A 144,179-nucleotide genomic window follows, 5' to 3' on the forward strand; every position below is an offset into this window, starting at 1 on the left:
GTGCTGGCCTGCCCCACAGGAGCCTGGGGGCTCCTTTCCCCTAACCCAGAACTAGCAGCACGGGGGGCGGGGAAGCGGGGGTGGGGAGGGGTGGGAAGGCAGTGGTTTCCTTGCGCACAGCGCGATGTTACTTAGTGAGTCGCTGAATGGGGAGCGCTGCTGTCCCCAAGCCGATTGGTACTTCTTGTCAGGAAGAAACGCCGAGAGGTGGGAGTGCCTGGGGAGGGAGGCAGGCGGTCCCTACCGCAAGCGCGGGGAGCTGCCTTTCCGCTCCTTTGCCTGCTTTCCAAGCCTGGGCTGTTAGGAGTGGCTGCAGCTGCGGAGCGCTCGAGGAGCCTGTGAATGAACCCTCCTCCTCTTCCTCCTCCTCCTCCTCGCTGAGTCTCCTCCTCGGTGCTGACGGTACTGTGATATAATGATGATGGGTGTCACAACCCGCATTTGAACTTGCAGGCGAGCTGCCCCGAGCCTTTCTGGGGAGGAACTCCAGGCGGGCGGGCGCAACAGCCGCGAACATTAGGTGCTGTGGACAGGCGCTGGGACCGGGCTCTGCGGTCAGCCCCGCATCCTCCCGCATCCTCCAGCACCATCCCGCACCCTTCCCCAGGCCACCGCGCTTCCTATGTGACCCGCCCCGGCAACGCCGAGCCCATTCGCGCAGCGCTGAGGTCAATTTTTCCCCTCAACTGCAGTAAAGCCGCCTTTCAAGGTAATCACGTTTCTTTTGTTCCCCCTTAAAAAAAAGAAAAGAAAAGAAAAGAAAAAGAAAAACTTATAGGAAAAAAAAAAATCGAGTTTAGAAAAAAAAGAAGTACGTTGTAATTGGTAGAAGGCTTTAATTAAGGCTAAGAGAACTAGCTCTGAGAAATTAAGAAAATATGTGCACTGTAAAAAATGCAGGTAACTTTCAGAAGGATGTTTGGAGAGAAGAATACAGAGGGACCTTGGTGCTGAAAAAGATCCAGACAAAAGAAGCCCGGGGTGGGGTGGGAGTAGAAGGACAAATGGAATTGGGGGAAGGGAGGGAATGGAATGCAGAGAACCCCTAGAAACGTCGTGGGGTCTTGAGCTGGAGAGGAGGGACCCGGGGCACCTTGATCCTTTTTTTTTTTTTTTAACCTGCTCGAGGCAAAAGTTTGAATGGGGACCACCAAGACTTGCCCACATGCAAGTCCCCGAAGCCGCCCTGGTGCAGGCCACCTGGTTCCCGGCCCCTGATGTGTGGTCAGTGCCCGGCGTTCCTGGAAAGCTGCTCCCAAGCAGCTTCTGACAGGGCGATCCGGGACCTGCGCGGACGTGACCCCCTCAGCCCGCGGGCGCTCTGGGAGGAGGTCCGGTCGGGGAGGTGCGGGGTCCCCGGTCCGCGTCTCTTCGGCGACGCGGGGGCTGTCAAGGCTCTCTCCGGTGCCCCTGGGTTCTTTTGTCCTACGCGCGGTGCGCCGGAGCCGGCCGGGAGGGGGCAGGGGATGGGGGTGGGGTGCTTGGAGCGCCGCGGAGGTCTGCGAGGCGCCAGGGCGGGAAAAGCTTGCCCCGAACCAGTAGGGATGTGCAAGAATTTTATCTCGTCCTGCGGAGCGAAGTGGAGGCTTTTGCTCTCAACGAGCAAACCAGCGCTCAGATCGCTCTTCAGACAAAGGTGGCGCGGGGACCCGAATCTGGGGCCTCTAGGACCAGCCCTCTCGCCCGGACTACTGCAGTCCTCCTTTTCCTTCCATTTCCCCACCCCCTCCCAGCCCGCGGCCCTAGTTGAGCAACTTTACTGGCGGGTCGTGCGGCGGCGGAGAGCGAGTGGCGGCAGCTCCGGGGGACGCCCTCGGCTGGAGCGCCCCACTGCCCTGCGGAGGCGTGGGCGCCGCCGGTCTACATCCCTGGTGCGTGAGGGCTGGGGGGCATCAGGGTTGTCCAGGCTCACTGTCTGTGTCACTGGGCGTGGAGCAGTCAGTGGGTTAGGCAGCGGAGAGCGAGGTAGAAAACTAGTGTCATAGCTTAAACTATTTGCTCTCGGATCCAGCTGCGCCGTAGCAAGTCCTGCAAGTCCCCGGGAGATGCTACGGGAGGGAGGAGAAATCTACGCGGCGCCTGGAGAGCTGTCCCGCGGTGCGCACACCCACAGGCGGAAAGACAGTCTCGCTATCTGTGTCCCGTTTCTCATCTTTGTCTCTCCCTCTCTGTCTCCATCTTCTCTGCCTCTCTTCCCCTCTTCCAGCCTCTGCTCGGTCTCTTTCGCTCCTGCGTCCCCTCCCCCCACGGCTGACAAATGAATGGCTAGTGTGAAATCCCTGCCTCCCCTGTCCGCGGAGGCTGGCAAGGAGGGAGGAGCGAGGGAGGCGGTGCGCTCCTTCGGATCTACCCCCACTTGCAGTGCTTCGAGCTTGCAGAACCCAGATGTCTAGGAATAGGGAGTTTCTTGGTGGGTGTGGGCGCCCCCTGATGGAGAAATGCAGCACATGTGGAGGACAACGAGCCCCCCGCCACCCCAAACCAAATGAGCCGCTTTCACAGCCATGTATTCAAGGATGGAGCACCCTAGCTTCCCCTTTAGTTGTTAGTTTTCTACTTCGGAATCTGCGACGTAAATCTAGGGGTTTGGAGGGCCCAGGAAGGAGACTTGTCTTTAAGGGCCGAAGCGCCTTCTCCCTAGTCAGCTGAGACATGCGCGGCACTCCGGACCAAGCCTGCAGTTTGGTGGACTAACGCACGTGGCCAAGGGAGGATCCAGGTTTCGGGGGGCTTGGCGCTCAATCTTTCTTGGGCGTCACTTTAAGAAAGATCATACAGAATGCCGTACTTTTGGAAATTTTACTATGGCCCACGACCACTCGAACCCAAAGCTAGGGCCCCGCCCCAGACCATTGCCTAATAAGGGACCCTAATCCAACGTTTAAATTTTCTCAATTTCACAACACTCGCCGAACGTGGAAATTTGGGAGGAGGGCGCCGGGAGGAAAAAGGAGAGAAGGGAAGGAAAGGGACGGTGGGGAGAAAGGGAAGAAGAAAGGAACAGAGACGGGGCACATGCACGCAAACAGCCGGGAGCGGACCGGCCGGGTTCCTTTCAAGGTTTTGGACTAAATTTCGCGTCTCCTTTTAAGCCATTGTTTAAATCCCCAAAGCGATAACAAACCCTACTGAAGCGGCGTGCTGGGAGGGATGGCGGAGGAACTAGCCCCTTAGAGAGGCTGGGGCTGGGGGCATCTCTCCACTCCCCAGCCCGCGCGAAGGGAAGAACCGCACCGGGCGCTTCCCGCAGCGCCGGGGCTCACCAGCCGCCGCCACGTGGGCTGGGGCTTCAGCTCCCGGCCCGAGACGGGTGTGACTTCTTGGGCTCGGAGACAGCTGCACTGCGGGACCGGCAGTCGCTCAGCGCAGAGGCTGGCGGGGCGCCGCCTGGGTCCCCGCCCAGAGGCCAGTGGGGGCGTGGCTTTAGTCCTTCCGCGGGACAGGGGCGGGGCGGGGAGAGCTGAGCCGCTGGGCGGGGAGAGCGCAGCGGCGGCGCACCCAGCGCTTAGGCTCCGGGAGGGTGCTGGAGCCGACCAGACTTCTATCCTGACGGCGCTAAACACTCTTATTAAATAAAAAACCATTTGAATTTTTTTTTGCCTTGCTTCTTGGGAGTGGTAGGAGGAGTTTTCCCCTTGCGACAGAAAAGAAGTAGATTTACTCCAAACAAACATTTTTGGCAGAAATATGAGACGAGTTTATTCTGTGATCCATACATTGACTTTAAAGATCACTTTTAGTCAATTACAGGATAATCACATTCCATACGTCCTAAAGAGTTCGTCTAGCATGGCAAACAATTGCCATTGACAGGACTGATAGATTCCATGAGCGCAAACCTTAGGGGCTGTGAGTGTAACCCTGGTCCCTTCGCATCAGGAGCTTTAGCTCGGGCCCGGCCCATAGTGGGAGCTCAGCTCATATTTATGAAATCACTGAGCGAGTGACTAGGGGGAATGCGGCTCAGAGTTGATGCTGCCACTTAGTGCTACATTTTAGACTCTCCTACTTCTTCGCTTTATCTTGGAAGAACAGAGCTTTAATGATCTATTCCATCTCCATTTCTGACATCTAATTGATCCCCTTTCCCTTCCTTTTTGACTCCTAAAAGCTGTGACCTAATTTCTTTTAAACACTGCTTGGCAATTGTGCCAACCCTAGAGTGAAAATATTCCTCTAAAGACCTAAAATGGGATGTTTTGAGTCTAATATAAAAATAGGAAGGCGTCAATGGAAGCAACAACTAGTTTTCTGAGATAAGATCTGTTCCAGTTTGGGGAATATGTAACTTGGGATGTGAGGGCATATCAAGCAGAAGGTCTCGGAGGCTGACTTCTGGTTCTGAGTTCTATGTAAAAAAAAGGAAGATTTTACAATTGTATGTGCCTGTCCCAACCAAACTGCAAAAGGCATGGATTCCAAAGTGGCTGAACAATTACTTGCTCCAGCAGGAAGTCCACGGTCCTTCGTCTTGTGGGTGGTGGGAAGAAGGAGGAGATTCAAGACAGTCGCTGAAGATTTGTGTAAGAATTCAAAGTTTCGCTTTGTTTTCCTTAGTAGATAAAAAAAAAAGAAATATAAAGTTAGCCCTAAATTGTATTTCCTGCTTTTAATTTAAAGTTTAAAAAGAATTTAAATTTAATTTTAACTTTAATTCAAATTTAAAGTTTGAAAAGAATCCCCCTAGATTTATATATGTTTACAGACATAGGTTTCTTCTTTTTCTCTGTGCCTACAAACTGGAAGGAAATACCTGTGCTGTCCTAAGATACCTATGTCTGCACCCTTGTGAATTGTTTGGAAAGGCCCTAAAAAGTTAATTTAAGGCTGAATATGATTAATGTTAAAGATATGGTCATTGTTCTTTCTTTCCTCACATTATTACTCTTAAATACTTTGTGGTTAATGATTGGTCAGTAATTGAACATCAGAGCCTTTGAGAGCACAAAGATCAACCAATACTGTCACCCAACAGCCATATAAATAAGCTCTTTTTGCCTAGTGGGATTCAAACATTTTTGTTAACTTTATTCATGGACAAACATCACTAGATACTGTATTTAAAATGAGATATTGCCCTGTGACTGAACAGAACTTCTCCAGACCCATAGTTCTTTTGAGGAAGAGAATGAATGACTGTAGTAGGCTATTATTCCACCACCCACCTAGAGAAACCAGTTAGGACTCACAAATACTCATTGTTGGGGGTTACTGGCTCTGGTATGAGAAAACATGCTGATTGTTGCATAGGTCTGTACTATACCAGAAAACACAAGGCCCGTACTCTCTCTGATTTGGAATCAGAACAAGGAGAAGTAGAGATAAATGTCTTGGCCAAGCTCCACTTCAGTTAGTGAACGTTTGCCAGTTTCCTCTGGTAGCCTAAATGTGGTTAATTACATATATATACATTTATATGTTTATATTATGTATATGTTCTCCAGGGTATTTGACTGCCGTGTTCTTATCACTGAATGTGCCAGGGGTGGCTCTATTTCAGTGGTCAGTGCAAAGCATCCTTATGTAATGTGTTTGTTTGTTGTGTTTCCCTGAAATGCCTCTGGATAGATCTATCATCTTTAAAAGGGTGTAAATGCAGATCTACATTTAAATTTACCTTTTTCTCTGTATACATCCTTCTTTTTTCTGTGTACGTCCTACTTCATTCTTCTTAAGAATTTTAAGAGGTGTTTATGTCTATAAACATGAGATTACATAGTTTATGATAAACACATATATAATATGTAAGTTATAATGTTTTTATTATTAAATTACTGAGTTGGTATTACCTGTGGTGTAGTGGAGGGAGCATTAGGCTTAGAATCAGAAAGCTTGAGCTGCATTTCCTAGTTGAGAAAACCAGGTTAGACACAACTTTTAGACATTTGGTGTCAAAAATCCATTAAATGGATATGCAGTTATAAACATCAAAAGGGTGAATACCTGTGAAAGGGCTTTGATAAATGAGAACTCCACAAATAAATGGTGTTAAGATATATCCCTGGGGCTCATATTGATCTAATTCTATGATCTTAATAATAACAGCATTGCCCAAATCATGTATTTCCTACTAAACCTACAAAATGTATTAGAGAGGTACATACTGTTTTAAGAATTGTCTAGTTTCACACTTGTATGTGGAATCTAAAAAAAACAATACAAATGAACTTATTTACAAAACAGAAATAGACTCACAGACATAGAAAACAAATTTAGGGTCACCAGAGGGGAAAAGGGGAAAGGGATAAATTAAGAGTTTGGGATTAACAGATACACACAACAGTATATAAAATAGATGAACAACAAGGACCTACTGTATAGCACAGGGAACTATATTCAATATCTTGTAATACCTGTAATGGAAAAGAATCTGAAAGAAGAATATATATATGTGTATATCTATATCTATATATCTGAATCACTGCTGTGCACCTGAAACTAACACAACATTTTAAATCCACTATACTTCAATTTAAATAGAAAAAGAATTGTCTAGTTTCATTGAACAGAAGACAGAGTCCAGAAATAGGCTCAAACGAACACGGAAATTCAGTGGAAATGAAGAATTATTCAATAAATGGATTGGGCACAGTGGATTGGTTCACTCAAAATACAAGTCAATCTTTACCTCATTTCTTATCCCAAAATAAAGTTAAGTTGGATCTAATATGAAATGTAGAGAATGACATTTAAAAAAATAACTAGAGGAAATTATAAGATTTTTAAAATAATAATCTAGGAGTAAGGAAACCCGGGCTAAGGAAAAGGTGAAACCCGTGCTAAGGAAAAGGTGAAACCCATGCTAAGGAAAAGGTGAAACCCGTGCTAAGGAAAATGTAAAACCCAGAAGCCATACTAGAAAAGATTAATAAATCTGACTAATAACAATTAAATTATTTACATGAAAACAAATAACACATCTGGAAAATGTTAGCAAAATATGAGAGACAAAGAGCTAACAACTATTTTGATATGCCAGGACCTTTTACAAAAACTAAACCACAATCTATCCAAAAGAAAAATTGGCAAATGTTTTATGCAGGCTGCTGGCAGAAAGAGAAAAATAAATGTTTTAAAATCATCTGAAAAATTGCTCAGTTTCATTCATAGTTAAAGAAATAGTAATTAAAACAACAATGATATTCTGCACCATTTTTTCATCAATCAGAGCCGTAAAGATAAAAAAGGTTCAATGAAAGTTTGTGTTGGTCAAGTTGTGGGGAAACTGGATCTCTCATATATGTAAATAGGTTCATCTTTTTTAGAAAGTGATTTGGTAATAGCTATCAAAAATTTTTTTAAATGCATATACCTTTTGACCCAGCAATTCCTCTTCTAGATATTGTCATATAGACATTGGTATGAATGTCACCCAAAACAAATGGCCAAGGATGCCCTTTGCAGCATTATTTCATAGCAAAAATTTGGAAACACCTTAAAGGCTCATCACAGGAACTGGTAAAATAAAAGATGCTACATTTATCTAGGGGAAAACTATGCAGCTGTTAAAAATGACACAGACACACTGTATTAGCTGATTCAGAATATTCTCTGAGATAAACTGTGTTTTAAGTGAAGAAAGTAATGTACCAAATAGTGTAAAATATGCACCCAATTATGTACAAAATGGGCATATTCATTCATTCAACAAATATTTACTGCATGTCCTAGGCATTGTGGATACAGCAGTGAACAAAACATCAAAGGCTACGTTCCTGGAGCTTATATTATGGAGGGTAGAGAAAAGCAATTCCCAAATATTCATATACAATGGGGAGATGTGCTATGATGTAAATAGAGCATGAGAATGGAAATGGAGAGTGCAGTGTGTTTTAGATCAAGGAGGAACAGGTTCACCAGGCAGAGAACAGAGCAATACTAAGGAGCAATGACATGAAAAAGCTTAGCCAAGTCCAGGTGCAGGAATCCAGTCACATGTTAGTGGTATATTCACGTGGTGCCATTATTCCTGTGAAGCAGATTCATGACACTTCATGTTTAAACCATGATATCTCTCTCTGCATTACAGCGTTTCCTCCTTTGAGAAAGCACTCCGTAGCAACATGATAGACAATGCTCTTTACATCTACTTTGTGGCTGAGGTATCCTGCACAATTGGTTGTCTAGGGTAACTAATTCAAAAACTAGAACACAAACCACTGTGTCTGCATCCTTAAGTCACCCTTTGCTCAGTGGAGCTTCCCCAAGATCAAGGGAGAATACTAAATATCTGTTTACTAGAACCTTGGATCTCTCTTTCTCTGAGGTAGCCCATCACCGGCCTGACCGTTATCCCCTCTGCAGACATCTCTTATGGATGGGAATCCTGTTGACCTTGTCTCTTGTGTCTCCCAGGCAATTAAACAGCTTCAGTCAGCTGTGACTTGATTGTTCAATGACTTTTTCCTCTTCTCATTGACTTCACTGGAATAGAAGACTAAATATAGGCACTGGCTGTCATATCTCCCAGGTCTTTCTGTGCAGACAGACTCGTTATCACTAACAAATAATGCTTACAAGACCCACACAGAAGAGCAGAAGAATAGAGATGGGGGTCGGAGTGGTGCTAAAAACAAAGAAGCTCCAGAAAGTTTCTCATTTAGTAAAATCAAAGAAGGCAAACGGTGTGCTTTAACAACCATGACCATGAACACAGTCTTATAAAAATTAGAGAAATGGAATGACATCCCTGGACTCTAAGGAAGAGGCAATGGAAATATAGTTCTGAGGTCAGAACTGTGGGCATTTGAGTTGCAAACTCTGGTGACTACAGGGAACAGGCATGGAGTGGAAATGGATGAGAGGCCAAGTGGGGCCAGTGATAAGCTTGGATGCACGGAGCCAAGGCCAGAGGCTGCTGCTTGCTTAGTGCTAATGATTGGCCAGCTAGAATATGGACCTTGAGCTGCTAGGTCTGATTTTGCAAAAGAAGGCAGAGATCTGGGACTTAGTGTGAACTCTCCAATTTTTAAATGTTGGCAACTTATTTAAACATAGTTTTGCAAATGTATTTAAAACATGACTGGGCTTCCCTGGTGACGCAGTGGTTGAGAATCTGCCTGCCAATGCAGGGGACACGGGTTCGAGCCCTGGTCTGGGAAGATCCCACATGCTGTGGAGCAACTGGGCCCGTGAGCCACAACTACTGAGCCTGTGTGTCTGGAGCCTGTGCTCCGCAACAAGAGAGGCCGCAACAGTGAGAGGCCCGCGCAGCGCGATGAAGAGTGGCCCCCGCTCGCCGCAACTAGAGGAAGCCCTTGCACAGAAACGAAGACCCAACACAGCCAAAAAAATTTAAAAAAATTAAATTAAAAAAAAATAAAAGTGCAGTTCCATCACATTAAAAAAAAAAAAAAAAAAGAGTTAAAAACATGACTGTTCTCTCCCTTGCACTTTTAATGCACTGGCTCCTTCCCTAGCCTTGTCTTAGTGACAGTCTTACTTGAGCAAATGATGAGTATACTTGTTATATAGATGAAGAACTGTTTCCTCCCCTCCCTCAAAAAAAAGCCACTTTTATAAGGATGAAGTATGGCACAAAGAGTTAGACTTTTGAGTATCTGCCTTGGACAGGAGATCAGGAGGCAGAAAACCCATTCCTGGTCAGGATTACATCTTCCCCTCTGGTTTTTGTTATAAGGTCCAACACTCTAGATATTGACAAACATCAGATATTTTTGAGTCACAGTAAATATTAAATGTATTTCGGGTGTTAATTGGCCCACTCACCCATGTTTAAAGAGAGTGCTGACACTTCTCTTCAAAGTGTATTTCTGAATAGGAAATAGGGGCATTGGTCACACATTTGGTCAACAAACCTACCTCAAGGGTCTACTCTGAAGCTGGCACTGTGGGTGAAATATTGTGGGAATTAGTAAGCTGAATGTGATACCGGCTCTGCCTTCCAGAAGCCTACTGTTCTACATAGGAGATAAAACATGTTTCTAAATAATGATTCAGAACACATAGAAATAAGTTATAGGACAATTTACTGTGAGCATGAAGTTGTACACAGCTATAGTAGTAACCCAGGTTATAATTTTCAAATCTAAGAGCTTTAAATACTTTTCTTTTTACTACTAGTGATATGAAACCAGGAAGAGAACACTGGTAGAAAGCTTGAATTAGAAATTTTAATAATAAATATTGAGTACTGAATATGCTGTGTATCACTGAGCTATATTTTATATGCATTCTTTTATCAATTCTCATTGTACTGCTTTTCACTATTAAATAGCTACTGGAAATGAGAGAGTTAGTAACTTACCCAAAACCACAGAGTATAAGCAGAAGATTTGGAACTTGAATTCAGGGCTATTTGACAATGGAAATAGGCTTTTAACATTAAGCTTATAAAAGTTTCCTGAAAAAAAAAAAAAGAAAAAAATTAAGAAAAATTTTTCTTGAAGGACAATAGGAGATTATTGTTTGTAAGCACAATTAAAGAAAAGTTTCTTATTTGGATTCAGTTAGTACTCATGGAATACACTGTCTTTAATAACATTGTATGATACAATCTAAAATTTCATTTTGTTGAAAACTGAGGGTATGTGAAATTGATATCTTAATTTTTCCCTGAAATATTGTTATAGTATTGAGATACAGGTATATACTTCCTGCTTGCTGTGGTATCTTATTAAAAAAAAAGAAATGTAGAAACCTAATTTCCCAGTTAGTGTGTAACAACATCTATTAGCATATCTCAGTAATTATATGATAAATAAACTTAATTATCAAGGTTACTTTAGGATTATCAACTGTATACTTTTCATTGTAAGTTGTCAAATGGCCTATTGATGGAAAATATGAGACATATAATGTATTAGGTAAAAAAATGGTCTTCAGGACATATCTAGAATTTTATAATTTTTTTTAGAAAGGTTCTAACACTTATTTCAATATATATAAAATAAAGCAATCAGGTAGAGAAGAATATCAAGAGTAAAGGTATAGCTGTCATAAATTATGAGATTGAATTTGAGCCCAAATTGGACTTGGATTCATTCTTATAGCACTTACTTCTTTTTAATCTAGGTTTTCTAAATCATACACAATTTAGATATTTTCTAAGGCAGTTATGCAGGGCACCAACTCAAATATGTGTCAGTTAGGATGCCTTCAGCAACAAGCAACAAAAATCCTTGATTTTATTGGTTTAAATAATAAAGGAATTTATTATCTACTATAAAGAAAGTTCAAGGTTATGGTTGGCTATAGGTCTAATGCCTGAGCACTTCAGCCCTGCCTCTCCTGATTCTTTCTCAGCTTCATCCGAGAGGGTATCTTATATACCCATGGGTGCAAGATAGATACAACAGTTTCACGAGGTATATCCTATCCTGATAATGTCCAGTGAAGAAAAGCAACCATCGCTTCCTTTTTTCTCCTCTTAAAATGAATATACCTTTCCCAGGAGCAACCCCTCCACGCAAGATCCTCTCACATCTCATTGGCCAAAATTGCATCATATACTCATTCCAAAACCAGTCATTGGCAAAAGAAATGGGACCAATGTAATTGACATAGAATAATCAGGATCATCCCCTTGGGCTGGGGTTTGACCCAGGTTCCACTAAAGTATATGGCTGTGTGAAGGAGGGTAGATACTAGAATGGAATTAGAGTTTTGTTAGAAAAGAGAAAGAGGAATGGCTACAGGATAGCCAACCAACAATGGCTGTTATAGAACAGTCCTAAATGTAACTGAGAAGGGAATAACTGTGGAGATCAAATAGCCTTCTGCAGTTCTTCTGAGCTTAGCTCTTTGATTTCTAGATGGTCCCCAACAATGGTACTTATCCTCCTCATAATGATAGCTTCATAGATACTTGAGCTGCAAGGGAACCATGCTGAGACCCAGATTTGTTAAATGTCTTCACACAATAAATTAATGGCAAAGCCAGGGCAGGGTTTCTTGACTCTCAGTACAGGGTGCTTTCTTTCATTCTTTACCCTTCAGACAGTTGGAACTGCTTTAAAACTCATGGCAAGCACTGGCTCTTTCTGTAATTAACAGCTTCTTATAATATATTTATTTTGTTTGTTCAGCCTCCTAGAAACTAAATTGAGTTTGTGCTTTAAAAAGCCTGCTGAGATCCTTGTTCTCTGTTCTGATACCATGTGCATGAACCACCAACGGGTTTCCTCCTATCTCACATTTGATGTGAATCCCTTTCTTTCAACATCTCTCTCAGTTGCTTCCCCATCTTCTCTTGCTCCATCTATGACCAACTTCCTGTTTCTAAATAGATTTTGTGGTCGCCCCTCCCTCCTTGTGCCAGCTCCTAGCCACTAGTTACTTGGGCTGTGGTCTATATTGTTCTTCCAACAGCCTACCCTGTTGTGGTTGCCCCACACATCCACATTGTTATGTGTCCCCAGTTTGGGTTCTGGGATTATTTTGGTAACTACCACATTGGGTGAGAGTCAAAAACTAATAATTTAAGTGTTGGGACAACTTCTCCTATTGCAAGTCTCCTCCTGTTTTTACAATCCAAGAGGAGCTGCTTCTTGTACTCTTATTCCCTATAATGCACAAATAGAATGTGATGTATGGCCTCCCACAAACCTGAATGCTTATGATTTACTTTGTGTTTTTCTTCATTTCTAGGACAAGATGTTGATAAATATAAAGAGCATCTTATGGATGTGCTCTACCTTAATAGCAGCCCATGCACTACAGAAAGGTGAGTGTGGTAACAATTTTTTTAGGACTAATTGAAATAAAAATTGAAGTACTGGGGCATGGAATGGGATTATGGAATCATTAAAATAAAGGATGAATTTTTGATCTATTCATTGCTGAACACTTTTAGCTAAAATATTATTAGGTTGAAAACAGTGGTTTTAAATAAATCAGTCATAACAAAATAATGAACCAGGTGCTAAAGAAGCAAGTGGGCTTTCAGTAACTTCCCAGGTTACTTTCAGACTGTGCAAAAAGGCTCACATGTGGGCCTGGGCATATTTTTAAGTTCTGCTTTCTTCAACACTGCTCAAAAATTTTCTATATTAAAAAAAAAGACTATTAAACATTCAGAAGGATAGAGTTTGAAAAAAGTAAAGAAGATAGAGAGAGGGCTGATAGCCAAGTTTTTCCCCCACCTCCATTTCTTTTTTCCTTCCCTCCCTTCCCCTTCCCTTCCCTTCCCTTCCCTTCCCTTCCCTTCCCTTCTCTTCTCCCCACCCCCTTTCTAGTAACTGGATAAGTACACATCCACTGTTTTTGTTAGCTGTAAATTATATATCCATCTAATGAGGGTTCTGTGATTCCAAATTTGTGGACTCTGGTCTATGAAAAAAGATACTGTGCTGAGTTTCAGTGATCTGCTCCCATCAAGGGTCTCTCCAGACTCAGCTTCCACTTCTTTCTCATACTCACTCTATGCTTCTGAGTCTCTGCAAGAATTTACAATTCCATTCATAGACCTTCTTATTCCCTTTTTTTTACATGCAGTTCCTTCTGCTTGACAGTCCCTTCTCTTGTTCTCTACAGTTCCACTTCAGTTCATTCTTAAGACTCAGAATTTAAGTATCGTTCCATCTATTCATCCATCCATCCTTCCACCTATCCGTTCATTTTTCCATCCATTGACAGCATTGTTTGAATACATTCTATGTGCTACATGTTAGTCTGGGTCTCCAGGGATATATCAGTGGATGAGTCATACATTGTCTTGGATTTCTTTAAACCTAATCTCCTTAGTTACATGAGGTAAGCGATAAACAAGTAAACAAACAATCCAAGTACTTCCGAATAGATGAATATAAAGCAGAATGACATCATAGGAAATGGCATAGGGTGGGGGGGCAGGGGGGTGATAAAGCGTCTTTGAGAAAGTCATACTTAAACTGATGTGGGAATGATGAGGAAAAGCCAGCCAGCTAAGATCTGGCCCAAGTTAGGTAGTGTGTTTGAACAACAGAAAGTTCACTGTAGTTGGAGAGCAGTGATCAAGAAGAAAGTTGGAGATACAGACAGAGAGATAGTCAGAGGTCAGTTCATATAAGTAGTAACAATATCTAATACTTAGAAAAGAGCTTCCTATGAGCCAAGAACAGTTTTAATGCTTAACATTAACTTATTGAAACATTCATTATCTATAGAGGAAACTGAGAACCTAAGAGACTTGCTCAAAGCCACACAACCAGTAAGTAGCAGAACTGGGAGATAAACCAAGGCTGTCCCAGGAGTGTGTGAGCTTTACCTCTGTTACATTTCTCATCTATATAGGGCATTGTAGCTTTAGAAATGACTAGATTTTATTTCCAGGAAGCACTGAAGGAAGCGCTGAAGGGTTACAGCAAGTGAAAGACATGAGTTGATGAATGTTTTCAAAGTTCCATGTTTGCTATTCTATGTAGATTTGATTGTAGGAGAGCAAGAGTGGCAGCAGGGAGATCATTTAGGAGGTTATTGTGGTCACCTGTGTGTGAAATGGGGCGTGGCAGAAGAGCTGGAGAGAAGTGAATTTGATACATGGAGATGGAGGATTCAGACCAACAAATGGATTGGATGTGGGGTGGTGAGGGCAACAGAGGAATCAAGGATGAGCTGACTTCTGAGATGGTTCCCACCTCTCATTCCCCTTTCCAGCCAATTTAAAAGCCCTTTCTCTATGTTCCCAATGTCCCCTGTGCTGTGACATCTATTATAGCCCATAATAGATGGGCTATAATAGCTATGATAAGTTATTCTTCATTTTTCTTCCCAAGGGGTGTGTAGTTTCAAGAGAGCGTTTTTTTATTTTCTAGCAGAGTTCCTGACACACTGCTAGCACTTAATCAATTTATGTGTTGAGTGAATAAGTGAATGAATAAATAAACAATGTGTGACTACCACAGTGAATGACCTGGCTGGCCATCAGAGTCTAGGCTCCACCACTCCAAGAGCCCAGGAGCTGTCCTCTTCAGCATTTTCAGGAAGTAAACGTTGAAGGTCACAGAGAGGAAAGGACAACGGCATCCAGTGAAGAGGGAAGACATAGAAAGGAGATAGAGAAAAGGAGTTGGTTTGGGTGGGAAGTAATAGGAGGGAATTATAGAGAAAGTAGTGGGAGAACCTTGAGGAACAGGGCAACTATCCCTCCCCTTAAAACAAAGAAAGAACTCATACAAACAGTAGGGAAACAAACAAACACTTAAGGTATAGCTCCTTGATGGTATTTTAAAATAGTAATAATAGCTAACAGTACTGAGTGATTTCTACGTTAGGCCTCGTTCTAAGTATTTTACTTTGTTAACCTTTTTTAATCTTAGCTCTCTGATGAGACAGATGCTTTTACTCTCCCCATTTGGCAAATGAGGAAACTGCAATACCAAAAGATTTAGAGACATAGCTAATGTAGAAGATCATACATCAATTTAGTGATTGAGCCTGGAGGTGAACCCAGGCAATCTGGCTCCACAGTCCATGCTCTCAACCACTGTATTGTACTTTACCCCAAGCATCAAGTTCTTTGCAAATCTGTAATCACTGTTAAGAGATGTCATTAGTTTGGGGCTAATTTCAGAAGCATTTTTACTTTTTCATGTGAGGGGTAAAAATTGAAAATGTAAGATCCATATGAAACAGATTTGCCAAGTTCATAGTGAATCACAGAGCAGTAACTAGTTGAGTCAACACAAGTACTCTTATCTTAAGGTTTTCTCTGTTTATGTCTAGGCATGCAAAAGGTCAATAACTAATGAACACTCTGTCTATTGGTTTCTGGATTTATTTTAATGCATGAAGAGCTCTTTGCTTTAAAAATACCCTTTGTATTGATTCTCTAGCATTGACCCAGTTATTTGGATATTCCTCTAATATTAATAAATGGAGCCATGCACAGTTATTAGTAAATGAATGAACAAGAGAGTGACATTAATACGTGAGAGGGTGATAAATTCCACTATACTCACTCTGACATTTATTTGTCCAAGGTCTGTGTGTGTGTTTGATCAAATTGTGTAGATAGAATTTGCATCATCCTTGCTCTGCAGAATTTATTGGCAGAGAATGAAACATAACTGATCATTCATTGTTCAGAGATTTCTCCCTTACTGTATTCATTTAGACCACAAACTATCTGGTGGGAATAGTGAAATTTTTCTTTTAAAGCAATTATTATATTTTTTTTGAATTTTATTTTATTTATTTTTTTATACAGCAGGTTCTTATTAGTCATCAATTTTATACACATCAGTGTATACATGTCAATCCCAATCTCCCAATTAATCACACCACCACCCCCACCCACTGCTGCTTTCCCCCCTTGGTGTCCATACGTTTGTTCTCTACGTCTGTGTCTCTATTTCTGCCCTGCAAACCGGTTTATCTGTACCATTTTTCTAGGTTCCACATATATGCGTTAATGTACGGTATTTGTTTTTCCCTTTCTGACTTACTTCACTCTGTATGACAGTCTCTAGATTCATCCATGTCTCTACAAATGACCCAATTTCGTTCCTATTTATGGCTGAGTAATATTCCATTGCATATATGTACCACATTTTCTTTATCCATTCGTCCATCGATGGGCATTTAGGTTGCTTCCATGACCTGGCTATTGTACATAGAGCAGCAATGAACATTGGGGTGCATGTGTCTTTTTGAATTATGGTTTTCTCTGGGTATATGCCCAGTAGTGGGATTGCTGGGTCATATGGTAATTCTATTTTTAGTTTTTTAAGGAACCTTCATACTGTTCTCCATAGTGGCTCTATCAATTTACATTCCCACCAACGGTGCAACAGGGTTCCCTTTTCTCCACACCCTCTCCAGCATTTGTTGGTTGCAGATATTCTGATGATGCCCATTCTAACTGGTGTGAGGTGATACCTCATTGTAGTTTTGATTTGCATTTCTCTAATAATTAGTGATGTTGAGCAGCTTTTCGTGTGCCTCTTGGCCATCTGTATGTCCTATTTGGAGAAATGTCTATTTAGGTCTTCTGCCCATTTTTTGATTGGGTTGTTTGTCTTTTTAATATTGAGCTGCATGAGCTGTTTATATAGTTTGGAGATTAATCCTTTGTCTGTTGATTCATTTGCAAATATTTTCTCCCATTCTGAGGGTTGTCTTTTTGTCTTGTTTGTAGTTTCCTTTGCTTTGCAAAAGCTTTGAAGTTTCATTAGGTCCCATTTGTTTATTTTTGTTTTTATTTCCATTACTCTAAGAGGTGGATCAAAAAAGATCTTGCTGAGATTTATGTCAAAGAGTGTTCTTCCTATGTTTTCCTCTAAGAGTTTTAAAGTGTCCGGTCTTACATTAAGGTCCTTAATCCATTTTGTGTTTATTTTTGTGTATGGTGTTAGGGAGTGTTCTAATTTCATTCTTTTACATGTTGCTGTCCAGTTTTCCCAGCACCACTTATTGAAGAGACTGTCTTTTCTCCATTGTATATCCCTGCCTCCTTTTTCATAGATTAGTTGACCATAGGTGCATGGGTTTCTCTCTGGGCTTTCTATCCTGTTCCATTGATCTATATTTCTGTTGTTGTGCCAGTACCATATTGTCTTGATTACTGTAGCTTTGTGGTATAGTCTGAAGTCAGGGAGCCTGATTCCTCCAGCTCCGTTTTTTTCCCTCAAGACTGCTTTGGCTATTTGGGGTCTTTTGTGTCTCCATACACATTTTAAGATTTTTTTGTTCTAGTTCTGTAAAAAATGCCATTGGTAATTTGATAGGGATTGCATTGAATCTGTAGTTTGCTTTGGGTAGTATAGTCATTTTCACAATATTGATTCTTCCTATCCAAGAACATGGAATATCTCTCCATCTGTTGGTATCATCTTTAATTTCTTTCAACAGTGTCTTATAGTTTTCTGCATACAGGTCTTTTGTCTCCCTAGGTAGGTTTATTCCTAGGTATTTTATTCTTTTTGTTGCAGTGGTAAATGGGAGTGTTTCCTTAATTTCTCTTTCAGATTTTTCATCATTAGTGTATAGGAATGCAAGAGATTTCTGTGCATTAATTTTATATCCTGCAACTTTACCAAATTCATTGATTAGCTCTAGTAGTTTTCTGGTGGCATCCTTAGGATTCTCTATGTATAGTATCATGTCATCTGCAAACAATGACAATTTTACTTCTTCTTTTCCAATTTGTATTCCATTTATTTCTATTTCTTCTCTGATTGCCGTGGCTAGGACTTCCAAAACTATGTTGAATAATAGTGGCGAGAGTGGACATACTTCTCTTGTTCCTGATCTTAGAGGAAATGCTTTCAGTTTTTCACCATTGAGAATGATGTTTGCTGTGGGTGTGTCATATATGGCCTCTATTATGTTGAGGTAGGTTCCCTCTATGCCCACTTTCTGGAGAGTTTTTATCATAAATGGGTGTTGAATTTTGTCAGAAGCTTTTTCTGCCTGTATTGAGATGATCATATGGTTTTTCTTCTGCAATTTGTTAATATGGTGTATCACATTGATTGATTTGGTATACTGAAGAATCCTTGCATCCCTGGGATAAATCCCACTTGATCATGCTGTATGATCCTTTTAATGTGTTGTTGAATTCTGTTTGCTAGTATTTTGTTGTGGATTTTTGCATCTATATTCATCAGTGATATTGGCCTGTAATTTTCTTTTTTTCTGGTATCTTTGTCTGCTTTTGGTATCAGGGTGATGGTGGCCTCATAGAATGAGTTTGGGAGTGTTCCTCCCTCTGCAATTTTTTGGAAGAGTTTGAGAAGGATGGGTGTTAGCTCTTCTCTAAATGTTCGATAGTATTCACCTGTGAAGCCATCTGGTCCTGGACTTCGTTTGTTGAAAGATTTTTAATCACAGTTTCAATTTCATTACTTGTGATTGGTCTGTTCATATTTTCTATTTCTTCCTGGTTCAGTCTTGGAAGGTTATACCTTTCTAAGAATTTGTGCCTTTCTTCCAGGTTTTCTATTTTATTGGCATAGAGTTGCTTGTAGTAATCTCTTATAATCCTTTGTATTTCTGCAGTGTCAGTTGTGATTTCTCCTTTTTTATTTCTAATTTTATTGATTTGAGCCCTCTTCCTCTTTTTCTTGATGAGTCTGGCTAATGGTTTATCAATGTTGTTTATCTTCTCAAAGAACCAGCTTTTAGTTTTATTGATCTTTGCTATTGTTTTCTTTGTTTCTATTATTTCTGGTACAATCTTTAAGATTTCTTTCCTTCTGCTAACTTTGGGTTTTTTTGTTCTTCTTTCTCTAGTTCCTTTAGGTGTAAGGTTAGATTGTTTATTTGAGATTTTTCTTGTTTCTTGAGGTAGGCTTGTATTGCTGTAAACTTCCCTCTTAGAACTGCTTTTGCTGCATCCCATAGGTTTTGGATCATCGTGTTTTCATTGTCATTTGTCTCTAGGTATTTTTTGATTTCCTCTTTGATTTCTTCAGTGATCTCTTGGTTATTTAGTAACGTATTATTTAGCCTCCATGTGTTTGTGTTTTTTACGGTTTTTTTCCCCCTGTAATTGATTTCTAATCTCATAGTGTTGTTGTCAGAAAAGATGCTTGATATGATTCCAATTTTCTTAAATTTACTGAGGCTTGATTTGTTACCCCAGATGTGATCTATCCTGGAGAATGTTCCATGCGCACTGGAGAAGAAAGTGTAAACTGCTGTTTTTGGATAGAATGTCCTATAAATATCAGTTAAATCTATCTGGCCTATTGTGCCATTTAAAGCTTGTGTTTCCTGATTAATTTTCTGCTTGGATGATATGTCCATTGGTGTAAGTGAGGTGTTAAAGTCCCCCACTATTATTGTGTTACTGTCGATTTCCTCTTTCTTTTTCTTTTTCTTTTTTTTTTTAACATCTTTATTGGAGTATAATTGCTTTACAATGGTGTGTTAGTTTCTGCTTTATAACAAAGTGAATCAGTTATACATATACATATGTTCCCATATCTCTTCCCTCTCACATCTCCCTCCCTCCCACCCTCCCTATCCCACCCCTCTAGGTGGTCACAAAGCACTGAGCTGATCTCCCTGTGCTATGCAGTTGCTTCCCACTAGCTAGCTATTTTACATTTTGTAGTGTATATATGTCCATGCCACTCTCTCACTTTGTCACAGCTTACCCTTCCCCCTCCCCATATCCTCAAGTCCATTCTCTAGTGGGTCTCTGTCTTTATTCCCATCTTACCACTAGGTTCTTCATGACCTTTTTTTTTTTTTTTCCCCTTAGATTCCATATATATGTGTTAGCATACTCTTTTTGTTTTCCTCTTTCTGACTTACTTCACTCTGTATGACAGACTCTAACTCCATCCACCTCACTATAATAACTCAATTTCATTTCTTTTTATGGCTGAGTAATATTCCATTGTATATATGTGCCACATCTTCTTTATCCATTCATCCGATGATGGACACTTAGATTGCTTCCATGTCTTGGCTATTGTAAATAGAGCTGCAATGAACATTTTGGTACATGACTCTTTTTGAATTCTGGTTTTCTCAGGGTATATGCCCAGTAGTGGGATTGCTGGGTCATATGGTAGTTCTATTTTTAGTTTTTTAAGGAACCTCCATACTGTTCTCCATAGTGGCTGTATCAATTTACATTCCCACCAACAGTGCAAGAAGGTTCCCTTTTCTCCACACCCTCTCCAGCATTTATTGTTTCTAGCTTTTTTGATGATGGCCATTCTGACCTGTGTGAGATGATATCTCATTGTAGTTTTGATTTGCCTTTCTCTAATGATTAATGATGTTGAGCATTCTTTCATGTGTCTTTTGGCCATCTGTATATCTTCTTTGGAGAAATGTCTATTTAGGTCTTCTGCCCATTTTTGGATTGGGTTGTTTGTTTTTTTGTTGTTGAGCTGCATGAGCTGCTTGTAAATCTTGGAGATTAATCCTTTGTCAGTTGCTTCATTTGTAAATATTTTCTCCCATTCTTAGTGTTGTCTTTTTGTCTTGTTTATGGTTTCCTTTGCTGTGCAAAAGCTTTGAAGTTTCATTAGGTCCCACTTGTTTATTTTTGTTTTTATTTCCATTTCTCTAGGAGCTGGGTCAAAAAGGATCTTGCTGTGTGATTTATGTCATAGAGTGTTCTGCCTATGTTTTCTTCTAAGAGTTTGATAGTGTCTGCCCTTACATTAAGGTCCTTAATCCATTTTGAGTTTATTTTTGTGTATGGTGTTAGGGAGTGTTCTAATTTCATACTTTTACATGTACCTGTCCAGTTTTCCCAGCACCACTTATTGAAGAGGCTGTCTTTTCTCCACTGTATATGCTTGCCTCCTTTATCAAAGATAAGGTGACCATATGTGTGTGGGTTTATCTCTGGGCTTTCTATCCTGTTCCATTGATCTATATTTCTGTTGTTGTGCCAGTACCATACTGTCTTGATTACTGTAGCTTTGTAGTATAGTCTGAAGCCAGGGATCCTGATTCCTCCAGCTCCATTTTTCTTTCTCAAGGTTGCTTTGGCTATTCAGGGTCTTTTGTGTTTCCAGGCAAATTGTGAAATTTTTTGTTCTAGTTCTGTGAAAAATGCCAGTGGTAGTTTGATAGGGATTGCATTGAATCTGTAGATTGCTTTGGGTAGTAGAGTCATTTTCACAATGTTGATTCTTCCAATCCAAGAACATGGTATATCTCTCCATCTGTTTGTATCATCTTTAATTTCTTTCATCAGTGTCTTATAATTTTCTTCATATAGATCTTTTGTCTCCTTAGGTAGGTTTATTCCTAGGTATTTTATTCTTTTTGTTGCAGTGGTAAATGGGAGTGTTTTCTTAATTTCTCTTTCAGATTTTTCATCATTCGTGTATAGGAATGCAAGAGATTTCTGTGCATTAATTTTGTATCCTGCTACTTTACCAGATTCATTGATTAGCTCTAGTAGTTTTCTGGTAGCATCTTTAGGATTCTCTATGTATAGTATCATGTCATCTGCAAACAGTGACAGCTTTACTTCTTCTTTTCCGATTTGGATTCCTTTTATTTCTATTTCTTCTCTGATTGCTGTGGCTAAAACTTCCAAAACTATGTTGAATAATAGTGGTGAGAATAGGCAACCTTGTCTTCTTCCTGATCTTAGTGGAAATGGTTTCCGTTTTCACCATTGAGGACGATGTTGGCTGTAGGTTTGTCATATATGGCCTTTATTATGTTGAGGAAAGTTCCCTCTATGCCTACTTTCTTCAGGGCTTTTATCATAAATGGGTGTTGAATTTTGTCGAAAGCTTTCTCTGCATCTATTGAGATGATCATATGGTTTTGCTCCTTCAATTTGTTAATATGGTGTATAACGTTGATTGATTTGCGTATATTGAAGAATCCTTGCATTCCTGGAATAAACCCCACTTGATCATGGTGTATGATCCTTTTAATGTGCTGTTGGATTCTGTTTGCTATTATTTTGTTGAGGATTTTTGCATCTATGTTCATCAGTGATATTGGCCTGTAGTTTTCTTTCTTTGTGACGTCTTTGTCTGGTTTTGGTATCAGGGTGATGGTGGCCTCATAGAATGAGTTGTGGAGTGTTCCTCCCTCTGCAATATTTTGGAAGAGTTTGAGAAGGGTAGGTGTTAGCTCTTCTCTAAATGTTTGATAGAATTCGCCTGTGAAGGCATCTGGTCCTGGGCTTTTGTTTGTTGGAAGATTTTTAATCACAGTTTCAATTTCATTACTTGTGATTGGTCTGTTCATATTTTCTATTTCTTCCTGGTTCAGTCTCGGCAGGTTGTGCATTTCTAAGAATTTGTCCATTTCTTCCAGGTTGTCCATTTTATTGGCATAGAGTTGCTTGTAGTAATCTCTCATGATCCTTTATATTTCTGCAGTGTCAGTTGTTACTTCTCCTTTTTCATTTCTAATTCTATTGATTTGAATCTTCTCCCTTTTTTTCTTGATGAGTCTGGCTAATGGTTTGTCAATTTTGTTTGTCTTCTCAAAGAATCAGCTTTTAGTTTTATTGATCTTTGCTATTGTTTCCTTCATTTCTTTTTCATTTATTTCTAATCTGATCTTTATGATTTCTTTCCTTCTGCTAACTTTGGGGTTTTTTTGTTCTTCTTTCTCTAAGATTTCCTCTTTTAGAGTTGTTAGCAGTTGCCGTATGTATTGAGGTGCTCCTATGTTGTGTGCATGTATATTTATAATTGTTATAGCTTTTCTTGGCTTGGTCCCTTGGTCATTATGTAGTGTCCTTCCTTGTCTCTTGTAACATTCTTTATTTTAAAGTCTATTTTATCTGATATGAGTATTGCTACTCCAGCTTTCTTTGGATTTCCATTTGCATGGAATATCTTTTTCCATTCCCTCACTTTCAGTCTGAATGTGTCCCTAGGTCTGTAGTGGGTCTCTCGTAGACAGCATATATATGGGTCTTGTTTTTGTATCCATTCGGCAAGCCTGTGTCTTTTGGTTGGAGCATTTAATCCATTCATGTTTAAGGTAATTATTGATATGTATGTTCTTATTACCATTTTCTTAATTGTTTTGGGTTTGTTTTTGTAGGTCCTTTTCTTCTCTTGTGTTTCCCACTTAGAGAAGTTCCTTTAGCATTTGTTGTAGAGCTGGTTTGGTAGTGCTGAATTCTCTTAGCTTTTGCTTGTCTGTAAAACTTTTGATTTCTCCTTTGAATCTGAATGAGATCCTTGCTGGGTAGAGTAATCTTGGTTGTAGGTGCTTCTCTTTCATTACTTTAAGTATATCATGCCACTCCCTCCTGGCTTGTAGAGTTTCTGCTGAGAAATCGACTGTTAACCTTATGGGAGTTCCCTTGTATGTTGTCATTTTTCCCTTGCTGCTTTCAATAATTTTTCTTTGTCTTTAATTTTTGCCACTTTGATTACTATGTGTCTTGCCGTGTTTCTCCTTGGGTTTATCCTGTATGGGACTCTGCACTTCCTGGACTTGGGTGGCTATTTCCTTTTCCATGTTAGGGAAGTTTTTGACTATAATCTCTTCAGATATTTTCTCAGGTCATTTCTCTCTTCTCCTTCTGGGACCCCTGTAATGAGAATGTTGTTGCGTTTAATGTTGTCCCAGAGGTCTCTTAGGCTGTCTTCATTTCTTTTCATTCTTTATTCTTTAATCTGTTCTGCAGCAGTGAATTCCACCATTCTGTCTTCCAGGTCACTTATCCGTTCTTCTGCCTCAGTTATTCTGCTATTGATTCCTTGTAGTGTATTTTTCATTTCAGTTGTGTTGTTCATCTCTGTTCATTTCTTCTTTAATTCTTCAGATCTTTGTTAAACATTTCTTACATCTTCTCGATCTTTGCCTCCATTCTTTTTCCGAGGTCCTGGATCATCCTCACTATCATTATTCTGAATTCCTTTTCTGGAAGGTTGCCTATCTCCACTTCATTTAGTTGTTTTTCTTGAGTTTTATCTTTTTCCTTCATCCGGTACATAGCCCTCTGCCTTTGCATCTTGTCTATCTTTCTGTGAATGTGGTTTTTGTTCCACAGGCTGCAGGATTGTAGTTCTTCTTGCTTCTGCTGTCTGCCCTCTGGTGGATGAAGCTATCTAAGAGGCTTGTGCAAGTTTCCTGATGGGAGGGACTGGTGGTGGGTAGAGCTAGCTGTTGCTTTGGTGGGCAGAGCTCAGTAAAACTTTAATCCACTCGTCTGCTGATGGGTAGGGCTGGGTTCCCTGCCTGTTGGTTGTTTGGCCTACGGCAACCCAACACTGTATCCTACCCAGGCTCTTTGGTGGGGCTAATGGCAGACTCTGGGAGGGCTCACGCCAAGGAGTATTTCCCAGAACTTCTGCTGCCAGTGTCCTTGTCCTCATGGTAAGACACAGCCACCCCCCGCCTCTGCAGAAGACCCTCCAACACTAGCAGGTAGGTCTGGTTCAGTCTCCTATGGGGTCACTGCTCCTTCCCCTGGGTCCCAATGAGCACACTACTTTGTGTGTGCCCTCCAAGAGTGGAGTCTCTGTTTCCCCCAGTCCTGTCAAAATCCTGCAATCAAATCCCACTAGCTTTCAAAGTCAGATTCTCTAGGAATTCCTCCTCCTGTTGCCGGATCCCCAGATTGGGAAGCCTGACGTGGGGCTCAGAACCTTCACTCCAGTGGGTGGACTTCTGTGGTATAAGTATTCTCCAGTTTGTGAGTCACCCACCCAGCAGTTATGGCATTTGATTTTATCGTGATTGCTCCCCTCCTACCATCTCATTGTGTCTTCTCCTTTGTCTTTGGAGTGGGGTATATTTTTTGGTGAGTTCCAGTGTCTTCCTGTTGATGATTGTTCAGCAGTTAGTTGTGATTCTGGTGTTCTTGTAAGAGGGAGTGAGAGCACGTCCTTCTACTCCGCCATCTTGAACCAGTCTCTCCGGGAATAGTGAATTTTTGTTAGCATTCATTTTTATTTCTTGCGTTGTCAGAGTTTCAGACAAGTTCTTGCAGGTAGCAGTTTTTTTTTTTTTTTTTTTTTTTAGCTTGCATAGTTGGTAAACATTATCCTGTGAACTAAATTTCTAAATTTCTACTAAATTTCTCTCTTAAAATATTTAGATTTGGTAAACTTAGTTCTTGTTACCCAGTGCATTATGACCCAAGATTTCATACACAAAAGTCTTGGCCACACAGCTTTTTGTTAATCCTGTTGTTAAGATGGGATTCTACATGAACATTTATTTACATCCAACTGAAGCTTTTAATTTTCTTGTTTAATTTTCTTGTATCTGTAAACATCCAGAACAATAAATAACCCTTGGGAAATTGCCTGCTGATGTAAGTTTGTTCTAATATATTTTTTCCTTACAGCACAGTTATTGAGTAATGCTCTAAGTGTCAGAAACCTCCCAATCAGATAGATAGAGGTGGATCTCATATCTGCCCCTATACCTCTAAAATTGTGAAAAGAACTGTAATTTAGTAATAAATATTAAGGAATTGAAAGTCACTTATCTTAAACTCATTTTAAAAGAAATCATAAAGGGTCTTATAATTTATATCATAATTGATGTTGATGGTAAAGATGTTTATTCTCCATTTAAAAAGCAATCTTTTATTTGTGAAGTTAATATTCTATAATTCTTCAGGAAGGAAGATGGGATTTCCTAGAACATATGATGAATATAAATTAGGAGATTTTTAGTTCATAAAATTTTCACCCCTTCATTTCTCAGGACCCCTTTTCTTGGCAAAAAAGTACAAAATATCTTTTTGTTGTCTTCATCTCCCTAATGGGATCTAATCTTTTTGAAGTTAAACTTCATTCCTTAGCATCTGTATCATTTCTAATGCATGTCCATTTTGAGATGTGTGTTACTAATGCCTTTAAGCACTAATACACCAAGTGTTAGATACATATCATTTTGTTGATTAACATTATTTCACTCCACCTAGAGGCTACTGTTACTATTCATCATATTTGCATGAACTGGGAGTTCCTTGTGCACTAATGATAATTTCTATTCTTATTACCAACACATTGTCTACCCAACTAGTAGAGACTGGAAGATGGGGGAAAAAGGGAGAGGAGAGGTATAGATTCCTATAAGAGTGAAAGAATGTGGGTTTTTTGCATGTAATGGTATTAAATTGTAGTCAATGTGTTCCTTCTCATTAAAAGTTTAAGGGCTTAAACAGAAAGGCATTCTGTAGATGGATACTTTAGAAGGTTAGGTGAACAGACACTAACTTCCCCCCCACCCCACCCCGCCTAGGCCAGGATATAATCTAGAGGTAATGTTTCACTGCAAAGTGATTGCAGCTGGATTTCTCATTACAATGAAAGTCTTTGGTTCAAACACTGAACCAAAGAGCGTTCTTCAAGTGCTGGACTTCCCCCTGTTTTACTGAAGTATGTTTTAAAATTTTAAAGTCTACTGAAGTATGTTTTAAAATTTTCACTTCCCCTTTGAGTTGTTTTCATTTCCTCTAAGGTAATGTGGCAGTTAACTTAATCATTTTTCTTCTTCTGACCTGTAGACTTAAATTTGTTTTTTAACTGTTCTTCCTAACATTGGTCCAGTCTTTTAAATCTGCATTGCTTAAGTCTGGTCTTCTCTTGCCCTTGATTCCTTGCCTTCCTACACTTGCCTTATTTTATCACTTATTTTGTTCATGTTAAACAATAAGTTACAAATACTTTAAAATGAATACCATATTTTTAGCACATAAAAAAATAAGCATTATTAATCCCTGTCTTTGTTATAAAACATTACTGAAATTGTGTACTATTCTCTGTATATAAAATCATTCTAATTATTTCACATATTGAGGATGTAACCAACCCCCTGTAATGGTTCTTATCCATTCACATATTTAATAGACTCAGTTTGTTAATTTAGTATTTTCTCTTTCCTCTAGTCAAAGTGGAAAAAAGCCCACCTGTTAAGGGCTCCCTCTCTGGAAAAGTCAACCTACCTTGTCATTTTTCAACCATGCCTACCTTACCACCCAGTTACAACACCACCAGCGAATTTCTCCGAATCAAATGGTCTAAGATTGAATTGGACAAGAGTGGAAAAGATTTAAAGGAGACTACTGTTCTAGTGGCCCAAAATGGGAATATCAAGATTGGTCAGGGCTACAAAGGGAGAGTGTCGGTGCCTACACATCCCGAGGACGTGGGCGATGCCTCACTCACCATGGTCAAACTGCTGGCCAGTGATGCAGGCCTCTACCGCTGCGACGTCATGTATGGGATTGAAGACACACAGGACACGGTGTCATTGGCTGTGGAGGGTAAGGCTTTGGGAATCTAGAAGAAGGTAGTATAACATGATACCTGGTTCAGAAGTGTGGTGAAACAATATTCAAAAGTAGCCATTGCTCAGGGTTTGGACGAGGGGAAAAACATCAATCAACCCAAAAGTCCATGTCTTTCACCAAAAATGAACTGTTATTTGTTCAGGAATCAAGGAAGGTGACTTTATACTAGATATAATGAATACCTCAAGACATGGTTTATAGCTCAAGAATCATTACTTCATTATTGAGACCTATCAGTGGTTATTTTTTAAGACTGTAAAGACTGTTCTACATTTTGTTTTAATTTTTACATATGTGTATATGTGCATATACATGCATACACATACACATACACACATACAGATATATACATACACACACACAGGAAAAAACCCCTTTCCTCCTTTTTCTCACTCTCCTAGGATGATTAGTAAAATCTTTGAATTTGCTTTTAAGAAATATAAATAATATCTTAACTTACATTGAAGAAATAAGGCACCTAATAAGTACCATGGTCTATATCATAGTGCTTTGAAAAGGCTAGGATTCAATAAACAGTTGAATTGGATCAAAACAAGAACTCAGTGAATTTTTTTTAAGGTCAATGCACTGGTTGTTATCCACTGTCTTGCAATGAGACATTTTAGTTTTAGCCCATGTTCAGTGGTGGTTTGTATGTCATTTGAATTTAAGTTAGGAGACAAAGCAAAGAAAAATTGCTTTAATTGGGTACACACATAATGCCATAGCTCTTGGAAGAAAAATATTTTGGCAAGTTATTAAGCAAAATTCTAATACCCAGACATGATGGAACAGATTTTTCTTCCAACCCTCCACTTCCCTATAAAATATTTACCTTTCAGAAATATATACAAAGGGTTTTATTAAAACTCTTTCTTGTGTAGCCAAAAGGAAATATTTTGAATTTCAGATGTGACAGATTAATTTTCTGAACATCCTTTTCCATTCAGATTCTATCGCTCCCTTCTATAAATCTATTTTTATGTTTTCCAGGCATCCACTAAACACCCTGGGCTCTTTGCTCTTTTAACCTTTTTATCATTTACTTTGGTTTGTCTAGTATTGTTTTTTCTACTGATCACTCTCTTCCTCTTTTTGTATAATGTAACATACTATATATATATATATATATATATATATATATATATATATATGGTGTTAGATACACATTGCATATAAATTTATATATACATATATGTTTTTAAAATCCCACAAGAAGTTTACAACTTCTTACAATTTTCATCATTAAAGAATTAGCAGTGGATTTGCCCCTTGCCCCCTTTGAAACAATGAAAATCCTCCACTTAATCTCCTTAGCCCCATGAGGTCTTCAAATTATCCCAGCAATTGCAGATACTTATACAGCCTGGTATTCCCTGCCTTGGTCATGGAGGCCCCTTTGTGCCCCCTTACTGCCAATCTTCAGTGCACATGGAAGATTTTTAATTACCAAGAAGGCTATTTGAAGCTTTGATCAACATAAGACTAATTTAAAACCATTCAAAGTCTGGCTTAAACCTTAGAGATCATTATAAACTATCTTTCATACTTACTAGATAGTACCATATATACTTCCTGGCAATTTTAGAGTCATTCTACAAAGCTACAGATTTTATGAAAGGCATTTGATCAGTTTTTTCTTAGCAATATCAGAAATGGGAAAATGAATGTTAGTTGTCAGTGCATCTACTTGGTGCCTCTGCAGGTCTTTCTGTATTGACACTGATCAAAGGTTCTTATCTATGACATGGCTAGTCTGTTCCCCGTAGATACTTTATTGGCACATACCTGTTTTGGAAGAGAGAGACAATCTAAGGATAGGCATGTGGGAGACAGTCTTATAGCTAGAAGTCAGGCTGTAAGAGAGAGAGAAAGAGAGAGAGAGAGAAAGAGACTTGTTGTCTACTCCAGGAAATTACTAGGAATAAAAGGAGAGTGGAAGATACCTTGGAAACCAAAATTAATTCCGCCTAACAAAAAAGTGGTCTTAAATGATATGACTTAATAAAATCTCATCCATAAGACCCAGTTACCCCAATTTCTATTTTACAGTGACTTCCTAGGCACATTAGCTTGACTCACTTTGCTCTTTTATGAAAATGAGTCACCATATTTACTCCAGTTAAAAATGGAGATGCTCTTGCTAAAGTAGGAGAAGAGGACCAGAGCTCCACCCCTTCAGCTGCTCTTTCCTCAGGGCTTTGACAATTCTTTGAGCCCTGAAACACAGTTCAAGAACCACTAGTTTATGTAACTCCTAAAATACAACAAAGTGGAATTTGAGGCACATATCTGGATGCCTGGCTTCTGCCCATGGGAGTCTGGAGAATTTTATTTCAGGCCTCCTTTGGGATAAAAATCATACATCTTACCTGTCAAAGTGGAGACCCTAAATTATAAATATGATAAACATTTATCACAGCAGCCTATCTGACATTTTAAAATTCTTTATCTAATTTGACCTTCCTATCAATCAAATAACCTAAGCAATATTAGTTATACTTTATGAAGGGGAAAATTAAGACTTATATATGATTAAGGAGCAAATTAGGGATTGGAACAGGCCTTCTCACTCATACCTAGTCCAGCGTCTTTTCCATTTTAGTATATTGTCTCTGAAAGTAAATATTACAATGTTTCATGTTTGTAGGAAGTGGTGCTGGTGAAGGCTCCATGTGCTTCTATTGAGTTGGCCCTGAGTAAAAACATGAAGTAGGAGAAGTTGATCTTGTGGCCCCCTTAACTCTGTATCTCTTGCAGCACCTACTCCATTTAATTGTCCAAGGTTCCCATAATAGCCTGAATACTACCTGCAATTAGGACAACTAGTCACCATTTGGGATTTAGTGGCTTAAATCTTTTTTTTTTTTAGATTGTTTACATGGGAACAGAAAATTCTTGAAACTCTAATGGAGCAGAATAGGACACCTAAGGGAACAACATTTCTGGGGCTCCTCAGATCACCATAATTTTGCATAATGCTACATAAAATAAAGTAAAAATAAAGAAGTATCATGAGGTTATTACCGAGTTAGCAAGTAATTTGACGTATTACTCCAACGAGAAACTGCACAGTATGGTGAGAGACTTGAACTTGCCCATAATTGTTTGCTGCTATCTTTGCAGGGGTTGTGTTTCACTACAGGGCAGCGACCAGCAGGTACAGTCTGAATTTTGAGATGGCACGGAAGGCTTGTTTGGATGTTGGGGCTGTCATAGCAACCCCAGAGCAGCTGTATGCCGCCTATGAAGATGGATTTGAGCAATGTGACGCAGGCTGGCTGTCTGATCAGAGTGTTAGGTGAGCGGTCTGGGGGCCACCAGCTTTAATTCATCTATTTGGAGCGAGAATAAAGTGCTACCTACTAGTCCTTTATTTCCCCAGGTATCCCATCCGGACTCCCCGAGAAGGCTGTTATGGAGATATGATGGGGAAGGAAGGAGTCAGGACCTACGGACTCCGTGCTACTCATGAAACTTATGATGTGTATTGTTACGTGGACCATCTGGATGGTAAGATGTTCAAATTTCTATAACTTCATTTGACCTAAGAAAATTGAGGAAAGACTGGGAGCACGTGGGGATAGAGCAAGTCTTCATGCTTGTTTGGATTCCAAACAGCAACATTTAGTTTAAATAACCGTATGATTCTGTGGTGAAATAAGCTTAAATTAAAGTGGAAAGAGAACGAGGGCTGTGTAAATGGTTATGTAGGTTTGAAATGTCTTTAGTTAATGGCAGGTTTGCTTTCAGTCATGCTGCCATTGGCCTGTTTCCAATACACTTTTAGAGCATTAAGAATAGAAACCTGTAAGGGTGGTACCTATTCTTGTAAGAACTTCAGGTAAAATCCTGTGATGACAAACCACTGTGAATCCAAGTGCTGATAAACACCCCGAAGTGCGGCTGAGTAAGGCAAACTAGCCCAGGAAGGATTTTCATGGTTTGCTTCTCCTCGTGTTCACTTTGCTACACTAATATTTAGAGCAATCATTCATTCATTCAACCAATGAACACATTAAAAGAAAACACCTACTGTGTGATAGTTACTCTGCTCGTGGTTAGGACTATGAAGCCAAGTAAGATATAAGCCTCGCTTTAGAGATGCTTAGAGTTTGATTGATTCTGGCACTACCATTTCTCACTTAGCATGAGTTAGATTCTTAGAGACAAGTTTGAGTTCTCTTGTGGCGATGTTATCTAAGGACACAGTGCAGTTTTATTATAAGAATAGAAATTTCTGTGACTTTTGAAATGGAATTTCATTTGTAGCAACAGGTATCTTAGAAGCCTAAATATATAAATAGAAGTATTGCATTGAGTTATACTTTTAATTTTGGCTGGCTCCACAAGAAAAGAATGATCTCAATTTTCTTATGTGTAAGATAAGGAAGTAGGACTAGATAATTTCCATAGTCCCTTCCAACATTAAAATTCTATGATTCTATGAATTGAAAAAACAACCTCAGAGCCTGAAAGCTAGAAAATAAGCCGCTTATATTTGCCTAATGCCCTAAATTTGAATAGGACGGCCTGCTTCCAAGAAAGCTGCTAAGTGTGGTTCTCTAGCATCTTAACATTCTTATTATAACTATTATTTAAGACTGATAAATGTGTTTTCTAAACCATAACTTTGATTCTAACAATTTCCATTTTTTACAAGGACAAAGGGAAAAGATATGTAAAATCCATGCTATGAGATATAGATAGATATAGCTTAGCTCCTTCCTTTAAATTTAATTTTATTTTAAATTTAGTTAACTTTTTTCATAGAATAGGAGCTGGTCGGTAGGGGAATCTGGTTCTAGGAAATAAATTTGGTTATTTGGTTATTCCATCTCAGTAAGATGGAAATTTGTATTCAAATTCACTAAGATGGAATATGTTTTATCACTGTGGTTCTCCTTTGGAATAATATCTATTAGAGTGATAGTTATAAAAATTTCTGGAACACTGGTAATGCTGGAACTAAACCAGAGATAGTTTTTGAAAAAGTATACATAACTTCTAATTACCTAAAAGATCTTTACCAAATATAATTGAAATGTGGTTTTCAAGTATAAATCCGTGGCCAATTTGATCCCAGTATGAATAAGCATCACAAGCCAGACTCCTTGATGGAAAGACAGGCTTAAGTATTTACAATGCTACTGGAAGCAGCACCTAGGGGCCCCTCTGCATGTCTCTTCTTCAGTCTTATCCTGATGGAGCTACTGAAACCCCAGTCTCTAAGGCTGCAGAATCCCTAACTTCTTTGAAGCCCAGAGGACTTTCTGCTTCTGCAGAAGTTCCAGAAATTCCAGGCCCTGTACAAATTCTGTGTGAGATACTTTTGACAGGTCTTGGTGGTAAAAGCCCTACCAAGGATTCCTAGCCACATTGTACCCATTGAGAGCTGGCTTCCCAAAATCTCTTCAGAGGATCATAACTAGTGTTCAGGGAAAATTGAACTCTGTCAGAAGAGTCATTCTGAGGATGTATGCGTACACCACAATGAGAAGGATTTATTAGTCATACAGGAATTCTTCTCCACCTCCATAAACATCGCCGCTTCTAGTGCAACTGGTATTGTTCAAACCAGTCTCTCCTCCAGTGTAACCCAACTGTATTTCATACAGTTGTATATTTACTTGGGATAAATGTTCCACATATTTGATAACTGAAAACTTGTAATGTGTAATATAGCATAACTTTAGTTGGATTATTTATACCAAAACAACAGAATTTGAACTTTTTTGTCTTATCACATAACAGCTGGAAGAAAAAGATAAAAGAATAAGTATAAATAGGAATTCAAGCACTGGCTGAAATTTGTGTCAGCAGAGTAACAAGACGCCCTGACATGGGCAACCTTGGTAACCTATTGCCTCTCCTTCTCTGGCCTATATTTTCTATGTTAGCCCTACCCTTTGGCTTTTCTTTCACCTGGAACAACTACCACCCTACTATTCCAATTCCCTGACCTTCACACAAGCTTCCCAGCACTTGGATGTGTCTGTACTATGGGCTCTCACACTGATCCCATATCCCCTTCCTAAGTCCTAGTTGGTCTCTCTCACCTTTACCATCTCCAATCTTTGAATGTGTGACTATAATCACCCTCCTGCAAATGTTTGCTTATTCCTCCATCTCTCCTACTAGACCATGGATTCTGGGAGGGAAGGAATCATGTGTATCCCCACTATGTCCTTGGCACATAGTAGGTTCTCCATAGATTGAGTTGAATAAAATGAGTGAATTAATAAATTAACCTCCAAACTAAGTGCCCACTCTACTCACATCACTTTACACTTGCCCTTTGGATAACTTCACACAACTCCGGGCTTCATCACAATTCTACTTCCCAGTTTTTCATTGCTCCAATGCCCTTACTGGTTCATTTAATTTCACTTTTGCTCTTTTGTATGTAAATAAGTCAAATGCCTTGTGGGATGAACAGGGCACAAAGAGACACCAAGCAAACAAAAAAAATGAAAAATGATAATTTTTAGTTTTGCATGTCTAGCCCTGAACTCTCTTCTGAATTCCATACCCACAGTTCTAGTTTGTGAATCATTTTTTTTAAATAAATTTATTTATTTATTATTATTATTTTTTTTGGCTGCACTGGGTCTTCGTTGCCGCACAAGGGCTTTTCTCTAGTTGGGGCAAGCGAGGCTACTCTTCATTGCGGTGCACGGGCTTCTCATCGCAGTGGCCTCTCTTGTTGCGGAGCACGGGCCCTAGGCGCACGGGCTTCAGTAGTTGTGGCACACGGGCTCAGTGGTTGTGGCTCTGGGGCTCTAGAGCACAGGCTCAGTAGTTGTGGCGCAAGGGCTTAGCTGCTCCGCGGCATGTGGGATCTTCCCAGACCAGGGCTCGAACCTGTGTCTCCTGCATTGGCATGCAGATTCTTAACCACTGCGCCACCAGGGACGTCCCTGTGAATCATTTGTGTGTCTCATCTCTGGTTTTCTGTTTTATCTCACAAATAATCCCCAAGCCTTTAACAGTTCTTCAGGGGACCTGTTTTATGACCATCAATGCACGTAAACACCATGGCCATATCATTCCCCTACTCAGCGTTGTGTAGTGTGAATTTCCTGTTGCCTTCCTCCTCAGGCAAACTCTGCCTGACCTGCAAAGCCCCTCCGTCCCTGGCTTGGGAGTAACCTATTCAACTGTGTTTCCCTCTCTTCAATATGATGCTACATATGCGCATCAGTCATCCACAGACCCTCTGCTACCTCCTGCCAGCAGTTCTGCTTTGATCCTCTCTGAAAACACAAGCCTCTCACCTTTCCAGCATTTTACTCTTCCCTCTGCCTATGAACAGACTGCCTCCAAGAGCCCATCTTTACCTCTTCCAGCTCACACTGACATTTCCTGATTCTGAACTCCCACTTTTCTTAGAGTTAGTTCCACATATCTGGTGCTTAATTCTTCTCTGGTTGTTTTATATTCATCAGACACAAACTATTACTTGTTATTTTTGTTTCGAAAAACTTCTGTAAGCTCCTGATAGAGATAAGGCCATAGTCATCTTCTGTAACTCTCCCAACCACAATGAAGAACCTATTCCAGTAATAGACACATAATAGTTACTCAAGAACTACTTGGTGGTAATTGCAGTATTTCTCCAGACTTTGTCTCTTTCAGAGGCTGTCTCCACCATGCTACCATTTCTACAGTACTTGAAAAAAATGCCAAGCTTTGTCCACCAAACTTACTAAAGATTTTTTTTTTTAATTGGATCACCATGATACTAGTTTTTTTTCTCTTTGAATTTCTCCTCTCACTCTTTTCTGTGGTGTCTCTTAGAAATAATTACTTCCTAGAGACACTCTTTTCTCCTTTCCAGCCTCTCACAGTCATTGCCTTTTCTTGCCTTCCCTGCCAATTGTCCTCTCTGGCACTGGTTCCTTTGTCCCTATTCACAAATTACAGGTTTATTTTTCTACTGCTTCCTCATGTCAAAATCCATGATAGCTCTATCACCTCTATGACTTGTCTAATGCCTCCATGTCATGCTTGTGTCTGACCTAGAACCAAAAACAACCTTTCCTTTTTCTCTTAATGAGCTCCTTTAGATATGAAAAGCTAAAAATTTAGGTAAAAGCCTGAATGCCATTAAACATGTCCTAGAGCAAGGCTTAGTTCCAGCTTCTTTAGAGTCTTTGATAGGATCAAAATCAGATATATCAAATCTGGAAACTGTGTGATTTCCTGCCTGTGGATGCTCAGATTGACTTAATTTTAATGGAATTTACAGCATGTAATCTACAGAGCGCTTCACCAATGGGAGTTATTTAAGAATTAGTGATAACTGGGTTTATTCAGTTAAAAAGCCCCATGTCAGCTAGAATAGCTTCCTGTACACTCTGGTTCAGCACACGGGTTCAAATATTGATTTTGGATTATAGAACCTCTCCACATTGGTTGAGGGTGGTGCTAGAAGATGCTGAAACTTTTTAGTTATTCTCTGTAGAACTCACAGAATCATAGATCACAGTTATGGCTGTGGGTTCCCAAATAGACTTTAGATATTAACGCACCTTGCTAAGGGTTTGAAACTGAACTTGGAGTTGTTTTTGTTTAAGTGTTTGAATGGTCTAGCTAAGAGCCACTGAGGAAGGTGACCAGGCATGGCACCCTGCAGCACCTGTGGAAAATGCGTCCTCATTCAGTATGGTGACTTGAATAGATTAACTGTGAGGTAGCTCCATAGGTAGGGTAAGGAAAGAAACTATTTATTGTATGGTTGCATTGCCATTTAACTTAATTCTCACAAAAACCTTGACAGGCATTTATTTAAAACCTTTATTTTTACACATAAGGAAACTAAGGCACAGAGGTTAAGTGACTGGATATACCCTTTTTCCTGTTCTACTGTAGTAACTTTTCAGGACCACCAAAGATTCCCCAGTAGAGCAACAGGCAGTCTTACAAACCAAGAGGATGTAAAGTGCTCTTAAAGCTCCCCCAAATCTCTGATTTCTCACATAAAAATATCCTAATTCTTATTTGAGTAATGATTGCATTCCTGTTTGGATTGCAGTGATTGGAATTGCTGGGTTAAATGATAACTCTATTTTTCACTTTTTGAGGAACTGTTTTAAAATTCTTACCAGCAGTACATTAGGGTCCTGATTCTTTCATTCTTGCCAACATTTGTTTTCACCTGACTTTTTGATTATAACCATCCTAATGTGTGTACAATGCTATCTCATTCTGGTTTTGATTTGTTTTTCCCTGATAGCTAATTATGTTGAGCAACTTTTCCTTTATGACTATTGGCCGTTTACATATTTTCTTGGAGAAATACCTATTCAGAACCTTTGCCCATTTTAAACTGGGTATTTGTCTTTGTGTTATTGGGTTGTGAGAGTTCTTTGTATACTCTAGATTCAAGAGAGTCTATTCAGATACATGATTTGTAAATATTTTCTCCCATTCACCGATCTGCATTTTTACTTTTTCAATGGGATCCTTTGACACACAAAGTTTTTAATTTTGATGAAGTCCAATATCTACTTTTTCTTTGATAGTTTGTGCCTTTGGTGCCATATCTAAGAACATATTACCAAATCCCGAGTCATGAAGACTTACTTCTGTGTTTGCTTCTAAGAATTGTAGAAGTTTTAAGTTTTACTTTTATTTTTATCTATTTTGAGTTATTTTTTGTATATGGCATAAGGTAAGAGTCCAAATCCATTCTTTGGTATGTGGATATTCAGTTATTCCAGAACTATTTGCTAAAAAGACTATTCTTTCCTCATTTAAGGGCCTTGGCACCCTGTTTAAAATCAGTTGATCATAGATATATGGTTTAATTTCTGGACTCTCATTGATCTATATGTCTATACTTATGTCAGTGCCACATTGTGTGGAATACTATTGCTTTGTAGTAAATTTTGAAATTGGAAAATATGAGACCTCCAACTGTGTTCTTCTTTTTCAAAATTGTTTTACCTCTTCTGGGCCCCTTGAGTTCCCATATGATTTTTAAGATCAGCTTGTCAATGTCTACAAAGAAGCCAGGTGAGAGTGAACTGAATCTCCAGATCAATTTGAGGTGTATTGTCATCTTAACAATATTAAGTCTTCTGATCCATAAACACGTGATTTTTTTCCCATCTTTTTTTTAGATTCTCTTTACTTTCAACAATGTTTTATAGATTTTATAGCTTTCAGGTATAAGTTTTGCTGTACTTTTGTTAAATTTAATCCTAAATATTTTATTCTTTTTGATGCAAATGCAAATGGAATTTTCTTTATTTCTTTTTCTGATTGTTCATTGGAAGTGTATAGAAATACAATTGATTTTTGTATATTGGTCTTATGTATTGTATCCTACAACCTTGCTGAAATTGCTTATTAGTTCTAATAGTTTTTTTAATGGAATCCTTAGGATTTTCTATATACAGTCCCTTTTATTTTATAATGTTACCTTAAATAAGCAGAAAGTAGAAATGTCTTGACATAAAACCCTTGAAACATGTGACAGTCATTTGCTTTAAGGTTTTGATATCAATTTCTGGAATTCTAAGTTGGAAGAGCTTCTTTGGAAATACAGTGGTCATTTAACTCTCAGCTGTGAAAAGTAAAAAAAAACTAGGCTGATTCTCCTGTGTTGACCTGCAGCCATACTGAGCCCGTCAAACCAAATAACACATTCAATCTCATATATTTTGAAGACTCAGACATCCGGAAATGTTTTAGAACCTCCTTCTCACTCTAATTAAAATCTTACTGCTCTGTCATTGGGAAAGAATGAGATCCGACATCCTGCAAACCATAAAAATATGTTTAAATTTTAGTGGGATTTCCTGTGTCTTTAAACCTTTCAAATGACATATATAAGATCTGGTGTAATAACACATTGACAAATATGTGGATTCCCTTTCCCATGAATATGATCTGATTTAGAGAATGTTAACTGACTATCACAGCTGACTGATGACAATTCTCTAAAATTAATTAGAGGTTAAAATTTTCAAAACCCAGTGTCTATGCTTTAAGCCACATCATGCGTCTACTTCAGCCTAAAACAAGTGAGAAATCTGAAATGTGCTGACCTGGCTTTCCAGTCTCATTACCCCTCAAATGAGAAACATTGCCAGCCTAACACTAGAATTGGATGAAGTTACCTTGGCAACCCCAGAAGTTTTCTTGTCACTGTTAACAGAAGGTTTGTTTCTGTACAGGTTAAAGGATCAGATCTTAGAGGGAATTGACATGCTGTTGAATTACCTACAAATATTGGCTGTCAAGAGATTATATAGTAGTGTAGGTTAGCTGTTAACCAGCCATGTACAGCTGATGGATTTCGTGATCCAGGATAATGAGTATTAGTCTTTATTGCTTTGATCTTGTATATATAGACATGGGCAAAAAAGAGAGAGAAAGACAGAGAGAAAAGAGAAAAAGAAGCCTCCTTTGAAAAAAAATAAAAGTCCAAAACTTTAAACCTAGTAATAATTATGTTGAATTGTCTTTATCACCATAATACTTGCCATATACTCTAAGTGGTTTTATCCTATGGGCATTTCATGTGACTGTTTCCAGTTCACACACCATATCTAATTTTGCATACATTTATTACTCATATACCATTTTGACCCAAATAGCAACGAAAGGTAGTAACAATCACAAATCTTGAACTTCCTTACAGTGAACAAAAAATCAGGAAGTTCTGTTCTCAAATGGGCAAAGGGACTCATGATTAGTTTATAAGAATTGATTTTCAGACCAGACAGTTCAGGATAGAAAGATTATGAGCACAAATAAACAGAATAAATATAAACATTGATCACACTACCCAGAAAATAGATGCATCTAGATAACTGTGGTGATATATCAGCTTTGACTACCACAGACAGCGGCCCATCAGCTGCAGTCCAGGAAAGAATTGAATAATTATCTGTGATCTGCTGATGCCAATTCCCCGTTTCACCTTGGTGATCTCAGGGAATTTTCAGTGGAAGAAAAATATCCTATCTTATCTTTGCTCTGGACCCAGGCTCTTTCATAATTTTTCTGAGATACTCCTGAGTGTAAAGTCTAGCTTTTGAACAGTGTAGGTCATCTTAATGTTTTGATTTGTTTTCACCATTGCTTGCCATTTTAGTATGTGTCATTTTAAAGTCTGCTAAGAAATAGCTTTTCCATTTAGCAATCAGAAGTGTGGAAAAATAACATGCATGGTCCACTTTCCAGGGAGTCTTTTAGCAGTTACTTGTCAAATTTAAGTATTTTTTTCTTAATATTTCTGATGATGTTAATTCCTATGATTAAGACGAATTTAGTTTGTAGAATGTCACCACATATTAAAGTCTCACCAGCAATGTCTTCCAGTTTCTTCTAGGAGATCCCTGGAAAGTTGGAATGACAGGAATAATTCAAAGCCAGATCATTTAACTTGAAATTTTGGAAAATTAGAGGTTATATATGTTTTCCACATGAACGTGCAAATTATCCTGTGTGTGAAATCCTCTGTTCTGCATTATAGTTTATGTGTGTACTAATGCAAATATATATGTATACATGTCAGTAAATTCTGACTTACAACAACTTAAGTTAACTTGGCATTTTACCTTAAGTCATGCATCGTTTTGTGTATAAGGATATTTTGTGTATTTCTTTCCTGACATTTTATTTGCTCTCCTTAATCAGAGAAAAATTGATAGATAATTTTTATTATTTAATTATATTATATCATAGATAATTATTTATTATCTATAATAATCTATGAGAGATACAATTATCTCATAGATAGATAACATTTAGAAACATGTTTCAAATCTGTATTCTTGTTACAAATTTGATAATAAATGTCCTATAGATGTACCTGCTTTGATGAGGCAACTTCTGGAACTGAATAGTAGACTCCTTGTTAACTTACAAAAGTGATGCTTGTCTTCCAGGAAGGCATATATCCAGTAAAGCTAAAATACATTCAATTGTTCCATCACAGTATTCAAGAGTAGAGCTAGAACACAGCCTTGTCCGACGCTAATAACAGGCGTTTTCTCCCTCAAGGAAGGCTTTGCTCTCTCCTCTCACTCTTAAGGTGATACTGTGATAAAATTCAGAAGGAACTTTTATTACTTACATCAGAGGTGCCAAAAGGTGCCTTTAAGATACCCTCAGGGTAGGAACTTATACAACCTGACCAGTGAAGTCCTGTTGGAGAGAGAGAGAAGCTAAGCAAATGCACTGAGTTGCTTTGCTTGATTTCCCATGTTTGCTTTCTCTTTCTCTGTTCCTTTGGTTCCTGGTTTGGCTTTGCCTCTGGACTTTAGATTTTATCTCTAATCTTTTGCCTCTTATCTCTTGGTATATCCTCATATGGTCATTCATTTTTGGACCAAGCCTAGGTTTACATTCCTGTTACTAGCCCGAACTTAATTTCTGTCTAATGTCATTAATGCTATGAATGACCGATGTTAGAGTTTTGAACATATAATTTGACCTATAAATAATTCCTGACTATAGATTTTAAAACTGAGAGTAGATCAATAAAATCTTTGAAAATCTTAACATCTTGACTGCTTTTCTCAGTGTAAAAGTAGACAGTGTTTAGCCTAAAGCCTGCATTTTTCTATGGGATATGGGATTGAAAGACTTGCGCCTACAGTTAGTGACTAAGAAGAAAGACTGCTACTTTTGTCTGCTCTACCTTGCTTGACTTTTTGCAAAAGCTTCTTTTTAAGAAATGAGACACTTCTGTGTTCAGCTTAAATATGGTCTTGGACACTTTATCAGGGTCCCTGCTCTGCGCCAGATTCCTTTGCTCCCTTGCAGTCTCTGATACACCCCTGGGAGGCAATGGACTTCATATGCCCTTTGCTTTGTTTTTTGGCTCCTGCTTTGATTCTGTCTGATTACCTGGTCTACGCAGTCTGCTTCTATCTCGAGCAGGTTAACTCATAGGCTACCAGAAACTTAATACTAAGTTGTCTTTGTTATGGCTCAATTGAGATTCCTTTTCCTGATTGAAACATACATGTCTCTAGAGCAGTGTTTTCCAAACTATCTCATGAAACAGATCCATGGACTGTTAATTAGTCTTCGATGAGAAAAGGAGATTACTCTGGTCAAATGGCTTAAAAATCCTAACTTCTTTGTGGGGACTCCCAAATAAATACGATAATATTAACTACTCTGAGAAGTCTTACAGAAACGAAGACCTGTCAGATGACTTGTATTTGTTTCCTAAATGCCAATGTCCACGAAACCTCTTTTCTTCGGAATACCTACTCATGTCTCAGGGATCACCAGTTTTCTGTAGAAGACATTTTTGGAAATTATATTCTTAAGACTTGGACCATAAGTTAATAACCTTCCCAATCCACATCTTCAACAATAAGCTTTTAACAGGTTAATTCTGATTTAAACAGCAGATCTCCTTACATTTGTATTATGTTAGATAAAAAATATATAATGTCAAAGGATTATCTATTTAAAACCAGGCAACTAATGAATCAAAAAGTACTTGACAGGTGGTTATTTTAGTTTTGTCAATAAAATGTAAAAATAGATGTCTTAGAAATCAAGGCCACAGTAATATGAATTAGTTCAGTTATTGCTATCTGTGTATTACCTATTAATTCACTTTTTATTTTTTCTTTCTGGTTTTGGTTTTAGTATGAAACTGATGCCAGGATATTCTGGCATATTTGAGAAAAGTAGGAGATGTCTGGCCTTAATAATTTGAGGTTGAAACATAGGAAGGGCAAAGTTTAGACATTCAACGTATTGCTTTTGGTAGAGATTGAGTGTCAATTCTAAAAGCTTTAAGACTCAGTAAGAGAATTCCATAGTATGGATGCTTCACTATATCATTAGATTTTTGAAGTGGACAAGGTAATGTTTATGTTAAACAGTTATGATTTAGGAGGGCTTAGACTTTTTTGGGGGGGAACAGAGTTAAAGTAAATGTTTTTCTTTTCCTTTTCTCATTATTTTGAAATGAAACAACAATTATGACATATATGATGAGAGGCCACACATTATCTTTAGAGATGAATTGGTTTGATTCTCACCTTAGGGTAAACTCAATTAATGCCAGTTAAATCTTCCTTTTTTCATCTGAGTTACATGAAACCCAATGGTGATAACTCTTTCAATAAGCTTTTAAAATTTTATTTGCAATGTTTGATAAAATTTTACATATAAGTGAAAAGGAAAATAGGTGGCCTTGGGGATGACAGAATTTAGTTAAACAAGTAAAATCATTATTTTTTGGTGATTGGATAGATGGAAATTGTATCCTCCAAACAAGTGAATTAAATCACTGTTTTGATATAAAGTCAGATTTAACAAGAGTTTTTATATGAAAAGTTCTATAAGTAGTTCTTTATTGATTTAATAATAATAAGGGTGCTCTCTTTTTAACCTGCCAGCACCTACTGAAGCCTTTCTTTCCTTTAATACCCCAAACATGTTTGCTATTTAAAACAGGGAAACCAGTTACCCGGAAAATCATGCCGTCATTTTTCTTCGTTAGCCCTTTGGTATGGCTGTGTTTGGAGAAGTTGATTTCTTCCATCATATGGACTAAAATTGCTGTTCGGAGAAGCAGAGTTTTACTCAGTTAATTATATTTATTTCTCTGCCCTGCTCTGGTTGGCTGGTCACTCTTGTTACTGAAAAGGAACAGTACTCTTGCCTCATTGTAGAAGTACCTCACAATGCAGAAAACGAAGGCAACAAAACTGATATTGCAGCTGTAATAACAAATCCAAGTGTTCCACCTTGGAAGGAAGCGTGCTGGTCTGCTGCCTTCTTTCACACTTACATTCCTTTCAGGCCAAATGCAAGTGTAATGTTGAGGTGAACGGGGCTGCTGAGGCTGCTTGGGGTGACGCAGTCTCTCTGTCTGCCTTTCCCCAGGTTGCTTTGAGCCAAATCCATAGGTGAGTGAATCGCCTGTCTCAGACAGCAGCTACCCAAAGCTCTGCAGCAGAGTTAGTCCTCTTTAATGTGCTGCTTGGGAAGGATGGAAGAAAAAGGGCCTCTTGTTTCTGAACAAGAACTTGAAATGCCATTCATTTAACAAATTATTAAGTACATACTATGCAACTGGTCCTGTGACCCTTAAGCTTTTAAAACTTAGCGGGAAGGGAGACATTCTAGGAATGGGGAGGGGGAATCTTTGTTCTTATAGTATATTTTTGGATTTGAGATTACTGTCCTTTGCCAGCCTAGATAATTAAGGACAAAAACCCATTCTCACCTCTACCTTGCTTTTTTCAGTCAGGTGAAAGTCATTTTTCTTTCTCTTCTTCAAATAGCTCTTATTGGGATTTGGCCTAGTTTCGTTGGTAGCATTTTTAGATTTGCAGTGAGAAGAGCTGATATGGGTGGTTTGGCCTTTTTCCCCTGACTGATTTTTCTTGTGTTATAAAGCTAGGACACACGCACAGAGAGTAATGGCTCTACTCATTTTAAACAATCCCTTGTTACATATGGATTTAGTTAGGTGAAGATACAAATCATGAGAGCTCTGCATCCCAGCTGTCTAATGTCTCATAGAATCAGACAGTGGCCTCAGTGAGATAGAAACAGGACCCACAGCTGCTGTAATAATGGGCTATCAATATTTTAGCTTCATCTCTACCTCATTTTATACTCCTCCTCCTGCCTGCTATATTTGCTTAGGTATTCTCTAATTCTGTCTCCTTTAGCCACTTATGTGCTCATGTGTAAAAAGCATCGTTTAATTCACATTGCATTTATTTCAGCAAGTTGTTATGTTAGTTACCCAAGTAAAATTCCAATTTAACAAACTCTCTGGCATTTCCAGAATACTTTATTGTGACATGTTAAGTGATAATGAACATACTAATTGGGTCTAATTGAGCCTGGCGATGAACAAAGTAAATGTTCTGCCTTTCTTTGTTCATCAGTAAGCAAATGTAAGAGTCTCTCCAACCTAGTTAGAGCCCCTGCTAGCACATACAGTAACTTTGTGAGAACCGCAAAGGGCTCCCCTTCTGGGCAGACAGATTGCAAAAGGTATCCACCCTGGGCAGAGCAAGCAGAAAAAGGGTGCCCCTTCCTCCAGGGAGGCTTTGGTACCTTTGGCTGGTTGAATGGGATACTGGCCCCCATACACTCTCAGCCCTGCCCAAGTGCAGGCCATGACCTGCATAACTATCAAGGCAGCCCTGTGCCTAGAACAGGAAGGCAGGAAACAGCATTCCATTCTGCCTCTTTCCCTTCCCCCTTCTTCAAACCCTGGAGGTCTTCTTGTTTTGTTGTTTGCTTTGATGGGAGTTAATCCATTTTGATGGTAGAGATAGATGAGAGAGTCAGATAATTACTATTTGATTTTAGGGTAGACGAAGAAAAATAACCTCAGTGACATTTCAATGCAACTTTCTCTTTCCAGCATGCAATGTTAATAAGTATATCACAGCCTTTTTCATTCAAGAGAAAACCCGTTTCCTGGCTGGTAAACCAAAGAAACAGTTGGAAAAGTTTGTTCATTTTTAAGAATTGATTGTAACTTTATTATCAAATGACTGCTTCTACGGCCTATGGGTATATATTTACATAAAATGAAACTTTCCTGGCGTGTGTTCTCTTTTTTTATTGTGTTATTTCTTATCATACACTAATAATAACAAAATGAGGTAACACTGAGTTTTCTGCTTTAAAGTATAGAAGCTGCTACCTTGCCATGAAAAAAAGAATTACGTGCTTTTCCCCATCTCCCATAAACAGAAAGGGACTGAATAGTAAAATTTAGACCCTTTTTCCTCTTCTTATTGCAGGTGATGTGTTCCACATCACTGCTCCCAATAAATTCACCTTTGAGGAAGCTGGAGAAGAGTGTGAAAACCGAGATGCCCGCCTGGCGACAGTGGGGGAGATCCAAGCGGCGTGGAGGAGCGGCTTCGACCAGTGTGATTACGGGTGGCTGTCGGACGCCAGCGTTCGCCACCCTGTGACTGTGGCCAGGGCGCAGTGTGGAGGTGGTTTGCTTGGGGTGAGAACCCTGTATCGTTTTGAGAACCAGACAGGCTTCCCTCTCCCTGATAGCAGATTTGATGCCTACTGCTTTAAACGTAAGTGTTTGGTACCTTTTTAAACATTACAGATTTTTAAAAAAATACTTCGAAGCCATGCAATTGATGTTCAACGAGCCATTGGAATGATTCCATGTCTTGCAGTGTGTGCACGGAATGCAAACAGTTCAGTGACTTTCAAAAACAAGGAAATGCAACAGCAGTGTTACGGTTAAAACAAGAAGTTTGACAAATGGTGTTTTTAGAGAGGATGAGGAAATGTCAGGTGAAGGCCTTAACCGTGATGCATTGCACTTAGAACCATAGAACATGTTTCTGCGTACTTATTTTACATTAATTGCAGTCCTTCAGTGCAATTAGATTGTTGACGCTATAATGCTGGGACCAGCCGTGGCCGAGTTGAATCCTTGAATTCTGTTTATTTCGTCTTTGTTTGCTGTCACCCTTTCTTTTAAATGGCGGAGGATTTAAATTTCAGTAATTGCAGGTGAGTACTTGGAGCTGACGTGGGTAATACCTAAAAATGAACCATGCTATAAATAAAAATCGTATTTTATCTCATTTTATTTCAAATAATGGAAATATGTGCCTTCTAATGCTTAATTCTCTAGTATCACTTTGAAGTACAGTATATGTTTTTTGCAAGCTCTAACATAAATAGGCTATCTTCAGTCAGGTTTACTACTTAAAATGGATTTTAAGTAACATTTCTCAACATTCATGATATAATTATTTTAATTCTTCAGATGTCCTTAAATTATTTTAGCACTAGTAGTCACATGCTATAGTGCTTGTAGAATGCTTAATTAAACAAGCAAGTAATCCAGAGTCTCACTGTGATATTTAGTAGGATCTATATTGTGCCAGCAAAACAAATATCTCCTAGAATTTTTGGTGACCTTGAGTATGTTCAAGATAGAGCCACGTTATATTGAAATACAGTGAGAACTTTTTACTAAGTTTCCAATATATATTTTAATAGCGATACATACAGTCATCCCTTGGTATCCATGGGAGATTGGTTCCAGGACCTTGGGAATACCAAAATCCGCAGATGCTCAAGTCCCTTATATACAGTAATAATTGCATATAACCTACACACACCCTCCTGTATACTTTAAATCATCTCTAGATTACTTATAATACCTATACTATGTAATAGTATATAATACCAACTATGCTGGCACATAACAATTTCATGTCTTGCTTTTTGGAACTTTCTGGAGTTTTTGGAACTTTTTATTTTTTTTAATCAGAAGTTGGTTGAATCCTCGGATGTGGAACCCATGGATATGGAGGGTCAACTGTAACTGAAATGAGTAGAAAATACACTAACTTATTTTGTAATTGGTTTCTGAAGTGAAATATACAGACATTCTTCATCAACCAAAAAGACACAGAACTGGGATGTCTGAGTAGTCAGGAGAATAGATGTTTGTGCAACAGAAAGGTATGATTTCACATACTGCTATTTCCCAGCTAAGATACTTCTGTTTGGATCTCTTCCTGTAAACTCAACTTTCTGAGTGTTAAAGCCATGTGTCGTGTATCAGTGTGATACAAGCTGGTCATGAAAAGCCATTGAAAATATTAGTTTTTGTTCCTAGGCCCTGAAACTACAGAAAAAGTCTTAATCATTTTTAGGAAAACAAACAAACATCAACAATAATAACAAAACCTTATCCCTAGAAGTAGAAAGAAGTAGAAAGATATCATTCCTTTAAGCCATATACCCATAATGGGTTATAGGTATATTTTCAAGTAGTTCAAGCTTTAAAATCAATTTTACACTAAGTGACTGATGTGATTAAGGAAGAAAATCAAATCTGTGTGTGTGTGTTGGAGAGGGGATGGGGACACGTGGGTTAGAGAGGTTAAATTAAGGAAGGAGTTGAATTATCCAGCATGACTACCTTGTTTGATTTTATTTTCTTGTGCTTTACAAACCTGGCACTAGAAAACTTTTAAACATTTTTGTTCTCCTTGAGAACAAATTTAAACCAAAGCCTGTCTGTAGCCGCAAAGAATTCATCCTGATGGGTTTTAAATGATTTATTTAAATAAGGAATTCACATGAATGTACAAAACAACAATGTAGTTAGATTCAAATAAAATAACCACCTACTAAAAATCTATATAAAATATGAATAAAATTTGAAAGTTTAGGTCCATTTTTTTCCTCCCTAATTCATTTGAATCTATATAACTTAGAAATGCATAACTGGCAAATATAATGGATTCAAATTTTCATTTTTCTCCCCACCTAAGCTAAAGGCTAGATTCTTATTTAGTTCTTCTGTAAGACTCTACCATACTCAAAATTTATTCAGCATATAAAAGTTTAAGAAAGTTTAGTCATACATAAAAGCCTTCCTTAAACCACACACAATGCCAACAGCCTCCCCAAATTTACAATTCATTTTTCAAAGATTCTTTTAAAATATACATTTTTTTACTTTGAAAAATATTCTCAAAATGACTTGCCTGCTGTCCAGTTTCCCACATAGTTGAGTAGTGACTAAATTTATGGAGTTTAAGTTGGTAAGAGTTATGGCCTTAAGGACAATTCCAAAAGTGATTTCAGAGATGTACCGCTGGCTGGTTAAGTAGAAGAATTTAGAAATATAACCATATTTTTCTTGTTTGCTTTTACCAAATGTAGAAAGTGTTTTTAAGGCCACTTCATGGTGAATAAACAATACCAAATCTCACTTTGCTATATAATTCCCTTTTCCTTCTAAAATCACTGAATAGAACATTAACAATGGCTGATGATAAATATAATTAGAATCTGTTCTTGTCAAATAGATTTGAAAAACAAGTAAATTAATGTCCTTGTGAAATAAAGTTTTCCTGTACCTTTCCCTTTGATGATTAGATGGTGCACTTTTCATTTTTCTTTGACCTCAGAGTTAAGCAAGTTCTATGAAATAGAGTTATGCAGGGCTTTGAAGGATCATCCATACTTCCCAAATTTAAGTGAATCAAAAAGACTCATAATAACCTCTCATTTAATATTATTAAAGATCTCCAGGAGAGGGAGATAGGGAATGTTTCCTAGAAAAGCCATTCCAATATCCTATCACTATCACTTTCAGTTTTTCCAATTATCTAAATCCTTCGCATTAGAATTTGAGTCCATCTTTCCTTCTTAAGTTGGAGACCAAAATCTAAATAACAGCGTTTCTACTATTGAAAACAACTGTTCGGTTGTCCCTCAGTGCCTCTCTCAGTTGAAACAATTTCCTTGTTCTGAAATTTTAATTTCGAGGCCTCTATTCACCTATGCCCTCTTGCTTTGAACCCTCATTGTTTTTCACATCCCTCTGTTGGATTAAACTTGGAGCTAGAGATAGTGGTATAGAGAAGGCTAAATAAGTACCCACCACTTCCTATGCTATCTTCCTTATATATCTGTTCATTTTTACAATTCACCTGCCCTTCTAACCTATGGTCAATATGTTATATTTTTTGTGCCCTAGATCATAATCTGACCATAGGTGTCAAAACTTATCCTTTCCAAATTGGTATTTTTTAAATGTCTCTGTTTATTGAATTTGAATTGGTTAGCATTCAATCACTCGTAAAACTTTAAAAATTAATTTGAATTCTAATCTCAGTGTTCCAAACTTTACTCTTTCCGCAACCATGAACCTGGAATCAACTTATTGAATATCCAGTGATTTCCCTATAATGTAGGCAGTATGGGTATAAGTTAAATCGACCATCATGCTGCTAATAGGGTTTTTATCTTTTATTAGGAAAATCTGCCTCATGTCTCACAACAGAAGCACTGGAGAAGATAGTCCATAGGATATAAAATACCATAAAGTACAGTGATGTGAAACATCTGTGTGGCAGACAGCTGCAAATGTTGGAAGGGAGCTTTTGTGGGAAAAGAATCCTGCTGCTTTCTGTTGGCTTCCTCGATAATGAAGTTGAAGGGACACTGGTAGTTTTCCAGGGCAAAAATTTCTCCATGTGAATCCTCCTTCTGGAGAGACACTTTTAGAATAATCTGGAGTTGTGCTTTCACCTTTGTAATAGTCATCATTAATACACTGGCATTTATTCTTAAGATATTTCTTTGTAGATATTTGTGTTTTTTAAAGTTAGTTCCTTTGTTTTGGAACGGTTGAAGCAAATGGCGCAGATGCTCAGATATACTGAGTTGTGATGGAAATCAGCTGTTAAGTTGATGAAAAAGCAACCCAACCCCAAAAGGAAGTCTGAGGTTTTCCATTCCAAATAGTAGAATTAATCAGCTTAATTATAAGCAGGCTTTTAAACAGGGCTCTCAAATTATTGAAAACCCTTGTTTTTGAAAACAAAGTCACATAGATCCTAGCTTTGTAAAGGAGATTCTCTGAGACATACTACTGTCATATTACTGTGTTCCAGGCCTAGAGGAAGGCAACACCAAACAGTTCAGTAATAATTGATAATGACAGACAGTTACGTAGTTTTTGAAATCTGAGTCCTTCATCTTTAAAACGCTATAAAAGTATTTTCATAGCACTGTGGAAAGTTGCTAACGTAGAACTTGGGTTGGAGCATAGGAAGACCTGATTCACAGGCCCTCTTTTGGCCCTATTGCAGTTATCACCTCCTTTTAAGTGAATTTCATCAGCTATGGAACTACTCAGAGGGAAAAAGCAAAATTAGCTTTTTTGTTGCTGCTAATAATAATATGATTAAATTTTCTCTAATGTGCAGTGTGCTAAGTGTTTATATTATGTTTCCATGGGAACTTTCTCTGTATGTACATTTTACTGTTTCCCCAAAGAATGCAGTTATAAAACAAACATGATATTTGGCAGTTAAATGAGGTAACAGTTATGGAATTTCGGAGGATAGAGAATTGAATGAAAAGAAAAATAGTCAACCTCACTTAGGTTCCTTAAGTTGTTCATGTCAATCAAAATAACAAAAGCTTCTTCCAGGAAATGAATGCAGAAAAAGCTTTCTTAAAAAAAAGTTATTTAACATGTTTTTGAAGAGTCCGATTCTTTTTTGTTCTGTTGTTTAGTTTTGTTTTAATACAGAGGGATAAAAAGTGGCAGACTAAAGAATTTTTAACTACATCATAATGAAATGGCCACCAAGTTTTTGTTATAAAATTGATGAATCTGGGCTTTAAAATGGTCTGGGGAATGACCACAGCTAATAACAGCTCATACCAGACAAAAAATAGGAATCTGTTACAGCTCAAGTCTGATCTACAGCAAAATCACATCATTTTATCATTAAATTTTTAAAATAGACTTTATTTATTAGAGCAGTTTTAGGTTCACAGTAAAATTGAGGAGAAGATGCAGAGATTTCCCATATATTCCCTGCCCCCATTCACGCGCAGCCGCCCCCATTATCAACATCCCGCATCAGAGTGGTACGTTTGTTACAACTGAGGAACCCACGTGGACACAACATAATCACTCGAAGTCCATAGTTTACACTAGGGTTCACTCTTCGTGTTGTACATTCTGAGTTCGGACAAATATATAATGACATGTATTTGCCATTCTAGTATCATACAGAGCAGTTTCAGTGCCCTAATATCATTAAGTTTTGATGGAGTAGCTGGAGCTCAAAAGTATCCAGTTTTGTTTTCCAACGACTCTGGTTTGGGGATTATTAAGAGTAAGCCACAAGATATTACAGATACTACAGATATTACAACTTTTATCAGGGGAACAGGCATTACCCATACAACTAGTTTTAAATCATATAGGATGTAGCAAAACAATGACTACAGATTTCCTCAGATCAGTTCCTTCTGAGTCTAGTGGCAATCAGTTTTTGATTTTTGAAAATCTGAATTTTAAAAAAAGAACAACAAAATCTTTATGTGCTAAGCTGCTGCATTTTCTTTATGTTGAGATGGAATCTTATCTACAACACTGTCACTTTTATACACAACTTAAATTTCTTTAAACAGGCCAGGCCATTCTCTGTAAATCTGGAGGCATTATAATGTAGCATTTTATGATGACATGTTACTTTTTATTGCCTGAGCCCATTCTTTCTGATGCTCAGGGTTGTTTCCAGTGATTTGTAATTACAGAGCTAAAATATATCATGTGGGTACTTTACTTCCTGTTCTATGTTTGCATTTCCTGCTAAAAGTAAGGCTGGTACCAAGACCCTTAAGAGTTACAAACATAATAGGTAGAACATAGAACAAGAGGTAGAACTACAACAAATGCCAAGCAGCCTCGGCCAGAGGCATTTTATTATTTATTATAAACAAGGCTACTCTGCAGACTTGAAAGGAATATGAAGACAAATGTCCAACACCTGGGATCAAGTGAATAGTGGTGTTAATATCCTGTTTTTATGAAAGCCTCCACATTATGGACAATGTAATCATTGATATGTAACTCGGGTACATTTGATGTGGCTTTTTTGTTGTTTTGCAATCTGAGGCACTCCCTCTCCCCAGAGACATTATGTAGCTAGAGACAGAAGCCTCCAGAATAGTAGCACTAAGTCCTCCTACTAGACTTCAAGTTGCTGCGGTAGTTTCTGATAAATAACATACCTACTGTTTCCAAACTCTGCATTTATTTATTTATTTATGTTTAACTTCTCCTTATCTTAAAACTACATAGTATTCACTTCCCTTAGCCAAGAACAGTCATTCATACCTATGGGTAAAGCCCTTTCAGTATAAAACAAGTGATCAATTTGTGATGATTAAATGTTCAATTGTCTGTCTTCGGATTAATTTAAGTATAGTTTTTAGACTCCTCTCCATCAGAAAACACTTTGGGGTCACCCCAAAGTACACAGCAGCACTTAACAAACACACTGGACGTACAACTTTTTATTAGTGACTTGTCTAATCAACTCTTTGAAATTATTTTTCTAGCTAAACAGAATATATCAGAGGCTACAACCATCGAACTGAATATGCTTGCAGAAACTGCCTCACTCACTTTATCGGAAGAACTACAAACGGGACCCGACAGAACTACACCAATCGTCCCTTTAATCACCGAATTACCTGTCATTACAACAAAGTTCCCTCCTGTGGGAAATATAGCCAATTTTGAACAGAAAGCCACAGTTCAACCTCTAACTATCACACACAGAATAGCCACGGAATCACCCGCGCCTGATGGGAGTACTAAGAAGCCTTGGGATATGGACTATTACTCACCTTCTGCTTCAGGACCTCTTGGAAAGCCAGACATATCTGAAATTAAGGAGGAAATGCCACAAAGTACAACTGTCATCTTCCATCATGCTACTGATTCATGGGATGGTGTCAAGGAAGATATACAAATAAGAGAGTCAGTTACACAAATTGAACAAATAGAAGTGGGTCCCTTGGTAACATCAATGGAAATCTCAAAGCACATTCCTTCCAAGAAATTCACTGTACCTGAAACGCCATTTGTATCTACAACAATGACCCTGGAATCCAAAACTAAAAAGAGAGCAGTAAGCACAGTCTCTGAATCAGTGACCACAAGCCACTATGGGTTCACCTTGGGAGAAGATGATGATGAAGACAGAATATCTACAGTTAGATCTGGTCAGAGTACCTCGGTCTTTAGCCAAATACCTGAGGTCATTACAGTGTCAAAGACTTCAGAAGACACCACCCGCACTCAACTAGAGGAGGTGGAGTCAGTCTCAGCATCGACGATTTTTTCACCTGTAACTATGCCCGACCGTGATGGGTCATCCATGGACCACTGGGAAGAGAAACAAACTAATGGTAGGATAACTGAAGATTTTCTTGACCAGTATATGTCCACCACACCTTTCCCATCACAGCATCATACTGAAGTAGAATTGTTTCCTTATTCTGGTGATAAAAGATTAGTTGAGGGAACATCCACAGTTATTTATCCCTCTCCACAAACAGGAAGAGAAAGAACAGAAACATTAAGACCAGAGATGAGAACAGTTTCTTATACAGATGATGAAATACAGGAAAAGATCACCGAGGATTCATTTATAGGAAAAATAGAGGAAGAAGGCTTCTCTGGAATGAAGTTCCCTACAGCTTCTTCAGAGCAAATTCATCATACAGAGTATTCAGTGGGAATGACCAAATCTTTTGATTCCCCAGCCCTGACAACAACAAAGCTAAGTGTCGCACCGGCAGAGGCAACAGATGTGGAGAAAGACTTTACGACAACTCCAAATGGATTAGAAACAGATGGCTATCAAGATACCACAAAGTATGATGAGGGTATTACAAGAGTGCATTTGACCCAAAGCACTTTAAATGTGGAGGTGGTTACTGTATCAAAATGGTCATTGGATGAAGATAATATAGCATCAAAGCCTTTAGGGTCCACAGAACATGCAGGCTCTCCAAAATTGCCCCCTGCCTTACTCACCACTACGGGAGTGAGTGGAAAGGATAAAGAAATCCCAGGTTTTACTGAAGATGGAAGAGATGAATTCGCTCGTATCCCAGATAGTACTCAAAAGCCATTAGAGGAGTTTACTGAGGAAGACACAACAGACCATAAAAAATTCACAGTTAGATTTCGGCCAACTACATCAATTGGCATCACAGAAAAGTCAACTTTGAGAGATTCTACGACTGAAGAAAGCGTTTCTCCTATCACAAGCACGGAAGGCCGAGTTGTTCATGCAACCATAGAGGGAAGTGCTTTGGATGAAGTAGAAGATATGGATGTCTCTAAGCCTGTATTTACTGTCCCTCAATTTACACACACTTCAGATGTGGAAGGATCGGCATTTTTTAATTATAGTAGCACCCAGGAGCCTACTACTTATGTAGACACTTCCCATACCATTCCTCTTTCTGTAATTCCCAAGGCAGAATGGGGAGTGTTGGTACCTTCCATTCCATCAGAAGGTGAAGTTCTAGGTGAACCCTCTCAAGACATACATGTCATTGATCAGACTCACTTTGAGGCTACTATTTATCCTGAAACTATAAGAACAACAACAGAAATTACACAGGAAACAACTCAGGAAGAGTTTCCATGGAAAGAAGAGACTCCGGAGAAACCAGTTCCTCCTCCCAGTTCTACAGCTGACACAGCCAAGGAGACAACAACGCCCTTGGATGAACAAGAGAGCGATGGGTCAGCATACACAGTCTTTGAAGACAGATTTGTGATAGGTTCTGAGAGAGTCCCAGTTTTAGAAACAACTCCAACTGGAAAAATTGAGCAGAGTATGTCTTATCCACCTGGTGCTGTCACTGAGCCCAAAGCAAAAACAGATGGAGTGGTAACACTAATACCAAGCATGGGGCCAAAAGTATCTTTAAGCCCAGGGCCTGAACAAAAATATGAAACAGAAGGTACCAGTCCAAGGGGATTTGTATCACCTTTTAGCACCGGTGTTACCCAGCTTATAGAAGAAACCACTACTGAGAAAAGAGAGAAAACATCCCTAGATTATATTGATTTAGGCTCAGGATTATTCGAAAAGCCCAAGGCCACAGAACTCCCAGAATTTTCAACAATTAAAGCCACGGTTCCAAGTGATATCACTACTGCTTTCAGTTCAGTAGACAGACTTCACACATCTTCAGCATCTACTGAGAAGCCGCCTCTCATTGACAGAGAACCTGATGAAGAAACAACCAGTGACATGGTAATCATTGGAGAATCAACATCTCGTGTTCCTCCCACTACCCTTGAGGATATTGTAGCCAAGGAAACAGAAACAGATATTGATAGAGAATATTTCACAACTTCAAGTACTCCTTCCGCCACACAGCCAACAAGACCACCCACTGTGGAAGGCAAAGAAGCCTTCAGACCACAGGCACTTTCCACTCCAGAACCCTCAGCAGGGACAAAATTCCACCCTGACATAAATGTTTATATTATAGAGGTCAGAGAAAACAAGACAGGTAAGTCTTTGCTTTCTAGACATACCAGTCAAGGCAACCAGCATTTTATCTTGAAAATTACTTTTGGAAAAAAAATATCAACATGCCAAATGCTGCCATTAGAAGATAACTGGAGTGTGAAAAAATTCTGTTTTAGCTTCATGTATTTGTACAAGAATTGGAAGAATATGTTAAACAATTTGGAAGAATGTTAGATATTATTTTATTTAAAAAGTCATAAGAAGCCCTGCTTTGTCATCTAATATAACCAAATCATCACTGTTACATCACTTCAGAACATGCAGAACAAAATGTTTTAATTTCAGTGTCTTTCCATGTGTTACTACTCAAGTGTAGTACTAGACTGTGTTAACATTCCATTGGTCTTTAACTATTAACCTTCAGTACTTACACTGTGGACAGCTAAAACCGTATTGCATATCCCTAGGGCTGATAAAAAGACATCTAAAGGTTTGTTTTGGGTTTTCTCTTCCATGATTTGCAGATTTATTATACAACTTTTAGGGTGGGTGATGTGGGTCTGTAGTTTAAATGTTATTTTAAAGAAAGTTCAACATATTTTCAAGCTGTTGTCCTTGGGTATTTTAATGAGGCTTTACATATTTAGAACAAATACAGTCTAGCTCAGTTCTAGGAAATGCTGTCATCTATTGTGTCAAATATAATTTCAGAAAGTGGATATGTCAGCATTACCTCTGTTCCCTAAAAACCAGGCTGTAATTTTATTTATTTTATGATTTAGTTATTTTATCCCTAGGAATATTCACAGTGCCTTCTATTCTGTTCAAATATTTTATATATCTCTCTGGCAAAATTCTTAAAAGCTGTTTCTTTACGTTGACTAATACTTGCAATTTTTATCGTCAAACATAACTTATTCCTTCCTAAAGGTCAGTCCCCTGTATCTTCTAAATTCGGTAAGCTGAATTGCGAATACATAGTGTATGCAATTCAATAGATCTATTCAGCTTTGTTTGTCTTTTTTTAATTTAGAAGTTAAGATCATTGATTTTAGTTAAGTTGCTGTGTTTTAGTTTTAATATGTGGATTAAAGGAATAAATACTCATTTTTTCCTTGACCTGGCTCTGAGAAGTCAGGCTAGAAGAATGATCTTGAGCAGGTTTTCTCTCTTAATGTTGGGCTATACCCCTCAAGGTGTCGTTTTTCTTAAGAGGGATGCCACCCTCATTAGCCCGCTCAGGGGTGCACCTGTTGGGAACACAGGTGGCTCTAATGTCAAGTCAGCTGGCTTCCAGTGCTGTTAGATGGTAACTTGGCTTCTATCACCCAGAACTTTCTCAGTGTAAAAGTTCGTGTGGGGCAGTGAACGGTAGAGAAGAGAATACACTCCCAGAATATTGACGTTAATCTCCACTTCCCAATACCGTTGAACGAGACCAGGATTGGAGCATTATTTTCCTGCTAATAATGCTGTTTCTTGGAAACCATAACATGTTTCTTCTCTCTTACATTCCTCTTCCGCCTCTTGGAGCTGGAGTTGGAGAGAGAAGGCGAGCTGCCAAGTAGTGGGAATGAGGATTCCTGTTAGTAGGGTTGGAAAAGTGACAAGAAGATATTACTGTGAAAAAGAAAGAATTGAAGAGAAGCATAGGGATTACTATGAACGCTTAATTTGAGAATTAAAAAGAAATACTTGAATGACTAACTATACAGAAGTTTTTCCCAATTTAGATTACTCTCTTGTTAGTGTAGATACTACATTGAATCAAATGATATAGAAAACAGTAAAAAAAATGTTCTGCATTTAAAAATTCTTCTAAATGGGAAACTGTGCGTTCAGGTGAGGATGATCAAATTACAAAGTGGAAAAAGTGAAAGTCAATCTCCGTGGAAGAATTGGCAGTCATCAGGGAAAAACAAAATCTAAGTTTATAAATGGTTACTTGAAATGGAGGGTCTGAGTAACCTAACTCAGAAACCATTTATACAAAGCGTGTATTTTTATCTGAATTGTCAACTTAATTCAGCTGGGTCTGGGAAACACAACTGGGTGTTTCCTCCTCTTTCTTCCACTTTTAAAACATGTGACCATGATTTCCCTTCAAACTAATTTTTGTTCAGCATTTATAACAATGGGTCAGAAAACTCTGTGGAAAGGGAATACTTGGTTATCTCCTTCGGCACCGGGTTCCAGTGAGTGGGGCGGGGTCTCGGGTGAGGATAGGACATGTCTCTATCTAGTTCCCTCCCTCCATCTCTCTCTCTTTCCCACCACCCCGGCCCCCTCATCTATCTGGCTTTTTTGTGTGCTTTATATATGCCATTCTCCTTAAGAATAAAAACACTGTTTATTGTCTTGATAAGACAATGAGGTTGACTCAGATCCAACTGCTTTACTTATACTCATTTGTTTCCTATGAGAAACTTAATTTTTCAAGGATTTTTCATTTTGACAAGGGCAAACCCTTAAGCAGATGTTAAATTAATGAGTTTTAGGACAGGTGTACATTAATACGGAAAAATACATATATGCCTGGAAAACCAACCTTTTTATGTATTAAGGCACATTTTTCCAAACTGGAAAATCCTTGGTACATGTACAAATTTATATAAATCTATTCATAAACATAAAATTGAACTCTACACATACTGTATATTCAAGTAAGCAAAAATACCACTCATGCTACACTAAACCAAGGCATTCATAATTTTTTTGCTGCACTCAGCAAGTCATATAAATCTTGATTTTTTAGAAAAAAGTTTTACTATTATGAAATAAAACATGCTATGCAGGACATGTTTATGTTATATTTGTTCCAATGGATCTTAATAGCAACTTAGGGTGCTATTGCTAGAGGGCAACTGTAGTTAGCAGTTAAACAAAATCTGAAGGAACTTTTCAGCTCATAAAACTTTTATGAGCTGAAAAATGCTATAGGGTGGGTTTAACAGTGGTTCAGGGGATACTGAAAATATGACTCCTGTCTATTTCAGGAGTAATTTGCACACCTGCGTTTGAAAAATTATTGAAAGGTTTTCTTTGTGAACATGTATGAAGTCTATAGAGTTTAAAGGCATAGGAAGAGTTTTATCAATTCTGGACTTTTTTTCCTTTTTTTTAAAGAATGTTCCTCGAAATCATCTGAAATGTCACAAGTTAGTGTAACAGGATTCTGAATGTTTTTAAAAACTGATATACTGTACCTTTAACTCAGAGAATAATGTGGAAGTGTACAGATGTTAAATTTAACATTATTATGCAAATGTTCAGGGTTATAACCTTAAAATAGGTGGCTAATTAGTTTTTTTAAACAAGTTCGTGTATACTACATACTATTTGTCAGGCCTGCTTGTTATTATTTTCTTGCCAGGTGTTCCTTTTTGCTAGTTTTATAATTTATATCTATCCAAATCTAAGTGTAAGACAGGTATTAAGCCAATATTAAACTAAAATGATATATATATATTACATATTGATAAAATTATTAATGAAATGGCATTAAAGATTAATGAGGTTTTGAGAAGAATAATTTTGGCCTCTAAATTAGAGTTCATTTGGCTCTGTTTCCTTATTGAGAATTATGGTACTTTATTGCTGACATCATTCAGAAATAATTCCCATATGAGTAATCCCATCTGCATTTTTGTTTTATACATTCGAGAAATGTATATAGAGATAAAGATTTCTTTTCTGAATATGATGCCGTTGAGGAGAGGGGAAAGAATAAGGGACGTTAGTTCTGAGAACAGGATGTCTGGGTAAACACCAATATTTATACCATTGATTGCACAGTCATCATTTTTTGAAAGGTAATATTAGCCCAAGATAGCCTCATATAATTTTTTAAAATCACATTTTTCATTTTTATAGAATTTATTATGTAGGAAAATTATTTTCAGAGTTTTAATTCTAGGATCAGATTCCTTTCTTCAAATAAAATGTTATTCAGGGCCTCTATATTTTGAGTAGATAAAAAGGGTGGCTGCTCTGGTTAGTGTTTGAGGGGGGTATCAGGAGGCCCGCTTTCTTGGGACCTCTCCCTCACCCCCAGTGACAGTTTCTAAAGTAACATGTACCTCAGAACACAGCTAGAAAGAGAATGATAACATGTAAGTAATTCAAAATAAGCAGCAACATTTAATTCCTGAATGAATTGATTTTTTTAAGTAAAAACATTTTCTAAATTGGCCTAATTATCTATCTATCTATCACTATAATGATACACATTTATTAACTTTGACCTTTGAATAACTCTGTATGATCCCGAATAAAACAAATTAAGCAAATCTAGCTTCAGTCTTATTGATACCTATGTGCAATCAAAGTCATAGATAATTACATTTCAGAGTATGTGCAGAGCAAAGTCATCAAGCACACACTTAGAGTCTGATACTTTCAGACCACTTTTTACATATTTTATCATGTTTAAACCTCAGAGATAATTTGTGAGGCAAGTAGGGAAAGTATCGCAGATGGGCGAACGGAGGCACACTGGGTCTGACACTTTGGCACTGGTCTATGTCTTGGCGCTCCTTGGAGCATTTTTGCAGTGAGGCAATTCTCTCCCCTGATGAACTCACAGGAATAATGACTCTCTATTGGCTCAGGTGCCCCCCTGTCCATCAATTTCTGAAAGAACATAGACTCTGGAAAGACTGGCTTCTCGTTGGCATTCTATTGGTTTAAAAGCAGATGGCTTATATTTAGTTTGCTGCTAATATGGGACACTGTGTATGCTATTCAGATACCTGCTATGGCAAGAGAACAGCATGCTGAAATCAGTAGCTCTGATTCTGGGCTGTTTCTCTCCTGCAGAATTTTGGAGCACTTCCCTGAAAGTGGATGGGGCGGGTGCCTGCACATTTGAGTGGTTCCCTTTGCTGGGCTCCAGCTGCGGCTCCCTTCCAGAGAAGCACATTTTTTTCTGCAGGGAATTAGGATGGCTTCCCCCATTTCTTCTTGGCTGTCTAGAAAAGGATTGAGTTCTTCTATTAGTCAAATAGTGAAAAAAGAAGAGACTGTCTATCTTCCTTTCGCTTCTATAGTAGGAAAAACAGAATTGACCTTAATGTTTCTAAATTATTAATGAGCTTAACACTGCACTACAGACCAAAAGTTACCTTTTTACAAAGTCCTCCTAAGTGAAATATTTTGTATGTATAACACATACGGTCCCATAGAGACACACATACAAACATACATAGAGTCTCAATTTTTTAAAGCTTTTTTTTTTTCTAATTTATTTTATTTAATTTATTTTTGGCTGTGTTGGGTCTTTGTTGCTGCACCCGGGCTTTTCTCTAGTTGCCGTGAGCAGGGGCTACTCTTTGTTGCAGTGCGCAGGCTTCTCATTGTGGTGGCTTCTCTTGTTGCGGAGCACGGGCTCTAGGTGTGCAAGCTTCAGTAGTTGTGGCACGTGGGCTCAGTAGTTGTGGCTCTCGAGCTCTAGAGTGCAGGCTCAGTAGTTGTGGTGCACGGGCTTAGTTGCTCCGCAGCATGTGGGATCTTCCCAGACCAGGGCTCGAACCCGTGTCCCCTGCATTGGCAGGAGGATTCTTAACCACTGAACCACCAGGGAAGCCCTACTCTCAAATTTTTAAATGCTCTATAAATATTTTATTAACCCACTAATCTCAAGGAAAAATTTAAGAAATTGAAATTGTATTTCTCACAGGTTGAGTTTTACTAATAAAAGAGATGTTCCGTAGATAGCTAAAAGGAACTTGTTGTCTTCTTCCTAACATGAACCAATGCCTATTCTTTCTGAAAATGGCATTTGCAATTACAAGTTGCTATTATCAAAACTACTACTGAGGTGGTGCGTTAACCAAAGGCAGATGCCACTGAGTTCTTATTGGCAGTGACATCTAGAGAAAGGCATACACTGTCTTCCAACAGAGTACAGTCAATCAAGGGTTCTCTTCAGGTAAAGCTACAACATGCCTTGTTCTTTAACAGAATTAAAAGGGGCAAAAAATAAACATAAACCATAGGCCCTGCTCCCAAGGATTTGAAATGTATTTTGGGGAGCCAATATTAACACAATCAAATATAATTGCAGTACAGAAACACATAATTACACACTTGGTATGAGGTACTAATTGTGAATGACAGATGAGGTCAGCAAAGAAGGGATCAATGAATGCAGGGGATTCAGAGAATAGTTCATGAGGAGGAAGATATATAAGTTAGTCCTTGTTGGAGGGGTAGATCAAAAAGAAATTACCAGAAACTAGTTATTAGCCAATTGCTTCCCAACAGAGGCTCACCAGTGGGGCTAAGGAGCCCCAAGTACAATCAGGCATTTTTCCAGATAGGGCTGGGATGACAGAGCGGGCATCCCTCCTTCAGAAGATGAATGCCTTCTTAGGATTCACCTAGAAACCTATACAGATTCATGGATACCAGAGATATTCAGGCAAATTCCTCAGGAGGGATTGTTCTCACATTTTTCTGTTTTTTAATGACTGATACTTTTTGATAAAGATAGTATCTTCTGTAAGTTAAATACGTTGAACTTTTCAAAATACATCCCTATGAAGTATCATGGTTCAGAGTTACACACTTGAAAAGTTAAATGACAGAAAACTACTTTTTAAAGAGTGGGCTGCATGTTCTAAATGGTGATCTATAGGTTTATGACATCTTAATTCAAGTGAAATTTGAATCACTAATATTACAGAAGCAAGTGCTGGGGAATCTAGAGTCAGTCTCTCCTTTGATTCTCGGCAATGTGGGCCCAGGAATTTCTTAAATTTTCTGTCAGAATTTTTTGCCAGTAAAATGGATGTAGTGGTGATTATTGTATAAAAAGAATAATATTTCCTAAATTCTGACCCATATTCTTTTTTCCAAACCACAGGGATTATGAAATAAAAAGATGATTATATATATATAAACACATATATGTATCCAAACATATATATAATATACACGTATTCAACAAATAGTCAAATAATTGCCATGCACTAAGTACTACACTAGAACTGGATTTTTGAAGCACACACTGTCTGATATTCTGAACGACCATGGATAAATAGTTGGTTTGCTCCATGGGATACATGGAAGAGGCAGTTGATGTAGTGGAAAGAACCTTTGGAAACAGACCTGGGTTCATGGTCAACATTGTTATTTGTGATCTGTTTGGTCTTGAGTAAATTGCTTGATCTCCATAGACCTCAGTTGTTATACCATTAAAAATACATGCTAATACTACAAACTCACCAGATTGCTTAAAGGAGAACGGATCTCTTCCAGGGCTTGCCAGTCATGGTGGCAGACACATCGCACATTTAACACTCCTTAAGTGACTAGAAAGCACCAAGCACAGTGCCTGGCACATGGCAGTGACTTAGTACAAATTAATTCCCTCTCAGCTTTAGCACTTATTTCATTCTGAACTTCTAAATGTAGGAAGATTTAGACTGTTTTTTATTAAATAGGTTAAAAATGGAATTATCTTAAAATTCGAGATGATTTATACCAGGGAGCCAAATATAATTATACTATAGTATCTGCTTAACTGCAAGAGCTTGTTAAAATTTTAGTCTTCTATGGATCGTGTTTGTCTAGGGTGATGCCATTTTGGGTGCAAATCAGAAGCAGCTGCAGCCCTTATTTAAAATTTAAATATAGTTATAGTATTGATTCTATAGTATCTACATGTAGAATTCATTAGCTTTCTGCTCTTTTTCATGTGTGAAAATTGGGCTTGTGATTTTTGATAACTACCAATTTAATTTTGTTTCAAAGAAAAGATCTTTTTACGAATTCTTTATAAATTTTTCCAGGTGCTGGGCCAGGCCTCTTCTTGCATATTCATAGAAAACATGGGCATTCCCTGCTGTCTTTTTGTTGTTGTCAAGGAAACCCCCCAGTTCTCTACACAGGGATTACATTCTTCTTTCTTAATAGCTCTTAGATCATTCATTTGTGCAATGAATAAAAAATGTATTCACGGGCCCAGACAGTGTTCAGAACTTTTGGGGGGGGAGGGGGAGGGGCGCAGCCAAGGGGAGAGACGTGTAGTGAGAGGAGCAATAGGGATAAAAGAAATGGAAAAAGAAATGCTTTGTAAGGTTCCATTTTAATGAGGTAAAGTGAACATTTTATTTTGAAAAAGGCATTACCTATTTTTGTCAGTTTACAAAATTTATAACATTGCACCTCATGAGGCCAGTTTGTCACGTACAAATAGAAAAGCTGGTTAATAAGTGGCTTTATTGATAGAAGGATTCCAAGAATGGGGCCCTGGTTGAGGGCGTGGGGATGTGTTTTAGTGAAAACTGTTGTATATTTTTTTTCATTTGTATGGAAGTACTGTGATTTTTTTTTTTTAATAACACAATTGAGGCAATAGAAAAGGTAGAATATTCTTTCAACCTAGGGCATCATGTGGACAATTGAGAACCTATTTTATTGCATTAGAAACTGTGCTCCTTAGAGAGATATGCCAGTGTTTAGACTTTGAGTATGGATCAGGAAGGAAACATTGATCTATTGGCATGAAGGCTACAATTATTCTTAAAAAGAGTGGTTTGATTTGGGGGAGGAACATAAATTATGGTGAACCTTCTAAATACTTGCTAGAATTATTGTGATAATATATAAAGCATTTTTCCATAAATAATTTGAAGTCTAAGTAGGAGATCTGAAACTGGAAAGAAAGAATCTGTGGAGTGAGAGGAAAAGTTTAGTTGTATATCAGCATCCGTGTCTATGAAAATTTGACGTATTGTGTCACAGTACTATACCCGGACTTGCTTGCACCCAGTATATAATCAGCACACACTACCTTGACTGGCTTCTAGTGACTTTATCTTTTCATTTTAATACCACAGTATTCCTGGCGTCTCACAGGGTGAGTTCGTTTCTTTGGCCGTATGCTGCGCATAGTAGGTTTTGGTTTTTCTAAGTTGAGAAAGGGAAAAGAAAATATACTAATGTATGCTTTTGTAGAGTACAATGGAATCTACTAAAATTATCATTTTTTATTGTGTTGCAATCTTATCTTGCTCTGCTCTGCTCTATAGGGGAACCATTTTACTCTCTGCAGATAAAACATTCTCTGCCCATCTCTTCACACTCACCTGCAGGAAATATTTTAAAGGCTTGTTGAAATAAAGTCATTCAATCAAGCTACTCTGCGGCTGGGGGAAAGAAAATAATGTCATCCATAGCTTAGTTGGGAAGGCAACTTGAAATAATTAGTAAGCAACAAGAGTATGCAATAAAGGCTAGTTGGTTGCTTTAATAAAAGGAAAAATAGAGGTAATATGAAGTAAGTTAATATAAGCGGCACCTTTTAGCAGGCAAAGTCTCAGAATTGAGCTCACAGGGAACTCTGGGCGTTTATCCCCTCACTGAGCAGCTGTCCAGTTTACTCAGGAGGACCCAGAGTAGCACCGACCACGTGTCAGCCAGCTGACCAACAATTATGCCATTCTGTACAGGGGCTTGAGGAGCACCAAGAAATCCCCCAGGGCATAAATACTGCTCACACTGCTTCTCAACCTTGGCTCTATATCAGAATCACCAGGGAGCCTCCAGATAAAAATATCCACTACCCCATCCTCCACCAGATAATTTGAATCTGAATTTCTAGTGATAAGGCTCAGGCCTTTGTACTTTTTTTGTTTGTTTGTTTCTTTTCTTAAATTTGCTTTATTTAATTTTTTTTAATATTAGGTGTCTGTATTGTTAAATGCATGTGATTTTGATGCCTAGAGAATGTTGAACTCTACTGGTAAAGTAAAGGCTTTCTGACCTCAGACAGAGGCTGAACTATAGACATTCCTGGGGAAGGGGCTGCTTTAAGCCTCTGCAAGTTTAAGTTGTATTTTACCATTTTTAAGGAGGAAAAATAATATGCTTAATTTAGTCTCCCCTGAGTGAAACTGTGGCCTTTGATCATGTTTTGGGAAGTGTAGCTTTTCTCACGAATGTTAAATGAACCTTGGCATCTGTAAGTAAGGAAGAAAGTAGAATTAACTATCATTGAAATATATGTTTTTTAAAGTCTCAGAACAATTGTAATTGAATCAAAAGTGATAGTGAAGGGCTTCCCTGGTGGCGCAGTGGTTGAGAATCTGCCTGCTAATGCAGGGGACACGAGTTCGAGCCCTGGTCTGGGAAGATCCCACATGCCGCGGAGCAGCTGGGCCCGTGAGCCACAATTACTGAGCCTGCGTGTCTGGAGCCTGTGCTCCGCAACAAGAGAGGCCGCGATAGTGAGAGGCCCACGCACAGCGATGAAGAGTGGCTCCCACTTGCCACAACTAGAGAAAGCCCTCGCACAGAAACGAAGACCCAACATAGCCATAAATTAAAAATAAATAAATAAATTAAAAAAAATTAAAAAAAAAAAAAAAAAAAAAAAAGTGATAGTGAAGAGTGGAGAATACATCTGGAATTACCCGGAACTGCATACCTCACTTTGCTGTACCCATATTACCTTCTCTCTATCAACATGGAAATTAAAAGGAAATAAATATGCTTATAGCTTAAGGACTCTTTTGGCTATACTGCCAAAGTGAATTTGTTCATTATATATTTACATTTGAGAAAAACAGTGTGATAAGCCTATACAGCTTCTAGATTTGAAAAGAAAAAGAATGATAAAAAGAATATTGAGACTGTGCCTGCATATTTACATTATCTGATTTTTATAACCATAGAAGTCTTTAGTATTTGAGTTATCTGTATGCTCTTTTAGTTGTATCTCAGAATTTGAGCTATTATTACAGCCAAAAAAACAACAATTTTCAGTCCAAAAAAAAAGGCAAGTCTTTCAAAGGAAGTATCAAAGTAGTAAATGTAAACTTTTCCATTCTTTTTTTTAAATTAATTTATTTATTTTTGGCTGCGTTGGGTCTTCGTTGCTGCACACGGGCTTTCTCTAGCTGCAGCGAGCGGGGCCCACTCTTTCTTGTGGTGCACAGGCTTCTCATTGCAGAGCACGGGCTCTAGGCATGCAGGCTTCAGCAGTTGTGGCGCATAGGCTTCAGTAGTTGTGGTGCGCAGGCTTCAGTAGTTGTGGCGCGAGGGCTTCAGTAGTTGTGGCTCATGGGCTCTAGAGTGCAGGCTCAGTAGTTGTGGCGCATGGGCTTAGTTGCTCTGCAGCATGTGGGATCTTCCCGGCCCAGGGCTCGAACCTGTGTCCCCTGCATTGGCAGGCGGATTCTTAACCACTGCACCACCAGGGAAGCCCCAACTCTTCCATTCTTGATGATAAGTAAATGTGTAGGCATTCATCCAACTAAATTCCCTAAAGAAGGGCTAAGTGGCTAGTGTAAGGAGAGCATTACATGTTTAAAGGATCCCTTCACTTTAATTATGGAATATAGAAGTTAGTAAGGAAGGTGAAACAAGTATATAATAACAACTAGGGAAGTTATAAATAAGAATAATATGACATAAGTCCTATGGCATACAAATTAAAGATACAGCCAATTTGGGCTGATGAGTTTTAGTGAAGAGGTATCTAGGGGCTTCAGCTGGATCATTCATAAATGCAGGGATAAAGTTCAAAGGAGGGTTTATGAAGATTCCAAGTTGGGGGCAGGAGTGTTCTTGTTGAACAGAAGTGTGAGTTGGGAATGAGGAGGACCTTGAGATGGGGGCTTGGATTCTCTGCATCCAACTTAGAGATGCAGAGAATGAGAACAGAGAATAAAAGGCAGAGGATAAATGTGGGTACAGTGATGGAGCTGTTTGAACACCCTACTGAAGAGGTCAGGTAGCAGAGATGACTTTTGAAGAAGGGGTGGTGTAATTAAAATAAAATGGTGTTTGGTAAGTTTAGTTTAGTAACTATAATTTGGAGGCTTAGAAGGAAGTATATATATATATATATATATATATATATATATATATATATACACACACACACACATATATATATGTATATATGTATGTATGTATGTATTTATGAGAGGCATTTGTTTTACTTTAGTCAAAGCTTTTTTACTCAAATTTTAAATCCTTGATTTTGACCAAAGTACTTTTCTGGTGTTAGGACATCTGGTAATTATTTGTCTATTATCTATCTCTCTAGCATCTATTTATCTATGAAAAGCTTTGACAATCTTAGAGAACTAACATGAAAAAGATGAGAAAAGTACTGCGGTATGGTTGGTTTTTGTTTATTTGTTCTGCTTTCAAAGAAACACTTAGAAACCAAAATAACCTGGATTTTCTTTCATATAGCTCTTTATCTTATTGTTCAAAAATGCTTGAAGGGCCCAAAATTCCTTGATTAAGCTCTCCAGGAAAGCCCTTACTCTTTAAAAATTGGAAGTTAGGAAGTCCCTTGAGCCTCTTCTATAAGCAAGAAAAGCCCACACTCAGTGATAACTCCTTAAGCACACTTAGACCAGATGACTGTATCTAAACACATTCTTTCCACTTGAAAGAACAGCATTATTAGAGGATTATCTGAATTTGGGAAAAGAGATGATTCCCATTTATCATCCCCATATCATGTCTGCCTCAAAAGTGAGGCCATCAGAAACACTTATCTTGTTTATTACCCTTTCTGGGTGTAAAATTCATGAATTGAAAAATATGGAGCTCCTTGCTCAGCAAGAGGGAGCTGTCAGTAAGATAGCATGCTTGGGTGGTCCACCAAATGAACCTCAGCTAGCAGAGCTAATAGGGAGATGCAGGTCACAGAATCCAATCTTGATCTCCCAGCCTCTAGCGTAATCTCTCACCTCTGGAGGAATTGGGTATTGATATAAATATCACGTGATTTTCAATTATTAATGTAATTAAGTACGCAAAAACAACTGACAAGATTTGGGGAGGATGTTTATATCTTGATCACTAATGTCAATTCTTTTTTCAACATCCTGAGTTGGCACCATTTTTAGTGCCTCAAATTTTGAAAATGATGGGGAATTTAGGATGTCTGAGACAATCTAGTTGAAATGCACATTAGGTGGTTTTCTTTGCTTTATAAGGTGCCAGTTAGCATTTTACTTTAATTAAGAACATATCAAAGGTGAATGAAATTGAAGCATTTGCTTATGTCTGGTTATTAGATTCATAGGTATGTGTCAGAAAGCTTAAACATCTTAGAGAACTTCAAGTTTTCTCTATTTTAGTTCTATAAGTGTTTCTTAAGTACTTCAGTATGGCTGTCTATTGTACTTTTTAAATAAAGAACCAAAATCTTTTTTGATGCACGTTAAGATGAAATCTATTTTAATAAAGAAATGTGATCCTAATATCTCTCTGCTGAGTAGATTTGTATATAATTACATTTAATTAAAAGCTCTTAAATTGTAAAATTCCCTATAGAGAACATGGACTTTAGCCAGCTGCCTCTGCATCTTAGCAACTATGTTTTGTGTCTGCTAACAGTTAAGACTGGAAGACTTGTGCTATGTCTACAAAACTCTGCCATGAAGTACTTAAAAATACTTGGTGAATAATTTGAGGTCAGCTAGCAGTAAAGCTTTGTGTGAATTGCCATTAAAAAAAAATCTATTAACCGTGGTACCAGTATATTCAAGTCAAGCTGTTAAAATACATTCATGTAAACATAGAAAAGATTATACATACACCTTGTGGAGTTTTGTGGTTTGACTCTTGCAATCCAAATAAAAGTTATATCACCCTTAGAATAAAATTCTAAAATAGAGCCGTCTTTTATAAGGACTTGTTCATCTAAGAGCTGGGAATATTAATTACTCCCTGAGGTTGCACTGTTGGCACAAAGTAGAGCAGATCACAACTTTGTAATGAAATACCTGCTTTCACAATAGCACAGGTGTCCCCCTGCCACACCCTACAAAGAAACTTTTCTGGTTTGCAATAATTATAGCTCTTGCAGCTCTCTCATAGCATGCGTGGTGGGTGATGTTGGTGACAAGAAAGGGGGATGAAGAAGTAATTTCAGAAACTAAATAAACAAAGAGGAGCAAATAGGAATATGGGTGAGATGTAGGTGGCAGCGGTAGGAAAGAATTCACCTATCTATACTAGGTAGGTTTCATGAAATTTTTAAAATATGGAAACAAACTAGCCACGCTGAGAATGAAATGTAGATTTATCTGTAGAGAATCTGTTGGCAGAAAAAAATTATCTTCAAAGCCCTGGGCAATGAATATTTTTGTTACCCTCAAACCAATACTAAGGAAACGGAAGAAACCATTTGGAACACAACTTATTTTAATAATAAATACCAGTAACTTAATTGTGAGAAGAGTCCTTGGGAATCTTCCTTCAGAAAAAGGCAACAAAATAATTCCAACTCACATTTCATATCTTCATTTTATTTAAGAATTCTCATTTAGTGAAATATTTTTACAGTACATATCCAGTGAGCACTTTTTTTTTTTTTTTTTTTTTCCCAATGAGCACTTTTAAAATCACTGTTTATTACGATGTGCTGATAGTTCTTTGGTCAGTGCCAGCTTCAAGGTACCATGAGAAGCATAAGATGAAACAGCTTAAAGTATTTCTGTGTTTTCTACCATTCTGAGGCAAGTCAGATCAGATGCTTGTAAGGCAAGTGGAAAAAGGAATCCTAATTTAAATTTAATGATTGGTACATTCGCAATATGTACACTGAAAAAGTGTCCTTTTTTTAAAAAAAAATAGGGAGAAAAGAGTTATAGTAAGGTCATTTCTCTAACCTATTGGCAAGAGCATTTGTTTCAGAGAGAGAGAGATTTGGAAGATACCCTTGGAGGTCTTAGGTCTCTGTAAAGTTGGTAAACATGTGTCTGCCATATAGTCTCATAGATAATAGGTACTCAGTAAATTTTGTGCAATCAGTTGGTCCTGGGGAGATAACACGTTTGGGTGCCATGCATGTTTGTGGTGGTACGTTTAATTTTGCGTGCAAAAACCAGTATGATGCCGAGCTGTGTTGTGAAGTATATGCAAAGACCACTCTCCACTGTGTTTGTATGGCTGTGATTGAAATATTGTGATATTTATTTAGGTTAGAAAATATATTCCATCTAATATTTGAGTCTTTTGGTGAAATTTTCTAATACAATGGTCTAAAATACTAAGAAGTCCTCATAGATTTATGAGCAATAAGAAATGTCAGAGTTCCTTACCCAAGTGGAAAATGGACTAAAAGAATATTATCCTTTGTTCATTGAACTAAAACTAGAGAATATAAAGTGAATGTCAGGGACACTAATTAATTGAATTAAGTAGACAATAAGAGTTGATAGTCAATGAAATTACTATATAAATTGTTGATTTACAATGACTTCTTTGTTTTCTTTGCTAGAAAAACATTTTATTTTAAATTATTCATTCCTTTGTGAAACATGTAAGTGAGCATCAGGGTGTCAGTTCCTTTGACATGCTGACATTTGACACACTGACATGCCTCTGTGTCTTTTCTCTTTGTGCTTTATTCCACCCCACTTATTTTTAGAGCTACCAACATGATACTTAATGAAACCTCTATCTATAATTATTCACTAAGAAGATCGTGGGATATGTTTATATCAGTTTTGTTTTCTAAAAAAGTAAGGAATTTATTTAGAAATCCATACAAATCTATAATAACATTGAGTATTTTTACCCTATTCCTAGCCTAGGAGTTTATAAATAAAGAATACCAAGCAGTTATTTCCTTATTTATCCTTGTGTTTGGCTGGAGAAGCTTGGCTGAATGGTTAGTTTAATCTCAACTACTTGTAAAAAGGTACAAAATGTGGTGGGGATTTTTTATATGCTTGACACAGACCCATGCTTCTTATTGAAATTCTTTCTGTATTTAAATATAAGATGCTGTGGGAATTTAGCAACTGTATGTGTGATAATTCTTAATAGTGAATTCTCATTTACACCTAGTGAAACCTAAAGAAAAGGGTTGTATGTAAAACGACACTATAAGCAATATAAGATAGGCGTATTTTTGAAGTTCCTGTTAAACCCTACAGAGTTGAACAGAATAGTTTAACTGAGTGTGGCTTAATTCTACTATGTTCAAATAGTATTAACAATGAGAGACTACTAGATTTGGTGATTAAATAAGATTCTCAATGTGACATTTCAAGAGATTCATTTGTACAGAAGGCATTTAAAGATGTATTCTCTCATATACCTATGTATGCACATGCATGTATAGTCTCTCACATTCTTTTTTCTTAGTGAAAGGTAGCCTTCAACACAAGCCATATTGAAAGGTGTTCATCATCTGAAGATGTTTTCTTTTAAAATATATACACCATGAGGCAATATAAGATCACAGTATCAACTTCAGTGATCTAATATTGAACGAACTTATTCTTTTTGGGAAAAAAAGGTAAGGCATTTAGCCATTTCCTTAAGTTTGGCAGTTAGGAGTAGTTGTAACATCTGTGGCAGAAATCATCTGTATTAATTTTATATTTTTATAATATACTGGAGTTATGTATTGACCTCATTTCTCTTTATGGTAGAAATATTTTTCATTCATTTGAATACCTATACTCCTTTGTTTACATAGTTGAAAGGCTGAACGTATGGGGTGGAGATATAAGGAATGATTTGTAGTGTGTGAAAGTTAAATAGGATGGACATATATATGTATATATATATATATATATTTAGGGAAGAGTATCCCACTCCAACACAAATAGTGTTTTATGGAGACAATACAGTGAAAATGGGATACAGAAAAAAGAAGTTTTCTTTTTTGTTTTTATTAGAGTGAAAGGGATAAATGTAAATATGGTATATGTTCCAGTTACATAAAAGTCTTATGGTCTTTGGGGGTTTTTTTAGCAAACCATAGTTAAAAACAGAAGGAGCTCCGTAAAGTTTCTGTTTTTTTTTTTTTTTTTTTAGTTACCTTTTTTTTTGGCTGTGTTGCGTCTTCGTTGCTGCGTGCGGGCTTTCTCTAGTTGTGGTGAGCGGGGGCTACTCTTCCTTGCGGTGCGTGGGCTTCTTATTGCAGTGGCTTCTCTTGTTGTGGAGCACGGGTTCTAGGCACGTGGGCTCAGTAGTTGTGGCACACGGGCTCTAGATCTCAGGATCAGTAGCTGTGGTGCACAGGCTTAGTTGCTCCGTGGCATGTGGGATCTTCCCGGACCAGGGATCGAACCTGTGTCCCCTGCATTGGCAGGCGGATTTTTAACCACTGCGCCACCAGGGAAGCCCCGTAAAGTTTTTATTGGTAGTTCATATACTTCTTATGTATTTATGTTGACATAAAGAATATAAACAATATTGCTACCTTCTCAATAGAGTATTTTTCTTTTTTGACATCGGTAAATGCTAGATACTGATCCTTTCATGCGTGAAAGGGTGTGGCTTTTTAATTAATTAATTAATTTGTCTGCCCCCAGTCTTTGTTGCGGCGGCATGCCCCATCTTTCGTCATGGCATGTGGGCTCTAGTTCCCTGACCAGGGATGGAACCCAGGCCCCTGCCTTGGGAGCGCCGAGTCTTGACTTCCGGCCCACCAGGAGCATCCTGGGAGCAGCTACTTACAACAGGAGCCATCTCCCTACCGATGGGGGGCAGGGGTGACTCCGTCGTAATTATTCCCCCTCTAAGTTCTCAGGTTCAGCCTAAGTGTGTGTGGCGTGGATCAGGGCTAGGCTGAAAGTTAACTCTGCGACAGTGTTCCTGGGGCCAGAGGAGGAGACACGGGGCCATCCCCCGTGCTTCTCTTTGTCTTCTTCCTGGGTTAGCACACCCGCAGGTACCTCTTTGCACTGCCGTGACACTGAGACCAGGACAGCTGCAGTGACAGGACCCTCTCCTAGGGTGACTGAACTCCTCTCTGATGAAAGTGAGGGTGCAGAATGGCCTCCCTCCTGGCATTTGGACAAGGAGCTTTGCTGGTGGATATCTGGAGACAGAAAAGGCAGTTGGGCTTAGTGGTTGGTACCCTGTGGCAATCTACAATCTAGGAAATGTTCTGAGGATAAGTGTTATTTAAAGTATGCTAGTTCTAATGTTTGGCTGTAACTCCTGAACTTCCTTTGGAGAAAAGGTTAATAAAAAGAAGGATAACTGACTGAATCCAGGTCACCTCTCATGAAGGATAAAGGTGTAAAGGTGTGGAGGGCTCTTCTTTCCTGGTGCTTTCAGTGAGCCATCCCTGCATGGAGAACCCCCTCTCCCTCCAGGGCTTCCTGCCCTCGTGTATGGGATGTGCCTGCAGCCTACGCAGCTAAGTCTTGTCTCACTGTTGCGTTGGGGTGGGGTTGTCATCACACTGTGAAAGGGCTATAAAGAAATCTCTCTTTTGCTTTTCTAAAAACAGTCAGTCTTCTCTAGGACAAATTATGACAAAAGGCCAGAAGGACTCGCTTCTCATTTCCTTATTGAATACAGGGCGTCTAAGCGTCCTCCTACATTAAGGACAGCAATCAGTTACTTTTTCTGTATGATCTGGTGAAGTGGTCTTAACTTTTAACTTTTTTTCAGGTCACACAAAGATCAATTCCTATATTTCATGATTACAATGTGTGTATGTGATTCCTTGTTCCATTTTAAGGACGTTGCTGTGTTAAACATGTTGAAGACTTTTCATAACCCGTTGCTACAATCTTAAATTGGATTTATTTTTCCCATTGTTAATATCAAAGAGCAAATTCGAAGACTGAGAACCATGTATAGAAGGGTGATTGCTCTTAATGTGAAAAGATTTGAATCCTTCTTTGTGTGTGAGAGTGTGATCAGCCAGCCTTGCTATCGATTTCTTCTGTCGTACACTGCCAAATCTTCTATTTAAGTATTGTGAAAACTCTTTGTTTTTTTCAGGTCGAATGAGTGATTTGAGTGTAATTGGTCATCCAATAGATTCAGAATCTAAAGAAGATGAGCCTTGTAGTGAAGAAACAGATCCAGAGCATGATCTAATTGCTGAAATATTACCTGAGCTAATTGAAATTGATCTATACCACAGTGAAGAGGATGAAGGGGAAGACGAGGAGTGTGCCAATGCCACTGACGTCACGACCACCCCATCTGTGCAGTACATAAATGGAAAGCATCTGGTTACCACTGTGCCCAAGGACCCAGAAGCGGCAGAAGCTAGGCGTGGCCAGTTCGAAAGTGTTGCACCTTCTCAAAATTTTTCAGACAGCAGTGAAAGTGATAGTCATCAGTTTGTAATCACCAAAACTGGAATGCCTACTGCCATGCAACCTAATGAGTCTAAAGAAACAACTGAATCCCTTGAAATTACATGGAGACCTGAGATTTACCCTGAAGCACCAGAGCATTTTTCAAGTGGCGAGCCTGATATTTTCACCGCAGCCCCAGGCCGTGAGGGAGAAGCCACAGAGGGGCCAGAATCAATCACAGAGAAAAGTCCTGACCTTGATAATCTGGTATATGAACGTACTGAATCGGTACCTCTGTTTCCTGAAGAGTCTTCAGGAGATGCTGCCATTGACCAAGAATCTCAAAAAATGGTCTTTTCAAGGGCTACAGAAGGAACATTTGGTGAAGAGGCAGAAAAAAGTACTTCTACCACATATACTCCAAGTATAGTTGCAAGTTCTGTATCAGCGCATGTTTCAGAGGATGTATCATTTACCTTAACAGGGACTCCACGGCCTGATGAGCCATTGTCCACAGTAGAAAGCTGGGTGGAAGTAACCCCTAGACAAATTGTAGAGTTCTCAGGAAGTCCTTCAATTCCGATTCCAGAAGGCTCTGGGGAAGCAGAAGAAGATAAAGATCAAATGTTTGCCATGGTAACTGATTTATCACAGAAAAATACTACAGATTCTCTCGTTACTTTAGACACTAGCAAGATAATGATCACAGAGAGCCTTTTGGATGTTCCTGCAACCACCGTATATTCGGTTTCTGAACAATCTTCTGCAGTAGTGCCTACCAAATTTGCAAGGGAGACAGACACTTCTGAGTGGCCTTTCAGTACATCTCTTGAGGGAAAGACAAGGAAAGATGAGGAGAAGGGAACTACAGGTACGGCTTCTACAGCTGAGGTACATGCGCCCACACAGAGATCAGATCAATTAACTTTACCCTCTGAATTAGAAAGCTCAAATGAAGCTACATCTAGTGATTCAGTATCTGCTACCAGGAAGAGTTTTATGTCCTGGATGACACCCACAGAGTCTGAAACGGAAACAGCAAATTCTACTCTTGTCTTTACAGAAACTAATGTTTTAGACCATCTGGGGGTACAGACTGCTGAGCCCAGCCTTAGCAGTCAACCTGGGGTTCGGGAAGTGCCGCCCACTGTCCCAGGTAGCCCCATCTCTGTCTTTATGGAGCAGGGTTCTGGAGAAGCTGCTGCTGACCCAGAAACCACCACTGTTTCTTCATTTGCATTAAATTTAGAGCCTGAAATTCAAGCCAGAAAGGAAGCATCTGGCACTTTGTCTCCACACGTGGAAATTGTATTCCCTTTTGAGCCAACTGGACTAGTTTTGAGTACTGTAATGGACAGAGAGGTTGCTGAAATTAAAAGCCAAACATCCAAGGAAAACATGATTTCAGAGATCTCAGGAGAGCCAACTCCTGGGGCAGAAATAAAAGGCTTTTCTACAGATTTTCCTTTGGAGGAAGATTTCAGTGGTGACTTCAGAGAATACTCAACAGTATCTCATCCCATAACAAAAGAAGAAACGGTAATGACGGAAGGCTCTGGGGATGCAGCATTTAAGGATACCCAGATGTCACCATCTGTAATACCTACTTCAGACCACAGTAATCACACAGCTGACTCAGAAGAGCCTGGTAGCACCTTGGTCAGCACTTCAGCCTTCCCTTGGGAAGAGTTCACAGCCTCAGCTGAGGGCTCAGGTGAGCAATTGGTCTCAGTAAGCAGCTCTGTTGACCAAGTGTTTCCCAGGGCTGAGGGAAAAGTCTCTGGGACAGATTCCCCATTTATTGACCAAAGATTGGGTGAAGAAGGTGCTATCAATGAAACTGATAAAAGATCCACCATCGTGCCAACAGCAGAAGCTGAAAGTACTAAAGCTTCAAAGGAAAAGGAGGAAGTGAAGGTCAATGGCACAGTTTCAATGGACTTTCCTCCAACTATGGAGCAGGACAAATTATGGCCCAGGAAAGAAGTCAACCCTGTAAGGCAAGGAATTGAAAGTGAAATAGTGTCAGAGGAAAAGATTCAAGAACAAAAATCTTCTGAACCCCCTCAAAGCTCTGTTGCACCAGAACAAACAACTTTCGATTCCCAAACATTTCCTGAAACTGGACTCCGAACCACAGATTATTCTACACTAACAACAAAGAAAACTTACAGTAACAATAAGAACATGGAGGGGGAAGGCATTTCCTCAGTTGACGTGTCTACTCCAAACCTAGATTCAGAGAGCTTAGAGTCGTATACTACTCTCCCTGAAGTTACCGAAAGATCCCATATTTTCTTAGCTACTGCCTCAGTGACCGAATCAATACCAGCTGAAAGTGTAATTACAGGTTCAACAATCAAAGAGAAAGAAAGTATAAAACCCTTTCCCAAACTTATGAGACCAACAATTGAAGAGTCAGATACGGATCTTTTATTCTCTGGACTGGGATCAGGAGAAGTTCCGCCCACTACAGGATCCGTGAACTTTACTGAAATAGAACAAGTCATTAGCACATTATATCCCCAGACTTCTCAAGTGCAAAGTTTAGCAACCAGCATCTTAAATGACACAACTGGAGACGATGAGGGAATGGGAAATGTGGCAAATGAAATCAGACCACTCATTTCCAAAACAGACAGCATCTTCGAAGCCAGTGAGACAGCACCCAGCACAGCCTTACTAGAAATTTTAAGTGACACCACAACAGAAGGACCCTTCACGGCAACTCTCACTTTCTCTACAGACACAGAACATCCTCAAAATCAGACACACAGTTGGGCAGAAGAAATCCAGACTAGGAGACCACAGACTATGACTGATCAAGTCTCTAACGAGAACACTTCAACAGCAGAAACTAAAGAAACAGCAACCCCTTCCACTGATTTTCTGACTAGAACTTATGGTCCTGAAACGGCCAAAGGATTTGTTACATCAACACCAAAACCATCTGACTGGTTTTATGAACATTCTGGAGAAGGATCTGGGGAATTGGATGTGATTGATTTAGTCCACACTTCTGGAACTACTCAGGCAACTAGGCAAGGCAGCACCACATTTGTTCCTGATAGATCCCTGGAAAAACATCCTGAGGCTCCAAGTGCTGAAGCTGTTACTCTTGATGGATTCCCAACAGTTTCAGTGGCGCTGCCTCTAGATTCAGAGCAGAATGAAAGCTCCCCTCGTCCAACTAGCACACTGTCAAGTACAGTGTCATATGAAACGTCCACAGAAGGTGCTGCAGACAGTTTCCAAGACCACTTTGGGGGATTCGAGGATTCCACATTAAAACCTGACAGAAGAAAAGCCACTGAAAATATTATTATAGATCTGGATAAAGAGGACAAGGATTTAATATTGACAATCACAGAGAGTACCATCCTTGAAATTCTACCTGAGCTGACATCAGATAAAAATACTATCATAGATATTGATCACACTAAACCTATATATGAAGACATCCTTGGAATGCAAACGGACTTAGATACAGAGGTACCCTCAGGACCACCTGGCAGCAATGAAGACAGCACTCAAGTTCTAGAGAAGTATGAGGCAGCTGTTAACCTCTCTTCAACCGAGGAAAACTTTGAGGCCTCTGGTGATACTCTTCTGGCTAATTATACTCAGGCAACACATAACGAATCGATGCCTCCTGAAAACAGAAGTCAGTTAGATCACACGGGCTTTATCTTCACACCTGGGATACCCATCCCTAGCCCAGAAACAGAATTAGATGTTTTGCTTCCCACAGCAACATCCCTGCCCATTCCTAGTAAGTCTGCCACAGTTAATCCAGTGATTGAAGAACCAAAAATTGAAGCAAAAACCCTGGATGACATCTTTGAATCAAGCACCTTGTCTGACAGTCAAGCTATTGCAGACCAAAGTGAAATAATATCAACATTGGGCCATTTGGAAAGGACACAGAATGAGGATGAAGAAAAGAAACATGTAGGTCCCTCTCTTCAACCAGAATTCTCTTCCGGGGCTGAGGAGGCACTGATAGATCCTACCCCCTACGTAAGTATTGGTACTACCTACCTTACGGCTCAGAGTTTAACAGAGGCACCTGATGTGATGGAAGGATCCAATCCCCCAGCTTCCACGGATACATCAACAGTTTTAGCTGTTGCAAAGCTGTTGTCTCAGACACCATCATCTCCTCCACTCAGTGTCCACTTAGGCAGCGGGGCCTCTGAGCACTCAGAGGACCCCCAGCCAAGAGCTCTGCCAAGTACAGATGCCAGCACGTCCCCAATACCCCCAGGAAAACTTGCAAATATTGAAGTGACTTTCAAACCCTCAAGTGAAGAGGACTTTCACATAACTGAGCCTCCATCCATATCTCCTGACACAGAGCCTTCAGAAGATGGAAGTAAACCTAAATTATTAGAACAAATGGAGGCTTCTGCCACAGAACTAATTGCTCAAGAAGAAACTGAGATTTTCCAGGACTCTCAAAACAAAACCAGTGTTCAACTTTCTGGAGACACAGTCAAGATATTTCCCAGTATTGAAACACCTGAGGCTGGGACTGTTGTCACAGCTGCAAGTGAAATGAAGTTAGAAGGTGCTACACTGTGGCCACATTCTACTTCTGCTTCTGTGATTTACGGGGTCGAGGCAGGTGTGGTGCCTCAGGCCAGCCCACAGACTTCTGAGAGGCCCACCGTCCCTTCTCTTCTGGAAATAAACCCTGAAACACAAGCAGCTTTGATCAGAGGGGAGGATGCCACAGTAGCAGCACCAGAACAGCAAGTATCGGTGAGGATTCTTGATTCTAATAATCAGGCAACACTAAGCACCGCAGAGTTAAACACTGAGCTTGCAACACCATCATTTTCCCTTCTGGAAACTTCTAATGAAACCAGTTTCCTGATTGGCATTAATGAAGAGTCAGTGGAAGGCACAGCAATCTATTTACCAGGTAAGGGCACAACACTGATAAATCTGTTTCCAAGCTTGGAAACAGTCCCTTGGTCCTAACATAGATGTGTATATAATTTTTGTTGTGATGTTAAAATCAGTGAAGGTTTTTGTATTGTTCATATAACAGCAGGACAGGCCATAGTATTGATTCCATAATGAGATACAAAGAAAGTAAGTATAGACTATTTGGGGGCTTTAAAGATATGCTTTGTATTTTTCTGGGTGTAAGAAACAACACACAATTGCAACATGGAAAAATTGAAATTGTTAATGGTATAAAAATTCAATTTGGTTTTACCCACAACTAAAGTATTGCTTTGTCTTATGTCCCATAGTTATACATCTTAGTTTTAAAAACAGGAAAAACATCTTATTTTTAAAATATGTCTCATGAATGGGTGCAATTATGGCAATATCAAGATCTGTCAGGTCTTTAAAAATGAGAATAGTAAATAACTTTAATAAACACTTCACATAGTTCATGCAATATTGGTTATCAGTTCATACTTTTGTGTAATTCCCTTACTCCAGATAGTCTACATAATGCTTTTAACACAATGCCTAGCCATAAGGAGAATTCATCCAGTATATATTCAAGCTCTGCCTGTTGAGAGAAGATTTCTGTTTTTTTACTGAATGGACAGAAAGCACGAATTTGATGCTGGTTCATATAGACTGTGTCATTTAAGCTTCACAAAAAGGCTACAATGCACACGTTATTATCCCCATTTAGAAGGGTAGGACGTGGAGGTTCAGAGAAGTTCTGTAATTTGCCCGGGGTTGTAACCACACACATCGTGGCAAAAGTGGGATTTGAACCCAAATCAGCCCCACTCCAAAGGAGGTGGTTTTTTCTACTAGTCTTTGGTGGTTTCCTACTAATATAGTATAAAAATGAATAATTGATATTTAATGATATGTAAGTCAGAAATCTTGGACTGTTTACTGCGTAGAATTTACTTTCCTTTTAATCTAGCTTGATAATGTTGAAAAGTTCACTTTAATGGTGTTTTCCAAGAACAATGGAAATAACAATGTCAGTGGAAACCACAAGTAGCTATCACCACCTAGTTGCTACCTAGAAAAAGAAAAAGAAATCAGTACTTCTAGGACTGTGTTGGTTGAAAATATGATATTTTGATATCATATTTATATGATATCAAATATATGAAAATATTTTCATGAATATGTTTTACAGCATGGCTGTACTTAGAATTATTCTTCTGATCGTCTCAAACTTATCTTTTGCGCTACCAATGCTTCAGTTTGTTGTGCTTCAGATAGAGTGAAATAGTCATAAAGTGTAACTTTCATAAATGACTTGAAGTATTTCGTGAATAAAATTGATCAAAGGTGGCTGATGGATTTTTTTGTTGTCACTCTTTACTTAATCTGTAAATGATAACCTAGTAATCTGGCCAATATTTATTCTTTTGTAATTTAGTTGAAATATACTTCAGGTTAGAGAAAATATGATATAGAAATCACTGGTAATAACTATATATAGAGAGAGAGTTGGATTTGACAAATGAATGAGAAATGTGTACCAATTATCCAGTCCACAATGTTTACCTAGAATCAGAGCTTGCATCTTCATTGCAAAACACATTGTCACTTTAGGCTAATTCAGTAAACAGTAGCTCCTGTTGGATTGCCTGGTCTATCTGTTGCAGTTTCAGCTTTCAGAGATGACTACAAAGTGTTTAGGGGAGAATAAAATGCACAAAAACAGAACTATTCTAATCTAAACTACTTTAAGTTCACAGCCCCCTTCCTTGTCAAGTCCTTGTCCCATACTCTCGCATGGTTTCTCGTGTCTGTGGTGGGAATAATGCTGTACTTCACATTTGTGTGGCACGTCGCACTTTACCAAGCCCTTTCACTTAAATGTCATTTTGATTTTGCACTAAGAGCAGCATGTAGATGTGCTGTTGACCATAGCCTTGTCATCTAGGCAGTGTGCTTTCAAAAGCAGAAGGCTAAAATGGCTAGGGTGATTTTAAATATCTTTAGAACGATAGGAGAGTCTTAGCAAAATTGGGGTCGCTTTTGAAGAAATAGTTGCAACCATCTGAGTTAAGCTAATTATCATGTTGAACCCACACACGCGAATGTGTATCTATCAAGTCTTTCTAGTAGTCCAGAATTTTCTTAACACTCAGAAAGGTGAGTGTTTGACTCACCTGTGAGTTTGACTTTCCTGGGTGGGAAAGGCTCAGTTATCTTCTATAGCAGTACCTGTTTATCCAAATATTCATGTTTCATAAGTAGACATCTTTTCTTCGCGTACATTATTTCAGACTTTCAGGACTTCACTTTTTGACAATATGGTTTTTATTCCATATATGACCTATTTATTTCAATTCTTTTGTAAAACATTTAACTCTCATTTGGATTCTTAATCATTTGAAACAAGCAATTCTGGAAAAGTATTCAAATAATATATATAAGCTATTAATGTAAATAAAGTTATCCATGCAATATTACAGAATAATATAATATATATATTACAGAATAACATATGTAATAATATATATATTACAGAATAATAATAATATATTACAGAATAATACATAGTGTAAAAGTACTTGCATTTAGAAAATACGTATTAAACTGCTTTCTCCTCATAAATTTGTATCTCTGGCCTTTATATTGATCCGCTAGGAGTGTCAATTTTGTGTTTTAATAAGAAAATTGTAATAAACATTTGGGGTTTCATTTAAGGTGAGGTTTTTGTATTTGGGTTTGTTTTTATACAGTAGAGTTTAATCCATGTGTTGCTTTTCTTCAAGTATAGTTTAAAGGAGTACATTTGGAACGTGTTTTTGGAAAAAGCATATTAATGTAGCAGAAGAGACTTCAGTGCACACTTTCGAAGAAAAAGTTTCTGAGCATTAAGTGGTAAAAGGCAATAATAATTCAAATGATGGTAACAAGCCAATGCTAAAAAGAATGCATGTTCTGTGTATCCAGCCATTTCACATGAACTAACCTCGTTTAAAAGAATACATTTTCCATTCACTGTGCACATACGTGTAATCATTTTGACTAAAATCAATTGCCATTATCATGCCAACTAAATCTGCAGTAGAATGTATTAGTTGCCAGATACCATACAAAATATTGTTTAAAATAATGATGATTGAATCCCAGAAATGAATAGATGCAATTTGTAATAATTAGTTATAATGCCAAGAAACACTCCAGAGAGAAAAGTTAATGTTAATTTTTAATGTGTAGTATCTCTAAATTGCTATGGTAAAGCTTATGTTATGGTAGCAAGAAGTGGCATTTTATGCTAAAATATGTTGAAACTTAGAGATGAGCCTAATTGCTTTTCTTTCTTTCCTGAACATGGTAGGACCTGATCGTTGCAAAACAAACCCGTGCCTTAACGGGGGCACCTGTTATCCTACTGAAACTTCCTATGTGTGCACCTGTGTGCCAGGATACAGTGGAGACCAGTGTGAACTTGGTAAGATGTTCTCACGTGAAAGACTGTAGTGCTTTTCCAGAAGATGTACTGGGGGAGAATTTATATTGCTTGAATCAATCAGAGGATTTTGGAGAAACCTATGTGTAGATGAATTACATGTTAAGTGAAATTAAAATCATAGAGTAAGTTAAGTAGGGTGTGGGAAAGAGGGATAGATATTTACTGAATTTTGTTGATATACCCAAGACTCAGTGAAGCTTACTGGGATCAGCTGTGTTTTTGTGTGTTTTTTACACAGAGGCTTTACAAATGTAAAGTTGCGTTAAGTATTGACAAAAAATTTTAATCTGTCCCCATATCTGCACATCAATAAATTATCAATTTCAATACAAATTTTTTAAGAAAGCTCTTTTAAAAAATAGGGAGTTTTTATGTTTTGAGATAACTTGTTGCTCTGATGTGGAATGGGAAAGCTCCTTCTCTGGCTGTCCCTAGAGACCAGCCTCAAGGGCTTGTGACATTGGTGTCTTCCTCCTCTCTTTTGGGTTCCAAAGAATATCACTGTCTCTTTACTAAATCAGTTCCTTTTACTCCCATTCTTATTTAAGTTTCCTTTTCCTTAAAAAAATTTTTAAAAAGGACCCCAGTTTTGATTTGGCTGAATATAGATGTTGACTCTAGGAGAGAAATGATGGGATCTACTGACTAGGTGCTCCTTTTAGCAGCACCATAATGGTTTACTCATAATGATCAAGTAAGGAAGGCCCATGGATTACACTTTAGATTACCCAGCAATATTGAGATAAAACCCCCAGCATTCATGTTAAAAGAATACTTATCTTTAAAAAAAAACAAAAGTCAACAGAGCTAGTAAGCTCTATTTGTGTGCTAATCAGTGAGGATATAGAGATCGCAATAGATAACATTTAAGAAGTAATTATATTTTAAATATCAAATTTACATATATATGTATAAAAACATTTCTGTGGCCCCCATTCTTTTTCACATTACAATCAGTTAAAAATAATGAGTTATTATATGTGAAGCTGTTAGATCAGTGGCGGGCACTTAGCGAACACTATAAAAGTATTTGCCATCATTATTATATAATATTTTCCCTAAGGCCATTTCTTTAGGGAAGAATACAGTATATACCTCTTAGAAATTTAATTTACTTTGTATATTCATTTTTAATACTTCATATAAACATGAATTAAATTTTTAGTGGAATTACAAAATGCTATGGAATAAAGGCATTCATTTCATCACAAGAGATCATAGAGGTCTATGTTAGAAAGGTTGCATTTGATATAGATAAAAGTTGGGGAAGATTTTGATAAGTGGGAGAGGGAGACTCAACACAGCAAACAAAAGCACAGAGACCACAAACTGCAGAATGCATCCGAGGGGCTACAAGTATTCAGGATGCCTACTTAGGGGTTTGTGAGAGAGAAACATTGGGAAAGAATATTGGAAAGCTGGTTGGATCTAGATAGGTCTAAGAAGGTCCTGGATCCAATGTACTGAAGAGGTTTACTTCATACTCTAGTCGAGTGATTCTGAGACTTTAGCATGCGTGAGAATCCCTTATAGGGCTTGGTAAACTACAGTTTGTTGTTCCCATCCTCCACAATATCGGATTCAGTAGGTCTGGGGTGGGCCTGGGAACATGCATTTCTAATCTCAGGTGATGCCAATACTGCTGGTCCAGGGGGCCACACTTTGAGGACCACTGCCCTGGATAATTGGGGCCCTTGGAATGTTTAGAAGCCAATGAGTAAAATTATCTTGATTGTGTCTAAAGAAGATGACAATCAGCAGAGTGAGGGATGTATTGGAGAGGGAAGAGCCCAGAGGCTATGCTCAGTTAAGTATTTTCAGTGTTTCACATGTGAGGTCATCAGAGTGTGAGCTGGGATAGGGAGTGGGAAGGCTAAGGGGATTCTTTTTTGGTTTTAGGACTCATGTGACTCATCTAAAAGCAGTGGAGATAATGACCCTACTCTGAATATATTTGAAATTTTCTTTGGGTTGCCAGATTTAGCAAATAAAAATATTAGAAGATCAGTTAAATTTGAATTTCGGATAAAAAAAGATAATTTTTTTTAGTATAAGTATGCCCTAAATATAGCATGTGACATACTAAAGTTTCTCCTTTTTTTAATCTGAAATTAAAATTTAACTGGCTATCCTGTATTTCACCTGGCAATCTTACACTAAATAAGATCCTTTGACCTGTTTTGAAAGTACTTTTGTGGCCTTTTACGATTTTATTTCAGATTTTGATGAATGTCACTCTAATCCTTGTCGCAATGGAGCCACGTGTGTCGATGGGTTTAATACCTTCAGGTGTCTCTGCCTTCCAAGCTATGTGGGTGCACTTTGCGAGCAAGGTAAGAGCTCTTGCAACATTTGTATGATGAACAGGTTGATACTTCAACTATTAGTTCTAGACAGCCCCTTTTTTTTTTTTGAGCAATTTTGGCCATGCTGCAAATTCTTTTTTGCAGAGGAAATTCAGAGGTTGCCTAAATACATTAGGTTGCCTGATGTGTTCGTAGCTCACAACATATGAACAACAGTGTTGATTTGATCATTGTTGTTTTACTGATAGAATGGAATTGCAGACAGGCACACTGAGCTGAATTTAAGGACATCTGTCCACCTAAAGGAATGTTGTTGTATGTATTCTTCCTGGGGACAAACTAGGCATTGATCTTAATCCATGTGTGTGGCTTGTACCAAGGAGTATTGAATTCAGTGTTAGTTGCCTTTATTTTCTCCCCCTAAGCACATGAGACTCAATGGACTTATTGTTCATAGTCAATCATCTCTGGAGAATGAGTTAATACAGTTGTGCGAATACGTTCGCCTTGGCTTGGCAAATACTACAGAAAAGATATTGTGAACCAGGTTTCTTTCCTACTGAAGAAACATCTACTTTTTCTGAATGAAAGAAAGGCTTAAATTCATGATGGCTTGAATCGCGTGATCCTTGTCATTTGCATTTTATGGCCAACATGAGAGTGTATTTTGGGTGGTTAATGGTAACATTTCTGAACCCATCAATCAGAAACAGATTGCATACTCAGCACACTCAGTTTTGGACCATCGATTTCCTCTACTTAAAGTCATACGGTGGTTTGGCTTTGACAAAAGCTCTTAATGCCAAACTTCCATTCCACCAGACAAAATGAAAATGAGTGTCTGATAACTCAGGCACATTGGGTCTGGCCTCACATTCAGCTTTTCAGCATTAATCTGGATGGCACCACAATTAAAGCAAAACTAAAAGGAGCATGCATTGAATTGCCAGTGGAAGGGGATGGGTGATGCTTGGGTTTTTTAGGGGGTTTTTTTTCTTTTTATTTATTGCATAGGATGGGTCTGTTTCAGAATTTTAAAAGGTAAATATGATAACTGACCAGCCAAGATCCTCTTCTTTAAGAAAAACAGTAAGAAAGATGCTATTTGTTGAAGAAAACAAAAGGGTGAGATACTTGAGACATTCATATATCTTACTGATAAAAATGATTCTGGCTTCTCTTAGTTCCAAGTACAAGGAGTGATTCAAAAAATCATTTGTTCAACAAGTGTTTATTGAGAACCTACTGTCTTCCAGGCACTGTTCTGGACACTGGAGATAGAGCTCTGAATAAAACAATGTCTCTGATCTTCCTAACCCAGCATAATTCTTGGCAGGGAATAAAAAGAGATAGTATTTGTTGGACACTTTTTAATTAACCATATGCCTCCAGGGTACACCATTTCCTTTGGTTGACAGCAGTATTTCTGTGGGTTAAGTGGGCCAGAAATTGAGGCTCAGGAAGGAAAAGTGATGTGTTCAAGGTCACAAAGCTAGTAAATTAGACAGTGGGCAAAATGAACCTAAGTGGCCTTGGAAAGCCCAGGTTTTTCTCAGTATCTTCACTCTTCTAAAGTAATTTTTAAATATAAGCATTTTATTTATATGTGAATCTGATAGATTCAGCAGTAACATCCTTGGAAGGGAGTTTGGGACCAATTACTTTTTTCTTCTCTTTAAAAGAATATTAAAAAGGAAAAGTTTTAATTTTTTTCCCATTTCTGGTACCACCTAACTGTCAGGTATATTCTATTTTATCTTAAAGCAAGTTTAACTTTCATCCACATTATTTGCTGAGAAACAGCTATCCCAGCCTGTTTACCAGATGCAGCTGTGCTCTTGTGATTTCTTGCCAGGACACTGAAAGGTTTTTTTTTCCTCTTTTCAGGTTGCCTAAGAACAAATGTTTTCTTCACTCACAGCACCATTGTTGTCTAAACAGTTTTCTATCCAAATTTCGGAGATGACCGTGTGGTTGTTTCTTCAGCTGACCTATTCTGTTCTCTGCTTTAGAAACTTCACAACTCCCAATACCTCTGAAATAGGGGACACATTTGGTGGAATGATAACAGATCTTTTTTTTTTTTTTAGAAATTCACGTTCTTTTATTTATTTATTTATCTATTTATGGCTGTGTTGAGTCTTCGTTTCTGTGCGAGGGCTTTCTCTAGTTGCGGCAAGTGGGGACCACTCTTCATCGCGGTGCGCGGGCCTCTCACTATCGCGGCCTCTCTTGTTGTGGAGCACAGGCTCCAGACACTCAGGCTCAGTAATTGTGGCTCACGGGCCCAGTTGCTCCGTGGCATGTGGGATCTTCACAGACCAGGGCTCGAACCCGTGTCCCCTGCATTGGCAGGCAGATTCTCAACCACTGCGCCACCAGGGAAGCCCGATAACAGATCTTAAAATCTAGAAGAAGGTCTTAGAACATTGGCGAGACAGTTCTGTACACACAGTTTGCCCCCAAAGTCAAGATACAGCTTGCCAGCCAGAAGTGCTGAAATGTTGACAGTTTCTTAAGGCTTGAGGGCTATATGTCAGAAGTGTTGAAAACATTACCTATATAGCATAAAAAGAAGAGATTTTTTAGGGAGATTGTTTAAGAGTGACAGTTTCAGCTTCTGTGGTCATGAACAAGCGTTGTCGTACCCTTCCCGCCTCCCCCGAAACACACAGGCAAAACTAAATCTGGGACTTTGTAATGTAACCTATGCACTATGGGAGTTTTAAAGTATAAGAAATATTTCCCAGTGTAGGATAACGCTTAAGAAAACATCAATCCAAAAGAGTTGCCTTTTAATAGATGATATGTATGTCACATTATTTTTAGATAAGATTGAAAAAAACAGACTGCTTCTGAAATTCTCCTTTCAGAATAGCCTCCTAGAAGATGCTGCTTTACACATAGTCCTTAATTACATATGTGATGAATTCATGAGTAGTAAAAATTAGGTGAATCAGTGTGGATATTTGGCTTTTTAGAAAATAAAAACTCGTCTGTTAAGTGTGATTTGCACATTATTTACAATCATTGGGAAGTTATGAGAGTACAGATAAATAATCTGTCCCTATTTGGTTTTAGCAGAACCACTGCCTCTATGTTTTGGACCAATGTCCTGATAGGAATATACACACCTGCTAATTGAGGAAGGCATTATAACAATGTCGTTGTCATGCATCTAAATTTTAGGATCCTTTGGGTTTTTTGTGTGTAAGAGGAAAAATACTTAATTTATCTTAGTGATCAAAGACAAAGAAAGAAAACCAGACTAAAACCATTTGGGTTAATAGAGGATAAGAGTGTATAGAATAATTTTTTTTCTGATATATTATTCAGTAAGTTATGGCTCCTCTAGAATTTTAAACTGCGTGTCTTCAAACAAATGATAATTTCCAAGGTTAAGGGAAGCTATGCTATTACAATATCATATCATTGACTTTGTCAGTAAGGGTAGTCTAAAAAATTTTCCAACTCTCCTCCCCTATAAACTAACCCCTTCATATGTGAAGATCTGTTTCCTCCCCACCCTTCCTACCTCACTTCTGAAATCTTCCATGTGAACTTCCCCCCCCCAAAAAATCACTACATCCAAGTAGCCAAAATATGCTTCACTCTTGAGTGCCAAGTGCTACTGTTATAACAAACCACCTAACTGTGTCTTGAGTCCTTTCCTGTGAAATTTGGTGGTGTCCAAACAACTCTGTAATATAACTCAAAACTTCCGGTGCACATTGTTTAAATCAATTAGTCAGCTGGCTCTAACTAAGCAACAGGCCTGATAGACTAAACTGAAATAAAGACTGCTCTCAGAGATAAGCTGCATCTGTTGTATGATTATGGTCTAAATCACTGAAGCCAGGAAAAAATTAACTCTGTCACCATGCAAGCTTTCCCAGAATTACAGGACGAGGAGGAAATGCAGTGAGAATCAGGAGACAATCTGACTTTCAACTTGACCACCAAGTCAGACATATAAAACGAGCATTCATTTCATCTAGTAGAGTTTTATCTTCATCAATCAGTAAAATTAGGGGAGGGGAGGATGATCATTAGATAATCTGGAGTTTTCACAGTGTCTCCAATTTCATAAACTTTGCAGTTTTGTTAGTTTTTACACGTAACTAGTTCAGTATCTTTGTGAGATGTTTTGTGAAAGTTAAAATTATTTCTATTGATTGGTCAATACATACAGTTTAATCTCACCTGTGAGTGGGCAAGTCTGAGGGAAGATTGCCAATGAGAATGCAGTTCTAGGGACTTCCCTGGCGGTCCAGTGGTTAAGACTCCACGCTTCAGGGAACTAAGATCCTGCATGCCGTGTGGCACGGCAAAAAAAAAAAAAAAAAAGAAAAAAGAGAGAATGCAGTTTTATGAGCAAGACTGCTTTCCTATGAAATACTTAAAAACTGGCAATCTAGAAAGTATAGCTGAAGCTTACTGCCAGTGTAAAATTTAGACATATTTGCAAAGTGTTTTCATCTCACCAGGATACTGGTTACAGTGTGCTTGTTGCAAAAGAGAAAAAAATATATGCATATACACATACACATATGCATATGTGTATATGGCGTGATGGAATGAGGGGTACTAAATTAAAGTCATTCTTGATAAACTTCAAATCCCGATGCTTTGGCACTGGGAGTTACCTATATTCCCTCTCATTTTGGGAAAAAGTCTCACAGTCCTTAGCTATAGCCCAGAAGCTGCTGACTGATGAAGAATTTTTTTCTCTTAGTAAATCTTACAAGAGCCTGTGGCCATCCAGCTCTCTTTTCGGGAAGTGGGAAAGGGCTATTTCCAGAGCCTTTGAAGTCCTTAAGCAAATAGAGCATTCATAATCCTTTTAACCAGAATTCTTATCTTATCACTTGAATGATGCTCTTTAGAAAAGTTGTGTTGGTAAGGAATTAGCCCCAATTGCTTCACAAGTGAGTCAGTAGACACTGCAGTCTAAGGAGGTTTTGAATGGCCCCTTTTCCAGTTTTTCTCCTGCTGAAACTGACTTTCATCAAGGAAAGAGCAGTTCGATAGTGCCTTTCCAGTCCTAAGATGTATTGCCACCCACTTGGCAGGAATCATTAGGGCTCTTTATCATAATTTTTTTGTCATCATGACCAAAATTTGTGAATCCCTTGCTTCGAGGACATTGCATTGATATTGGCTTGGGTCTTGTATGAACTTTTGGATGGGAGAACCAAGTCTGAATGACATAGATGAGTTTAATAAGCCCCTGCCTTGTTTCTTCCCAGACACGGAGACATGTGACTATGGCTGGCACAAATTTCAAGGGCAGTGCTACAAGTACTTTGCCCATCGACGTACGTGGGATGCAGCTGAACGGGAATGCCGTCTGCAGGGCGCCCATCTCACAAGCATTCTGTCTCATGAAGAACAAATGTTTGTGAATCGTATGTACCAAATATACATGGGTTTTCTGAAGCTTCATTCATTCTTACCACCTTCTTAGTTTTTCCTGTATCTAACTGAAAACAAATAGCTTTCTCAGTTGTGACTCAACTTATTAAATCCTTCCTCTGTGAACTAAAATCATCTCTACTACATGAGCCCCCTACTTTGAAAAACATTCAACTGTAACATAGGAAGGCATTCCATGGTTTGCCAGCAGTAATAGTTGAAACAGCATGCTATAGGTCAAATCATATGAAATTACTATTTGATCATATTTTGACTTACAGAAATGACCACCTCTTATGTTTCCAATCTAATTCTTCCCAGGCTTTTGGTCTCTATTTTGAATATGTACATATGCTGTCTAAAGTAAAAGAGAAAATTGCTTTCAGTTATTGTTATCCCACTAATTAAAATTGAATTATAAATAGCACCCTAATCTTTTCCTCTGTGCATAATTGGTTCTCATCCAAGTTTCTAATTATTTTAGACCATAGAAAGTGGACGTCATATTAAGAACATGAATTGACGGAGACTGAAAGCTAATGAAACTTATTACCAGAGCTGTTTAATAACTCCTTAGACTACAGCAAAGAGGAAGACAGCTAGCTTTTATGTAGAAAATATGTAGAAATTTTTTGCTCATGAAGCATTTTTTGATGCTCTATTAAATATGTTCTCGTGATTCCTGCTATCTCTTAGAAGTTTATTAATTTGCAATCTGAGTAGAGGTTCATTTAACTTTTTTTCATGGTGTCTTTGCCTGTGACTCATTTCATGGTGAAAGTAATTATTTTTGAGGAAGTTTTGCAGATCTGTCCAGTCTAGGTGTTCACTATTAAAAATGCTTTGAGAAGAAACATGTGGCTTCCAAAATGAGGCTAGCATGGGTGAGATCTGTCACATTTTATTGGTTCACTGAATTTTTGCCAACTGCACAGTTTAATAAAAAAGTAAGTGGAAAGTTTGTATCATGAGTAAAGATGGAAAAAAATACTTAATTGTAGTGCACTGCTAGGGAAATAATTGTCCATGTCTGATATTTTAATGTTTCACGATATTCGCAAACTAGCTTTTTGGTTTAAAACACATTGGGCAGAAGAACAAAAGATAGTTAGACCATGAAAGATTTTTATGAGCAACTAAACAGAAATCCAGCCAGAAAAGAAGATGCATGATTCATGCCAAAGATAGTTTGCTTTGATATATTTCGTCCATATGTGGGAAAGATAATAAAATGTCTGTGTTGTTCCCCTTCTCAGGTGTGGGCCATGATTATCAGTGGATAGGCCTCAATGACAAGATGTTTGAACATGACTTCCGTTGGACCGATGGCAGCACACTGGTAAGTTACTGATGAAAATGATACTGATTCTAGAACTTGGTACTGTGGGTTGATTGCAGAGGCACATTAGACTGGAGACCAGTTAAACATCTTGCTCAGGGTCACTTGGTGAACTAGACGGGGGTTAAAAATAAGAGGTAGTTCCCTGAGAAATGATCCATCTACCAGTACTCCAATCAAGGTGGCTCTCTTAAAAGAAGAGTGTATCCGATTTCCACTGAACCCGTAAACCGCAGGCTCAGCAGAATTGCCTCAGGTCTGTATTTCAGATGGTTATCTTTGTTTTTTATAGCTTCAAAGCAAAAAGGAAAATAATACACATAAGAGAAAAGGTCCTTTAAAAAATATCTTTTCTTCTTACATAATTGCACTGGAAATCTGCTATAAGGCATGGCTCATTTTTATCCAAGCAAACATGCTCATTTTTTACATCTTAAAAAAGATGGTTGAATTATGATCTTGTAAATTTCTTTCCATTCACTCTGCTGACTAATTATATGGTTTTTTAGCTTTTTCTACTTCTTGAAGAAAGGAGTGATTTGATACCCACATCCTTGAGTAAGCTGCAATAAGGTTCTTAAGTCAGGATGGGTGAAGCTGTTTTGAGTCACTACTAGTAAATACACAAGTCTAATTCTTTATAACTAGTTCAAGTGTGGTTACCTATAGTGGTGGTTCTGGGCTCTGGCTGTTCATTAGAATCACCTGGGGAGCATAATTAAAAAACTGGTGTCTAGGTCTCAGCTCAAATTCATTAAAGCAAAACCTCTGGCAGCTATATTTTCTAAGTGTTCCCTGGGTGACTCTAAAATGCAGACAGAGTTGGGATCCACTGGGCTAGACAGTTAAGTGTAAATTCAATTCTAACTTAGATAAACAAGAGGAAGACTTGAAAATTAAGCACACACAAAAAGAGTTTAAAAATTAAGTTTCATTCATTACTGCCATTCATCTGGATTTAATGAGTTTGGCAAAACGTAAAGTTCATTCTAGAACAGAGGCCAAACGAATAATTGTTTTCAGAAGTTCTGCTCTGCCTGTTCAGGAAAGCTTCTCTGTGCTCTCCTGGACATGCCCCTCAGTTTATGTCTGTGTCACTCATTGTACTCAGTGCTTTGCACTCATTTATTCTCCACAGTAACCTATAAGAGAGGCATTAAGTGTTTTATAGGTAAGGCAAGGGACGGTCAGTTAGGCTAAGCTATTTGACCACAGTCACAATGCTATTAAGTGGTGAAGCCATAGGCTTTCTCCTAGCTGGCACCTCCTTGACTTTAAAAAGGGTAGCCCTTATCACATGTTGCCTTTAGGAACCCTAAAATAAAGCCTGGCTTGCCATCTCTGTCATCACTCCTTATGTTTAATCAGCACTGTTTGTCACTTGTGTGCATAAGTAGATTCTTTGGCAAGATGCAGAAAAAGTAGGGAAAGTAGATTGTTCATAAAATATGTTCCCCGTAAGGTATAGGATTACATCTTCTACATCAATAGTCTCATTTTCTTCTAATTGTCCTAGGTGGATGGTATATCTGCAATTGTTGTATCTGTATGTTTTCATTTTGCTGAAATGAATAATAATTTCAGGGAGATAATTTTGGTCAGGTTAATAGTGGTTGGTATAGCATGACTTCTTATGTATTCATTTTCATTGAAGATAGACTATTTTGTTTTTACTAATTTAATTTATAAGTGAACATAAAAATTAGAAGGATTTTTTCCTTTATATTACAGATAGTTAAGACTTTTTTATAATTTTGTTAATGTATATTATAAAGTATAGGCATTTAGTAAGTTTTCCCTTGTTGAACGTAGGCTTCATTCCTGTGGGAGAAATTAGGTCTAGGATACCCACTATTAAGTCTTCCTCCCAAAGACTTTCCCTTATAAGTGGTCCAGTAAAAGTACAGGTTCTTGTGAGCTGTAGTGCAGAAGCTAGAATGCCAAGGACTCAGGTGGCCAGTTGCGGTTGCTACTTCCTTGTGCCTTGCAGACCTGGACCACGACTTATCTCAAAGTGTAACTGTTGGCTGGGTGCCTGTATGGTCCTGCCCTGAGCCTAAAATAGTTGCATTTGCCGCAGTGAAGTGAATGTAAAGTCTGTCATTTGCAACATACTGACCTGATAGGCCAAGTCCCTGACTGTTTCCAGTCTGTCGTTGGTTATATAGAATTGATTTGTATATTTTCATTCTCAGCATTTTTCTGTTTTACTAGATGTTTATTCTGGTCTCTCCATTAGCAATTCAGCTCTTTAAAGAAGTGGTTCTCTTGCCTGCTTTTTATTTCTGAAGGTGTGTAGGATAAGGCCCTATGCTCCCTGTGAGCTTGGTTAATGGGACTGAATATTGGCTTATAGCTGGCAGATGAGTGAGGTCTGTAAATTATCTTAGGGAATTTATCTTGCCTGGCAGGTGCCATCCAGGTGTGCTTGATTTAATCAGATGTCATTATTCCACTATGCTGAAGCAAGCCAACTCAACTCATTTTTTTGTCTGTGTCCATTAATTTTTAATGGACCGTGCTGTGAAATATACTGTGAAAAAAATAACTTAATTACAATTTCCATAGTCTAGACTGGTCCTAAATTTGGTAAATAAGTGGGCATTGCACTTTGTCGAAGGAGAAATATTGATCTTCCTATGAAATTTTCAGAGGAAGATAACATAACCTAAGATAGATAACTATACAACATAAACAAGAAACTTACCCTTAATTAATTCACATTTTCTAATTGGAACCTAAGGGTTATGGAGAGAGCACCAAGGAAGGGCCTCAATTTGAAGAGGGTAGCAAATGAATTACATACACAAGGCGAAGTTTATCAAAGAAAGGACACAAGTAAATCCAGGAAAAACTCTGACAGACCCTTGGTTTCTTCTTAATTCACTCTTTGTGTAAAATAAAAGTGTGCTAAGGAGTGTCCTTAACTTTGAATATTTTGGAACAGAAGAGACCATCTGCCCAACAGCCTGTCTCCCTCCCATTTGACTGATCTCTGGCCCACTGTCTGCTTTTCTAACCACCCTTGCCTCCATCCCTTCCTTTCAGAGGCAGCCTAGGTGTCTCTTAAACTTGTTTGTAGTTCTCTCTACAGCCACCATCCCCTTAACAGGTTCCATATGTGCTCAGGCCTCTGAATAAAATAGTTCTCCTTTGTTTCGCTGTTTACTCCAAGTGTCTTGCTTTTGAAAATATCCCTAATAGTAAACTCTTCATCGGGAAAAGCAGTATCTGCTTACAGTTGGGAATGGTGTTAACTTGACTGTGTGCAATTTCAAGAACTTTGTTTATGTTTTAGAGTGATTTCTCCCCTCTCCCCTCCACCCCCAGTTTTTGTTTGAAAGGTTTATTAGAGCTTATCCTTCTTGGGAGGTAGAGCAGTATTAATACAAAAAGAACCTTTGATATTTACCATATATTATCTTTTGTTATTCAGTCTTAGAGTAAAAACAAATAAGTTTATATTAGCTCTCAATTTCAATCATTTCTTTTCTTGAAATAATTAAACTTTGCTTCCAATAAACTTGTAGTGTATCGTATTTAATATGATTATCCTTTATAGCTAGACTAATTCAATTTATATGCTTTTACTAAATTAATAATTTTATTTGGCCAAGTTATCTACTTTGCCCTTATTCTTCAGATTCTGATGGATTCATCCCACATTATTGGTTTCTATAATAGGATGTTGATATCACTAATAAAATGCCAAATTCTTGATTTTATTGGATCTTTAAAATCTTTTTTATTATTTATTTGGGGTGTTTACCCAGTAAATTTCACAAAAGTGTACTCATGAACAAAATTGGTTCTAGCCTTACCCTTGTGATTTCTATTAAGGTTATTTTCTCTTAACACATTTCAGTTTTCACTTTGTCACTTGGTTTCCTACTAAGCAGTCACATTTCAGTTTGTCCTTTGGTTTTCTACTCACCGGTCATTCTTTAACTTGACTATAGATTTCTAACAGCAAAATGCCCCAAGTGCTTATTAGAAACCCTGACAAATAACTTCAATAATGAATTACTTTACTTGTCACCCAAGTAATGTCTTCAAAGACACTAAGTTAAACCATCCAAGTTAAATACACATTAAAGCTGGCGAACTTAAACAAACATTTCTTATCTAGCTTCTGTACTATTAGCTGACTTTTAAGTTCTTTCTTTAACCTATTGTTAAATGAATGACTAGTCTGAAGTGTTTTCCCCTAGATCTGTTTTCCAGTGCCTGTGACCTTCGTCTCCCCTTGCTCTGAACTCTTGTTACTCCCTTTTTAATTCTGCAAATGTCTTCCTCTTGACTTCAGTAGAAAATTCTGTAATTATTATCAAGGCATACCAAGCCCACTTATTCCATCTGCTACTTCCTAAGCTGTCTCATCTCAAAATACCCACAGTTCCAGGAATAAGCCATGACATCTCACTTCTGCTGGTCTTTGCGTCCACTTGCCCTCGTGCTTAGAATGTCCTCACCTCTTGCCCTAATTTCATTTGATAAATGTTTGAATACATTGCTTAGCCAAGAGTCACCTTCTTCCAGGAAGCCTTTCTAGCTGGGTGTGACTAAGAGCTCCTCCTCTGTGTTCTAGAAGCCCTTTGTACCCTCTTCCCATCCTGCCACTGGCCTCTGTGGTGTTAATTTCCTGACACTGAGCTTTCTGAGGCAGGGATTAATTGTCATCTCTATTTTTTCTGCACCTAGCAGAGTGGTTGACAAAAATAGATATTTGAATGATAATCAATATCCATACATTGCTCAACCAATTCACTTTGTTATCTTTTCAATCCTGAAAGGACCAATTAAGTCTTTTGGCTGAATCTCTATATGACAATTCTTGTTTATCTAAATTAAATATTTTATTTAAAGTCGTATCAGTATGAAAAACATTAAAACATAATAGGTGGTACTTCAGATATGACGAAAAGAAAACAAATGTTTCTCAGAAACAGAAGTATGTAGCTGAGCATAATGCATCTTACAAAAGTTATTAACCCAAAGGAAAACAGATGTTCCTACTGGAAATGATGACGATTTTGTCCATGGTTGTCCCAAGAATACATAAGCTTTGGGAAGAGAAGATGGAAAGCAAACTTTTCGAAGGATTAAGTTATATCAGGGCAGATTTTCCATGAAGTTTTAGGAAACTGACAATTACTCAAAACTTTGACTTTAAAAAACCTTATTATCCAAATCCAAAATGTAGTGAAACAAGCAAAAGGAAATCTCACTCCTAAGTGTTATCAGCTCATTTCATTTTTTATAGGTTGCTTGACCAAGGATGACTTGGTTGCCTAAGGTTGGACGGGGCTTCCTTTATTTATCCACTATCTGAGTCTGTTCTTTCAAGCACAGAGGGAACCAGACATCAGGGAACACCATGGAATCATTTATGTTTCTCCACCTATATACATCCTGGCAAAATCATTTTTACAACTTGCTTTTCAACTACAGACTGTAGTGTGTCCATGGACAGCACAGTTAGGGAGATACTGGAAACCGGTAGGTGCCTTAATCACACTACTTTTTATAACATGACTCCCTAGCCAATGGTTTAAAATCAAACTGTGGACCTCAGAGATTTAAAGCTCTTACCGTCTTGCCCCCTCCTCTCTCCCTGAGCCCCAGGAATAAGATTCTCGCAGGGGCAATTCTCCCGAGGTCTGTATTGCTCCCTTCTGTCTTCTCTTTAGCGAGCTCCTGCAGCACCCCAAAGCTCAGCCCTCACCACTGGGGATCAGATGCTTCAGTGGATCAGATGCAGTTACTTCAAAGGAAAATGTCACCTTAGGTTGTGTTGTCCAGAGGTTGAGGACTGAGTAGAACTGACAATCCAGTTCTCTTTTAAAAATGTTGAGGAGCTTTAGGAAAGTTTGATTTGTAAGGAAAAAAAAACAACCAAAAAAACCTCTGACTTTATCCTTATACATTAAGAAGAACATTTTCTACATCTCTTTTACATTTTCCATCTGTCAGCTCTATTTTGTCAGCACTCAGTGTCAACCCATGCAAGGCTGCTGGCTTGTCAGCTTCCTGGGAAGTAGTCACGGCCTCCTTCTCACTCTCCAGTGTCCTGTTTGGAGAAAACAGAGACCTCCTTTCCTCTGCACTTTCTGGATCTAGTCAGAAAGTTCTCAAACAAGTTACTAACTCACAGATCCATAAATGTCTTATTTTCTAGCTCTAACCAACTTATCTTGCCCCTTGTTAGTTATGATATAGATTCCAAAAGGCTAATTGATAGCCTTTTGTGCTTAAAAAATGTTACTTGAAAAAAATATTTCTGGAAGATAACTGAATTTGGCTTTTTTTTTTTTTTCATTTTGATAAACATGGTCCAGCATTGGCAAACTGGCACACCTAGAATTTGGGACACCCACTTGCCCTCCTGGTTATGCTGCAGAGTTAGTGAAGGAAAATAGCCAAATTGGATGTGAAATTGACTTTAAATCCAGAGACCCCTTTTCTTCTTTCATAAATAATCATGTCAGTCTGTCAAGCAAAGTATGGTGAGAAAAGAAACAGCTTTTAAAAAGGTAGAAACAATAAAGAAATAGCCCTTAACCCAGGAAGAGACACCTAAAAAGGAGTAACTCGCAGGCCATAAACCATTATTTTTTTTTCTGCAGGAATGTATTATTATTACCCTTTTATAGACACAAAGGTTCATATCCTCCTCCCTCGCCCAGATGTCTTGGACATTGAAAAGAGAATCAAGAATATTAACTAATTCCTTGTGTTTTCTAAGCTGGTTTGTAGGTTTGAAGGATTGCGAATGATTTGGCAGAAAACAATGATGCAAAACAAAACCCCCAAACCAAAACCTTAAGTTTTACTTTTTCTACCTGAAAATCTTAGAAGACTTCCTGTAAAATGTTTGCAGATGGGTGTGTGTCGGCTGTGCTGTGGTTTTAGCTCCAAGTCAAATGCCACTTCTCTGTGAGCAAGTCACACCGCATATCAACATTAATTTAATTATGTTAAATCTCACAGGCTTCATTAGACTAATCTAAAAGCCAAGGAAAACATATGCTGTTTCTTCATCCTTTCACACATTACTCACCAGTAGAAGAATTTTCAGTTTCTTTTCTGAAAGACCATTGAGCTCTTAGTGAAAATTTTTACTTGTGTTGCAGTTCAGTTTGATTTGAAACCAAGAACTGGTTCTTCTGATTCTTCACATAAAATATATCGAGCCATAGAGCAGTTCTAGAACACAAAACCCTCATCTCTGCCTTTCCCTTCCTTGAGTGCAGATGGCTCTTGACGGGCAAACAGCTGGAAGAACAATATTTACCCAGCACTGGAAAATCATTTCATATTTGACAAGATTCTCCTTGAAAAAAAGAAGAATTTATCAACATGGTAGTTCCTTTTCGCAGATGCTTTTCCAACAGTGTTCTGTGAAACCTTAAAAATCACACACGGTTATTTAAATTTAATTGCTAATTAGTTTAAGGCAACGCATAACCATGGAAAAGGCCAAGAAAATGTTGAATGGGTTTGGCAGTTTCAAGTTGCATTTGGATCGTGAGCACTTCCTGACTGAAGACCTGTACAAACAAACTTGGGGCGAAGGAACCCGCTGGCACCATTCACGGTGGAGATTAAATGCAAGTGGCTTAGTGGGGCTGTGCCTGGGACCCCGTCTCGAGGGGTCTCACAGTGGGAGAAACTCACATCCTTTGGAAACTGCTGTGGATAATTACTACTTTGTAGGGCAGTGAGCTCACGCTATTACACAAGATTAGTGCTGTGCTCCAGAGCTGGCAGATTGTCTCTCCCGCACAGAGATTTGCCAGCTAGGAAAATAGTGGGCATATTGCCACTTTAACGACTATCAGGAGACCCCGAGTTAGTTTTTTTCCCTTCGACATATTCATGTTTGTAGGATCCCACTCCAGGCTGCCAGCCTTGGGCAGTGACACCAAAACAAACGTCTCTTTCTCCTTTAAAACAAAGCTGCTCTTTTCCTTTCGGTTGTTCAACTAAAAGACAACAGCCAAACCATAACCTCCTTTAAAACATAAATAAACAAGGACCCAGACCAGAGTAACCTGCAGCAAGTACGCGGAGCAGAGGAGGGTCTATTTCTACCTTGCAGTGAGGTCATTTGCCCCAACAATTTAAAGAAAAAAAATTAAATATAATCCCTCACAGACTGCAAACAAATGCCTCTGTGACCACAGCCATCTAGGGAAAAAAGACATTTTAAAGTTAACACATGTTTTGATTTCTCTAATAAGCAGTCCTTCTAAGCTCCTGGCAGATAACTGTTTGATCTGTGTTCTGAAAGGTGAGGGCCAGGGGATAAACCCAGAGTGGTTATTCTGAGTTCTTTATTTAGTGCAAAGGTGGTTTCTTATCAGCATATGTTTCAAAAGGGTAAGCCGTCCTCTAGGGGCTGTGTTTTCTATTTGGAGTTTGCTTTTATCCTTTGGTGGTTATCTGCTTACCCCTGGCATCGACTGAATTTGGATGTTATTTGTGGCCATGTGAGTACAGCAGTGGCGCTACCGGTTCCAGGTGATAAAAGGAGTTTGAACACAGAGAAGTCAGCTTTTAGTACAGGTGTCATGTTTTTATAGCTAATCTACATAAGGTTTTACCTAAAAACAGACTAAATCACATGCAGACATTAATTGTGTGCATTGGTGTTTATTTATGATCTGCCCTGTCCTAAGGATTTTAGGTGTCTATTATAGATTTGGCTTTGCTTCTGATGCAGCTTCACTGTTGATGTAAATCATCTGATAATTTTAAAAGGACAAATAGAAAAAAATAAATATTGTAGTTGAACGTTTTAGTCAACTAGAAAATTCAGATTATAGCTACATTGGCCTGTAGCTAAATGGAATGGGATTGGTAAATACTGTTTAGCTGAGGTCTATCTTTTAGCAAAGTGTTCTCTTCTTACTTTTCCTCACAAAACTGAGGGGACGTATCACAGATAATCCTTTAATCTTTTTTTCCATATGGAGGAAATAATCATGGTTTGGGGCGGGGCGGGGGTGGGGGGACGTCTACATTGCTTTGTTAACAGTGACTTAGTTGGTAATTCAAAATCCAATGATGGATGGATATCACCACCTAGTGGCCATATAGTATTTTGCATTTCAAAACTTCACATTCCCAGAACTCCACTTAGGTCTCTGCAGGAATAATATTCTCTGTGAATTAAGTCCCTATAGCTTTGGGTTTTAAAATTCTAGTATGAATTGCATTATATCATGAACCAGAAAGTTAAATGTGAAATGAGATGATTTTTCAAATGCAGCGTAAAGCTAATACATGGAGTCACATGCTTAGTAAAATCCTAGCAACTGAGGCAAGCATTAGGACCAATCGTTCCCGTATCTTCACTTTATACACAGTAATAGCAGTGGAAAGTTTTCCTTGGCTGGTTCCCTTGGCATGTGAACCTAGAGGACATTTTTGGTTTTCTTATGAAAAATTTTTTACAGTGAATTAAATCAGCAGTGTTTGGGGGAATAGAGAGTAGGTAGAAAGCAGAGACTGGACTGTTCATGGAAAAAAACTCCAAATTATAGCTTGAAGCCTTAAATTCTCCCAACAATTACCATAATATATTATGTCAGAGCATGGCTTTACTGGACAAATGTCAAGAGCGGTTTTTATCAATGGAATGTGTGTGGCTAATTGTTTAAACATACTTGGCAAAACTCATAATAGTTCTAAAACATAAAGCCTTTAATTGGCCGTTTAAGATAATCTAAATTACAGTGAATTTTAAAGAATAAAAGGTGACTCAATCTAAGCTGAAGAACTATAGGTAAATATGTGGGTAGGTACAAGGTCGATGATAGAGTAGGCCCTTGGCAGATGCAGATTCAAGATTTGTAGTTTCAAGTATACATGAGGACCCTGAAGATCCACAATATGAAATAATTCGTACTTTTTGCTCAGGCACAAATTTGAACTGTACACAATGGCTGGCTAGTAAGTAAAAATCGTTCAATTAGCTAGCAAGTTTGTCCAATGGACAGCTCAGTTTTCCCATCTCTAGGGGTCTGTTGATGTTTATTCTACTAACTATTTAACCATTTTGGACCTTCTCTATTGTGTTTATGGTGGGGACCTCTCTGCTACACAGGTCTGTGTGAACAGGGGCATTCCCAAAGGTCTATCCTAGATATATCCTTCCCTGCTGCCAAGAAATACTGTATTTGCAGGGGTGTGTGTATGTGTGTGTGATGGTAGTAAATCTCAGATTTGTGTCCCACAAAAAGATGAACTTTAATTTTATCTAGTGTGTGAAAATTCGTTTTCTTGTTATTAGAGAGGAAAAGAAACCAAGAGATTCTAAACAGGGTGTCTAACTGTTTAGGAGAACTAGTTAGTGCCCATCGATTATCCTTTATAGCTATCTGACCAAATTAAATCGTAAAATCTCAATGAAAAGAATTTGAAATGGGTCAAATATTATGGAGAAGGGCTAGTTATCAACTAAGTTTTGATAAGCCCAGTTGCTTTGAAAACTTCTTAATTTTAAATTCTGATAAAAGGGATTTAAAAACAAAACTCTTTCATGTTCCGGGAATTCTTTCTCTACTAGAGGTTGAAGCATGACCTTATTATCTTCAGGGTTTTGAATTTTGAATTGACATTATCTTTTAAAGGCAAAAAAAATCTTGATGGGGAAAAACAAATACTATTTTGGAATGTTGCATGAAGGGTAAGTCATTCTACGGTTCAAGAGCCTTCCCTGATCCAGCCCTTTCTTTTCACCATCCAGCTGCTTGCATATTTCCTCATAAATCGATTTGCTTATATATGTATCATATAAAGGACCAGCTGGGACGTGACTGTCACAGCAGTTAACTGACTAATACTGGATGGTCTTGTTTCCTTTCTTGAACTGAAAGCAGTGCTCAAAGCTGAACCAAGCAAACTCCTTTTGTAAAGCAAAGCAAAGCACCTGATTTATTTTTAAATCTTGTGTATTTCTGAAACAATGCTTTTTTAAAAACTGAAGTATAGTTGATTTACAATGTTGTGTTACTTTCAAGTGTACAGCAAAGTAACTCAGTTGTATGTGTGTGTGTGTGTGTGTGTGTGTGTATGTGTGTGTATTCTTTTTCAGATTCTTTTCCATTATAGGTTATTACAAGATAGTGAACATAGTACCCTGTGCTGTACAGTAGGTCCTTGCTGTTTATTTTATATACAGTAGTGTATATCTCTTAATCCCAAACTCCTAATTTATCCCTCCCCGCCCTTTCCCCTTCGGTAACCATAAGTTTCTTTTGTATGTCTGTGAGTCTATGAAATAACACTTTTTTAACCTTAGAAAAAGAGACAGTGATCCATCTCTAGTTCAATTACATTACAGTTTTATCTTCCATTTATTTTGTACATGCTTGTGATACTAGTTATCTGCTGAGATTTCAGGGCCATTGATCATGGTGGTGTGTATTTTAAAGATAAAAGATCATCTGGTATCTCTGAATGACAGTTGGGACTCCTAGATACTATATAATCAGAGAGTCACCTTGAAAGGATATAAACCCTGTCTGACTTTAGTAGACTGCTGGTAACTCAAAAGCAGAGACCCTACCCCCATCCCCAAACACAGCACACACCTTTTCCCTCCCCGCATGTTGACTGAATTAAGTTGGAGACTTTGCAAAGAGCTGGGAAGGAGAGAATAACTCTTCAGCCATTCTGCTTGAGAAACCTAAGTCAAGTTTGTCTTAGATCTGTGGAATTGAGGTCACTCTCTGAGAGTGGAGAATATTGGCAGGCAGGGGAGTCCCATATGCTCCAGAAGACCTACAGGATAATTCTCCACTTTTACGTTAATATAAGACAGAAGTAAATTTTTGACAATAAAATACAGATTATTTGGAATAAAATAATCTAAGCATTTGTAAAGTTTGATAGATTGTAATGAATAACTTCAGTCTGCTCTGACTTTGTCCTCTCAATATTAGGATTGGTTCAAAATGAATTCTCTGGTTTGTGGAGACAATTGTCATTCAGGAGAATGGTACTTAGCTGTTAGATTTTGGCCAGGATTTTTAGAATCATTTTATGCCTTTGGCAGCTAACTTGCTTGAATCTGATTGGGGGGAAAGGAAAGAGAAAACAATAATTGAAAAGTTAATAAATCCAGTTTAGTTGAAATGGTTGTCTTTTGGGGCACTTTTTTTTTTTTTTTTTGGTTCTACACATACAGAGAGGTAATCATTTAATTGGAACACTACAAGTAACTTTTTTCATATAGTGTACAGCATTAAGCAGTTCATACTAGGTATAAAAAATTAGCTCTTAATAAAATGCATGTTTGTTATAGAACATGTAGAAAAGTTTACATCTGAGCTGGCTTTCCTTTACATCAACTATGTGACTTTTATGTCATAATTTTCTCTGCCATCAGAAGAGAACAAAAATGCACAGTAATTTAGGGGTTTCTTTTCAGACATGGGATTGAGCTAATTCTGGTCTCTGGGGGAAACAACGAGAGTTCAAGGTTTGGAATGGAGAACATGAGTCTCTAAGACAAAAACAGGCTGAGGTCTGATCAGCATTTATTTTTGTCAACAGTGTTAAAATGAATTCTCCCCAAGCCATGCTGGCTTTTTGGAATAATTTTAGTTTGCCCATCCAGCCCTAGAAGAGGGTCGACCTGGGCTAGATCACCCAGGATGTTTGCTTATAATCCCAGCGAGGAGAAAAAAATCCAGATGGGAGCAGAGAATTTTTCTCTGCTCATTCCAAGAGTCTACATTTCTGTATGTATGAGACACCGTCTATGTGAGAGAGGCTCGATTACATTCTTATAGCTCAGAATTGATTTCCTGAGGAGAGATCTCTTCCTAACATTTAGCTTTAGTGAAAAAAATACATTATTGAACCTAAAATCAATGATTTATTTTTTCTACTCTTTTTCTCTGCAAGTGATATTAAATAAGGCTATAAGAATTCAGGAGGAAACAAAGAAAGTTGTTCAGAAAACTGGAGTTTCCTTTGCTAAGTCAGTTTGGCAGTAACATGGAGCAAAATCAAAGCATCCTAGCCAAAATAAATCTGCACAATGGAGCAATCAGATATGAGGTAATAGTGTGACATGCCTGTGGGTATCAAACATTCTTGTAAAAACCACAGACTTAAAATTTGGTCCTGCACCATTAAGCCACAGTTCTGCCAAGCAACAACACAGAACACGGGTTTTAAATCACTGCGGTGAGCCAAATGCAATTCCCACCCAAAACAATTAAATCTTTTACCAGAGGTCTGAGCCTGGGAAGCTTAAGGCCTGAGAATTACTTTGGTGGCATGGAATCAGAATCTCATTTCAGTGTGAAAATGAGATGGTTATTGTTCAGATCAGGAGGAAATGTCAGCTGCAAAATACATGGCAGTCGAGGGACTTGGATGGCTTGAAGTGATGTTTGTTGAGGTTAGATTAAAAAAGGTTAGCTAAGAAATCGGTTAAGTTCTTTCTGATCACTGCATAGCTCATGTTATAATGTTCATTTTTACTGATTAGAAAAATAATTCATGCTCATTCAAGGGAAGTTGGAAAATCTGTAAGAATATATAGAATAAAATATTACCTTAGTCTCATATCACTAGATATAAACTTTATAACATTTTACTGCATTTTCTTTTGGTCTTTTGCATACACACACACACACACACACAGCTGCATCTTGAGAGTATGCGTAAAATTTGGATTATTGTACATTTTTAGGACTTTACTTTTTATTTAACTTAACACTTCCTTTAGTATCTTCCATCTCCTTGTATAGTGCTCAAAGACAAGATATTTGATGGTTATATACTGTCCCATTTGTCTGGCTATACCATGATTTATTGAATATGTATTTGCTCTATAGATTTTTCCCACTTACTGCTAGTATAATATTTTAGATAAAATGTTGTTCACACCTCTGATTATTTTTTAGGATAGCATTTTAGAAGTAGAATTATGAGGTCCAAGGGTAGGAACTTTTTAAGGCTCTTGGTATGTATTGCCAACTGTTTTCCAGACCGGTTATTTACTTCTGCTGACTTTGCGATTGTCTTGCTTGCTGTTTGCCAGCAGCAAACAACATCTTCGATCAGGGGCAGGTATGGGTAGGGAGGAACGCAGCACACTCTGTGGTTCATTATTTCTAAATATGAAATTATTTATTAAACAACACCAGTATGTGCCAGGCATAGCTCCTGGCACTGAGGATACAGGAGTAAACAAAAGAAGCCAAAATCCCTGTCCTCAATGAGCTTACACTCTACTAAGGAGAAAAAATATAATAAGTAAGTAAAATGCATAGGATATTAGAAGGTAATAAGTGTTATGAAGAAAAATAAAGCAAAGAAGGGAGATGAATAGTGCGGTAAGGACAAGGAAAGGGGAGCACTGCACAGTTTACACGTGGTATTGGGATGCTGGAAAATTTTCCACCTTTGAGGACATTCACTGGTTTCCTGAAAGAGGTTAGTTAGAAAGTAAACTAGAAAGTATTGAGCTCCAAAATCCAAATTAAGTATATGAGGAACTCTGGGATCTTTCACCATAAAAAGTATTAAATGTAGATCTTTGTTAGTTTTAAGGAATTCTTATTCTTTTATTAATTTAATTTTTAATTTTATCCTGCTTTAATTCATCTGTTAAAGACAGCTTAGTTATACAGCAGCAGCAGGCTGAATGTGACGTTTATATCTGCATTGTTACTCCATTTCCTTTTCTGTTATCTATTAAAGGAGGGTAGCCGGAAAGAAAAAAAAAAAGGCAAAAAATAAGGCTTGGTGGGTGGAGGGTAAGAGATGATAAGAAAAGGGAAATAGGCAAAGAAAAGGAAAATAAAGAAATAATTAGAAACCCAGGTCAGATCAAATGTCAGTTCCCGGTCGCAGGAAGACCTGCCAGACAGAGTGCTTTGGTGAGTATGGTCCTCTCAGCATCTTTCCCAGGGCCACCTAGGGGGTAACTCAGTGGTACCATTCAGGCTACTAGAGTTGAATCTAAATCCATATAATTTCTGGATTTCCACCAGAGAAATAAAAACACCCTTAATTCTGTGTTTTGGAAAAAAAGTCTTTATTAATCTTCCCTTGGTTCTTTGAAGTTTTATCACTTTTCAGAGACTCTTCTTCACATAGCAGAGGTCTCTTGTCTCCTCTCTTAATTTTGGCATGATTGAGGTGTATTTCAAAGCAAAGCTAAGCAAAGAGATTGAAGGAAAAGTAGAAGGTCTCTTAATCCTGAGGTTTTCAAACTTTAGGTCTTCTTCTCACAAATTATTTTATCAAAGATCTAGGTTTTTACCATATTTTAAAGCTTTAAAAACCGCATTATTTTCTGAGAAGAAAGAAAAATTAGAGCCATTCTGTAGTATATTTATTATACCTTTTTAAAAGACGTAAAGATAGCCATGGTGCTTTTGGGTGTAACTAGGAGGACCGTTTTTTGGCGTGCTCTGAATTGGAAACAATTACCTTATCTCATATACAGTTCTTTCTTCTCTGACTTTTTTTTCAAATAAAATCTCTTAACTCACTGTTTCAGCCACAGACTTATTTTTTTTTCCCCCTTGGTTTTTTTTTTTTTTAATTTTTATTGGAGTATAGTTGATTTACAATGTTGTGTTAGTTTCAGGTGAACAGCAAAGTGAATCAGTTATACATCCACATATATCCACTCTTTTAGATTCTTTTCCCATATAGGTCATTACAGAGTATTGAGTAGGGTTCCCTGTGCTATACAGTAGGTCCTTATTAGTTATCTATTTTATATATAGTAGTGTGTATATGTCCATCCCAACCTCCCAATTTATCCCTCCTCCCCCTTTCCCCCTTGGTAACCATAAGTTTGTTTTCTACACACAGACTTATTTTAAATTTAATTCAAGGAAAGACTAATAGATCTGTAGGCCCAGAAGAAACAGTCACATTTGCCATTGTCACATAAATCTGAATACGTATTTCTTTCATATGAAGGAAATTTGTCTCCACCAGTCTGGTCAGCATTAGATGTGATTTAAATGTGACAGTAGGCAAAGCATATTGGGAAAGCGATACCCAAGTTGAGCCAGAGAGACAGTGAACAAACATGTCCCATATCACATTCTAGTTAAGAGACCGGAGGCTAGAAAGCTTCTCTCTTATTTATGGTCCAATATTATTTTCATCTCACTAAAGTTTGTTATTTTTGAATAGGCATAAGGACTGTATTTTTCATGTAATTATTGGTTGATACGGAGGTCACATTTTATGGTAACAAAAAATTGAATGTAAACCTAAAAGTCCTGGGTGTTTAACATTGCTAAGTTTCAAGTTGTTCCCAGTCTTGCTGGATTACTGTAAGAGATAATGCATACCAAGTACCAGAAGAGGGCTTCATTCATTACTGGTGCTGAATAAAAGACATGTATTACTGTGATGGAAAGCAAAAGATATTTCTGGTTATATGTCATTGCCCAAACTAGGGAATCAAAAGGTATCATCTAAAGATGTAGATATAAAGGTAACCAGCAGAAAAACATCAGGTCAATAAAATTCCTTTTAATTATCTGAACACACATTAAAGAAAAGCAAACATATATTTATAGTAAGACATATTTTTTAAAGCATTATCTTGTATATTAATATGCATAAATGTGATAAATGTTCCTATTAAAACAACTTCCAGATTAGATCATAAAACAAAACACAACTGGATGGTGCACATAAGAATCATAGCTAAAACAGAATTACTCAGAAAGGTTGAATATAAAATGATGGGCATAGGTATATCGGGTAAACAAAAAAATAAATATAGCAAATATATCAATTTATATGTATATCGACATAGCAAAGAATTTGGATGAAAACAATTACATTCAATAAGACGAAGGTACTTTATAGTGGTAAAAATATAAAAGAAGGAATGACCATTTTATTGCACTATAATCATCTCTACATAAAATTATATGTGCACATAGGGTTTGGAAGAAAACATGACAGATTAGAGTGACGAGATTATGAATTTTTTTCTCTAGTTGTTCCATTTCCATTAATGCTGTTACAATTAATAATAATGACATGGTTAAAATCCTTAAACTGAGCATTGATTCCTTAGATATATCTCATCGCCAAAGGAAAAAATATATATATTTGTTGAAGAGAGACTTTGAGATATATACATTTTCCACTCAGAGTGTAAAAATCTTTTTCTGTACCACCAGAATTATTTCAGCTAGATGGTTCAACAGAAATTGTTGAGTCCATTCTAATTTAATCGTGCAGTAATGGCACTGTCGCTTTTATAATATGCTTCTCTTTGACTGTCAATAGTTACCTTCTCCCTCCATTTTTACAGCAATATGAGAACTGGAGGCCCAATCAGCCAGATAGTTTCTTTTCTGCTGGAGAAGATTGTGTTGTAATTATATGGCATGAGAATGGCCAGTGGAATGATGTTCCCTGCAATTACCATCTCACCTATACCTGCAAGAAAGGAACAGGTAATGATTACCCCATTAATAATGTATACTTAATCTGCATTTCAATTATTAAGTAAATTCAGGAAGAATAAATGTCATTCTTTAAGACACAAGCTGGATGTCATATATGGCATCTCTTATTGCTCTGGAATGGTTTACTTTTTCAATATAATTGAAAAGTTTGTTTTCAGTAATGTGTTCACCTTAGATTTCAAGTGCTTAAGATAACAATGTAGCATTTATGTAGAAAAACTACCTGGCAGTATTTTTAAGAAAAACAGTTGCCAGCCCAAGGGCCTATAAACCTGTTTATTTTGATGAGGAGAGCATTAAAAAAAAAAAAAAAAAATTAGTTGTAGAATAAATAAATAAATAAATAAAATTTTAAAGAAACAAAAAAATTTTTAATTAGTTGTCAACAATAAAAAACTGGTATGTATCATAAAATAACGTGAAGTTTTTATTTAAAAAAAAAGAACACCTGGTGCCATCTGGCCCATGTTCAAATTTATCAGTGGTTTAAATACTGCAGCTGAAAACTACCACCCTCCCTTGGTGGGACTGTGGTCTCCAATTCATTGCAGTCCTCATTCAGACCTTTCCTCCTTTTTGGTTAAGTTCCTGGTCTTTATAGACACTTGAGTTTTTCACTCATTCCCTTAGAAGCTCCATCTGTACACATCAACCATAGCACAAAAATGCCATCCTTATATCTATTGTTGAATACCTTCAAAATATGATACAATAAAAACATTTATAATATGTTTATAAGTTAATAATATAATGAGAATTGCTTAGTTGATATTAACCACTTAAAATTAAGAAAACTGATTTTTGAAAGTGTTTATCATTGACCAATATGTTTGAATTCTAAGGCACACTGTATAGACTTCTTCCTTTAAAAAATAGGAATTCCATAAAAATTTATAAACCTATTTGCAATTGATAATGGTGTTAGAACATGAGTATTTAATCTCTATACCCAGATTTTACCCACCTCAATTAAACATACAAAGTACAAATGCAAAATACAAAATCCATTTGACTTATTTTTGAATATAAAAATAATAAAACTAATAATACACTCTATAGATATTTTAGGAAAGACAAACACCACTAGAGAAATTCTATCAAAAGAAAGAGAACAGTAAGATACACAAAGCTGAGATGAAACTCAGCTGTTATCCATGACTACTATACTCTGCCATTCTCTTGTCTAAAGCAGAATTTATGCTGAATATCTTTTATGTGTGAGCAGCTTTCCTGACTATGTACGTTACTTCCGCACTTATGCGATGGAACTTGTGAAAACAGCAAATCAAGTTATTTGCTCTTTTCCCTGTTTCTAGTGTAAGAAGTCTTTAAAGAACTGTTTGTCTTTATCCAAATGTCATGTTTGCCCTCTTAGATCTCCAAATGTTCCCTGGAGTCATGCTTTTCATTTTGTGATCCAAACATTCTTTTATTTCCAGTATTATTTTTTCCTATGCCAGGGTTTATTAGCAGCAGCACTATTAACATTTTGGGCCAGACAGTTCTTACCTGTGGGAGCTGCCCTGTGCGTTGCAGAATGTTTAGCGTCATCTCTGCCCTCTATGCACTGAATGCCAGTAACATTCTCCTCCACTCCACATCCTCCTTTGCTTTGTGACAACCATCCATGTCTCTAGCCATCGCCAACTATCCCTGGGAAAGGAGGGAGAGGAGGAAAACTGCCCCAGGTTGAGAACCACTGCCTTATCTAAAAAGGATTCACAAAAGTAACATCGTGGTAGACATTTCCCAATGGGGAAAGATTTACAAAACATTAGGTCTACCTCATTAAAGGAGAAAAATAAAACAAAACAAAATGATTCATATATTTTATCTCCCTACTGTCTGATTTTTATTTGTGTAGACTTAATTCTTTGTTAATCAGTACTCTGGGGAATGTTACGAATTTTATAAATGTCTGTAAACTTTTATAAATGACACTTATTTTTCCTTTCAGATATTTTAGACATCTTTAAACATACAGACCTAGGTCGTTTTAATTAAATACTTGCAAAGAAGGATTATATTATATATAAAAGACTTTTTTTTTTTAAAAAAAACACCACCTCGTTGCATACTACCTACACATCTTTGGGGCATCCTGCAGGTTCCTTCCAATCCCATCCATTTACTTCCCAAATCCAGCCATAGATAATGACTTAATACCCTTTCTTTTCTCGTTAGAATGATCACATATGCTTGTATCTGTAAACAAATTGTTTAGTTTTGCACATTTTTGAACTTTAAGTAGAATCATACTGTTTGTATTTTGTGCATTGCTTTTTTTGTTCAGCATTATGTTTGTGAGATTTATCCATGTTGATGCATGTAGCTGTATTTCTTCATTTTGGCTGCTGTGTAGTATTACAGTATATGATTATATAACATCTTATTTATCAGTTCTCCTGCCAGTGGACATTTGGGTTACATTCAGTGTTTTCACTATTATAAACAATGTTTCTACGAATATTCTTGAACTTGTTTGTGGTAGATCTCTGCAAGTTTCCATAGGGTGTTTTTCCAGGAGTGAAGTGCAGAGTCATAGGATAAATGCACCATCAAATTCACTAGAAAATGCCAAATTATTTTCCAAAGTGGTTGTACCAATTGTCACTCCCACCAGCAATGTATGAAAGGTCCCGTTACTCCACATCTTCTCCAACATTTGATATTAATGGACTTTGAAATTTTTGCCAATCTGGTGGGTATAAAATGTTATCTCTTGTGATTTAATTTGCGTTGTCTTGGATACTTCTCCCTGGATATCTTTTCATATACTTTTATTTATAGCTCTTCTTTTTGTAAGGTTTCTGTTCATGTCTATTGTGTATTTTTAAAAATTGATTGCTTCTCTTTTATATATTGATTTGTGAGAGTTTTTAAAAATGTCCTGTTTATTAATCCCTTGAAAATTATATGTTGCAAATATCTACTCCCAGTTTGTAGCTCGTCTTTCCCCATGGCATTTTTTAATGAACAGAGTTCTTCATTTTGTTGAATTTTCCTTTATGGTTTAAACCTTTTTGTGTCTTAAGAAATCTTTACCTATCCTAAAGTCAGAAAGCTATCCTATGTTGTTTTTAAATGTTTTATAGTTTGTCTTTTACATTTATATATTTAAACCATCTAGAATTGATCTGCCATGGATTCTCTGAGGTAGGGAACCAAATACATATTTTTTTCCATATGAATACCCAATTGTCCAAGTGAAAAAACTACCTTTTCCCCACTGCTCTGCCATGTTGCTTCTGTCAAATATCAAGCATATATATGTGGATCTATTTCTGGTCTGTTTGCCTGTCCTTGCCAGTACCACACTCCCTGAATTATTTTAACTTTATAATAAGTCTTCATTTATAGTTTTGGAAGAAATCTGTATATTGCTTTCCTCTCAAATTTAAAGACAACTTTTAATTTGTCAGAATCAAGTATAATGAGTTATCTAATTGATAATTTTTAACCTTCCGTATCACTTCCATCTCATTCTATCTGATACTTGCTAGTATCTGGACCCTAGTATAGACTTTCCATATTACAATAAAAGAAGTGTAGATATCCAGATGGGGGTTTTCATTGAACTATATACATAGTGTAGATTATTAAGTGAAAATGACATATTATTATAGAAATCTCAGTTTATCTTCTAGGAATTTGTAAAAATCAAGTACATACACAAATGTTTCTAATTTCTTAGTTATAGATAGTAGGACTTTATAATCTATTTTTAGGTTATGTCTATCTGAGTGACAATTTCTTATGTGAACGAAAATATATGCTTGGATTGTGTTTCATTAAAGACAGTTTTGTTTGCTATGGGTCAGTACATTCTAAGCTGTTTTGTCAGGCAGAAGTAAATTAAAGGAACTAAATATTTAAGTTAAACCTACATTTGTCATTGCAAAAGAATATGGTTATAAACAGCCTTTTGAATATATAAATAAATTTAATATTCGTGAACTTTTGACATCCAAACATCTTGGTACCAAGGTTTCTGGTAATCATCCTCCCATTGAAGATTTGCATTATTTCATGAGAGAATATGACATGCTTATCAGGTGGGCCTCATGATGGCATTCTTAAAGTAAACTATTGATAGGAAATGTCATTTAGGGAAATTATATTGAAGTTAAGTTATATTTTTATTAGAGATATATAGCAAAACACAATCACTTAATAAAAGTTAATTTTTAAAATATATCATTTAAAACAAGTACACTAATATTGAATAAAATGACAAATTAATACAAATTCAGTTGAACCAATTTTCCCAGCTTCTTGAATTTCAAAATTGTGAAGTTTCTTTTACTACTATTTCCTTTTTACTATTTCTACCATCACTAAGTTTGTTGATATACAGAATTTTTTATTGTGGGTTAAAAATGATGGTTATATATTCCAAGATTTACCTTTACTTACCCTGCTTAAGAGTTGAAATTTATATTTATAAGGTAATTACAAAATTGAAGCATGAATACTATGTCCTGACTTGCTCCCTGTCTCTGTACAGAAGACAGAAAAGAGCAAATAAGCATAATTGAACCTGGAGATATTTTATTTATACTGAAGAGTCCGTATTTTATCCATATTTTGGACATATTTTGTCCGCATTTTGAAGCTATGATGTTATTATAGATTGTAAGTTTTTTTCAGGGAAGTGACAATAATTGTTAATTATTACAAATCTATTATTATTTGAAGTGATGGTGGGTAATAAATAAAAACATTGGGATGGTGATGAAGATAACATCAACAGGCCACATGGTGGCATGAGACAGGAAATTCCAAATTCCTTTTAATTTGGAATTTTTTTCAGAAAAGTAGCACCTCCAAACGGACAGATGAATGTATGACCATATGCCCTATGGTTCTTTAAAAAAAAAGAAAAAAAAAAGCACAATTCAAGATGACAGAATCTGAGATTCAAACTAGGCCCAGAGCCTTACTATTTAGTTTTGTCTTGAAAATTTTCAATTTCTTAATCTAAATGGCTGCTGAAGGTGCTTGATTGAGTATAATAAAGAAGGAAAGAGAGAAAAAAAAAAGAGAAACTCATGCCAATAGAAATATTTAGATTATTTGGAAATAACCCAATTTACTTTTCTTTAGTTGCTTGCGGCCAGCCCCCTGTTGTAGAAAATGCCAAGACCTTTGGAAAGATGAAACCTCGTTATGAAATCAACTCCCTGATTAGATATCACTGCAAAGATGGTTTCATTCAACGCCACCTTCCAACCATCCGTTGCCTAGGAAATGGAAGATGGGCTATGCCTAAAATTACCTGCCTGAACCGTAAGTGGTCCTTTAGAAAGAATGGACAACCATGCTATAACAACTACTAGACACCCTCATTTTACGGCTACGGTATTGGTAGTTTAGGGTATGGAGCAAGTAATATTGTTGTGTTTTCTTTTCTTTCTTTCTTTCCTTCCATGTAGCATCTGCATACCAAAGGACTTATTCTAAGAAATACTTTAAAAATTCCTCATCTGCAAAGGACAATTCAATAAATACATCAAAACATGATCACCGTTGGAGCAGGAGGTGGCAAGAAACAAGGCGCTGATCCCTAAAATGGCGAACATGTGTTTCCATCATTTCAGCCAAAGTCCTAACTTCCTGTGCCTTTCCTATCACCTCGAGAAGTATTATCAGTTGGTTTGGATTTTTGGACCACCATCCAGTCATTTTGGGTTGCTGTGCTCGAAAACATTTTAAATGAAAGTATTGGCATTCAAAAAGAAAGCAAACAAAAGGAAAGAAAATAAGGGCAGAATGTAACCATTTCCAGACTATCTAATTTCTTTAGTTTTCTATTTGCCTCCAGTGCAGACCATTTTATAATGTATACCAGCCTACTGTACTATTTAAAAAGCTCCATTTCAGCACCAATGGCAATGTAAATAAGATGATTTAATGTTGATTTTAATCCTGTATATAAAATAAAAAGTCACACTGAGTTCGGGCATATTTAATGATGATTATGGAGCCTTACAGGTCTTTAATCATTTGTTGGGCTGCTTTTGGTAGTTTGTTTAGGCTGGAAATGGTTTCCCTTGCCCTTTGTCAGCAAGATGGAGGATGGCTTTTCCTGGACAATTAACAAACACAAAGTTTTGTAGGTCACCGCACCATTTCCGCCCTAGGTACAGCCGGCTTCCATGTGTTGCTGAAGCCTGGCTGGCTAATGGGATCCCAACGGAACTAGAGACTGCAACGTGGAACTCTTTTTTTGCTGCATTCCTTTTTCTTCACTTACAAGAAAGGCCTGAATGGAGGACTTTTCTATGACTAGGAGCATTTTTTAGGGGTCAAAGTGCTAATTATTAACTCAACTGGGTCTCCTTTTTAATGGCTTTTATAACACTAACTTGCAAGATTACAGATCAACAACATTTCAAATGGATATAGACCTAGGGTTCTGGAGGGAGGGGGGTTTGTTAAAACAACACACATTCAAAGAAAGAAATTTTGTATATATAACCATTTTAATCTTTTATAAAGTTTTGAATGTTCATGTATGAATGCTGCAGCTGTGAAGCATACATAAATAAATGAAGTAAGCCATACTGATTTAATTTATTGGATGTTATTTTACCCCAAACCTGAACATTGACATAGTATGCTAGTTATTTTTCAGTGTTAGCCTTTATACTTCCCTCACACAGTTTGGAACAATATAATCTAGGTACTCTGTCCCTGATTAAATAATGTGACGGATAGAATGCATCAAGTGTTTATTATAAAAAGAGTGGAAAAGTGTATAGCTTTCAGCAAATGATGTTTGCCCATTCTAAGCAAGGAGCATATATATAGAAATAGTGTGGGCGTTGCTTCCTATTAGGTGGAGTGTATGTGTTAAAATTTCTCCCTATCTCTTCCCACTCTGTTTTCTCCCCTTAATTTGAATAAAATGACTGCTGAAGATGACTCTGAATCATTATCCACTTAATTTAATGTTTAAAGAAAACCCTGTAATGGAAAGAAAGCATTTAGAAGTCTTTCCCTAATTTTAGTTAGAATGATCTTGAGAAGACAACAAATAAAATGCAAATAGAAGAAGAGCAGACGCAACATGGATTCTTTTTCACAGAACCTCTTTTGACTTAGAAGGAACCACAGTAGGCGCAATCATACACACTGTCTTTAGGCAAGTTCTCTTGGTTGCTGCATTAAATGTGATCCACCTTTGGGTGTTCTAGAGCACAGAACAGTTCTGTGTCTACCTATTAGGTTTTAATTTTTCCTCTTTCATTACAATGCACATAATACGTTCCTGTATTTATATTATAACGTGTATAGTGTAAAATGTGAATGACTGTTTTTTTTTTTTTTTTTTTGTGAATGAAAATCTAAAAATCTTTGTAACTTTTTATACCTGCTTTTGTTTCACCAAAGAAACCTAAAATCCTTCTTTTACTATACTTTGACTGGTCTGGTTATTTACAACTTTAAACCCTAATGTGCACCAACATTTTTACATTCTAGATCTATCATGAAGTACAAGCTGCTGGCTTGGATGAAATGATTTTATGGCTAGCAGAGAGGTGATTATAAATGTCCCTGCAAAAACTGAGATAGTAATTCTGATAATGTTTACATATACATTCTTAGGCATTAATCTCAAATATGAAGGAAACATGCAATAGGAAAAGTGATAGGTCACACTTACAGAATTCTTCCTATTAACCAGGCCAAGTGTTTTATGTGCATCATCTTTCAACAAGCCTAAGAGAGAGGCTGTTAATGTCTGATTGATGAGGGATCGAGCATAGAGAATTCAAGTCGTTTGTCCCAAGTTACATAGTTTGTTTGTAGTGGATGCAGGTAATCTCCAGAACCTGCATAATACTCTCAATAAAAACATAAAATATTATGTTCTCAATTGTTATACGTTTAGGAGGTTAATTTACTGGCTAGAAGATCATATCTAAAAAAAAGATCAGAAGATGTCAAAAACACCAAGTTCCTATCCATCCAGATACTCATCCATCCCTTTATTTTCATTCATTCACTATTACTAAGTACTTACTATGTATTAGGCCCTGTACTAGGCCCTGGATATTCAGCAGTAAATGAGCTAGACAGGTCTGTGCCAATGTAAGATTTTTGTACTGGATGCATCCCATGGGAGTTATTTTACAGCCCATTCTATTCAATATCTTTATTGATAATTTGGAAGAACAAATCTATTATATATTCTGCAGTGGTATAGAAGATATCATAAAGGACAAAGGTGAGTGGAAAATTATTCTGAGGTTTCTTTCTTGGAATGTCAAAAATATATGGGAAGTTAGGCATGAATAGATACAGAAGAGATTCTTTTCCTTGCTTAGTTTGTCCTTTTAATGTGCAATCTGTCATATCTTTATACAGAATTTTAAATAGAAATTACCTAAGGGAGTATATAAGAATTTGTATTACTTGTGCATATACACCCTTATTAGATGTTTATAAATCCATCAGATAAATTTTTATTGATCTAGGTGCAAATAATAGAGTCTATGGGATGTTCCATTACCCACAATGCTGGAACAGAGTGAGAAGTTTAAGGAGACTCAACACTAAAAGTCAGCCAGAGGTGGTTTTCTATTCATCTCTAAAAGCTAGGTTGCGTATCAGGGGAAGAAGAGGTGGTCTTCTGCGGTAGCTGAAATGGAAAAGAGGTATGAGAGATTATATCGGGAGGAATACATCATTTTAATGTGATAGCAAGTAGAACTTTGCTGATCTTAAGTGAATTTTCAATTACAGTACAGGAAGTAGGAACTGGATTAGCCTTGAGCTAATTGTGCAGGAGTCATATATCATGCAAAATAAAGTTGTGGAGTTTGAAAATGGACAGAAAAAATATAATAGGTTTCAAAAAAGTTCAGAGTTGATTTTGTGCATGCCTGTGCAAGACTGTCTCCCAAGAAAAGAATCTCCAAGAGAAAATATATCTTAGATAAAAGCAAAAGATGTTATTATCAAGAAGCTAAAGACTCAGTGATGACTTCAACATTTTTTAATGTGTTTCTTTTTATGTTTCCCAGTATTACAAATTCAGTGAAGTGGTTTTGGAAGGAAAAGGCCTGCAGTGATGGTTTTGTACCATTTGTGCATCCTTTCTTTTTTTCTTTTAACTGTGCTGCAATTCCCATTTGCTAAACAAACCAGAATTCACCCAAATGATTCTTTTCTAAAACAAGTCTATATACAAAGTTTATAAAGGTCTTTGAATGAGTCATTCAAGAGTGTATAATCTTTTCCCATTATTACTCATTTCTGAGTGTTTGGATCCCATCTGGACAAGAAAGAGAAAATGCCAAACAAGAACAAGAATGGTTTTTGTTGAGATGTTTACAGAATAGGCGAAGCCTGGGTTTTCATTGGAATTTAAATTCACGGTTCTGTCTGAGTCCATCAAATGATCCCTGCAGAAGATTAAAAGTTGATTGCCTTAAGGCAGTAAGTCGTGATTTTTTGATAGTGTGTACTCTAAAATAAAATTTTAAACTATGTATCCATCACATTTTAAGTTGTCAACCAAAATGTTTTTCATCATAAAGCAAAACAATTGTAAAGGATTTTAGTTTTGGCATATTCTAAATATTGCCGTTCTAAAATAAACATGTAACATCACTCTCTTAAATATATTCAGTGGATTCTAAATACCATAATAGTTTGATTCCCACTATCATCCATCTAAAAAATACTTGAAGAAAAATACTCTTTTGATAGTCAGACATTTTATGTTTTTATTTTTGGACTTGCTTTTTTATTTCAGTTCCCCCATGGAATTGTATCTAAATATTATACATTTATGTGCTTGAAAGTCTTCTATTGATTAAGCTATCAACATATATACATCAAAATTTGTACTTTCAAGTGGAAAATTAATTTTGTCTTATGAACATAAACATAAAGGTATAAAAGTTAAAAATCCTCTCCTGGATTAAGTTATCATTGTAATTTACAGATATACAATTGATCCAAACAATATTACACTCTTACAAAATTTGAAAGCTAATTACACCAATTGTAACATTTTATTAGAAATGTATCTCAATGAGATGATTAGGGCTGTTTTTCCCAATTCACATTTCCACGAGTAAATATTACCTAAAACTGGAATGTGTCATGGCTTAGCATCAATTCTATTCCTATTTTATTCTTACAGATTTAAACATTGAGAAAACTTTCTCACTTAAATAAGTAAATGGAAATGATAGTTTTATTATGCAGAGCTACTCAATATTTTTAAACTTCTTTCTGAATTATATGCCAAAAATCATATAGTGGTCTGTCAAAAATTACTTTCAATTACCTTTCAGTTGACATCTCAATGAAGTCCTTCTTAAATTTTTTTGGTAAACACCTGACTTAAAAAAGGTTTTGATTTGTACACTGTCACCAGAGTCATTCATTTTGATTCGTCCTTTTCTCTGTTGATAATTTTTGCATCCCGTGTCAATGCATCCTAAGACTCAGGATGGATGAAAGGTGTGTTCGATGTGGTGGTTGTTTTTTATGAAGTCGGAGTCTAAAGCCTTTGGTTTTCAAAGCTTGTTTCCTGAAACAACAACATTAACATCACCTAGGAACTTGTAAGAAATGCAAATCCTCAGGCCCTGCCGTACTGAAATAGAAATTTTGGGGAATGAGGAAAGCAACCTGGGTTTTCACAAGCACTCGGGATGAGTCTGATGAATTCTAAAGTTTATGAGAACTGGTATAAAGAAGATGATATCAAAAAAGTTGAAGTTCTGGAAATTTCTTCCTTTTGTGTGCCCATGTATGCCACCCGCTCCCCCCCCCCCCCCAGTCTTTATTTTGCATGATACATGACTTCTGGACAATTATCTCAAGGCTAATCCGGTTCCTACTTCCTGTCCTGTATTAAAAATTCACTTAAGATCAGCAAAGTTCTGATCAAGCAACCCTGATTTGGAGACCACTGCTTTAAGATACACAGTCCTTAAAGTATTTTTAGATTTTTAGTACATTATCTATCTGTACTTGTGAGCATGTTTGGTGATTGCTTTCCAAATATTGAATGGGCCTCTGCATATGCAAGAAAAAAGCGAGAAAAGCTTTCTCTACAGGGAAAGCTGAATAAAGAGGCATGGTTAAAAATAATCATTTCTTAAAAGACAGACCTGAAACAAAGCTTGAAATGAAAGAATTAAGACAAATTTAAAAACTGAGAAATAGAAGCAAAAAAGGTAAGACTTCCTAACAATAGCTAGCCAAGAAAAGGAACTTCAAATTCAGTGGGGAGCCCTAAAAGAGGTCTAGATGGGAGAATCCTTCAGAGTGAATTGATCTATAAATAACTCCAGTTCCTAAATCAGATGACCCTCTCCAAAGCCCATTAGCCAGATTGAACTCATCATTCATTCAATAATGTCTATTGAGACTTACCATGTGCCAAGAACTCTGCTAGATATCGGGGATACTGTTATAAACAAGATAGGCCAAGTCCCTGTCCTCACTGGAATTTACTGTCTGTTGGGAAAGATTATCAATGGCACTAAAGCAGGAAGAGATCTGAATTCTCAAAATGTTGTTGCTAAAGTCTCCATTCTTGGCCATCTCTTTGCTCTGCTCTCCATCTTCACCTGATTCCAACCATAACCATAGGCCTTAACTCACTCCTACATTATAACTTCCATATCTCTTTCTTCTGTGGGAAAGGTATGTATCCAGCTGGTTGGGTTTCAGAGGTACATTAAGTTCTATATGTCCCAAATTGAAATATTATCCACCCATCCTACTAATTGTCTACACATTTTTTTTTAAACTAGGAGTCTAAGAGTCATCCTGGACTCCTAAGTTATGCGCATATTCAGTCAAGAACCAAATTCTATTAATTCCACCTCCAAAAGTTTCTCATATTATCATCTTCCACAATATCTCATATAGTATCACTGTCTCTAGATGCATCACTTTCAAAATGATCTTTTAAACTACAGAGTATTTTTTCAAATGTGCAATCAGAGCTTGGTGTTCTACAGCTCAAAATTCTCCAGAAGCTATTGTTTACAAAATAAAATTAATTTTACATGCATAGCAAAATGCTTTGGGGGGAAAAAACTGTTATAGATATTATGTGCTTGAGAATGGAGGAACTGATTTAGAAATCTTAAGTAAATCAACAATTAAATTTAAATAATTTAAGTTTTAATCAATTAAATTTAAATTTTAGGGTTTTTTTTCTAATTAGATCAGTGTGGCTTCCTGTTCAGTCTCTGATGAAAAGTCAGGTTCCCCTTGTAGCAACTGTGTACAAGGTAAAAATGGAAGACCAGAAATGTTCTCTAACTTAATGGGACAGAGGGTTTACCCGTCCAGATACACTCTCCACCCTTCTCCTCCAGCTTTGTGCCCTGGGAGATTGACACCCATCTCCACATAGCCCTCTCTACCTCTTATTCCCTACTGCTCTCTCGCATTGACCCTTCAGGACTGAGGGAGTAAGAGCTCTCCACTATTACTGGTCCATGGGTACTGCACTATAAATTGTGATTTCTTTAAGCTGCCCATCTGTATATTAAATAGTCCTTTTGTTAAACTCTCTTCATTTTACCCAGTTTGATTGTGTCGTTTCCTACTGGATTCCTGACTGACAAAGTGTTTTTAGATGCAGCGTTTCAGGGAAATTATGGAAGTAACCCAGTCCCTATCAATCACAGGATGGGCATGCTACATTACAGTCTGGAAGCGACCACGTTGGTTCTCTTGGTTTCTTTTTTTTTTTTTTTTTTTAATTTATTTATTTATTTATTTATGGCTGTGTTGGGTCTTCCTGTCTTCCTTTCTGTGCGAGGGCTTTCTCTAGTTGCGGCAAGCGGGGGCCACTCTTCATCGCGGTGTGCGGGCCTCTCACTATCACGGCCTCTCTTGTTGCGGAGCACAGGCTCCAGACACTCAGGCTCAGTAATTGTGGCTCACGGGCCTAGCCGCTCCGCGGCATGTGGGATCTTCCCAGACCAGGGCTCGAACCCGTGTCCCCTGCATTGGCAGGCAGATTCTCAACCACTGCGCCACCAGGGAAGCCCCTCTTGGTTTCTTTCATAGCATCTTACTGTGGGCTTTTATGAGGTTATATCTTTAGTCCTTCCTTACAGCTACTAAAAGCTAAACATGTGATTGTTGCAACTGCCAGCCATTTTTCTGCCTCAGCTATGCATAAACATAGCCACGCTGCAGACTGCTTGGTCCTAAGGCTGTGTTCTCTGGCTTGATTTCCAAAATTAAATGTGATACTTCTCAGCTTGAAATCACAGTCAAGTTCAGTAATCAATGCTTGTCTTATAATAAGGAGCAAAGAAAAGAGTAGGTGTCAAGGTTTACATGCGCATAGCTTTCTCTGAGATTAAACCCCTAATATTTTTGAAGTTTTATGACCACACATGGGGAAAGTGGGAAGAGAAAGGAAGGGAGACTGGTATTTTAAAGCTGCCAGACCATTTTGCTTCTCTGGATAGAGGTCTGCTTCTGTCTTTCAGAGAAGTTTTTTTCTCCCTTTTTGTTTTTGGAGGAGCCATTCCAGGGGGGTCTGTAAGTTATACAAGTTTAAGACCAAGCTCCTACTTTGGAATGAATTGGTAAAAGGAGAAGCTGAGTTGCTCTGCATTAAAAAGTGGATGTTATCTTCTCATGCAAAGTGTTGTATTTTTAGAGTAAATTTTTACTTTGAGAAATATTCTGTTTACCTTCTCTAGGGTCTTGATTCCAAGGAGTGGAAAATTATTGCAGAAGGGCCTTCCTGTGTCGAGGAGGGAAGCTAGTTTCAGCAACCTTGTAGTAGATGTGCTGAAATTAAGAAAAACAGGTCTCCACCTGTGGAGGGGCCTGTAAACTCTGGAAGTAGTCGATAAACTGCACAGTTCTGAGTTATTTAGCTGTGTTAGAATTCTTTACATTTCCTCACGTCCTCAGCATAGTTTTCTTAAGTTAGGGCTTAACTGAGCTTTTCAGAATTAAGGGATAGGCCATCCCCTCCTATGGGAAGAGTAGAGAGGTAAAGGGATCAACAGCAGCCTTAGAAAGCCAAGTACAGATGGCGTGATGGGATCTAGAGTCATGTGCCTGGTACCAGAAGGCTGGCTGGGGTCAGAATGACATGCCAGGTGGATTTATGGGATTGGGCAGTGTGCCGGGAACATCTGGTGGAAGGAATCTGCTAAAATGTTTAAATTTTTTGTCAAATAGCAAGTGGTCTTGGAAATATTGTTTGAGCACTAAAGGGAAGTACAATTTCTTAAAACTAAATGTGGGAACATCTGTTTACATAGGCTTTTTTATAAGTAATATCATTGTGTAATATGTGGCGATACTTATACTTTTACCATGGAGTCTCTTCTACCTTAAGATGTGAGGTGAATTAACAGATTCTTTGATTTTGCATAACGATATGTAGGGCAAAATGAGTAATTTGGGAATTTAAAAATGAACACATATGCAAGAAAAAAAAGTAACCCAGTAAAATGAATAGAAGAAAATTAGCTAAGTAATTCCAGAAGAATGAGAGTAATAAAACAATACTATGCTTTTGGATAAGGATTTAGGAAAGGAAGAAGACTTGCTGGGAGTTTGGAGGTTGTACTAATCTAGGCAGAGACAAAACATGTCATTAAAAAGCAGGCATTGGGATTTGGTGATGCTCTGATTATGAAAGAGGATAAAAGAAAAATATTAATTATAGCATTTTGAGTACAGCATTAGGGAAAATAGAAATGCTACAAAGCATTCACGCTAAAGAGAGAAGACAGTTTACCTGGAAAACCAAGCAATATTTGAAGCTCACTAACAATGGGCAAATATCAGTTGCTTGGGGGTTTCTGATTGTATAAGAATGAAAAATGAAATCATTTAGAATGATTTTTAATTAACTGAGGCCTTGAACACAAAGATACCAGTCCTGTCCATCCAAAGGAGGAGGCTCAGGATGGAGACTAGACCAAAGGATGAGAGATGCTGAAGTTACCCAGCATAAATGGACCACTGTGCAAAAGCTGGAAAATATGCATCCAAGCCGAAAACCGTGTGGGCAAGTAATGTTTGTTGAATCATTTCCTGAATCGTAATTCTCATTTTTAGATGCCATGAAAACACTTTTACGTATTTGTTGAATTATGTCATTGCTCTTTCATTGTTCTTAATTTATTACCTAAGTAATCCCTGCTCATTGTAAATGCATTGGAGAATTCAGAAAAGCACAAATAGGAAAATAAATATTCAAGAGAATATTTGCTTGAGGTCACTATTTTTTACCCATACCGCCCCAAAGAGTGCTCAATAACTATGTGTTGAAGGTACTATTTACTGGGTGCCAGTCACTCTCATAAGCGAATTGCCGTCTGTCTTCTTTCATGGGAATGTAAGCTCCGTAAGTACAGGGACTCCTCTGTCTTGATCATCACCATGTTCCTAACACCTGCAATAGTGCCTGGCATGCAGCAGGCACTCAATAAATATTTGCTAAATGAATGACTAAATCACCTCTCTTAACATTCATGTCGATTTTACTGTCATTCCTATTTCCTGGTGGAGATACAGAGGCCCAGGGAGATTATACTGGCAGCCCCAAGTCTCCTAGTGCATACTCTCGGATGTGCACCCAGAAAGCCTGACTCAGGAACTCATTAATACATTTGGCCGATATGCCTCAGATAGAGGGGGAGCCTGTTGAAACTAAGGTCAGTGGGATGAGTTAACAACGCCATACCGAAACCAAGACAGAAATCCCTTGTCTCCTTGCCTCAGGTACCACCAAGAGCCTGTTATATTCATTGAGCAGTTCTATTAACCAGCAGCATCAGAAGCTAAGGACAGAAAAAGAAAAATGTGAAGCTGTTTCTCTCTGTCTCTCACTACTCTTTGCTCCAGAAATATGCCATCCACTGTTGTCTGTCACCTAAGTTAGTGGCTGGCTGAATGGTTTAGCAGATGAGAAACTGTTGGGATTTCTAGAAAATCACGTGAATGTTTGGAAAAATGCAGCTGCAATTTGTGTCTAAGTCTGCAGAGTCATGCAGAGTCAGAGGGAATGTCAGTGTCATTTCATGCTAGATGTCAGTCTGTTGTGACCTTCACTATTGCTTTAACCAAAGTAAATATTTGCCTTTAGAACAGAATCAGAAGTTGCTTTCCAGCAATATGTGAACAAATCTCCATGCAGGCATTTAACTTGATCCTGGAGATCAAGAAATTATTGCATGAAATTTGCAGATACAGCCATGTTACAGCATTCACAGTAGTCACTGATATGTTTTATCATGTGTCCTGAGAATGTTTATGTATGTGAATATGTGAATTTTTGAAGTGAATGTCGAGATTAAATAAAATACCCAACTTACTGCTTCAAAGAGGATGTAGCAGAAAAAATATGAAAATAATGTGCTCCAAATTTTCATAACCCTTAAAAATTTACTAAGATTTAGGGTACAGATTTAAAAGTACACATTTATTCATTTGTGCACTCACTTTTACATTCATTCAACAGATATTTTTTTGAGCAGGAACTGTACTCCAGGAACTATTCTATTTAATTTCTTAGATTCATTTCAGACTTTATTATGTTGTTCTGACAATAGCACAAGGCTCTTCTGGTTTTTAGAAGTTACTCCCGACAAATGAAAATTTTCAGCTTTCCAGAAATAAATTGAGAACATCCCACACCTATACTGACACACTGAAAATATATATGATCGGCCTCAGGATTAAAGACGTTTCAGAGTAAAGCAAGCTGTGTTGGCAGCTAGAAATAGCCTGTGAGTTCAGAATGGAAATAAATGTTTGGGGCTAGGGAGGAAGATTTGTATCTAAGCAACAAGTAGTTTGTAATAATTCCATGATAAATAAGGACCTTCGTCTTGAATACGTTGCTTCAAATATTTCTTTTAAGCTCATGTCTTCTGCCATATTGTAAGGAGATTTACAGTGTACTGACATGGTGCCAAACAATGTTTTGGCTGAACTTTCTGTTCTTATGTCTCCCAGTTCATTGTTTGGGAGTTGGGAACTGAATACTTATGCTCCAAGTGGATGGCAGAGCCCCCTGCATATCCTGAAAGCCACTGAAAGGTCCTGAGTTGACCCTGCAGAGGGTGCCTTCAGGGGGAGGAGTCATTATCAGACCACAGGCACTAGAGGCAGATTAGGTGTGGTAGAAAGTAGATCCGCCTGAAATCAGAAGGCGTAGGATCAGACCCCAGCACCTCCATCTCCCATCTACGAGGCTTCTTGAGACTTGGTCCTTATGGGACTCAGTTTGCTCACACAGTGTTGCTGGCTCCTAACTGGTGTTTAGGATTTGGTGATGTCCGATACACCATGAAGAGATTATTCTTACGAATCAAGTGTTATGAATACATTTCTACGGGGAATTTTGGTTTAGCTGAAAACTGAGGCAAAGGTTTTTTCTTTGTTTTTTCCAGGTGAGGAAGTGAGAGGACAGGGACCTACCCCATCCATGTCTACCCCATGAGGCATAAGCTGAAGGCTCTGTTTTTATTAGAGACTCTGACATCAAGGCTTATGCAGTGCTGTGCTTTAGGGACAAAACAAGCCCATAGTTAGGGGGAGAAAAGCAGAGAAAGTTGAGTGGCTGCAGGCCAGGCAGCAGTGGGAATGTTGAGACACGTCAAAAGAACCAGAGGCAACTTTGGGAGCTAGGGATGTTGTGAGGCCCTCTGAGCCACAGCCAGAAGCAGGAGTCAGACAATTTTAGTTATTTCAGCCAATGTGATTCCCTCTGAAGCTGTTCTAGTGAAAAGGGCAGGAGAGGAGGCCACTGGTAGCAGAAGAGCCCTTCTTACTGTGAAAGCTTATTCCAAACCATGACAGAAGAGCTCTCTGTGTTAAAAGGGGGAGAACCAGGAGCTGCCTGTTCAGCACACCAGGTATCTATATATATTTTTTTTACAGCTCCTCCCAGTGGTTCCGATTTGCAGCCGAGGCTGGAACCAGTGTCTTAGAGTAGCGCTTCTCAAACTTGAATGCGCCTGCAAATCACCTGGGGACTTTGTTAAAATGCAGATTCTGCTTCGGAAGGTCCAAGATGGGTCTGGGGTTCTAACAAGCTCCTAAGTGATGTTGATTTTGCTGGAAGATAAAACACACTTTTAATAGTAAGAGCTTGGAGCGCTGGTTCTCCTACTTTAGCGGGCATCAAAGTCTGCCAGAGTCCTTATTAAAACACAGATAGTCGTGCCCAGCTCCCAGTTTCCAATTCAGTTGATCCAGGGTAGGGCCTGATAATTTGCATTCCTAATAAGTTCACAGGCAACGTAGCTCTGGACATGATCATGTACGGCAGTGGTTCTCAAACCTGCCATAGCTGGGAAACTTACAAAGCATACTCAGGCGAGGCCCTCCACCCTTCCCAAGCCTCCCCACCTCCCCAAACCCTGCTCTCACAGAATCTGTTCTAAAGCCCCCTGGGTGATCCTAACGTGCCCTCAGGTTGGAGAACCGTTGATAGAAGGCTTCATGGGTCACATAAAGGCTTCAGATTTTATTCTAAATATACCATGTACTAGTTGGCTCTGCTTTTAGAAATAATTTGTGACTGGATATAAAGGTGTTTGAAGGCAGATCACTGATGAAATCCTGACAACTGAACTACATGCCTTTATCTCGAAAGGTGAATGAGTAATCTCTGTGAGGCAGACACTATCTTCACTATCTCTTTTATTACAAATAAGGGAGACTCAGAAAGGTTAATCAGGTGACTCTTTAATTCCTGTGGAGATATATATTAAAAGGTACACAAATTGGTTAATTTTGAAATCTACTCATGCCAAACTGGCTCTGTAGATTTGCTCCCACTTTCTATTAACTTTGGTCTATTCCATTATGTGTTATGTAGCAGAAGCTAATTACTGGGGGCCTGTAATTTGAAGTGACAGGTAATTGAAACTTGGGTTCTGTAGGAATATCTGTGTAATGCATAATACATTATTAAACACGAATTATTTAAAGCACAAGTGAAGCCAGTTGAAGTCATCTCCAGCAGTTGGTGGTTCATAATAAAATTGAAACTACAAATAATTAGCATGGGTCCAAAAAAACTCATTTCAAGTTGGCCTGCAAAAATTATTTTTCATCATTTGATATTAATTATGACATGCTAATATGTCTAATTTTATTTGGCCCATCTACATTCACCTCATGTACTCAGAATGAAAAGCAGAACAAAGCTCTAAATCCAAGAAAGAAAGAAAATGATCTATCCCGCACTTCTATTAATATTTAATCTTCTTTACTGGATTAATACTCTGAGGTTGCCAACACAAACCTCAGTGGAAATGGTGATTCTTTTGAAAGAATATGAAATCAGATTTTAGCTTCAAATGGAATATTATTATCTTATAAAATTTGATAACTTGATTTTTTTCTAAATGGAGAAAAGCCTGATTAGAACAATGGGATGTGTATCACCAGTAGTTCATATATTACACAGTAAATATAATAAATATGTAACATATAAATAATATTTAACATAATATATAATAAATAGGTACATATAATATAAAATACCTAGCTCTACATGTATCTATACACTTTCCTTCCTGGTCTTTGCTTCTGAAATTGTCCATCTGAAGCTTTGGATCCTGCAGTAGCATCACTTATAATGATGCTTGTAAAAGAGTAGACAAAATGTGCAGATTTCAAAAAGTATAGTCAAAGTAATAGCTATTGATGAACGTACCACTGTGCACTGCAGAAAAGCCTCCAGAATCATGCAGTGTGCATTTCTCCAGTACAAATAATGCCATACTGCTATGAAAATAACAGCTCTGACTTCCTCTGCCACCTGTCTGCAACTTGAGGCATTGGCAATAATATCCACTTCTAGCCCATTTTACCATCTTTGTGGGATCTTTAAAACCCTAACCATCAGTATTTAGTTTTCTACAAGAGCAGCAATCTCTAAGGCTAGTTATCTTTGTAATGAAAACAAACTTACCATCGGTGTAAATATTTATAGTTATAAATATAGCTAGAAACTACAGACCTTTCTGACCCCAGGTCTTTCTTGTTGGCGATCCATAAGTAAATAAATAAATAACAAAATCTCTTCCTAGTCCAATCCTTACAAAAAAAAAGGCAAGATTTTCCTAAGGTCCTCTGGCCACGGAAGACACAACGGCTGTGTTTTATGCCAGGTACATTTGATCCAGCTGATCAGTCATTGAAACTCCTCCTGTAAACACTTCATTCACATGACTTCCAGGAATCACATTAACTTGGTTTTCTTCTACTCCTTGGGCATCTCTCTTGCTGGTCCCTCCACATCTTTTCTATTTATACTCTTTCTCTTGTTGATCTCATCCAGTCTTGTGACCGTAAAGGCCATATACGTTTATGACTCAGCCTGGATATTTCCCTTGAATTCCAGACTTATATGGCCAATTGCCTACCCTACATCTCCACTTAACTGTCAACAGATATCTCAAATTTAACATGTCCAAATACAAATCCCTGTTCTTCCCTCCTTCTTCATCCAAGGAAGAAACAGAGCACTGTAAGGAAGAGTAACAGAGGGGGGAGGGTATTTACTTTTGATGGAATGGGAAGACCACCCTAAGGAGGTGACATTTAAGCTGAGGGGAGGTCTGAAGGATGAGAAAAAAACCAGGAAAGCAAAATATAAATCTGGGGTGGGGAGGGCATTTCAGGGAAAGAAAATCTTATGTGAAGACCCTGAAGGAGTAAAGAACATGGCATATTTGAGAAACCAAAAGAAAGCCCATGTGACTGAAGTGAGAGATTGGCAGTTATTTCCTGTAGGTTCTACAGTATCTGTAATGGTTAAGAGAGGAGTCCTAGAGCTGGATTCCTGAGGTCAAATCCAGGTTTTGCCCCTTAACAGCTTGTAATATTTGACAAGTTACTTTACTCTGTGCCTTAGTTTCCTCATCTCCTAAAATGGGGATATTTATAGTGCCTACCCTATATGGTAGTTGTGTTATCAATGAGTCATTGCATGAGAGTACTTAGAACAGCGTCTGCAATGTAGCCTATATTTTAGTATAAATGGGAACATCTATTTTGAATTCAATTACTTCTCCCCACATCTAGAACTGCCACTCTGGTCCACCATCATTTCTGGCTCTCCTCCTAAAACTGCCTTCCATTTGGTCTCTAGGTATTTACTCTTTAACCCAATACAATCCATTCTCCAACAGAAGTCAGGGTGATCTTTCTTTAAGGGGCGTCCGTGTCTTTATTGGCCCGCAGGCTGCGTGAGGGGGATGAAGCGGGAGGAGTGGGGGGCCCTGAGGCCAGGCAGCCGTGTTTCACGGGCTTGTACGTGATGGAGAACTCGCCTAGGTAGAAGCGGATCATCGCAGGGTTGATTTCCACCTGGCTGAAGGTCTGGCCGTTGTGAACCCACCACGCTGCCCCGCATCTCGGGCGAGATAATCACCTCGAGCAGGGGCGTCTTCTCCACCTGGCGCTTCTCCGTGGGCGGTGCCTCCTCTCCGGCCTGCGCAGGCGCAGCAAGTGCGGCTTCCTCCGCAGGCCAGGTCTCAGCGGCGCGCGCTGTGCAGCTGCAGCCGCCGCTCCTAGGACGGATGTCCGGCAACTGGTCGAGGTCCACGCCGAGGCAGGTGAACTTGCGGAAGGTCCGCTTCTTCTTCGGTTCCACTTCGGCCATTTTGTTGGTGTTGCGATAAGCCAGGGTGAGTTATTTTTTATAGAAATGTAATCGTGTCGCTTACCTGCTCAAAACTTTCCTAGATTTAAAGCAGATTCATTGAGAATAAAATACGAAGGTTTTCCATGGCCCTCAAGGCTTTCCGTGCTCTGACTCTTCCCTGCCATCCTAGACTCATTTTCTGCCAGGATTCCCTTCACTCTCTCTGTTTTCTGTCTCGTTCTCATTCTCATCTCCTGGCCTTTATATGTCATGTTTTCTGTATCTAGAATGTTCTTTCTCTAGCTCTCCACGCCTTATTTTTCAGGTCTCTGCTCAAATGTCCTCTTAAAAATGACTTTCCTGATTATCACATCTACACAGGCACATGCTTTGTCTTCGGTCCCTATGAAGCATTTACTATTTTATCTTTTACTTTATACTCTTCATCAGCTGAAATTTTATTACTTATTTCGTTACTTGTTTCTTGCTTGTCTCCCTTACTTAGCCCTCAGTGTTTGTAACTGTAACATACTGGAGACTCAGTACCTATTTGTTGAATGAGGGGATGCTTTCCCATATTCTGGAAAATTAAAGAAGAATGAGGATATTTGCTTGGAGTTTGTGAATTAGTTCCACTTGTCAGAGATTCAGATGGAAAGGCATTTTTTGTTTTTGTTTTTGTTTTAGTTGCCTCACCTGTTTCTCTATCAAGGATTGTGGTCTGGTGCTGCCTGTTGTTCAGTATCTGAAAACCATTGTTTTCCTATAGCTTATCTGTTTGTTTTTGTTTAAAACACAAAAAGTAAATCTGGTCTCCATTTCTCTATCTTGGCGGGAACTAAACAATTGCACGTATATGATTTTTATGACTCCAAATGGTTGTTTGTACTTTGTATGGACTTTTACAAATGGAGAGCATTTTACATAAAGGCAATTCATGCAGATCATTGTGTCCTTTCTCCATTTGTCTCCAGGTTCTTAATACCTAAGTCACTGTGCTGCCATCTTGGGACACCATGCATGATAATGGAAGTTCTATGAATACAAATTTAGAAGGGTCTGATAGCATTTCCTTAGTTTTTTTCCCTAGAGCTTATCTCTGTATGTCATATCTAGTTGGTTGAAGAGCCAGGGCAGATCCCAGAGGAGATGTTTCTGGGAGACCCATAATCCGAGATGTGACTGAACCCTACATGGTGCTTTGAACAATTCTTGCTTATTTTTCACTAAACCAGATAGGTTGTTTCAAATCTGAATGCTAGAAAAGGGAACACGCTAAGCTAATATCTGCAAGAATTTAGTTGTTCTAAGAGTCAACCCAAGACGTTTATTGTAAGAAGAGGTCCCGCCTCCCCATCTTGGAGATGTGTTTAAATAATAAAATTGAATGTATGTGGAAATTTATTCAATAGGTCTATACTTGGAAATCTGGATTACGATTCAAAACAATAAGAAATATTTTCTATAGAAAAATCAGGCTTCTATTACATGGATTTCTAGGCAGAATATTTCAACTTAAATATCCTGGGATTGCCTTTCTACAAACTGAGAAGTGGATAATTAGATATGAATTAATCAACTCACACTTATAATTTCTATTTTCATTTCAAACAAAACAAATTTTCTCCATCAGTTAAAAGGCTGAAAATGGGTGATTTTATTACAGCATAGAAAATTCTGTGTTATTTAATCCTTTGTGTAGTGAAAGGGAAACACGAAAAAGAACTTTGAAAATGACTTTGCTGTTGGTAATTGTTCTGATGTGTGGTGCCAATTTCTGCATTCAGACCTGGTGTGAAGCCCAGAAGTTGTGTATGGTTACTCTTAATGTATTTTTATTATAATAGAAATAAGGCATGAAGAACATAATGATACCCTGGAAGGAGGGAAAAAACTAATTTAGAATGAACAACCAGTTCTGACACAAATGAGGGATATCAAGTAGTGAATTTTTTATAATGTAACTTGAGTTTAGATGTAAATATAGCATTGAAAGTTAGTGTTCCACACTACTAGGTTAACCCTAAGGGCTTGACATCAATGTCTAGCTTTTAGGGGCTAACTTTTAACTTGGATTAAAAGCTTTGTTGAAGTATTGATATTTTGGTTAATGAGTTGTTTGGAAGACTTTACTTATGAAAATCTCATTCACCAGAAGTCTCTGGGAGACACTTGCTATTTGTTGGGTAGGAAAGAGAGGGACGATTATGACAAGGAAGGAAAGGAAAAATGATTTTCTCAGTCAGACTTACATGGACCAGTCCCCAAATGATAGGTCCAAATTGCCCTGAAAATATTTCCATGACACTGGAACAAAATGTGAATTACGTGCATTTATTCAAGAAATGTATAAATATATGATATGCAGGAACTATGCTTCAGTCTTTCTTCTAGATATTTTGGAAACATCAGTGAACAACAAAAAAATCCCCATAATTCCTGCCCTCTTAGAGCTTAGGCCCTATTAGGGGACAGACACACAATAAAAATAAACATAACTGAATATATTACAAAGTAGAGAAAGTGAAAACAACATTGGGAAAAGTAATAGTAAGTGGAGTGGGGGCAGGAAAACTGAATGCGTTGTCAATGATGTCTGAGTAGGTCTCATGCAAAACGTAATATTTGATCAAAAACTTGGAGGAGATGAGGTCCTCGGCTAAAATGATATCAGAAGAAATAGTGGTTCCAAGGGAGGGGTCAGTACAAAGGCTCTAAGATGGGAGATTCCTTGAAGTCGGTAGGAAACAGCAAGAATGGTGTGCACAGAGTAGAATGAGCAGAGGGGAGGAAAAGATATTATCTCAGAGAGATAACAGGGAGCTAGACCTTTGGGTTTTACTCTGAGGAACGAGATCCACTGTGTGAGTCTACTCACCTACCGGTTCTTCAAAGATTCTATCCCAGGAGACCCATTTTGTTCTGCAGGTCTAAAATTAATTATGTACATCGGTCACTATGACTGAAGCTGGACTGCTTCCGATTCCAAGCACCAACCACTGTCTTCCCTCCCAGAGCATCAGCATCGTCACTTACTTTACATTAAGGAGCGATAAGTCAACAGTACTTAACCAGTTGATGAAGAAGTCAGTAGCAAAGAGAGCTTCATAAATTGCCACAGTCAAATTTCTTTTTGCAATGAGCTAGGATGTGGGTCAGCAAACTTTTTCCTGTAAAGGGGCAAATTGTAAATACTTTTGGCTTTGCTGGCCATATGGTGTCTGTTGCACATACTCAGCTCTGCCCCGCTGATGCAAAAGCAGCAATAGATAATGTGTAAACAAATATGCACAGCTGGGTTCCATAAAACATTTATTTACAAAACCAAGTGGTGGGCTAGATTTGGGCTGCAGGCTCTAGTTTGTTTTCCCTTATGATAGAGCACAGGGAATGTATTAGCTTTAGAGGGCAGGGCATTAGCTGAGGGGGGATGCAGCATGGTGCAGGAGAAAGAGCAGTCATTAAAGTCTGGACTCATATAGACCTGTCCTTCAAGCTCAACTCTTCTACTTACCCAGTGCATGTAGCAGGTGTTATGGGGTGAATGTTTGTGTCCCACCCCATGCAGGGCTCCTTTTCTGAATTTCTGTCTCAGAAATCTGTTTCTGGAGTGTCCTGCCCTTGCAAGACAGCCACTGTCTACTTAGGCCCTATTTCCCCATGCTTGAATGTGGAAAACTACCTCAGAGGAAAATCCAGGGGGGACGTGGAGCTCACCTTCTATGCTTCCTTCGCTCAAGGATTCCAGCACCTATATTGCTGGTTCTTCAGTGTCAAGCAGTTGTTTGGTATATTTTATCCAGTTCTCATAATGGCCTCAGCCGTAGCATTAATCCAGTACAAGATACTCTGCCATGGCCAGAACTGGCTCCCCTTTACGCTTCAACTTACTGGAATATAATTTCCATCCCACTACCCCGTGGGAACTGCTCTTGCTAGAGTCACCAATGACTTCCATGGTCCTACTCCAGTGGATTCTTTTTAGGCCTTATCCTGTTCCATCTCTTAGTAGCATTTGACACAGTTGACCACTTTCTGTCTTTGGCTTTTCATACCATACACTCTTGGTATTCCTTCTACCTCTGTGGCCATTTTTTCTCAGTCTCCTTCATTGACTTAATTCTCCTTTACTTAGCCTTTAATGTTGGAGTTCCCCAGGCCCTCTGATAGGATGAGTCTTAAGGGCTTTTTTCTCCTCGCTGTACGCCCCCTGTGTAGGTGATCTCATTCAAATCTGATGATTGCCATAATATGCTGGAAACTTTAAAATTCATATTTCCAGCCCAGGCCCCACTTCTAAGCTTCACAACTTAGATCTAATGGCAAACTTGAGAGCTCCACTTGGATGCCTTACAAGGTTTCCAAATTTAGCATGTCTAAAATGGAACTATTTTTGTGCTGTATGCTGACCTCCCTCTCCCGAGTTCACCATCTTAGCACAGGGCATCCTTCACCCCTCTCCACCCTGTAACTCTTGCCAGGCACTTGGGAATAACCCTTGATTCTTCCCTTGCACTTTAATCCACCAGGTTTCAGTAGCTCATCTTTTGATGAAACTTTCAACATTATGAGAATCCATCTCTTTGCTGGCTGATGACCTTAGTTTGCTTTGTCCTGGGCCAAGTGCATTGTTCTGGAGCCGTCGGAGTCTTTTTTTTATTAGGGTATGTGAGGGTATAGGGGCTGCAAACCCTGAAATCTCACTGTATGGCAGCATGGGATACATACAGATATTCATAGGCAAGACCAAAGTCATCAAATAAAGACTAATGTATGTTCTCTATGCTTTGTTTAAGACATTTAGCACATTTATGGTTAGTTTTTAAATAATCTGTAGGAAATTTTAGAAATTTGGAGGCTAATTTTCTGTAGATTCTGTAAGGCTCGCCTTATGGAAAATAGTCTTCATCTAACAGAACTGTATTTACAATTTGTGGAACTGCTGCTAGCTAGATTGGCTTTCAATTTATATTACACAGGCTGAAATTTTAGGGTTTTTTTAGTTGTGGATAACTGGGGGTTTTAGATGTCTGCAGGCCATGTAGTCTATTAAATGTCTTGAAAATTAAAATGCGTATTAGAAAGAACAATATGTTTTAACTAATGAGAAATGGTCTAAGTAAAATGGTACTCATATTTTATATATTTTCTTCAGAACCCCTAGTCACAGCACAGTACCCACTGACCGTGAGTGACCTTGGGTATGTCACTTACCTCACGTATAAAATGGTGATGGTAATAGTGTCTGTCTCATCGGTTGCTATGAAGCTTAAGGGACTTAGTGTTTATAAAGCGCCTAGAACAGTGCCTGGCCTAGGACAAACATGATAACCACTTGTTCAAGTAAATTAAAGTATTCCTAGCTTCTCCTTTTTAGTTTCTCTATTGTTTTGTGAAAGAACTAAGGAGTCAGGAACCCTGGATTCTTACCTCAGAGGTGTTATTGCTTAGCCTTGTGGCCTATGTGCCGCTTAGTGTCCCTTAGCTTTGATTCTGCATCTGTAACATGATAAGTAACACTTACTGGGTACTACTTTTGTGCCAAGTACTCCATGAAGCACTTGACCTACATCATCTCATTTAATTCTCACAACTACCTCAAGATAGGTGGTAAAATAATAACTTTCATTTCATCTGAGACTTGGAAAAGATAACAACTTGCCTGAAGTCGCACAGCTGGTAAATGTGGCATTGGGCAGCTTGTCCATCTCCAGAGCACAAAGCTCTGACCTCCGCTCTGAGATCTTGAGCCTCGCTCCTCATTCTCCCCCCGTGGCTGCTTGTTTCTTACAGAGCTTTTAGGCATTGAAAAGCAGCCCAGGTTTCATCCAGGCCTCTGCCTCTGCAAACTGTCTGCAGTTTTGTCCATGGGAGGAGTCCTGGAGATTGTCTCCGTGTCGGAGCCAGACTTACCCCTTGTCTCCTGGAGCAGGCTGGGGTCCAGCGCACTTCAGCAGCTCACTAATTCTCTCCGGAGATGAATAGTGGGAGCCTGGCTGGGCCTTTGTTCCCTGGCTTTTGGTTCTTCTCTGTCATTGCTTTCTTTCCAGGATGCATTTGCAGTTAGAACAAAGAAATCATGCAGGCCCGAAGCCCTGTGCTGCTTCTTTGGCGTTTTTCTTCTCTGAACCAGGTCCTGGTTTCCATTGGCAACCGTGTAACTTGATCCCCCACAAAGCAGTTCTCCCTGTAGTGTTAGCATTTCCAAACTGAATCCCTTGTCAATATAATTGTTTGTGGTCCAGAATCCAGATCGTCCTTACAGTGGCCATCAGGAGACAATATGTATGTCTGTTTGTTGTTTAATACTTTTGTGACCCTAATGGTCAGAGGAGCGGGCCAGGAAGGAAGGAGGCATCACAAGGGTAGAGTGTCCTCAGACCGGCAGAATCTTGCGATTCCTCTTAAGCCACACTGTGTGTAGGGGGATGGGGGAAGGCTTCATCTGTTCCTCCACTCAGGACCAGTAGAATCATTAAATGTCACCGCTAGAAAGGATCATAGACCGTATCCCAGCCACCGTGCAGATGAAGAAATCAAGACCATTATTAGTGGCTACTTGCCTTGCTCAAGGTCTCACGTCACCTTAACATCGGACTGGGACCAGCCTTCCTGACACCAGTGCTCTTAACCCTGTGTGGTGTCACCTCCTCCACACCAAACTCGTGTGTAGCAGGGACGGATCCCAGACCACAGATTCAGGTGTGCAGTGGGTTGAATTGTGTCTCCTCAAAGAGAAGGGACCCTGGTATCTGTGAATATAAATGTATTTAGAAATAGGGTCTTTTCAGATGTAATCAAGTTAAGATAAGTTCCTATTGATTAGTGTGGATCCTGAATCCAGTGGCTGATACCCTTAGAAGAATAAGAGAGGGCACCCAGGGAAACGCACCAAGAGTAGGCCACGTGAAGACGGAGGCAGAGACTGGAGTGACGCAGGACTGCCAAGGCCTGCCAGCAAGCACTAGAAGCTGGGAAGAGGCAAGGGCCGGCGTCTGCCCTAGAGTCTTGGTGGGGAGGACGGGCCTGCTGCCACCTTCATTTCGTGCTTCTAGCCTCCAGAACGGAGAGATTAAATTTCTGTTTCTGCAAGCCACCCATTTTGTGGTAACTCGTTGTGGCAGTCCTAGGAAACTACTACAAGGTGACTATTAAATATAATTTGATTTTTCTGTAATTCAGCATGACGTTTATTTTGTCCTTCAGTTCTGCCAGGGGGTAAACACTTAAACCCAGGCAACTGAGGTTCCTCCCACCTCCCAGGGTTGTGCCTAAACTACAAGTTGGGCCCATCTGCCCAACCCAGTTGTCTGGGAACATGCCTTGTTTCCGTGCCCATGGCCTCTACAGCTCTGATGGCTCCAGCAGCTTCCAGAACACCGCAAGGCACAACAGTCTCAGACAGGCAGTTTGCAATCATGTAAGCCTGGTTGAGGTGGTCTGGACATTTCTGCAGGAGTGCTTCTTTGTCGCTGACTCAGCCAGGGTAAAAAGCTTTAGGGCCCCTCTTTCCAAGACCCACCTGTTTCTGTTCTCTCATCTGTACCCCAGCTCTGCAGTCATGGAAAAATAATTATACCCACTTCGCTCTACCTCATTTCTTGGCACTCTTGCTATGCTCATTATCGATGCCTCGATCCTCTAACTTCCTTACCTAGACTTTTGGGGTACAAAAGCCCAGATATTTGCTGGGTCTTTCAGCTTTCTGTCTGCCCACATGCCTCCCCTGAGGCAGTGAACCCAGAATATCTACTATAGGGGAGGGGGGAGCAAGGAAAGTGGAAAATAGCAGTGGAAAAACAAAGAACGTTAGCTGGTTTATCAAAACTATTATCTGGATGAATGTCATATGGAAGAAAAATGTACTCCTGAAGCCAAAGAGACATGAAATCAGATGCCAACAATGCTACTTTCTAGCTGTAAATAGAGCAAGTTATATTTAGTCTCTCTGAGCCCTTGCACTCTCACTTACCAAAATAGGGAATTAAAGACCTACCTTCTGGAGTTGTGAGGATTAAATTTAGTGAGATAATATATGCAAAGTCGTAGTACTTCTATTTAGCAAAAGCACAAAGAGGCTACCAACTAGCCAAGCCAACATTGTCACAGAAATGACTTAAGAGTGGGTCAGTGTCCCAGTTCTTTCCTAAGCAACCAGCATCCATGAAGACACCAGCTATTTAGCCTGAAGATTCATTCTGTTGTGGCCTCCCACTACTAAACAAGATGCCTCTACGGAGGCTGGCCAGCTGCTTAATTGTCTTTCTTGTGCTAAGGAATAGCCTGAGGATAGGAGCTAGATTTTCAGTTCTTCCCTATCATCATCATTTTCAGGCTTTGGTGCACTTTGTTTTTTGTGCTTTCCTGAATCCAGATAAATACTCTGCAGACAGACAAATGCCTTATATTTTAATCCACTTGGCTCTTAAACTGGAACACTGCTGAACTCTTGTGGGGAATGAGGAGCGCTCTGGTGTTTTTTCAGGAGTTGGAGAAATCCAGCAGAGCCCTGCTGATGTCAGTTTTTCTTTTCTGGCTACGAAGTTGTCATGCAGGTGCAGAGCCACTAGATGTCACAAGTGGGGAACTGTTGTGCCCTGCTCCCTGTGGTTTCTCCTGCAAGGAGAGATGGTGATGTACTATAATCCTTCTTTTTAAAAAATTGTTCTAAAAGACTTAATTTTTTTAGGGCAGTTTTAGGTTGATAACGAAATTGAGAGGAAGGTCAGGAGTTTCCCATATACCCGCTGTCCCCAAACATACCTGGCTTCCCCTATTATCAACATCACTCACCAGAATGGTACTTTTTTTTTTTTTTTAATCAAGGATGAACCCACACTGACACATCATTATCGCCAAAAGTCCATAGTTTACCTTAGAGTTTACTCTTGTTGTTGTGTATTCTATAGGTTTAGACAAATGTATAATAACACATATCCATCATTATACTATCGTTACTATGGTCTGAATGTTTGTGTTATCCTCCCAAATTCATATGTTGAAATCCTAACCTTCAAAGGTGATGCTTTTAGTAGGTGGGGCCCTTGAGAGCTGGTTAGGTCATGAAGGTGGAGCTCTCATGAATGGGATGAGTGCTCTTATAAAGAGCTCCCTAGCCCCTTTTGCTATGTCAGGATATAAGGAGAAGTCAGCCACTCAGAAGGGTGCCCTCGCCCTACCACACTGGCACCCTGATCTCAGTCTTCTAGCCCTCAGAACTGTGAGAAATAAATTTCTTTTGTTTATAAGCTACCCAGTCTGTAATATTTTGTTTTGGCAGCCTGAATGGACTGACGCAATCATACAGACTATTTTCACTGCCCTAGAAATCCTTTGTGCTCTATCTACTTATCTCTTCTCCATTTCCCTCGCCCCTGGCAACCACTTATCTTTTTACTGTGCTATAGTTCTGCCTTTTCCAGAGTGTCAGTATAGTTGGATTTATACAGTATTGTAGCCTTTTCAGATTGGCTTCTTTTGCTTATTAATAAGGTTACTGCACGTCTTTTCATGGCTCAATAGTTCATTTCATTTTATCACTGAATAATAGTTCATTGTCTGGATGTGTCATAGTTTATCCATTGACCTACTAAAGGACATCTTGATTATTTCCAAGTTTTGGCAATTATGAATGAAGCTGCTGTAAGCGTCCATGTGTAGGTTTTTGTGTGGACAGGAGTATTCAACTCCTTTGGGTAAATACTAAAGTGCGTGACTGCTAGACCATTGGTAAGAGTATGTTTAGTTTTGTAAGAAGCTGCCAAACTGTCTTCCCAAGTGGCTGTACCATTTTCCATTCCCACCAGCAATGAATGAGAGTTTCTGTTGCTCTACATCCTTGACAGCATTTGGTGTTGTGAGCGTCCTGGGTTTTGGCCATTCTAATAGATGTATAGTGGTAACTCACGATTGTTTTAATTTGCATTTCCCTGATGCCATATGATGTTGAGCATTTTTTCATATGCTTATTGCTATCTGTATATCTTCTTTGGTGAGGTGTCTGTTAAGGTCTCTGGCCTATTTTAAAAATCAGGTTGTTTGTTTTTTTTTTATTATTGAGTTTTACGAGTTCTTTGTATATTTTGAATTAAAGCCTTTTATCAGATGTGTCTCTTGTAAATATTTTCTTTAGTCTGTGGCTTGTCTTCTCATTCTTTTAATATTGTCTTTCACAGAGCAGAACTTTTAAATTATAATAAAGTCCAGGTTAGCAATTATTTCTCTCATGGATCATGTCTTTTGTGTTGCATCTAAAAAAGCATCACCATACCCAATGTCATCTGGGTTTTCTCCTATATTATCTATTAGGAGTTTCATAGTTTTGCGTTTTACATTTAGGTCTGTGATCCATTTTTGAGTTAATTTTTGTGAAGGTGTGAGGTCTGTGTGTAGATTCAGTTTTTGCATGTGGCTGTCCAGTTGTTCCAGCACCATTTGTTGAAGAGACTACCTTGCTCCATTTTATCACCTGTGCTCCTTTGTCAAAGATCAGTTACCTGTATTTATGGGTGTCTATTTCTGGAATCTGTTCTGTTCCATTGACCTATTTTCTTATTCTTTCACCAATACCACACTGTCTTGATTACTGTAGCTTTATAGAATATCTTGAAGTTGGGTAGAATCAGCCCTCCTTAAATATTGTATTGGCTATTTGGGTCTTTTGCCCCTCCATGTAAATGTTAGAAGTTTGCTGATATCCATAAAATAACGTGTTGGAGTTTTGTTTTTTTTAATAAATTTATTTATTTAGTTTTGGCTGCATTGGGTCTTTGTTGCTGCATGCGGGCTTTCTCTAGTTGCAGCGAGCAGGAGCTACTCTTTGTTGCGGTGCACGGGCTTCTCATTGCGGTGGCTTCTCTTGTTGCGGAGCATGGGCTCTAGGTGCGGGGGCTTCATTAGTTGTGGCGCACGGGCTTAGTTGCTCTGCGGCATGTGGGATCTTCCTGGACCAGGGCTCGAACCCGTGTCCCCTGCGTTGGCAGGCGGATTCTTAACCACTGCACCACCAGGGAAGACCCCGTGTTGGAGTTTTGATTGGGATTGCATTGAACCTATACAGCAAGTTGGGAAGAATTGACATCCTGTGTATTATGCCAGTCTCAACCTTTAGATAACCCGTGTGGTAGCTGGACCCGCCCTTGTGGTTCTTACTATGATTGCAGAACACCATCAGTAATAACCATCAAAGAACTTTAAAAAAATGTTTGTTATTTACAAGTCCTGGAAATTACATGGCACATCTGGGGGCACACAGTGAAGTCACAGGTAGAGAGAGAGAGAGAAAGCACAGACCTGGGGTTCCACTTTTATTGGGGTCAAGGTTGCAGGTCTAGGGAGGGGGCCTAGGGTTTTCAAGGCTCCCTCTGTATTGGTGAATTTAAAACATAAAAGTGGTAATTTAAGGCACAGGAAGAGAAGAAATACAAGCAGTGCAAATGGTTAGTTATTGAAATCAACCAAGATGTGTAAAACAAAGGAGTCTGGGGGAAAGATAAGGGAGGTGGCAGCCTGCCTCTTTACCTAGCCGTGTGGTTCTTACTAAGGACAAATGCTGAAGAAGTCAAGAATATGGTTAAATGAAGGCACATGGCTCTTTTCTCTAGAGTGGTGATGGGGCAGAAGGTGGGAATGGACCGAGCATTTCAGGACTGGGGCTGGCTGCGGCTCAGTGTTCCGCCTTGCCCAGGGACACACCTTCCTGGGGTGCCCGCAGCTAATGACTGACTGGAGTATATAGGCTCCGTCATTTCAGTGCAATGTGGGACAACTCTGCAGGGCCATCTTAACTCCAGACCTCCCCACAGCATCAGCTGAAGCTGTTTATGAGGCCTGCATCACAGCTTGGCTTCTCCCTCAGCTAAGCCCCCTTCCTTCTCCTCCCCCCCACGGGCACTCCCTAATAAACATTCTACTCCGAGCCAGCTTCTTGCAGAACCTCTCCCACATCTGTGTGCGTGGAGAGACAGCTCATGCTCCACAGTCAGGGTTCCCTTCCCCTCTGGGAGCAAAACTGGGTATTCCCCAGTGTGAAAAGGCAGAGAGAGCAAAATAATTGACTAATTTTGAAGACTAGCTGTGGTACCTCTTAGCTGGTTATAGATGGAGGTGATGTCGAACACAAGCATAAATGAAGAGTGGTGCCCCACACAGAACAGTGGGCATTAATTCCCTAATTCCAGTAGGAATTCATATTTTATAATTTTCTAACTCAAGATAATTAGGCGAACTCCTAGTACTTTTCAAAATTCAGTGTAAATGTCACTGGTCCTGTTATTCTTTCTGTAGCTTCCTCAGAAAAGGTCTCTCTCTTCTTTCACTTTGCTTATACAGCCCTTGACATCCGTGTCATATCAAGGGGATGGGAGATAGTGGATGGGGGAGAGCAGTGTGCCCTGGAGGCAGGCACAAAGGGGGTACATTGTCTGTGGAGAATTTAAGAACAATAAGAAAACAGACTAAGGGTCAGCCTGCTTTCTGTTATCACCGGGCATTGGCAATTCTGAACAGTGTCAGTAACAAAATACTCCTTCCTCCAATGAGGAGTGCTTGCCCTCCCACTCCCGTAATTCATACGCTCCTTCCTACCTCTTGGTCAACTACGACTCAGTATATACCTTAATTATGGCACTTTGTATTATACTGTTTACCCCAGACTGTGAGTTCTTTATGTCTAATTTAAGTATGGCTGATCTTTGCCCCCTCTTTGTCATCTCTGTATTATCCCTATTATAATTCCTGGCCCAAAGTAGTCACCAGTAATATTTAATTGAATGAGTAAAGGGTAGTAATTCAGTTCTTCATCTACATGTGGGAGTAGCAAGTTATTACAGAGATCATAAAGTCTTCTAGCTGTAAAGCTCAATCAGTGTCCTAAATCAATGTCATTATGATCCCCTCAAACTTGATTTTCTTTTCATTTTCCACAGTTATTAAATCAAAATTCCGCTTTTCCTGGTACCACCAGCGTATTGGAATCGATGAAGTTATGTAACAATAATAACTTAAATGTCACTAGCCCTTGTCCCCGTCTGCCTGCTCAGGACCAGACCCTATTTATTCAT

At 38.3% G+C, this 144,179-nt stretch overlaps 1 protein-coding gene and 1 pseudogene across 5 annotated transcripts; one reads left to right on the forward strand and one right to left on the reverse strand.

Annotated features, from left to right (window-relative positions):
- The first annotated feature begins 296 nt into the window (after positions 1–296).
- Positions 297–116,418, forward strand: VCAN (versican). 5 transcript variants are annotated; one of them, XM_059916714.1, is made up of 15 exons: positions 297–709; positions 12,610–12,685; positions 27,245–27,622; positions 30,776–30,950; positions 31,035–31,162; positions 45,412–45,705; positions 52,538–55,522; positions 74,215–79,446; positions 82,810–82,923; positions 85,164–85,277; positions 90,500–90,658; positions 91,922–92,004; positions 109,328–109,472; positions 114,591–114,773; positions 114,920–116,418. In XM_059916714.1, exons 2-15 carry the CDS (start codon positions 12,616–12,618, stop codon positions 115,045–115,047), a joined length of 10,188 nt encoding a protein of 3,395 aa, XP_059772697.1. In that variant the 5' UTR covers positions 297–709; positions 12,610–12,615; the 3' UTR covers positions 115,048–116,418. The 5 variants fall into 5 exon arrangements, with proteins under 5 accessions (XP_059772697.1, XP_059772700.1, XP_059772701.1 ...); XM_059916717.1 differs by having other exon boundaries at positions 74,215–76,233; XM_059916715.1 differs by lacking the exon at positions 297–709 and adding an exon at positions 1,798–1,871.
- Positions 116,419–130,701: 14,283 nt separating this feature from the next.
- On the reverse strand, positions 130,702–131,136 carry LOC132363344 (small ribosomal subunit protein uS19-like; annotated as a pseudogene).
- Positions 131,137–144,179: the final 13,043 nt, after the last annotated feature.

The sequence above is a fragment of the Balaenoptera ricei genome, chromosome 3, assembly GCF_028023285.1.
Source record: "Balaenoptera ricei isolate mBalRic1 chromosome 3, mBalRic1.hap2, whole genome shotgun sequence".
NCBI classification, from domain to species: domain Eukaryota; kingdom Metazoa; phylum Chordata; class Mammalia; order Artiodactyla; family Balaenopteridae; genus Balaenoptera; species Balaenoptera ricei.

What these genes read in the sequence shown, in the direction of transcription:
- VCAN (XM_059916714.1), top strand. Translation starts at nt 12,616, where the DNA reads ATGTTGATAAATATAAAGAGCATCTTATGGATGTGCTCTACCTTAATA. An exon ending in TTACGTGGACCATCTGGATG is followed by an intron (nt 31,163 to 45,411) that starts GTAAGATGTTCA and finishes TTCTTATTGCAG; the next exon opens with GTGATGTGTTCCACATCACT. An exon ending in TAAAATTACCTGCCTGAACC is followed by an intron (nt 114,774 to 114,919) that starts GTAAGTGGTCCT and finishes CCTTCCATGTAG; the next exon opens with CATCTGCATACCAAAGGACT.